This window comes from Peromyscus californicus, unplaced genomic scaffold (assembly GCF_007827085.1).
Source record: "Peromyscus californicus insignis strain IS unplaced genomic scaffold, ASM782708v3 Scaffold_17__1_contigs__length_78620276, whole genome shotgun sequence".
Classification (NCBI taxonomy): Eukaryota; Metazoa; Chordata; class Mammalia; order Rodentia; family Cricetidae; genus Peromyscus; species Peromyscus californicus.
Genome location: NW_026294469.1, coordinates 62,224,698 through 62,368,876, shown reverse-complemented (window position 1 = coordinate 62,368,876; position 144,179 = coordinate 62,224,698). Strand labels below are relative to the sequence as shown.

General features: G+C 41.8%; 1 protein-coding gene and 1 long non-coding RNA gene across 4 annotated transcripts in view; both read left to right on the top strand.

The window, feature by feature from the left end:
• Positions 1-30,212: 30,212 nt before the first annotated feature.
• On the top strand, positions 30,213-102,587 carry Smad4 (SMAD family member 4). Of its 3 annotated transcripts, XM_052742487.1 has the most exons (12): positions 30,213-30,307; positions 50,207-50,582; positions 52,319-52,493; positions 53,081-53,110; positions 68,747-68,959; positions 72,934-73,053; positions 73,146-73,262; positions 74,634-74,684; positions 82,538-82,721; positions 83,523-83,691; positions 99,359-99,497; positions 100,850-102,587. In XM_052742487.1, the coding sequence occupies exons 2-12, from the start codon at positions 50,334-50,336 to the stop codon at positions 101,059-101,061; spliced, it is 1,659 nt and encodes a 552-aa protein (XP_052598447.1). In that variant the 5' UTR covers positions 30,213-30,307; positions 50,207-50,333; the 3' UTR covers positions 101,062-102,587. The 3 variants fall into 3 exon arrangements, with proteins under 3 accessions (XP_052598447.1, XP_052598448.1, XP_052598449.1); XM_052742488.1 differs by lacking the exon at positions 73,146-73,262; XM_052742489.1 differs by lacking the exons at positions 72,934-73,053; positions 73,146-73,262.
• A 31,809-nt stretch (positions 102,588-134,396) lies between these two features.
• Positions 134,397-144,179, top strand: part of LOC128112958 (uncharacterized) — an 18,788-nt gene continuing 9,005 nt past the window's right edge. The window contains exons 1-2 of the long non-coding RNA XR_008219243.1: positions 134,397-134,663; positions 135,615-135,825. This is a non-coding gene — a long non-coding RNA (uncharacterized LOC128112958). The remainder of the gene's footprint in view (positions 134,664-135,614; positions 135,826-144,179) is intronic.

The window sequence follows — 144,179 nt, the reverse complement described above, 5'->3', positions numbered from 1 at the left end:
CCCCCTCCCCTTCCCTCCCAAACCGTTAGACAGAGGTGGTTGTTTGCCTGTAGTCCCAGCTACTTGGGGAAGGTCTGGAACCCCGGTGTTCGAGGCTAGCTATGACAACATAGTGAGATCCTGTCTCAAAAATTAAGAGAGAGCGAGGGAGAGAGCAACCCCAAACACAGTCTGCCAGAACTTACACATTACTTTAAAAAATAGTTGAAAATCCACAGTATGAACTTTTCAAAGAATTCTTAATATTATTTTTTAAAAGTCTAATTTATGCCTGAAAATCTTGTAATTTTTTTCTGGTCTCCATTAGTGAATTATTCTAAAGAAACACACTTTCCTTCCACAGAGACTTCTAGAAGGTAAAAAGGGGAACTTGTCTCAGCTCATTTTATGAGGCCAGTATAATCTAGATGATGTCAAAATGGAAAGGCATTAAAAGAAATGACAGTTACAGCTTAATCTTCCCCATAAAATCGTGAAGAAAACAATTCGCTAATTGAATCCAGTGACAGACACTTAAAAGGACATCTTTATAAGGGAAATTCATTCCAGGAATGCAACGTTTCTTAGCATTGGAAAATCATTGATGTTCACGTCCACAGAAAATGGGAGAAGAGTGCTAAGATGATCTCCCACATAGAGGAATTTTCGTATAAAACTTAACACTCATTTTTAACCATAGGAATCCTGATCATATTAAGCCTAGGGAATGCCTTTATTCTAGTATGGAATATATGAAAAATACAGTAAATATTATAACTAGGAATAAAAGTTTTGTCTCTAAGAAACATTTAAAGATGTCCATTTGGTACTATATCCAGAGTATAGTTCTTTTTTTTGGTCCCAGCTTTATTATGACAAAGATGGGACAATCCCCACCTCACCTCTGGGCAGCGAGCTCTCCTACCTTTCCATTTGGAGAGTCACACACGACCCCATTCCCCATGCCCAAGTCCTAGGAACCTCTCGAAAAAGAGGGACAGACAAGCAGGGCCTTCTGCTCACAGGCACCACCAGATAGTGCCTGAACTCCTGCTGGAAGGGATGTAGCGGGTGACAGCTTAGTCCAACCTGAGGGGTGAGATGCTCTCACAGATCTGTTTCGCAAGAGCAGGACCCCAGCTGCTCCTCCAAGGAGATCTGTTCACTCAGTGAGCCAGCGGCTGGAAGTTTGTTTTGGTCCACGCTTTTGTGGATGGTTTTGTATGGTGCGCGCCAGGGTCTTCTAGTCCAGGCTCTGTCGCCCGAGAGGCCAGGCTGTGCAGTGGGGCCAGGACCAACTGCAGTTTCTGCTCCTGCTCCTCCCAACACTGGCACCAGTAACTGCCCACAGTATTGACACAGCCCTGGGGACAACCGGCCTCTTCAGTACTGCATTCATCCACATCTATCTGGCAAGTATCTCCCTGCCATCACACGGGGCAGCAGCAGCAGCCCGGGAGGCTGGCATGTTGCTGCTCCACAAGAGGAACCCTGGGAGCCCACTGGTCCTCTTCCAACCAGAGGAGCAGGCACAGCAAGACCTGGTGGAAGCCGGCCCAGGGTTGTGGAGATAAGACAGTCTGGCAGATGGTTTGGTAAGTGATGCGGGTTCAGTGTCCATCGCAAGTGATGAGGAAAGGCTGGTATACATGCTGCACAAAGGACTCTGAGACATGGCCTCCAGAAAACCCCGGGGCACACACTTCTGCAGGTGGGCCTGTAGACATGCTCGATACCACCTGCCGCCAACACTGGAAACCATGCCACAAGCAGCTCCCGGGAGCCCCATGTGGTCCGAGTCTCTTCTTCTTTTGGTGGCTGTGTGGTCCCAGGCGCACACCATAGTATAGTTCCTTAAATGCCATAGCCAGTACAATAAAGCAAGACATAAATAAATAAATAAATAAATAAATAAATAAATAAATACGTGAGAACTAAAAAGAAAGGGATAAATGGTCGTTGTAAGCAGGTGATGTAATTACATGGGTAGAAAGTTCAAAAGAATTAAACAGATAACCTGTAAGGATTGGTAAGTGAATTTAGCCAGGTTGATGAACATAGTTAACATGTAGACAATAAAGTTTATTTATAACATTCAGGAAACAGCCACTCTGCAGCAGCTATGACTTAGAGTGAAAAGCGATGCCTACATTTTCAAAAGCTTTCAGAGGGCATATGAACAAAAAAGTTGAAGGGTCACTGGTGTAACAGATGAAATCATAGGCACTGACACAAGTCTGTGGTGTGGCTTTGGAGAAATTACTTCATCTCTCCTGTGGCTACGTTCCTTCATCTCTCAATGTGGGGTAGCAGCAGGATTCTAATGAGCATGTTGTCATGATGACCGAATGACAAGTGCTTAGGACAGAAAGTGCTGTGCACAGATCCAACACTGTCAACTTGGAGCCCGTGGTATTACCTGATCATTCTCGGGGAGTTCTGGAAGCTGCCTGGGGGAGTTCCACCAGCCTGGAGTATGGGGGAGACAGCGCCTACAGCCCCCCAGCTGGGGAAGGTAGGTGAAGGACATATTGCTTCCCACCTGTGTTAAAGTCCCCAGCCACACATGTTGGCTACTGAGTCCTTGAGCTATAGCTGGTCCATATCAAGATGTGCTGGAAGTAGAAGATAGTCACTGGATTTCAAAGACATTATGAAAGTAACATAATTTAATTTTTATATTGACTAGATGTTAAAATGGTATTTTAGCCATATTAGGCTTTGTTATAGTATTAATATTGACTTCGGCTTAGGAAGATGGTTCAGTGGATAAGGATGATTGCTGTTCTCCAGCACCCATGCAGAAGCCAGGCATGCCTGAAATGTTAGTGCTGGGGGACAGAGACAAGTAGATCCTGGAAGCTCTCTGACCAGTGAGAATGGTGAGCTTCTCGGATTCACTGAGACCCCGTCTCAAGGGAATAAGGTGTAAAGTGATAGAGGAAGGAAGGCACTTGATGTCCTCCTCTGGCTTCCTCATGAGTACACATGGGTGCATGCATTCATACACACACACACACACACACACACACACACACACACACACACACACACATGAGTTCACCTGTCTTTGTATAGTTTTCTTGTATTTGAGACAGGGTCTCACTATGGAAGTCAGGCTTGTCTCAAACTTGCAATTATCCTGCCTCAGCCTCCCAAGTGTTCTTTTTATTGGTTACTATGCCCAGCTCTTTTTAATGCTACTGCACCTACAAGAAAATTCACAATTACCATTTGAATTTCAAGAGGACAGTGTTACTTTATACAATATAAATGAGAATGGAATCCTTGAAAGATATGTTTCAGATCATGTTATTTCTCTGTTTAGAATCCTCCACTGACATACACTGCACTCACCAGAAAGAAAAACATCTTGACTAGATCTTACGTGATCTTACCACTACATCTTCCATGAGTGATCAATTCATGCCTTCCTCATCTACAATCAAAACAGAGTCCGATGAACTTGAGCACTAATGGAAGGAGAAAATAAGTCACAGTAATTTTCTGGACTCTTCAAAATTTAGGTTCTAGCCTTCTGATATGTCTTGAGGCAATCAATCAGACATACTGATGGAGAAACAAGCTCCCTAATCTCAGTAATGCTCTCATGAGCCTTGACCCAGGCTATGGTAGTGCCTGAAGCTTCCTTGGATTTGCCTGCTTGGACCTCACTGTCTATCACTACTTCTCCCCTTCTTTCCTACCCTGGGGTGCTAGAGAGTGAGTCTGGAACCTCCTGAATGTGTACTACCACTGAGCAACAACCTCCACCCGAGTCCTTTTCCCTTCCTTGCTCTTCTCAGCAGCAGTAGACAAGCACACACCTTCGAGTTTTCCATCAGCTTCTTCCTGGTCTTAAAACACGCAAGGGTTGGTGAGATGACTCAGCGGATAAAGAAGTGTGTCCAGCCTGATGATCTGAGTTTGATATCCGAGACCCACGTGGTACCAGGTAGAGAAAAGTCATCAACAATCTTACCTGTGAACTCTGAGAGCTACAGTAATGAGCTGCCAGTCAAGATGTACCCATTGGCATAATGGTGGCATAACGGTTGTGGGGCTAACCAACTACTTTATGTTTGAATTTGAGGCCTACTCCACAGGAAAGAACCCATGCCTGGCTTTGAAAACCTAGTCAAAAGACCATGGCTAGAGAAGTCATAGGCCCTGGTGGGGGAACAGGGGTATTCTATTGTTTTTATAAATGGACATGCTGTCAAACTACCTTCTAAATACTCATGTTTATACTCATAGATTAGTACTGCTCTTAACCGTTGGAAGAAAAGGTTCTTACTGCAATGGGCATAGCAGTTAATGCAGAAACACAGTTGGGCAAACTGAGAATAAGTGATAGTTGACTGTTTGGTCTTAAATGGAACATATCATCACCCCTGAGGCACTGGGAACATGAAAAGAAGAAGGAGAAAAGGAATGTAATAGCTAGGGGACAAAGGGGCACACCACAAAAAATATGTCTTCTGGATATGACATGTTCCGTATACTCATGAAGTCACCACAGCTGTTATTACTCATACAAGACCTGCATAAGATTGGGTCCCTAGGGGGCTATTGACAGTTAGTGGCTCCTGGGGGGAGGGGTCTCCCATTCTTCAGTGATCTGGCCACTAATAAGTTGCCCATGCTCCATCCAGTAAATAATTTCCCATTGATGCTCATGCAGATAGCCCTCATTAAACTTGGTTGCTCATGCACACACAAAAGACATGCAAGTGAGAGAACCTGTGGGGAAGAAGAGTTCTGGTAACAGAGAGGCAGGGGATGAGAGAGGATAATGGGGGCGGTGGTAGCTCACAACTGCCCGTAACTCCAGGTCAAGGGATCCAATGCCCTCTTCTGGCCTCCATAGGCGCTCCTGCACTCACATGTACACACATACACAGACACGCACATACACATAATTAAAAATGAAATGAATCTTTAAAAATCCACAACATATAGTAAATATGACTGTCAAAAGGTATCCTATACTTTCCTGTGTCTTCCTAGGAGAGTGGTTTAGCATCACATTTAGAAGCATGGACTTTGAAATCTCTACTCGGCTTCTTAACCATGTGCTCTTGGACCAAGTCACTGGACCTCTGTGAAAACTGGATAATTTCTATTTCACAGGGCCACTAAAGAGATCAAATGTGTTGATAAGACTAAAGCACTTCCAGTAGTGCCAGGCACACAGTAGCAAGTGTTACTGAATAGTGCCATATCTAAATTATATAAATGATGAATTCCTCAAAGGCAGGAACCCTTGCATGCATTGTTCACAGCTCTGCTAACATGTACAGACCACTTGAAGCTTTCTCCTCAATGGGTCCAGCAGGATTAATTTATTAGCAGATGCAGGCATTGTCTTATTTGCTGGTTTCTCCATTTGCTCTAAGTTTAGTACTAAGTAAAGACAGTTGTGGGGGTGGAGGAAGTTAGAGATCTCTGGTACAAATCCATTGGGCTTTTTGTCTTGTTCAAAAGCTGTAATTCAGGCAGAGTTTGGAAGCATCTGCTGAAGAGCATTTTAGGCATGCTTTGCAGAAATTTGTAGCATCTGTTTAGATTGTTATGTGCATTCATACGCTGAATCTTTAACCATTTGCATATAGTAGCATCCTTACTTATGTTCCAAATTTGATACTGCTCTGTATGTGGGCTTGTATGATTCTCAACTCATAACACATATTAAAGAAATTGGTTTATCCAGTACAATTCTCTTTCTCAATCATGGTAAGTAGAATAGCTGTGATCCCAGTCTCAGGTCTGAATAAAGACCTCCAGTCCTAACTTTTCCTGACACTCGGTCCTGTGCATGATAAAAGTTTGCATGTGTCCATTTTGCCTAATTCTTCCAAGTATTCAGCTAACAAGACAGGAAGGTGTGTACCATGGGTTTCATTGTAGAGAGGAAGACATTAGAATGAGGAGGTGTTAACTGAATTGCCTGAGGTTATTAAATGGTAATAAATGGTACAGCTAACACCACACTCAGTCTCCTGTTCGCCAACAGCCCTCTCCACTTTACTAATAGAGGTTAACGATAAGAACTCCCCCTTCCCTATCATTTTTTTGTGTTTTAATATGAATTAATTAATTTTAAATTATATTTTTAAGTGTGTGTGTGTGTGTGTGTGTGTGTGTGTGTGTGTGTGTGTGTGTGTACAGGTTCCTGTGTGGAACTCTGAAAACAACTTTTATGATGAGTCAGTTCTCACTTTCCATTAAGTGAGTCCTAGGGATTGAACTCAGGTCATCAGGTTGGGCACCTTTACCTACAGAGCCACCTTGACGGCCCTAATTTTTTAATTTGGGGAGAGGTGGAAATTGAACCCAAGGCCACATGTATGCCAGACAAGCTCCATACTGTTAAGCAATGCCCACAACCTTCTCACCATGTTTAACAGCTCCGTTCTAGGAAAGACTGGGGAAGTACTTGCCAATGGTGGTCTGTTGGCATCCTTTAGCAAAGTGTGTGATCGGTCTCACCTTGTAAATGTGATAGTCCCATCCCCACAGCAATGAGGATTTACAGTCTGTGCATGTTTTTTGTTTAACTGCATGTTCTAGAACTGAGAAACTTTAGAATTGAAAGGCAAACAAGAATCATGGCTGGGGGTGAGTGAGATGGCTCCTCTGGTAAACTACCTACTGCTAAGCCTAAGTTTAATTCCCAGATTCACATGGTTGGAAGGAGAGGATCAGTTCTCACAAACCATCCTTTGATCTCCACACACAAACTAACACACATACACACATGTGCCCCAAACAAAATAAATAAATGAAATGTAAAAAATAAAGATGGAGAATCATTGTTGAAGAAACCAGAATAGTGTTGGAGAACCTTCTCGTTAATACTCAGCCACTTTGTTCCATTCTTCAAGCTAAAGGTGACTATAAAACCAGACATGGTAGCGCACGCCTTTGATCCCGGCACTCTGATGGCAGAGGCAGGCAGATCTCTGTGATCTCCAGGCCAGCTGGAAATACATAGTGAGACCCTGTCTCAGGAAGAAAAAAAAACAAAACCACCCCACATGAGGTAGAGCAGAAGTAATTCTCTAGGTGGAACTTTAAAGAAAAGCAGCCCTGCAGGGTTTTCAGCATCGGATGCAATTCTCATCTGAATTCTTTGTCGTTAGGTAGAGGGGAGGGGCGGGCGTCAGAAAACGGAGAGTCTAATAGGTTCAGACTCACCCAAGAAGCACTGATTGGAGTCCGTGGGTTATTAAAAAACAAATGAACAGGCCACAAAAAGTGGCAGGGGAAGGGGGCATGTTTGAGGGAGCAGGGGAGTGGACAGGGGGGCAGAGGGTAGAGTCGTCTGTTTACAATGTATCCATGCATGAACTTGTCAAAGTAAGAATAAAAGTTTTGACATAGAGATAGATAGATAGATGATAGATAGATAGATAGATAGATAGATAGATAGATAGATAGGTAGGTTAGAGAGAAAGAGAGGGAGGGAGGGAGGGAGGAAGGAAGGAAGAGAGGGAGACAGACAGAGAGAGAGAGAGAGAGAGAGAGAGAGAGAGAGAGAGAGAGAGAGAGAGAGAGAGAGAGAGAGAGATTGATTTAGTAGCCAGTTATGGGAACTGACTCCATGTGTTTGAAATAGGAACTGATTATTTCATAAAGGAGTTTAGTATAAGGCGGAGACACAGAATGACTCAAATCCCTCTGTAATTTGTATATGGTATCATGTGACTTAGATAAACTCACATAGACAAGACAGAAACAGTCAAGAGTTGGTCATAGAAATGCAGAGAAAGACAAAGGGTGAACAAAGGGACCCATTCTCCAGCCATTGCAGGTGACAGCACAAAAAAATAAAAGTATTTGTATTTCAAGGAGCTGGGAGCCTGCTCAGTGAGTGTGAACAACAGCAAGATTGATTGATTTTTTTCCATAGGTGGAGAACAAGTATGCCACAGGCATCAGAAGCAACGCGATCCCAAAGCGCAAAGGAGCACGGTTCCCTGCTCCGGATGGCCAACTCTCCTTCCCTCTGCCCTATTTTCTTCTTCCTTCTCCATCCACTCAGAGATGTCAGCCTGCCATGCAGGCTGATGCTCCCTCCATCTTAGTTTTCAACTTGGAATCTTTAACCGAACCCCAGCACAAAGGATCGACGCTCTTCTGGCTTCCATGTATAAACTCCCAGAGGACGACTGTGATTGGCCAGCATGGGCCCAAGTCCGCCTACGCTCAAGCTCTAGGGCGATGCATTGCTAGGGTCGGTCAAGCCCCCTCCCCGCCATGAAGTCTCTACACTTGAAGCAGATGGGGGAAGAGCACATCTTACCAGAAAATTGGTGGCGAGGAATTTGGAGTTCACAAAAAAGGCTCCCAACTCGGGCCCGTGGAAGCAGTAACAGCCGTCCCTATATATCATTTTCCTATAGCCACGGCCACAAATGACCACAGATTCAAGGACTTAAGACAATAGGGATTGATTTAATTCATGATCTTATTGTTCTGGAGAGCAGGCCAAGGAAGGTGCACAGGGCTAACGTCAGGGCGTTGCTAAGGCTGACTTCCTCCCTAGGAGAACCCAGGGCTTTGCCAGGCTGCCTCTGTTCCTCGGCGGTGGCTCCTCCCTGGAGCCGGTGCTCGGCTCACTTCCTTCCTTAAATTCAGTGCCCGACCTTTATGTTCAGCCTGCCGTGATGCTGCCAGCGCTCAGAGTGGGTCTTTCCTCCTCAGTTAAACCTTCCTAACACTGGAGTCACACACAAGCCCAGAGGTGTCTCTCCTAAACGACGCCAAGTCCAGTCAAGTTGACAAGATGAACTGGGGGAGACGGCTCGGTGGGTCAAGTGCCTGCCGCACAAGGACCTAAGTTTGGTTCTGTATTACCCCAAAACTGTGTGCGTTAGCACAGGTCTGTAATCCCAGTACTGGGGAAGCAGAGACAAGTACATTCCTGGGGCTCACTGGCTAGCCAGCCTATCGAACTGATAGGCCTCAAGTTCAGCGAGAGACCCCGAAGACAAAGTGGAGAGCAACTGAAGAAGACATCCGGCCTCACATGCGGACTTACGCACATGTGGACACGCCTACACAAACACATCCATATATACCACGCGAGCACACATACACCGTGGCAAGAAACATTCAGTTCGTTGCAAGGAGCAAGACACTTGATCCCCACTGAGCTGTTGCTTCTCTGGAATTAAGTTTGGGGTGTGCACAACAGCAAAGCTCTCTGCTCACATGTCAATACTGCAGGATGGCACCCGGATGAACACCCGGGGCACTGATGATTTAGGGCAAGGGTTGTAGCCCCAGGTACTCCTAAGAGGCAGTCTGTCTTGGTATTTAAATTTACCGGTGTTTCTCTAGGGACTACAAGGTGGGTTGCCTCTTAAGGTGTGAGTCTGTTGCTTTAACGAATAATTGTTTCTCTCTCCCAACCCTGCTGTCTGAGGTTGTTCTGGCTGTGTGTTTGGTCTCAATGCTGGGCAGTATGTCCTGTGACATGGGTGCCCTGGTCACTGTTAATGACATGCAGGTACCCCTATTTCACACTTCTCAAAACTTCTGAGGCAGGCTCACTTTCTAGGAAAGACATTTAGAAGACCAGAGACAGGGGAAGAGAGGTCAGAACGTATGTGTGGGTTTTACTGCTTAGGAAAAGAGATAATGTAATCAATCTGCCAACGAGGGCAGAGCTGCTATTAGATTACAGCTGCCACCAAGTCACTATATTTTAAAGACCGTTTTACCCCCTTAGCGATGCTCTGTCCTTTAGAACTTTCACATAGACTTTTATTACACACCCACAGGGCCAGATGTGATGCCTGGGGCCAGGGACCACACTTCAGAATATCTGCTTCCCTCTTTCTAGGGGTGGAGTCAGTCTTTTAAATTTATTTCTGTGTATGTGTGTCTGTTTGAGTGTGTGCTGTGTGTGTGTGTGTGTGTGTGTGTGTGTGTGTGTGCTGCAATTCATTTGAGATGTCCTTGAGTATGTCTCAGGGATGTAGAATACAATTATTAATTTTAATTCTAGTTTTTCAGCGTTAGGGATCAAACACAGGCCTTTGTCTATGACTAATTTACACTCTATCACTCCACCCCTGGCACACACACACCATTCAGAGTTTTATTTAAATTCCTCTGGTATATTCCTTTCTGGGTCCAACAACTTGATACAGTTAGGTTACATTTGTTTTGTTCCGTTTTCCCTGTGGAGGGCTTGCTGTTTGGTTTAAGTGTAATGCTGATCTGTAATTATGTAACATATTTACATAGTTCTATAGTAAACTCAACAAGAGCACATTCCTTGTCCCTTCATCTTTACAGTAGTCTATTAAACATCTTAATGAGTCAGTCTCCTGCTGTTGTTATTACCTTTGGGGTTTTTTTTTTTTTTTTCCCCAAAACAGCATCTCACTTGGTACTTCTTGTAAGAGCATGTCCTGATGGGTTATTTAAGTGGACTTGGGGCATAAGTCATGGCTGTATGGTTTAGCCTGGCCTGAAACTCACTCTGTAGTCCATGCTGGCTTCAAACTTGCTGTCCTCCTGCCGTAGCCTTCAGAGTGAATGCTGACACTAGTGGTGTGCATCACTACACCTGGCTCTTTCCATTATTGTTTGTGGTGTGCCTATCTGTGCACATGCATGTGCATACATGTTCATGGGAATGCACTTGTGTGTGCGGATGGATGTGGGAGAGAGGGCAGAAGACACCGTGGGTGTTATTCCTCAGGTGCTACCCATCTTATTTTTTGAGACAGTATCTCCCTCTGGCCAGTAACTCACCAATTAGGCTAAGCTGGATGGTCAGAGAGATCCAGGGGTCTGCCTGTCTCTGCCTCCCTAGTGATGAGATTACAAGCACACCAGCTACCATAGCCAGCTTTCTTTTTTCCATTTGTGGGTTCTGGGGGACAGAACTCAGTAAAGCACACAGCAAGCACTTTCCTAACTGGACTCTAGCCTCTTCCTTTTATTTTTTAATATAAATAAATGTATATTTCGTATCTGATGAGGGATATTGCAAATTGTTTGATGATGATATGCGATTAAAATTTGTTTCTTTTTGTGTCATTTTTAATATTTATTTATTTCCCTGCTGAGCCATCTTGATGTCATAGTTAAAATTTTTCCAGCTGTGTATCTCTTTCATTTGTATTTTATTTAAATATTATTTTATGCCTGGATGTGTATTTTACCTGCATGTAGGTTTCGTGCCCACTGGGTGCCTGGTGTGGAGAGCAGAAGACGATTTTGAGTCCCCTGGAACTGGAGTTACAGACAGTTGTGAGCTACCGTGTGGGTGCTGGGAATTGAACCTGGGTTCTCTGGAAGAACAGCCAGTGCTCTCAACTACTAGGCCATCTCTCCAGCCTCTCTTTCATCTATATCTTCAAATAATAAGAATCCAGTTTTTAGTATATTAAAAATGGAAATTTTGTCTATAAATTTTTTCTTCCTTTTACTTCTGCTCTGTTTACTTGTATGGCTTCCTACCTTTATCTTCTAGACACTACAAATATTTTAGTACTGTGTTCATTCGATCTTTGATTTTGTTCTTATTTATTGGTTTTTCTCTAACCTCATCTTTATTATTTACTTTCTAATTTTTTCTTCCAGGTTTTTGTGCCTGGAATATCTTATCATTTGATTTTTAATATTTCTTGTTAAGTAAATGAAACTATAAAAGAAATATGAGATGATAAATCTTACAATACTACTTTAAACACACAGAGTTTTCATGGTAAGATTGCTTTCTTATGGTAATTCATTGATTACCATCACCACCACCATCACCACCCCATCTTGTTATGTAGTCGACTGACTTCAACCTTTGGATGCTCCAGCCTCAGCTCTCTGAGAGTTGAGATTACACCTGTGTACCACCATGGCCAACCACAATTTCTTCAATTCCTTCCTTCCTCTCTTTCTCTTTCCCCCAGTGCTGGGGATTGAACTTATGGTCTCACACACATGCTAAGCAAGTACTCTACCACTGAGCTATGTCCTCAGCTCACAACTTATTTCAAAACTAAGTAGTAGGACTATAAAGATGGCTCAGCACAGTTTTTTTTTTGTTGATAGAATTTACTGCTCCTGCAGGGAACTTGCTTCCCAGCCCCCAGTGGGGCTATTCACAACCACCTGTAACTCCAGCTCTAGAGGATCTGACAGTCTCTTCTGGCCTCCACAGGCAGCCAGATTCATATGTGCATGCACACACACACACACACATACACATACACACACACACACACACACACACACACATACACACACACACACACACACACACACACACACACACACACACACACGAATAAAAAGAAAACCTAAAAAACAATATTCCTTACATTCCTAAACTTCAAGGAAATTTAAGCTATCCTTTTTTATTGGTTTTTAAATTTTTTGCATTGTGGTCAGTGAATATAGACTATATGATATACATACTTTGAAATTTATTGAGATAAATGACTAAATGTGACTGGCTGAGCATTGTGGTTGGTCCATGTGTTCTTTGTTTGTTTGTTTGTTTATTTGTTGGTTTTGAGACAGGGTTTCTCTGTGTAGCCTTGGCTGTTCTGGAACTCTCTCTGTAGACCAGGCTGTAGTTCCCTGCAGGAGCAGTAAATTCTCTCAACAAAAAAAAAACTGTGCTGAGCCATCAAACTCGCAGAGATCTGCCTGCCTCTGCCTCCCGAGTGCTGGGATTAAAGGCGTGCGCCACCACTGCCTGGAGGTCCATGTGTTCTTTCTTGTGTGCTTGTTTGCTTGTTTTTGAGCCTCTTATGTTCCAGCTCACTATCAGACTGAAATTAGTTATTCTTATCTACATTTAAAAAGACTGTTGGGTGACACGTATCTGTAATCCTAGCTCTTGGGGGGACTGAGGCAGAATGGTTGAGTTTAAAGCCAGCCTCTGCTACATAACGAGGCTACATCTTGAAAAATGTCTACACAATCCGAAACCAAAGTGTTTGCCTATCAGATTCTGTGTAACTGCCACACTTGATTGTGCCAACAGAGCTACTAGTTTACGGGTTTTCCAAGAGATTTTATTAAACTAATGACAATCCACTCTTCCACCCACCGCTGGTGTCTATTTCAGAGCTATATTATTATTAAGCGATAGTTTGCATTCTCTAAACCTTTTGGACCAATGTTGTATAATCAGGTTTTCTCTATCAGGTGTTTTCTATGTCGAAGTCCATTCTAAATAATGCTGAAACGCATTCCCCGGGGTCCCTTAGGTCTGCATTTACCCCAAATATTCCTTTCTTTTCTCAGTGCTGTGGCAAATTATCTGAAGGAAGGGTTTATGTGGCTCAGGGTATAGTTCAGGACAGCCAGAGAGAAGGGGCCGTGTGAGCGGCTCACTGCACATGTGTGCCCGAGGGCCGCTGGCGGTGTGTCTGCAATCCGGAAGCACGGAGACAGGCACTGGTGCTCATCCCCTTTCTCCTTCCTTTTTATTCAGATTGGGGACTCCGGCCCATAGGATGGCACCACCCATACTCAGGGTGGGGTTCCCTCCGACTCAGTTAACCTCTCCAAAGACAGCCTCCCAGAGAAGCCCCGAGGTGTGTCTCTTAGCTGATTCCAGATCCAGTCAAGCTGACTCTGAAGATTCACCTTCACACCCTGTTTGTCAATCTTCCGTCTCCTAACGTCCAAGCAATGACTCATGGGGCACGTTTGGAAGTAGTGCTGTGCTATAGAACAGCAAGTGCCGGGGTGCCACAAGGTCCAGTTTTATAAAGTTGCAACAGGTGGCCTTAGCAGTCTCCAATCATGTGACCCCACCCTACCCAACTTCTTCTCTCACACCCAGGTTGTTGACAGCGACATATTTATCTTGTAGCATCAGGCCCAGCACCTGGTGGCACTCAGTACATATTTGTTCAATAAATGAATGTACTCAGAGAACACTCGGTCAGTCCCAGTGGCATGTGTGTGTAATCCCAGCTGCTTGGGAGGCTGTGGCAGGAGGATCATAAGAGTTCAAGGCCTATGTAGGCAACAAAGGAGACATCTTCTCAAAACAAACAAACAAACAAACAAACAAACAAACAAACAAACCAAGGGCATGAAGCTTCAGTAGGAAAACGGAAACCCTTTCAGAGTTGTCATTTCGGGTACACTTACTGCATTCCAAGCCTCTTCAAAGACCGTCTCTCCGGTTTCATTTGAAGATTCCCAGCTTTCTTGCTTTGCCCTGGGTTGACCTTATGACTGTTCTGTGAACACACTGAGCTTCCTTCTGCTTCAGGATCTTTATAGCTAGTCTTCTCATATTTGCACATCGCTCACTTCTCGTTTTAGTATTACTATTAGTTGCTGGGTTTTTGTTTCGTTTTGTTTTGAGACAAGGTCTCACTATATAGCCTTGCCTAGCCTGGAACTTGATGTAGCTGAAAGTTTTTCTGTATCCCGGCCTGCCAGCCATCGGGACAAATCTCTCCCACTCATGTCCCCCAAGTAAACACACAGAAGCTTCTATCAATTATAACTGCATGGCCATGGCTCACGCTCTTATGTCTTAAATTCAGCCCATTTCTGTTAATCTATATGTCACCACGTCTTCTGTGGCTTTACCTGTGTGCCATTACATGTTGCTCCTTGGGTGGCTGGCTGGCATCTCTCTTGCCTTCTTCCTGTCTCTCTCTTTGAATTTCCTGTCTGCCTCTAAGCTGCCTTGCCATAGGCCAAATGGCTTTATTAATCAACCAATCAGAGCAACACATATTCACAGCATACAGAAAGACATTCTCCCATCATACAGACCAAACTAGCCTTGAACTCCCATAGATCTGCCTCTCTCTGTCCACCAAGTGCTGGGAATAAAGGCGTGCACCACCATGCCCGATTCATAGCTAACTTATTAACATCACTCAGGTCCCTGCTCAAATGCCAGCTCCTCAGAGAACTTCCTGATGGTCTCATGTAAAACTGTACTTGACCTCTCCCAGTCTCATTATACACAGTGATCTTTTGAAGAAAAAAAAAATTAGCAGCTTAATTAAATGCCCTGTCAGCTTTGTGTTTATCATGTGTATCACCCACTAAAATGTAAGTTCTTTAAGGGCAAGGAATTTGCCTTGTATACCAGTATGTTCCCATCCAGGGCAGTGCCTGACAAATGGTGGACTCTGGGTAAATTGTGATTGGATTAAGCTTTCATTTAATTCTCGGGAGAAAAGATTAAACAGTGTTACAATATTACTTGTGTAGATGATTTATCTGAGGTTCTGGATATGTCTAGAAACTTGCCCAGGAGCAAAGAGCTATATAGAGCCAGGATTTTTAATGCCATGTCCATTTGAAAGATCATTTATAACCCAGAGATGTTGTGCTACTGTCTCCTAATTAAGTAGAATGTAAACACACAAGACAGTAAAAGTCATGGGCAGAGGAGTGGCTTGTGGCTGCTGGGATGAGGTCAGTGGAGATGGAGTCATTGGGAGGAGGCAGGTCGGGCCTTGTGGACAAATGATGTTTGGACAGATGGGGAAGGGAGGGAGGGAGGCACACTCTCTCATCCCAGACCCTCATAGGCTAGAGACTCCAATGGGTTCTTGGCCTTGGCTGGAGAATCCTGTTTGAATTTTCCCTTCCCAGGACAGCCGTGAGGAAAGAACGTTTTCCAAAGAGCTTTAGTGGACTGTGGTGTAGTCTTGACCACATTCTAACTAACTGGTAGAGCTTTGGACAAGTTCAAGCAAGTTCAAATGAACTTCACAATTCTCGGGCTATGCTACTTGGCTGACTGCTGAGCCAGGAGGGCCAGGCCTCAGAGAAGAATTTGCCTCGAGCATCTTTTTTCTAAAAAAAAGGGGGGGGTATGTGTGTTGTATGTACGTTTTCATGAGTCAGGGCACATGTGTCACAGTGATTGCAGAGACAGTACAATTGCAGGAGTCTCACCTTCTATCCTGTTTAAGACAGGGTCTCTTTATCACTTTATAGTTAGGTTAAATGGCCCATGAGCTTCCCTGGAGATTCTCCCATCCACCTCCCATCTCACTGTAGGAGTGCTGGGATTACAGAGGGGTATTACTGTGTCTGGCATTACGCGGTCCTTATGCTCAAGTGCTTTATCCACTAAGCCATCCCCACAGACCCCAAGGACATCTTTTTAAAAGAGGATCAATGATACTGTTGAACCGGATAGGAGTTGACCGGGCATCAGCTTTTAGGCTGCCGCAGGAGGGTGTCTGGAGGTGTCCTCTTACCAAAAGCTGCCTGGATGGTGAGAGCAGTAGCAACCAGAGGCAAGAAAGTGAAGGGGTCATTCCCAGGCAGCAGCTGGATGAAACTTGTTGGGGGTACAGGGAAACCAAAGTCAGTCATGGAAAAGACGGAGAAGAGATAAAGTCAGACAGGCAACGGCCAGCACTTGCAAAGATAAAGGGACCGGAAAATCTCAGAGTGGTGGTGGTTATGTCCAGGAGGCCTCAGGGAGGTGAGGGTTCTGCAGGTCACCCCTTTGAAGGAGGCTGAGTCCTAGACCCATTCATCTTCCCTCCAAATCTTTCATGAGGAGTTGAAGGCACCATCTGCTCAAATGCGCTTAACATCCTCCTCTCCAGCACCTGTCTGCTGAGCCGAATTCCCACCTCTGGGAGTGACATTACATTAACCCGGGACCTTTAACAACAGTAACTGATTTGGGTCCTATGTAAAACTGATGATTTTCCTCAAGTACATGTCCCAAGAATAATGTTTGGAAAATATGAAGAAAATAGGCTGGAAAGATGGTTCAGCAGATAAGGACGTGTACTGCTCTTGGAGAGGACCCAAGTTTGAATCCCAGCACCCATGTCAGGGTGCATAACCACCTGCAACTCTAGCTCCAGTGGTATTTAGTGCCTCCCACACATGTTCTCACATGCACACACACCCATACAGTTAATTAAAAATGAAAATGTTAACTACAAAAAGAATTTGGCATTGTTTAGGTAGTACAGTTACCCCCTCAAGATGGAAAGCTAAAAATATACAACACAAATATTAATTAGAAGAGACTTTGATCACAAAAATGATGCCACAGTATCACTGCCAACTCTTGTTTTATTTTTTCCCTGCTTTTGATAAACTTGTCATTTCTGGCACTCCTTTCCTGCAATATCCTCTCCTGTGCCTGTGACATTGAGACTTAGATGCCAAGTGTACCTGTTGGACTTAACACTGTTTAGATTTAAGGCTGATTTTGGCATCTCCTGGGGAAATGGACTTGATGGAGATTAACTGTTTCAGTGATTAATGGTCACCCCATCCAGCTCTGAATTCTAAAATGTCGCAGCCAGTAGGTACATTCTTCATGTTCTATGAATAAAAGCACAGTTGAAAAACAACCAGCTCGATTTACCAGACAGCTTTGGGAGTGGATAGATTGATGACTGTGGATGACTTCCTAGATCTTTTCATGTTTCTTTCCCTTCTGCTGTTCCCCTAATGAAGTTTGTGCTTGAATCCCTGAAGGATCTGGGCAACCCAGTATGGGACTTTTGCTTCTTGGCTACATGGTCCAGGGGCTAGCAGTACCAGCTTCAATAGAGTTTGCTAGGAAGGTCTTCATCCAGCTGGGCCTCGGTCACTGACTCACGCCCTTCCTAAGATTCTCAAACTGTGTGGGCTTAGGCTAAAAGTGCAGAAATGTTTCTTAAGACCCTTTCCAGTTCCTCAAAGGCTCTGGCTTCAGGCTACAGCTATTAGTAGTGAAGAGTAGCACCCCTCAACACACACACACACACACACACACACACACACACACACACACACACACACACTGTAGAAGGCTGAGTGTATAGAGGGTTCAGATCATAAGTCTGGGGTTGAGGGTGTATGTAGAACTGTGGTACTGCATGTGTTCAGTATATATTGAAGTCCTGAGTCCAATCCTGAGCAACACACACACACACACACACACACACACACGCACCACAAAATAAAATCTGTTCAATAGCATTATTTAATCTCTATTCCATAATATCCTCTGAGAAAAAAAAGGGGCATGTCTGTTATCCTCCTTGATCTGGAAGTACAGGAGCCTTTTCTTTGGTCTTTGTCTTTCACAATATTGGTATTTTTGAAAAAAGAATCAGTCAGAATGTACCTCAGTAAGGGGACAAGTTATTTTAACTTTTTTTTACAGTACTGAAGATTGAACTGAGGAGGCCTTTGTCCAGTTAGGTTTGTCTTTGAGGTGGGGCTATGTAGCCCTGGCTGGCCTAGAACTTGCTATATAGACCAAGCTGAGTTCAGACTCAATATGTAGACCAGGCTAGCCTCAAATTCACACTAATCCTCCTGTCTCTGTCTCCCAAGTGCTGCGATTACAAGTGAGTGCCGCTGGGCCAGGCCCTAGCCTTTATTTTTCATTGTGATATAATTAATGTCTTGATATGCTGCTCAATAAATCTATGATAGGCTTATATTAGCCTTATTCTGTAACCAAAGGCGGCCTCAAATCTGTGGTCTTCCTGCCTCAGCTTCCCAAGTAGCTGGGATTAGAAGCCTGTACCTCCAGGCCTGGCCTACCTCTTAACTCTTGTTCAGCCTCATCACTTGCTGATGGACTACAGTGCTCGCTTCATGTCCATCAAGTGACAGCATGGTATGGGGCAGGTGTGGGTAGTTGAACAAGGAGCCAACCCTGACTAGGCCCTTGTTAGTCAGTCCAGTCAAGTGCCTTACCTGAATTCCAGCTCTCGGGGTTTTTAGCACAGCTCTGTGAGATGGATTTCAGAAGGAATTGCGACAGACTCCTTTGTCTGAGTTCTTGAGGCTAGTCTGGAATAAAATTCCAGCTTGGATCCAGGCCAGCTGGCCTCCAAAGATGATTTGCTTAGTCAGTACTCTTGCAGTGCTTGCTTAAAATGTCATGTTCAGATAAGACTTATGTAACACAGAATTCACCACTTTAACCCGTTTAGAGTATTCAATTCAGTGTCTTAGTATATCTGCAATGTTGTACAATCATCAGCATTATCTAATTCTAGAACATTTCTATCATCTCCGCAAGAGACCCTATGCTTCTCAACTCCCTCTCTCCCATTACCTGATGACCACTAACCTATTAACCGACTTCAGTATACTGAACAGTGAAAAGGACCTGATTGTTCATTCACATACCTAGTAATACTTTGGCTCTCAAAACATGTTGAGTGAAAAAAATCCAGTTATAAAAGGCTGCATACATAAGATTCTACCTATATGAACTTCTAGAAAAACCCATAACTTATCAAAAGGGCCCGAGGGTAAGGATGGCATGAGGGACCTTTTGGAGGGATTTGGTGTTTTAAAACTTGATTGTGGTGGGGGCAGCTGTATGACACGTACATTTATAGAAATGCATTAAATTGTCTACTGAAAAAAAGATTTCAATATCTAAATTATATTTTAATAAAACTATAAAAAGTCAAACATATGTGGCCCCAGGAGTTTAGTTCACGAACACGCCTTTTTTCATGTTCTGCTCCAAATCTATTTTCCTAGGTGCATCTCCTATCTTTCCCCTCCCTTTGCTCAAACAAATACTGTGGGGCACTTCTGTATTCAGGCTGGTATCAGGACCTGAGAAAGTGGAGCCTCACGGGCTTTGCAGTTTGGTCTGTCTGCGGCAGGGGGAATATCAATGTGGTCCGAGAGACTCAGCAAAGGACAGGATTGAGATGAGTCCCAGAGAGTCTAGGTTCCAGTCATGTTGAATTTCAAGTTTGAATCAAGTTTAAATCTAAGTTTTCAACCATACTTACATAGTTTCAAAAGAAATTAAACAGTGAAAAATGTCCTCCCACCCATCAGCTTACATCGGCTCTGCTCTTACCCCGTGTGGTACCACCATAGTGTGGTAAACTTATCATTTCTCCTCCTTTAAAGCATAAATGCCAGCATAATATTCTCATTATCACCACCGCTTCGGTGAGTATCACACCTCTGGGACACAGAACCTGACATTTTCTGTTGTATGGATGTACCATAATTTATTCAAATCGTTTCTTTTTGATAAACATTAGTATCTATTTACCATAATAAATAATCCACTGTGTAATCTTTTATAAATAGTTTTCTGTCTGTTTTCACATGGGCAAGTATATCTGTCGCTACATATTGATCTTTAAAAACCATTCCACATAAACATGCCAACAAATTTCATGTTTCTAAGTCTGTTCCCTTTGCTTTGAAACCCCGCCCCCTTTCCTGCCAGCCAATGACTACTTCACAAAACTCAGCTGAAGAATGGATTTTTCTGAAGTCTTCTAGACTTCTCTCCTGTCCCTCCTCTCAGCATTTCACTCAGAATCACCCCAGCATTCCATGGTCACCCACAAGACGGAGCTGGCCGGGCGGTGGTGGTGCACACCTTTAATCCCAGCACTCGGGAGGCAGAGGCAGGTGGATCTCTGTGAGTTCGAGGCCAGCCTGGTCTACAAAGTGAGTTCCAGGAAAGGCGCAAAACTACACAGAGAAACTCTGTCTCGAAAAACAAAAACAAAAACAAAAACAAACAAAAAAAAGACTGGGAGCTGTTCCAGAAGGCTGGTTGGGAGATTCATCTCTGAATCTCTCAATATTTGGCAGTGGGCACCAAGTATGACATTCAATGCACTAGTGAAGGGACTGGGGCCCCCAACTCAATGCTGTGCTGACATCTCTGCCCGTCAGTGCCGACAGTGGCCTCCCGGGTATTTGGAGGGTTGCTGCCAGACAAAGATGGACTGTGGGTTTTTCCCATCCCCTCCTAATTCCTTCCTTCCTTCCTGCGCTACCTCTTTCCCCCCCGCTTGGGATTCCAAGCGCAGCTGCCTATGAAGTTCCTGCGGGATCCAGCTTGGGCAGCGGCTGTTACAGACTTTCATAAAGAAACAGTAAAGATGGAACCTTCACTCCACCCATTGCTCAGTTTCTTTTCTCCTCTCAAATTAAAAAAGAACAAACGGCTTGGTGTTCAAATGCGTATCCAAGTCACCCTCAGAAATCACTTCCTGGACATGAAGCCAAAGATTACTAAAACGCTTGCCATTTAGGCTAATTGCTGTTAAATCGTCAAAGGGTTCTGGGGGTTCTTTTTTTAAAAAGACATCGGGTTAAAGGGGTAGGCACGGTAGTTCAGGCTCACCCTCCCGGCACGTGTGAGGGTGAGACAGGACAATCTTAAGCTCAGTGCCAGCCTGGGCTACATGAATGACCCTGTCTCAAAAAAAAAAAAAAAAAAAATTGGGCTAACATTAAAACATGTCAGTGATGTGCTTGAAGCTGCCAGTTGTTTAGGCTGTTTCCAGGGCAGATTTGCCTTCGGTTCCCTCCCCTGCCGGGTGGCATTACTGCTCTGTCTCAGCCCTCACAGAGGGCCTGGAGGTCTGTAGTCCTCTCTCCTGGGAAAGCCGCTGCTCCTAGGAGGTGGAGGACCCCTTAAGTGACCGCAGAAATAGAACACTTTGGAGCTTCAGTCTGCACAGGTCAGAGGCCAGTGGGAATAGAGATGCCCCACTCAGGAGAGCCCTGCAAAGTGCCGGCTGGGCTCCCCGTGAGCGCTTTGGGACAGTGGTCTTCAAAATGACTTCCTTGCTTGACTCATAAAAGAAATTTGAGAAACTGTGTTTCTTGTACTTTTAAAGGTCATATCTAAAGTGTTTCATCATAACTTTAAATGATGGTAAGCTTTATTATTTCTGTCATATTATAAGTATTGGCATTTTAAAATAAGATTGTTACATCATTCCTTAAGTAGATCCAGGGGAAATCTACATATCATAACGCATCTCTCATCCATCAAAAAATACATGAACAAGCTTTTCTTTAAAAGAAATTGTATATCACTCTTTGGTCTCTGATCTTGAATTTCCATTACACTTTTTTTTTCTGAGCATTTTAATGTAATATTTTAGGCTGGAAAATCTTTCATTGATCCACCTATAATATTCCTCTATGATTTAAAAAAGAAAATCTTTATAAAATGGAGTCTCAGAGTCTCTTAAGGTTAAGAAACCCATCATTTTGTTGTTGTTTCTTTCTTGAGACAGGGTCTCTCTATGTAGGCCCCGGCTGGCCTGGAACTCGTGTAGATCAGGTTGGCCTGATCTACCACCTGCCTCTGCCTTCCAAGTGCTGGGATCAAAGGCGTGCACCTCCACGCCCAGCAAGAAACCTATCTTGATTGTATAATGAGTACAAGGTGTATTAAAGCAACTTATGGAAGGGAGTTTTGGGGGGTGGGTTACAGTTCCAGAGAGAGTGTTCCTAATGGTGGGGTAGGCATGGCAGCAAGTGCCAGAGCAGGAAGCTGACAGATCACATCTTTAACCACATAGGAAGCAGAGTGAACTGGAACTGGGATGAGGTCAAAAACTCTCAAAGCTTGCTCACTGTGATGTATTTCCTCCAGCAAGGCTGTACCAGCTAAAGCACTGTCACAAAACAGCACCACCAACCCCAGGCTGCTTCTTCAAATACATCAGTCTGGGGGGGGGGCATTCCTCATTCAAATCACCACTAGTATCTAGGTAAAATACTGCTTAAAAACAAAACAACAGGGTCTCTCTGTGTAATCTGGAACTAGCTTTGTAGCTCAAGATGGCCTTCAACGTACAGTACTCTCGAGTCAGCCTCCCCAAGTCTAGGATTACAGGCATTTGTTACCATGCACGGTGAACAAATTTTGGCATACTCTTAAAAGGAAAGTGTAGAGTTGCTGGAGAGATTGCTTAGTGAGTCAGGACACTTGTCACCAAGCCCCAGAGCCTGAGCTGTCTTTGACCTCTATACTCACGCAGTGGTAGGAGCATGCATGTCCCTGAAACAAGCATGACACTTGGAAACATTAGCAAGTACCACAGCTAAGTCTCTGCCGTGATGGAGGAGCTTCTCCTCTAGTGTGCAGGGATGACAGATAACATCCAACAAACAAGGTAAGTGCTACGAGGAGAGAGAGAGCCTGGGGACAGCAGGGCTGAGGTTAGGGATACAGGCCAGTGATAAGGTGATCACCTCGCATTTGCAAAGCCTTGGGTCCGACCCCCAGCTTGCCAGAAAAAAAAAAAAAAAAAAAGGAAAAGAATGGGCTGTGATTTTTAGAAAGGTCATGGTGGGCCCCACTGCAAAGGTGACTTTTGACCGAAGGAGGTAAGGAGTTAGAAACATAGGTCTCTGGGGGAAATGAGTACCAGGCAGAGGACACAGCCTGTTAGGAGGGAACAAGTGTGGCCTCTTCTACCAGGCGGGGCGGAGCGTACTGCTGGATGAATGAAAGGTGAGAGATGGAGACAATGATCGGGGGTGGCCATGCTAATCTCAGGGAACTCCGTTAGAAGGAAGTAGATTTTTACTTTGAACCAGCTGAGGCATATTAATGGAGAAATGAGTTGAGGTTTTGTTATTTATTTTGGTACTGAGCATCAAACTTACGGCCTTGTGTATGGTAGGCAAGCGCTTCGCCACAGAGCTGAGCTCACAGAAGCAGCTCCGACTCTCTTTGTGACTGTCTCACTATTTAGCTCCGGCTAGACTTACGCTCTTGAGCCTCCTGATGGGTGGGATTATGGGGGGCAGGGTGCCACTATGTGTGGCCAGCAGGGATGTGTTTCTAGCTAGTATGCCAAGAAGGGGAAAGAGCAGACCAGAGACTGCTTCAGGTATGAGGTCACGGTGTGAGGGAGAACCGTGTTCGGCCTGTGACGGGAAGTTTGAGATGTGGCAGATAACCGCAATTTGGAACTCAGATAAAAGGGTGAGCCGGTGACAGAAATTTGACACTTGGCATCATAGGATGACATCATACAGCTGCGATGGTATTGAAAGTCAAGAGACTGGATGAGATCACTGAGAAAATACGTAGAGATTAAAAAAAAAAAAAAAGATGAAATTTAAGGAGTGAGCCTGGGGCCACTCCGTGCAAGGCTGAATGGTTTGAGAGAAGAGGTAGAATAAGCAAAATGACAGGAAAAGAGGGACCAGGCAGACCAATAGGTTTGAAAAACAAAAACAAACAAACAACCCAAAACAGGTCTCCCAACACAGTGATTAGCTGCATCAGCTGTCCTAAGAAAGGAATGTCAAGATGGGACTTCACCATTGGATTTGGGCCAAATGAAGCTCATTATTAACCTTGCCAAAAAGTCGTTTTGGTAAGGAGTAAAGCATGATGGGATGAGCTGAAGGGAGGGTGGGAGACCTGCTACTTCAGCTGACAAACGAAAATAAGGCACATCTATGACTTACTTCATGGGTGCAGCTTTGTGTGTGTGTTTGTGTTTGCAGATGTATGTGGATATAGCTGAGCGTGCACATTTGCGAACATGTATTTGGAGGCCAGAGGTCCATCTTGGTAACTTTCCTCATTTTTGGAGAAAGGGTCTCTCATTGAGACTGGGGCTCAACAATTAGGCTGGTTTGACTGCTCGGTGAGCCCTAGGGATATTTTTGTCTGCCCCTTCCCAGTGACGGATTGCAAGAAGATACAACCATGGCTGGCTTTTTATGTGGGTGCTGGGTTCTCAGGCGTCTCCCCAGCCCATGTGTGTTAGTCTTAGCACATTATATTAGTTGTTTTTGGACTTTATAGGAACAGTATTATATTCTATGTATGTCACTGCGAATGGGAGAACCAGGAACACACTATCGTTATGTGGAATACCCTGGTAGGAGTTATGTTGCAAATGAGGTAGAGAAATGGTAGTTGATAGTACAAATGGGGTAAAGAGGAGGCTTTGTAGGAGTAGGAAAATAACGGCTGCCTGTAGGCACATGGAATGACCAGTAGAGAAGGAAACACTGATAATACAGGAGAGAGGAAATGGTCTGAGCGAAGGTGATGGAAGACCTGGATTAGGTAACAAGGGATTGGGATCCGCCATCTTCAGTGAAGAGCTAGCTTCAGCTAGTGTGTACGGCAGCTTCCTCTGAACTTACACACTTCCTCTAGGAGGGAGGAGGACACTCACGAGACTCGGATGGTAAAATAAAGGGCACATGTCTGGGAGAGTAGAAACTTGGAAATTTTTTTATTTGCTTTTTTAAAAAATTAAAATATAATTACATCATTTCCCCCTTCTCTTTTCTCCTTCCAACCGTTCCCACATGCTCTTTCTCGTTCCCTCTTGATTCATGGCGTCTTTTTCATTATTATATATATAAGCTCAAATAAAAACAACTTGGTCAGTCCATTTAGTGTTATTTGAATGTTGTGATTTCAGGGCTGACCACTTGGTACTGGATAACCAATTAAGAGACTCATCCCTGGGGAAGACTACTTCCTTACTTTCAACAGTCATTAGTTGCCTGTAGTTCTTTCTTCAGGGGTGGGGTCCAGTGAGATGTTCCCCTTCCATGTGATCTTGTCTATTGGTGGTGTGCTTGTCCAGGTCTTGTTTAGGCAGCCATATTGTTGAAGTATCATTGGTGAAGCTTCCCTGCCATTTCTAGGGTACATAATCTCACAGCAGACTTTCTGGTCCTCTGGCTTCTTGCAATCTTTCTGCCCCATCTTTCCCGATGTTCCCTGAGCCTTAGGTTCAGGAGTTGTGTTGTAGATATGTCAAATGGGGCTAGTATTCTATGATCACTTGTTTTCTGCATTTTGACTGGTTGTGGTTTTCTGTAATGGTCTTTGTCTGTTGCAAAGGAAAGGTTTTTGTTTGTTTGTTTTTGATGAGGGGTGGAAGCTACACTTACCTTTGGGTAGAAGAATAAATATTTAGAATGTGGGTAGGAATTATGCTGGTTTGGTAAAGTGTTGGTAAGAGGTTTTCCTCTAAGATCTATGATCTCACTGGCCCTGGGTAACTGGCTGGGTATCCAGTACCAGGAATGACTTCCCTCCTGTTGATCAGGCTTTAGGGACAATTAGACAGCTATTACTTACATTCAAGACATGAATACCACTATTCCACTCTTATGGTTATTGTGCCATGATGGTTGATGTTGTGGTTCATAGGAGTCACAGCTGGGTAGAACTATTGGTTGCTTCCTACACTTGGAAGCTCACACAGAATCTTCTGGTACTATGAAAGCTAGACCTCAGGGAAGATGCTTTCAGATCAGATCCAGTTCAGATCCTCTGGGTTTGTGCCTGAAGTGTGTGATGTCTTCTGTTTAGGAGACCAGTTCTGACCTGTTGAAGGGTTCTTGGGGGGCGGGGAGAGGAAGGAGGAAGTACTAGATAGAAATACAGATAGAGATAATAAGAAAGACAGAGACACAGGATAGCTTCGAGAGGGCCTTGGGTCAATACCCAGTCACCTTGAGCTTTATTCTAATGGGTTTTTTATACACTATCAAGGGGAGAGGCAAAAGACCTCCCCATTTTAAGATCAAAACATGACGTACAGCCAAGTATAGACCTTTCAAAATATCTGGTGGCCATATCCCTGGCTAAATCATCCTATTATGCAGCCCTGCTGGGTAAAGCAAGCTCAGATTCTCCGACTTTGAGTAAGGCCTTACTAGGGAGCCTCTGTGGGCCCCCACACTTCTGCAATAAGGACTTACCTTCAATCTCTGGGAGGTAACCAAGGGCAGCAGCAATAGCCTATATTGTTTTGGGAGTCTCTTGGATCAACAACTTGAAAGAAGGTTTCACATGCCTGGCATTAAGAGTTTTTGTTAGTTCAAGATTCTTGGTAGTGGGGGGGAGCACTGTCAACTCAAATGGGGGAACTTCACTAAATTATATATGTACACACATAAGCTTCCACGTATATTTATGTTTAGATAAAAATTAATGATTCCTTGTGGCTTTTTCAGACACCCTTAGCGCTATTTTACTCTCCTTCCTCCCTCTCTTTCTGTATTAACCGTCTTCCTTCCTCCTTAATTAATGCCCTGCCCCCCTTTCTCCAGAGTCCCTCTTCAAATCACATGCATCCTGCTATTCCCTTTCCTAGTGCTTCCCACAATCTCTTTTAACTTTCCTGATTGGAATATTCTAGAAGACCCTTTCCCAGCTCTATAGAAGGTGATTGAAAGTAGTGGAGGAGGAGACTTGGACCAGTTGAGCTGCAGAGAGGAAATTTTGGGGAGTTGTTGAGCTGCCTGCAAGCCATGCAGAGTTCAGGGGTTGTAGCTTTTGTGAGTCATCATGGGTGTTGGGGGTGGACTTTTCCAGAAGCAGTAGCTGTATGAGTCATCCCTGCTCCTGTAAGTAACCTCTCATTCATACTTTAGTTAGTAACCAATACAAATTCATCGGTTCACCATGTTGGATTGTGTGCAATAGTTACTTTGGCCATTCCTGGGTTCCCTTTTGGAGTGAGTAGATACGTATGTCATTTCTCCCCAGGAAAAGCTGGGCCCATGGAAATCTAATTGTGTAATGAGGAGCAAGGTAGAGACAGTGCTGGTATGGAGATAAGGGTAGATGTGATTTGTATCACACTGTTTCAATGTCCTCAATGAAATAGAAAGCAAGGTTATTCCTTGAAGAGGAAGATGTATAGGTTGGAAGACAGACAGAGTATGAAATCTAGAAAAATTGGAGGGGGGAGGTAGGAACCTGAGATTCACAGTGATAAGATGAAAATAAGTACAGTGTTTTTCTATAGCTGTATTCAGATGCTTGGGTCCTGATGTCCAGTATGGACAGCCAGCTTGAATCAGGATTGTGCTTTTGCTGTGCTCAACAAAAGAGGGAGAAAAACAAGGGGCTGAGGGTCTGTGCAAGAGTGATTATAATGGCGGCCAGAAGCTAGAGCTAGGTAAGTGTTTGAGAAGGCAGAGGCAAGAGCTGAAGAATCCTTAAGAGCTTGGAGTGGTCCACAGAGTGAGTGATTTGGAAACAGGAGGTAGTGATCTGAGTGTCCGCTGTTTGAAACTATGAAGGTGTAGCGTTTGATAAGATTCCCATAAGTAACACTACAGAATGCGTGGTTGAGTTAGGGCAAAGGTCAAGGAACCAAGAGGCTGGGGTGTAGGGAGCCTTGCTTTGTAGAGGACCTAGTGAGCTGAGCCTGGACTCAGGAGCAGAAGTAAGTGTGTACTGCTTCAGCCTTCTAAACATGTGGTAACATATTAGACAGCCATAGTTACCTGACACAAAAGTTTGATGGTAGCAATGATATTCCTTAACATACTTCTTTCAGAAGCATATTCCCAAGGATTCACGGATTGATCTACAACCAATCAGTTTTAATGATCTGCCAGCTGGCAGATCTTCCTTCCACCTTTCAATTGTATTCTTTGGGAGTTTCATACATGTATACACTGTATATAGATCATATCCACCCACAGCCTTCTTCCCTACAATAGCTCCTGAACTCCCCCAACCCTCATATCCCTCTCCCAACTTCATCTCTTCCTCTTCTTTTTATAACCTACAGAGTCCAATTTATGTCGCACCCTTCAATTTTGATGACAACAAAGTATTTGATTTGCAAGGAATTTAATATCCATTCATTTAAGTAATATATTTTCTCATCACAGACACCAATTTTTGAATCCCTTTGGATTCAAATCCCAAGTCACTTTGGCTTGCCCTGGGGGTTTTACATATCGGGTCACCTTCAGAGTGGGAGAAAAAATTTGACTTCTCTTTTGTAAGGTGTGAGGGCAGTTTTGAAAGGAAATACTGCCCTCAACTGCCTTGTCAAGATGAGGGACTTTAGAAAACAGTACACATGGCAAGGCAGGATCTGGAAATGAATTCTCTGAATAGTCCTGAAAAGCCTTCATACACCTCAGGTGTAAGAGAAGACCGGTTTCAGATGGCAGCCTCAGGGGCTTTCTTGTTGAAGAGGTTTAGACCAGGCTGGGACGGTACAGACCTTGGAAGGGAGGGGCGTACAGTGTGAACCGCAGGGTGTGTGTAGTTTCACCTACAGGACTTAAGAACTGACTTAGAAGTGTCTAGTAGCCTGTCTTGACAGAATCTTGATGGAAGCATTTCCAGGTTGGTGAAAAGTGAAACAAAAAAAAAGACACCATGCAATTTATATTTTCTGGGACGTCTAAATTAATTATTTTAGAGATAGGGTCTCACTCTTTAATTCCTGGCCTGAAATTCGCTAGGTAGACCTTCCAGGCTGGCGATCCGGATCCCCCTGCCTCTGCCTCCCAAGTGGTAGGATTACATGCATGTGTTATGAATCAAAGCCAGGGTGCATATGGTAGGCCTGTGTTCTAACCACTGAGTACAGAATTCATAAAATTAGAAAAGAAAATAATTACAAACTCAAAACCAAGAGACGGGCCTTTGGCCACCAAATGGCCACTCTTTTGAGTTTTGTGGTGTGATGCTAGGATGGAATTTACACAAAGACACCAAATTTCGAACTGTCCCTTTAGGCTGCCCTGAAGGTTTTAGATATCCGGCCACTTGGGTGATGGGAGAGAATTTTGACTTGTTTTGTAAGGTGTGAAGTTCTAAAACGGAGCTAGCTGTACGTCCCAGCTTGCACAACCTACTCATCAGCAGGTGGACAGTAGGTCTTGAAGGTCGCCTCCAACTCGAAATTCCGCCTCTTTTCCAACTGCTCACTTTGACAACATCGGCCCCGACCCCGGCCCCGGCCCCGGCCCCGGCCCCGGCCCCGTGTGATTCCTGGACTGTCCTGAGCGCCTCCAAGTTTAACCTTTTGTCGATTCCGGGCCGGTGGGATGAAAGGGACAGACGCGTCCCCCGATCCCCACCTCCAAAGTGAAGTGCTACAAACACCTGCAGCAGTTAGTGCGGCTGTGTCCACCAGGGTCTTCGAAAGCCCAACCCAACCCGGCGGCCCTGCCCCTCGCTCATCCCGAGCTGTCCCACGCTGCTCGGATACTCTTTAAAACAGTCCCCGCGCAACAGCAACTCCCCCACGGACGCCGCTGGGCGCACTCAGCCTGGGCCGGCCCTGCGGGGACTCTAGGGCAGCGGGCAGACCGCTGCTGCCCGCGGGCGCCTGCGCACTGGGACCCTCCCTGATCTGGGCGGGAGGCGGGGGCAGCCGGGAGAAAGGAGCGCTGCGGGGGGGAAAAAGGGCCAAACCCTGAAATTACCCGGATGTGGTCTCCGCGCGCGCATGCTCAGTGTCCTTCCGACAAGTTGGCAGCAACAACACGGCCCTGGTCGTCGTCGCCGCTGCGGTAACGGAGCGGCTCGGGTGGCGGAGCCCGTGTTTGCGCCCGCCCGCCGTCCTCGGGAGGCCCTTCCCGCGTCGCGCTCGGCTCCGCGGCCGTCCCCGGGGCGGGAGCGCGTGACGGGAGCCGGCGCCCGCGAGCGAAGGCCCCCCGTGGCGGGGCGGCTCCGGAGCTCCAGCGGCCCGGGCCGCGCGGTCCGCGGCGCGGCGCGGCGCGGCGGGGAGAGGGGCCGCCTGGGCCGGACGCCGCGGGCGGGACCCGGGAAGCGACGGCGCGGCGCGGAGCCCAGGTAACGCGCGGTCCTCCCCTGCCCGGGCCTCGGCGCCCGCGCTTCTTCCCCGCCCTGGGGCGGGCTCCCGCGGCGGCCGGCGCGAGCGCGGGCCCGGCGAGGCTCGGGTGGGTCGCCCCCGCGCGCCCCAGCTCCGCGTGCTCGCCCGTGGGTCCCGGGGCCCCAACTCCGCTCGCAGTTAGGCGCGCCGTTCCCGGGAACTCGAGCGCCGTTCGCGCCGCCGCTCTTTGTTGTTCGGGAGGAGTTTGGCCGCGGCCCGGGCCGTCGCGTCGGGCCGCCGGGAGTGCGTTGTGTCCCGGGTGCCCCGGGTCCGTCCGTCCTCGTGCCTCCCCCCCCCCCCCCCGCAAGTGTTTGTTTTCTCTTTGTCCCCACTTTCTCTTCCTGGTTGTGTCCTTTCAGTTTACGTTTGTAGCTTTGATTTGTTTACTTTTTGGGTATTGTGGGTGATGGCGGCATGCGGGAAACATTCTTAGCGCCTAACTGCACCAACTCCCTCCCCTAATAAAACGTGTCTCCTAATAAAAGGCGTAGTTTATTTTATTGTTAGGGCTACATGCACAGAGCGTGAAATTGGTGGAGGGTGGAGGGCGTTGGCTTCAGCACCCCAAACTGCTGTTATGATTTCTCAAGCCAGATTTTCAAAGACATGGGCGTGTTTAGTTAACTTGAAAGGTTCCTTTGCGAGTTGGGAGGCTTTAAAAAGCCCCGTTGATTGATAGCTCCGCCCCACTGCCCCCACGAAAGCCCGAGTAAACTTTAAATTTTTAAAAGGTGTTTTTTTTTTCAGGTAATTCATTTTAAAATTACCTTTTTAATGCCATCAGATTTTGATAATTTAAGGTGGAATTGTCACTTACTTAGAAATAAAGTAACAAGATAAAAGAACGAGTTATTTAAAGCATCCTGAATTCGTGTTCTGCAGGCTTGTAATCTCGGTTAATTTTTTAACAATCTTTGACTTTTGCCAGATTTAGCATCCTTTTCCTCGCAGTAGCAGCTTGATTATTTGAACGTCTTAAGAATTAGATTCAGGACTTTATGCTGAAAGGCGAAAACCGTGTAGAATCTTAATCGATAGTACAGAAATGTATAAATTCCACAAAGTAATTAGATTTTAAACACTGCATTGAATAATTTTTATTGTAGATTTCGTGAATTTGCCTTGTATTTAGGACCTTAAGTATGTGCAGTTGAAACGTAGCATAGGATGTTTAAAGCAACTTTTCCCTACTGTTGTAGACTCTTGTCTCTGTTGGTAAGATCTGATAGGCTTAGCACATGCTATTTCGAAGTGTAAATTGTTGGTATAATATTTTAAAAAATACAATTTCTCCCTGATGCTTCGTCCATAATGCTGTCGTGAGTCTCTATGGCTTCGCACTCCTCTCTTCTTGGACTCCTAACTTTACTTTCTCAGTCTCTTAAGTGCTGGATTACAAGATTGGGACAAGGTGCCCACATGCTCGTGAGTTTGATTCCTTCAGTAAACTGGTTGGTTACCAACATGCACAGAGGCAGACAATTAATACCCATGACTCGAAGTAGCTTCAGATCTTGATGAGATGAATTATATAGGCTTAAATTGCTGGAATTAAAACCTTTCTGAAGGGAATTGACATAACATTGTAGTAATACAAGTGACTTTTTTTCTTTGCTTTCTAGGCTTTTGAGTGAGTTTGCCTTAAAGAGGTATTACACACACACACACACACACACACACACACACACACATTTTTAAAAAGTAGTTCATACTTTGATTAACGGCTTCCGTTGTAAATCTTAAGTTGAGGGAAAGAATTAAAATTGTGTTTACAGAATTAATGAAAATTTATGCTAAGCAAGTCCATGAGAGGAATTTGGAATATGTTTTATATGGACCTGAACTTTCCTGATGGCTTTGCTCTTGAAATAGTTCTGCTTATACTGGTTACAGATCTCATTTTTCCTAAAACCACTGTTTCATTTAAGCTTTGTTAGTTGAAGTATTTCTGTTTGTGATTTTTTTGTCTCTGGATTCCCCTTCACTTACACACACACACACACACACACACACACACACACACACACACACACACACACACACAATTAAGAAGTATTAAACTAATGTATGCAGACCAATCACACCCCAGCGCAATTAGAACCCATTTTTTTTCGATTGAGCCAGAGTTAATAGTAGCACTGGTACACACTATTCTAATTGAGCTGTTCATGGATGGGGTCTCTACTAGGGCAATTAACTCTGTAGAGTCTTCAGAGTTGGTTAAATTTAAAATGCATATGTGGGCTTGTTAAAAATTTTACCTCTTTTGGTGAGAACATTCTTTTCTGGTGTTAAAAATCTTACCTATTTCAGTTCTGTTTTGTTCCCACCCAGCTGATGCCTAGGTTTTTGTTTTCCTTTCCTTTTTCATTCATCCAGAGTGAATGTCTCTTTAAACAGCCTTAATAGCCTTTTCAGTACTTCATTGTATAGTTGGACACCCCCCACCCTCCACTGTATTTCCTTAAAGCCATGAGGAAGAGTGACTCAGGTGAACCCTTAATCACGTATAAAACTAACCTGACTAAATGGTCTCATTGTTTTCTGGCTAAATGAAAGTTAAAGGAGTTAGACCCAAATGTCACATTCAGTATAGTTTTCTCAAATTATTTAGAGGTTTGTTTTGTTTTGTTTTTTCCCATCAGTTGATGATGATTCACTTGCTTAAGGTGAGACATTGAGATAACTGATAGATAAGTGTAGACAGCATGCATTTGAGCTACTTTTGTTATGATGCTGTGGGCATCTTAATATCCTCAGCTTATGCTAATGAGTCACATTTAGAATTGTTGGATTTTTTTCCCCTTGTATTTTAGAATGTGTAATTTTGGTAATGGAAGTTTTGGCTGAATACCAGTTTCTCAGAAACAAGATATTTCAGACTGTGTCACCTTGACACTGTTCCATGGTGTGATTGGCATCCAGGAAGATTTATTTGAATATGAAAGTGAATGAGGACTAGGATGGTTAAGGACTCGGTGGTGCTTATTTATGTAAAACTAAAATGGTAGTGATCAGATGCTTGATTATATTTGAACCTCATAATTGATAAAGTTTATAAGGTTAGACAGTTATTAGAGATGATTGTATTTACTTGTATTAATTAATTTGAAGTTGATTCTAAGTCTCTTTCAATACAAAGACTGCATTTTATTATTCATACCTTAAATAGGATTTTTTTTTCCCCAGTTTGGAAAACTTGTTGCCTTTTTTTTTTTTTTTAAATATTGCTCTAGGCCTCCACTGTTGCTAGGGATAGAGCTTAGGCCTCATGAATGTTGGGCAAGTGTCCTGCTACTGAGCTATGCCCTCCCAGCTCTCTTTACTGTTTTTTTTTTTAATTCCAAGGTTTAGTTAGGGGCAGTGATTTTTCAATCTTACTTGAACATTGAAATTTCTTGGAGAGCTTTACAAACAGTGATGCCCACAGAAATTTTGATTGGGTTGCACTGGGCTGTGTAGCCAGCTTAGAAAAACCACAGTAGTTGAGCCTGAGGGTCCTTTTAACCTGTTTGTTTCATTGTTGATTTTACAGTCCTTTCTCTCTCTTTTTTGTTTGTTTTGTGGACAGGATCTCACTATGTAGATGTGGCTGGTCTTGAACTTGGGGTGATCCTGCTGCCTCTGCCTACTGAGTAATGTGATTACAGGCCTGTGAGCCCATGCTCAGTTTGGCTTTACATTCTTTTTAATGGAATAATACATTCATGCAGAAGGTAACCATTGCAGATTTACTTTAGTGATCTTTTGAAGGTATTGCCATCTTTGTTTTGCTTTTAAATATCCGACTTCCTCCTCTTCCCAACCTCTTCTTGCTCCACCCCCCTTTTCCTTATTTTTCAACTTATTTGTATTGTTTAGTAACAAGTTTTAGGAAGCTGCATTTTTTATGATCATGAAATTGTTCTTTAAATTAGCAACTAAACACCAATGAAATTCGCTTTTTTAAAGATTTATTTTTATTAATTAGAAAATATTTTATGTCTGTGGGTGTTTTGCCTACTTGTCTGACAGCACCCCTTGCATACCTGGAGTCTGTGGAGGCAACCGTGTGGATGCTGGGAATTGAACCCAGGTCCTCTGGAAGAACAACCAGTGCTCTTAACCTCTGAGCCACACCTCTAGCCCCTCATTTTTAACTACACCTATGTGTGTGCCTCTTTATAGGTGACTAAGGAAGCCACATTCCCAAAGTGGGTGCTGAGAACCAAACTCCAGTATCTCTAGAAGAAACAGTATGTGCTCTTAAAATTGGTTAGCCATTTCTTCAGTCCTAGAATTCAGTCATTTTTAGGGGTTGGAAGTGTTTGGAAGTTGTATGGTTTTCAGTTCACTGGGCCTGTAGAGGAAAGTTGCATTGATTAAACCTGTACAGTTGAGGGTTTAATTTATGCACTGTGAGAAAGTTGCTCAACTAGCCCAACTAGTTGGCAGTTCTGTAGAGATCATTTGGGCACATGTTCTCTTCTTATGTTTTTTCCTTGCTGCTGGTGATTGAATTTAGGGCCTCACACTTGGGTAGACTAGTGCTGTGCCACCGAGCTGCTCCTCCAGCCCCTCTACTTAGTTACTCCACCTCAAGTTGCTCCAGAGTGCTGGTCTGTAAAGTTAGCTGCATCTCTTGTCTTTGGAAGAACTATTTATAAAAATATAACTGTTTTTTTTTTCCTCTCTAACTCCAACACGCACATGTACACCCATTCAATTCAGAGTGGGAATAGAATGGAGGAGGCATGGGAATAGCTATTAGGAAAAAAATCCCCCCTTGATTGTGAGGGTTTTGGTTATTCATACTGCTTATTCTTATTTCTGAATTGTTGATACTTTTTTGTTTTTGTTTTTGTTTTTGTTTTGTTTTGTTTTTTATTTTTCGAGACAGGGTTTCTCTGTGTAGCTTTGTGCCTTTCCTGGAACTCACTTTGTAGCCCAGGCTGGCCTTGAACTCACAAAGATCCGCCTGCCTCTGCCTCCCGAGTGCTTGTTTATACTTTTTGATCATCAATACTTTGGAGTGTTTTATTTAGAACCTATCATTCTAATTTACATGTTTTGAATGGAGCTTTTATGATTAAACAGGACTACTGATAAGTAATTGCTCTCCTAGTAAGGTATGATTTCTATACATATGGATGAAGGGCTTTCTCAGGTTAAATGTGTGTATATATGTGTGCTTGTGTGTTTGTGAGCATGTGTATGTTTTCAGACAAGGTCTTACCACTTAGCCTTGAATTTCAGGTCAGTTTCAGCCTCTTGAGTACTGGGATTACACACTTGTGCCTCACACCTGACTCCAAAATATATTCATAAATTTGGAACTGAATTAAGGCTATTCATTAGTGGTACCTGGCTGACTAGTTAATTCTAGAGAAGTTAACGTGGTGGACAGTAGCTGTTATCAGTTGAATCATTGGTGAAAGGCTGACAGAAGTAGTGTTAATGAGCTGACTGAAGCCAGGAATTGTTAGGACACTAAATGCATGTAATGTTACAGACCCTGTTAAGATCAGGTGAAGACTTGGCATGGTGGTATAGTCTTTAATCTCAGCATTTGAGAAGCAGAGGTGGGAGGATCTCTCTGAGTTTCATGCCAGCCAAGGCTGCATCGTGAAATCCTTTTTCAAAACAAAAAACCAAAAAAGATAAACAGTTGAAAGAATAATTGTATGTGTGTAGGTATTGAAAGGATGCTGATAATTATATAAAACAACCCCACTTTGTCATTGGACTTTTCAGGTAGGTGTATGTACGGTGTTGTAATTTGCTTGACTATAGTTTTGGTAATCTGTCAGTTAGACCAGTGCTTTGTAGAACTGGCAGCACCGACTTTGACCTTTAAAGGGAGGCCTTCACCTGCTGGAGCTCCCTTGAGCTCCTGTGGCATCCCCATGCAGTCCTCTTCCCAGTTGCCAGGTATTAAAATCCAGCTTCCTTTCCAATTTTTTGAAGCAGTGGTTCCCAAAATAATGCTCTGTGGACTTCTGGGAAGCCCCACGATCCTTTTATTAAAGAGGTCATGAGCTCAAAATAATTTTCATAATAGGGCGGAGGCATTATTTGGTCTTTCCCCGTGTCCAGCTGTACTATGGTACAGAAATGGTACTGGGTAGACTGGTGGCTCCTTGGCATGAATTAATTAAGACAATTCCTTTGTGTTTTTCACATCCAGATGTATGTTCAGCATTTGAAAGAAAATTGCAGTTTCACTTAGGAATGCCCTTGGTGAAGAAGTAAACAGTTTTAGCTTTTAAGTAGTCTTTATTTTGTGTGATTAAATAGGAAGTGTGTATGGAGCATTTTATTTTTACATGTTCAAGTACACTACTCATGTCTAGGAAAGCCACTTTTTTTGACTGAGCTGGATGCTGCCTTTGAAATGTATCATTTTTATTTTTATTTCACAGAGTGCCCGTAGCTACACTCTCGTCATTTAGCCCCAGGTATTTGGTGAAAGTGGATGAAAAGAGCCCACCACTTTAAGGAAAGTAACTTAGTTGTCAGCAATAAAGTGGACTCTTTCAAATGGAAATTCGAGTTTTAGAAAACCTGGGTCTGTCAGCATGAGTTGACCAGTTTCCTAATACTTTGTTCTAGTGAGATAGTTAGTGATTTTTGAGGAATGAATGTGTTTTTTTAAAAACACTTGTAGTCTTCTACCCTAATGTTGTTGTGCCTGTAATCCTAGCATGTTGGAGACCGAGGCAAGGAGATCATGGTGGGTTTGAGGCCACGCTGGTTACATAGGGAGTTCTATGACAGCCTGGATTATGGTTTGACCATGTGTCAAAACAACAAACAAACAAATAATTAAGTATTCTGTCAGGAAATGGTTCAGCATTTGGAAAATCTGAATAACTCATTGAACCACTGTTTTCCTAGATGACCAATTCTTAATGTTATAAGATCTTTCTAGAGTAAGATGTAGATAGATTGATGTGTGGGTGTGCAGGTACTCCTGTGTACTCTGTGTGTGTGTGTGTGTGTGTGTGTGTGTGTGTGTGTGTGTGTGTTCACCCGTGCGTGTGAGCAGGTACTTTTGTGCGTTGTATGGAGGCTCATGGGAAAGCAGATGATTGTCTTGACTGTTGCTTATTAGGAGTGATCCGCTTTGGTTTTTGTTTTCTTGAGTTTGTTTTCTTACTCGGCTCCAGAGATCTATTTTTATTTCCCAACATTGGTATCAGAAGCATGGCTACCATGCCCAGTTTTTTTTTGGTATGAGTTTGGGGTTCAAACTCAGGTCCTTATGCTTGTTCACTGGCTGAGCTACCTCCCCAGCTCCAACCCAGTGGGTTTTTATACAACAAACCTAGAATCTCAGAGTTCAGATTCCACATAATAACCTTAAGCAATCTCCATTTGTTGCATTTTGGCATTGAATAAAAGATGAGTATCCATTATTATACGAGAAGGCTTATTAAAGTATTTTTTTCCAATTATATATATTTGTGTCACATTTTCTTCCTGCACTTTAAAATCTACAGCAGATTGAGTACTAAGGAAGGCAGGAAAATCCAGCTGTCTTCTGTTAATCTAGACAGTAACGAAATTTGCATGGATGTAAAATAGTGTCACTCTTACTACCGACTTTGTGTTCTAGAAAAGATTATTTTTTATAAAAGTTATTTAGGTGAACATTAGTGGGCCTGTTGAAAACTAATTAAAATTTACTTAAAACTTTACTTGTTTTAATTTGTAATATGATAAATATTGATATGACCCATATTAAGAATTAATTAGTGTCAGAAAATAGTCAAATATATAAACAAAGGGAATCAGAAAACAGTTTGACAGGTGCAGTTTTAAAGTAACTAGTTCTGCATTTTTACCAGGTAACCAATGGGATATAGTATTCGTATGTTTTGGCTTATGTTGATATTTCTGAGATGGTTACTAATGTAAATTTTGTTCAGTTCTTGTATATTCAGGAACATGTAACAGTCAAATATAGATAAGAAGGGACTTCATTGGCTGGATTTAGGATCTCAATCAGTATTGTCAACATTGCTTTTTAGATTTGACTTTCTGTTCTTTTCTGTTAAATTCCCAGGTTAGCTATTCTTAGCATTAGGTCCAGCTTAACAGGGACTGTCCTCCCCCCTCCCGCTTTTTAGAGAGGGTCTCATGGATTTCAGGTTTGTAGCCTGTCTCCAGCTCTCCACTGTTAGGATTTTAGGCATATGCTACAATACCTGGCTTATGTGGTCCTGGGGATCAAGCCAGGGATCTGGCTAGGTAGACAGTCTAAGCAGACAGTCAGTTGACGAAGCTCATTCCTAGCCTTCAGAAGGGTTGTTTTCTAACATCCCTCACCATTTTCCTTCAGAAGTTAGGTCACTGGCTTGGACTCTTTCCATCCCTTGGGTGACAGTGTGGCCAGGATTTGGTTCTGTATACTCTGGCTGGGAATGGTCTCACCTGCCTAAATAAGATATTTTTCCTGGAAGATCAGGTTATCATTGCAAAAGAAGAATGTATGCTGGCACATGAAGTAGATGACACCTATAGTATTTATTGATGCTTTTTAAACAGGGTATTTAATCAGGTTCTCTCTGTGTAGCCCAGGTTAGTTGTGAACTTGCACTGCTTCTACCTTAAACTCCTGAGGCTTGGGATTACAGGTGTGTGCCCCATGTTTAACTACAGCTTTAACTTACTAAACAGAAGCTGTTGAATTTTTTTTTTCCCCGAGACAAGAGCTTATTTTGTAGCCCAGACTGGCTTTGAATTTATGGCAATCCTTCTGCCTCAGCTTCCCAAGTGCTGAGATTACATATATGCATGATCCATCATGCCTAGCTTCAGAACGTGTTAATTTTAAAATAAGATTATTTAATTTAAAGTTGGTGTCATGAAAAACATTTATATCTAAGACTTTGAGTAAGCAAAAGCACATGTTCCTATCTCTCACATATTTCACCCTAGAAGTTACTGTATAAATGCTTTTTGTTGTATTCTTAATACTTCATGCTTTTAGACTTTCTCTAGCTACCCTCAGAGGAATCTCAGCCATCAGTGTAACATCTAGGCTGTAACTTGTTACAGGGAGTTGAGTTAAGCCTGAACAATTGTTTCACTTGCTTGTGAAGCTTATGTTTAGAATTTCTTCCTAGTTACATTTCACTAAGCCAGCACCACCCCCTCTGCAAAAAAAGCAAACCTTGATCTTTTTAAAAAACACTTCCATACTTCCATAATCACTTACCAAACACACAGCTTCTAGAAAATTATATGCTTGATGTGTGTACTATAGTTCTCTTTGTCCCTTCTCACCTCTCCCCGAACCTGGTGCTGATGCTTCCATGGAATTACATACTCAGCTCGCGAAGTCCCTTTTCTACAATCTGCTGCTGTTATTCCTCCTCTTTCCTAATATAAGACTGCTGTAGACAAAATATTTGACTCTTATTTCTCTGCCTTTTTTTCCTGTTCCCCCCATTCCCGTTTAGTCTGGCAGTTCCATTTTGATGTGCTCAGACAGTGCTATTTTACCAAGTATTCTGATGTATCCTGGCATGTGATAGAATTAACTTCTTTTTCCCTTTTAGAACTCCCTGTCCTTGAAATTTATGATAGCCTAGCTTCCTTAGCCCAGAAACTTGTCATTTTGGACTGGGTGGTTTTGTTTTATTCTTTTGAAGGATGTTTAGCAATGGCCTACCCTTTACTATTAGACAATCACTGGTACTCTACATTTCACCTTCTTTCATCTGTGACCATCAAAAATTACTCCCAACTAATACTAACCAGGCCTGACCCTGCTTGTCTTCTGAGATCAGATATCAGGTGCGTTCGGGGTGCTATGACCAGAGACCAAACATTTCTCTAGACATTGCCAGACATCCCTTACGAGACTAATTTTCTGTTGAGAATCACTGGTATGGCCATGTGACTTTGGCCAATCAAAGGCAAGGATAAGTAATAACTTTTAAAAGATAACATATGAGTTGTACTTTCTCTTTTCCAGCTTCTTACATGGAAAGATAGTGCTGCTGTCAGTCTCTAAAATATTTGGTCAGTAGGTAGTACCACCACATAATCTGTGAGGAATGAAGAGCTTCAACAAAATAAATCTGTAAACTGTAGGTATTTGGGGAGTTGGTTATAAATGTAACACAGCCCGTTCTAACTTGACTTCTGCATTATATCAAGATAGGAACTTTCTTTGTTGCTCCATTCACTTTCATACCTCTTTTTAGTTCTTATTCATTTGGTACTATGCTTGGGTTTTCTAGATGTGTTGTGCACACACACATGCTCTAGGGGATGAACCCAGTACTTCATACAACATAGGTACATGTTCCACCACTACCTCAAACCCTAGATCCAACACCGAGGAGGCAGAGGCAGACAAGTCTCTGAGTTTGCGGCTAGCCTGGTCTACAGAGTGAGTTCCAGGACAGCTAAGAGAAATTTGTCTCAAAAAACAAAACCAAACCAAAACAAAACAAAACAAAAACCAAAAATAGCCTTTTAAAAAAAAATTTTTTCTGAGTTGAAATCTTGCTCTGTTGCCCAGGTCAAGCTTTTTAAACTTTTCATATTCATGACATTTTTATTTGACTTGGATATATAAGCACATAAAATAGGTATACAAGTCAAACATTTACTGATAAAGTATAATTTATTTAAAAAGTCTTTGCTATACATAAATTTTTATCATTCATTGAAGGTCAAAGTAAATGCATATTGATAGGATGAATGCGTTTGTTGATTTTTTTACATAAAGAATTAAATCTGTGCCCGGCGATGGTGGCACACGCCTTTAATCCCAGCACTTGGGAGGCAGAGCCAGGTGGATCTTTGTGAGTCCGAGGCCAGCCTGGTCTACAGAGCGAGATCCAGGAAAGGCGCAAAGCTACACAGAGAAACCCTGTCTCAAAAAACCAAAACAACCAAAAAAAAAAAAAAAAAAGAATTAAATCTTTGCTGAATTTTTGATGCTGCCAGACTTAGAACATCTTCGGTATTTTCCAGAATTGGTCAGTATTTTAATTTTATGAACATCAGTGCTGAGAATACTGCTTCACATGCATACACAGTACAAAGTGGAAGAAGTATGTTTAGGGCCATTTCAGAATTGTTGGAACTTTAGTCCTAATCCCAAACCCAAATTCATTAAGCAAGTAAGAGAAAATGAAACTCAGGTCAGCCACTCAAATGACAGTTTTTAAAATCTAACATTCTAATATAAATAACATAATCCAAAGTCACACTAACTTGATACATGCTGAAGAATGCTGGTAGGAAAATCTTAAGTTTTTGTCTTCTGTAATTCAACCATTTAGTAAGAGCTGGGGACTGCAGTAAGAATACCGCAGGCAGTTTGTAACCAAGTAGTCTGGACTCTGGCTGCAGTGAAGTCACACACTGAATGTGGGGAAGCACCACCAGAAACACCTTGGGGTTAGTACTTGTTTTTTGTGAGTTCAGAAACGTCCTGCTTGTGTGTGTGACCTCCACATTTAATTCCAGGCCCCCCAGATGGGATCATAACTTACAGTTTGAGAAACTGTGGTCCGGTGGTTTTCTGTCTTTGCTGGGGCCACTGGTGTGCACCGCTGCATCCAACCAGAGTCAGTAGCTCTTACCGAGTTAGCAGTGCTCTTTAAGGGTGTTGTAGAGGTTTTTGTAAGAGGTCCTTGGAGGTGGCCTCTAAGAGATAGCATTCTGAAAGAGGCAGTGAAGAGTTATCTTTGCATCTCACAAGAATTGAAAATGTCCTAAAAATTCACATAATTAGTGTATAGTCCAATTCTAGCAATTAAATGCCTTGTAATTGAAGCTTTTTCTTTGGAGCTTTATCTCTTCGTCGTTTGAGAAAAATCAGGGTTACCAGCATTGCCAGCATAATGTTTGTCTTAAAAAGTCTGGATATGTAACCGTCGTGTTTATGAGACCACATAAAGGACAAGCATCTTAACTCTTTAAAAAAAAAAGTGGGTTCCAGAGTTTAACCCATGCTAAAAGTATATTCTGCTGAGCTACATTCTGGGCCCTTAATGTCTTTATTTACACTTTCTGATGGCAATACATCGAAACACAGATTTTACTGTATGAGTCTTTTCCTCCTTTATCTAAAGTTAGGACATAGTTGAATTTCTTAAAATGTATTCATTGCCGGGCGGTGGTGGCGCACGCCTTTAATCCCAGCACTCGGGAGGCAGAACCAGGCGGATCTCTGTGAGTTCGAGGCCAGCCTGGTCTCCAAAGCGAGTTCCAGGAAAGGCGCAAAGCTACACAGAGAAACCCTGTCTCGAAGAACCAAAAAAAAAAAAAAAAATGTATACATTGCATTTTAAATTTCAAGATATCAATGAGGTGCTCTAGGTTGTTACAGAAATGGGATTTGGGTCTTAGAGAGTACTTTCTGATACATGCGTACTAGTTTGTATCTAGAGCTTTGTAAGTGTAGATATGCTGCTTTACTCAATTATGACTCCTACTTTGCTTTTATATACATTGTTGCCTTTTATTACTCAGGTTGTCTATAGGGTGGGCAGGACAGATACTGTGCCCATTTTATAGATGGGACTATTTAAAGAGACCATTTATGTTGCTGGAACTTTAATTGGAACATACAGCTTTATTTATGTCTGTATTTGCCCACCTCTATAACATTTCTATAATCCAAAGCCATATAATGTAGGAATACATTTATATATCCCTGCTGACTTTATTTTCTTGTAAGAAACTTCTAAGTTATATTTAAGATCTTTATGATCCAAGGAATACAACAAAATCCAAGATATGAGAAGGCTATTTTTAAGAAAACAAGTTATTTTTGTAATCAAAGAAACTTACAATTAAAACAGCCTTTGCAATATTGTCAGGTTCCAAACAGCCTAAGTTTAATAAAGAATGACCTTCAATATTGACACCATGGAGAAATAGATATAAATACTTAAATTATACATTGGTACAAATTTACACTAATTGTGGAATACAAATAAGCTTATTTGCAAGCGTAAATTTGTCCTAAGACAGTTGCACAGAATAAAAATTGTATAGTCAGTCTACAGATCCTGGGTAGATGTTGGTGTCTTAGTTATTTTTTTACTGCTGTGCCAAAGCACCATGACCAAGGCAGCTTAGAAAAGAAAGCATTTAATTGGGGACTTGCTTACAGTTCAGAGGGTGAGTCCAGAACCATCATGGTGAGGAGTATGCAGGCAGGCAGGCAGGCAAAGCACTCAAGCAATAGCTGAAAACTTACATGTTGAGACAACCACCACAAGGCAGGGGCAGGGAGGGGGGAGTTGTGGGGAAGCTAGCGAGCACTGAGTGGAAACCTGATGGCCCATCCCCAGTGACACACCTCCTCCAACAAGTTCATACCTCCTGGTCCTTACCAAACAGTTCTACCAGTTGGGGATCAAGTATTCAAACATAAGAGTCTATTGGGTCATTCTTATTCAAACCACCCTAGTCAGGAAGTGCATAATGTTGGGAATTTCTAAGGTGAGACACTGGCTTTTTTCTTGACCTTCTAAATTTGTGTTGTTATTGCTAATGAACTCTTAGAACTGAGAGACAAATACAGTGAAATTACGGTAATTTGATGTGTAAAGTATAATAAAGGTGTGCCTTAAATTTGAGGGAGGAGAGTCAAGTAACAGTAAAAACCACAAATGTTAGGGAAGTAATTCTCTGGAATTGAGAGGCAAGGTGACAACTTAGGGGAAGCTCTGGGGGGCAATTAAAATATTTAAGCTATAATTTGAAAGGAAGCCTAGGGCTTAATTATTGAGTGTTTAAAATGGTGGTGAATGTTTTAGGCCAAAGAAATACTATGAGTTAAGCATATGAAACACAGAATTGCACTTGTTGGGAAATATGTGGGACTTAACCTGTTTTAGGAATGGGTATATAATGGTGAGGATGACTAGTTCAGTCTCAGTCCACAGGTGTCTCATTCAGTTCTGTTGCTGTGAAGAGACACCATGACCTGGCAATTCTTTTTTTTTTTTAATTTAAAAACATTTTTTTTTATTCATTTTACATAGCAACCACAGATCCCCTTCTCATCCCCCCTCCCCCACCTTCTCCTCTCCTGGCACACCTCCTATCCCCTCCTCCAAAAGGGTAAAGTCCTCTCTCCCATGGGAGGACAGCAAAGCCTGGTACATTCAGTTGAGGCAGGACCAAGCCCCTCCCCCCCTGCATCAAGGGTGAGCAAGGTGTCCCACCATAGGTAATGGGATCCAGAAAGCCAGCTCATGTACCAGGGTTAGATCCTGATCCCACTGTCAGGGGCCCCTCAAACAGACCAAGCTACACAACTGTCTCCCGAATGCAGCAGAGGGCCTAGTCCAGTCCCATGCATGCTCCACAGCTGTTGGGCTAAAGTTCATCAGTTCCCACGAACTTCGTTCAGTTGTCTCTGTAGATTTCCCCATCATGATCTTGACCCTCCCTTGCTTATATAATCCCTCTTCCCTCTCTTCGACTCTTTTTTTGGTTTTTCGAGACAGGGTTTCTCTGTGTAGCTTTGCGCCTTTCCTGGAACTCGCTTTGGAGACCAGGCTGGCCTCGAACTCACAGAGATCCGCCTGGCTCTGCCTCCCGAGTGCTGGGATTAAAGGCGTGCGCCACCACTGCCCGGCTCCTCTCTTCGACTCTTATAAAGGAAAAGGTTTAATTGGGTTTGACTTACTGGGTCCCACCTGGCACGCAGCAGCTTGTAAAATAATCACTCAAAGGCTTAATAGTAATTACAAACTGGTCTATGGCTCAGGCTTCTTGCTAGCTAGCTCTTTCATCTTAAATTAACCCATTTCTATTAATCTATGTTTTGCCACGTGGCTTTGTGGCATTACCTGTGTTCCATTACATCTTGCTCCCCCAGCAGTGCTCAACATCTCCTCTGACTCTCTGCCTTCTCCTTGTCTCTCTGCCTGGAATCCCCACCTGGCTCTGTTCTGCCTTCCCATAGGCCATAGTGGCTTCTTTATTAACCAATGGTAGCAACACATATTCACAGTATACAGAAAGACCATTCTACAGCACTTCTCCCTTTCTGTCTTATCAAAAAGGAAGGTTTTCATTTTAACATAGTAAAATTATATAAAACAGTTATCAAGCAAGAATTACAGTTACAATATCTATTTGTATGTGGTACAGTTAAATACTCTATCTTATCTTTGTGAGTCTAAAGTTTCATATCTAATTTATCTTTTACACAGCTAAGGAAAACTATAACTATCTAGTCTCCAACTCCATCAAAGACCCCAGAAGGATATAATTTTACCCAAGTAAACAGGTAGTGCATTGTAAGCAACTTCTAAAATTCTAGAAATGACAGAGACATCTGACTGCCTGAACAGTCACCCAGAGTTCCTCTGTAACATTGGGGCATCCATCTTCAGCCGACAAGTCTAAAGTCTCTGGCATATTTTTCAGTGAAGCAGGAAATTTGGAGGACCATTTTTGCATATTTTGGCAAAGTTCATCAGTCACTTTTCTCTGTGTCCTGCAGAATGTCTGGCAGTTTCTTCTGTGAAGCAGGAACCTGAAGGACCATCTCACCTGTTTTGGCAAAGTTCAGTGGTCACTTTCCTATGGGTCGTGCATGTCCAGGTTACACAACATATTGTCAAGCAGTCCAGGCAAGATCAGCTTCTTGCCGGGCGGTGGTGGCGTACGCCTTTAATCCCAGCACTTGGGAGGCAGAGGCAGGCGGATCTCTGTGAGTTCGAGGCCAGCCTGGTCTCCAAAGCGAGTTCCAGGAAAGGCGCAAAGCTACACAGAGAAACCCTGTCTCGATAAAACCAAAAAAAAAAAAAAAAAAAGATCAGCTTCTTGCCCAGATCGCTAGCCCTTTTCACATTGTAAGCAAACTCCAAAACAAGTTTCTTTGATGCTTATCATGCTCTTTGAAGCAATTGGTACTGCCAGGAGCAGACATGTCTCATTGTCCAGAAAAGTCTTAAGTTCTTAAAACATTTTAAGTGCCATATTCTGTGGGTCTTTGAAGTTTTTGAAGATTACCTACTTAATTGAAATATATCTTTGTATATCTAGAAAACATAATGATACATTACAATTTTAAATGAGTTTCATAAATATAATTCCTTAGACAAGAGAACAAATATACGTACAGTATAAAAAAATTGACCTTAAATTTGTATCAATAAACCAAAATCCATACCAATGTAAACTATGTAAGACTAATAGTTGTGTTTTTAAAGTAGATTCAATCTACCCTTTTTTCCTATCATTTCTGTATTATACCCCCCTTTTTTCTCTTAGAAAGAGATTGACTAAGACCAATAACAGTTTGTAACCAAACCCCCCAAACAAAGACAAATATCCATAATCCATTTTTTGGGACTGTAGGTGTAGTTTTCTAGGCTACTTCCTGCTGATTGGGTGTACTGCCAATCCTATGGGGACCCTGAGAAAATCTAGGACCATGGTCAGGTCCTGACTGGAGTAGTCTGTGAGGCTGGATCATCTCAGCCAGCAGCCTTGAAGCCTTTCTGGATGCATAACTCAGAGGAAACTGCAACAGAGGTACTCTGGAATGTTGGATCATCTGGGCCATCTGTTCCCATTGGAGATTTTTCAGGGGGTCTTGCTTGATCAAACCATATTAGTCTGGAAGCAGTCCACAGGTTCTCATTTTCTGTGGAAACAATAACAGAACCTCTTTTCCAAAGCAACATAGCCTTAGACCCAAATTTTGAAGTCAAGATACCTTTAAAATACATATGTTGGTTTAACTTAGCCTTTACAATCAAATATCTCTCTGCAATTAAAAATCCTAAAGACAACACAATAGTATTCAGTATCCAGACTCTTTGTGTATTTTCCATCTTTACATGGCTTATTTTTAAGACTTCATTTTTATTTTTTATGACTTATCTATATCCTTTCTCTTCTCTCTCAAGCCTCTGTATCTTTTTTTAAAACAGATTGTGCCTGTTTAGAGGTTTTTTCTGTATCTGAATCTGTATTTATTTTGTATCTTTAATCCTTTTCTGACCAGGAAAGTTTTAAATTGTTAAGCTTTGCAGCTTCGGCGCCTGGCTCTGCCCCGTTTGGCTTTTCAACATGGCAGAGGTACATTCACAGCCAACTCTGGGAGCCATGCTCACTGCCCCAACTCTGGGAATCAGCAGCTTCATGCTGCCACCAAGCAGCTTGCAGCACATTGCCCACAAACCCCATTTCAATGCTCTGTAGCAGGACCTCTTGAAAGAGCCATCAGTGCTGCCAGCATGAACCAGGAAGCCCGTCTCTTAAAGGAGCAGCACATCTCTTAGCTGCCAGCAACAGAGCCTATCTGAAAAAATGTGGTTACCAAGAAGCTGCGGCTGACTCACATTTTTGTGGGTCTAGAATCCCCCCCTTTTTTATTAAGCTTTTTTAGACTTTATGTGGGTGTATGTACAACCACATGGGTGCTAAATGTAGACAGGTTTTTCTCTGTCCCATAGCCACTTGGTCTTAAGTAAACACACAGAGACTTATATTAATTACAAACTGTTTGGTCTATGGCTCAGGCTTCTTGCTAGCTATCTCTTTTGTCTTAAATTAACTCATTTCTATTAATCTGTGTTTTGTCACATGGCTTCATGGCATACCTGTGTTCCATTACATCTTGCTCCTCGGTAGTCCTCAGCATCTCCTCTGACTGCCTTCTTCTCCCTGTCTCCTTGGATTCTCTACCTGGCTCTATTCTGCCTTCCCATAGGCTATAGCAGCTTCTTTATTAACCAATGGTAGCAACACATATTCATAGCATACAGAAAGACCATCTCACAGTAATCATCGTGATGGACGCATGGTGCGGTACTACTCATAGAGCTGGAGCAGTAGCTGAGATCTCCGTCCTGTTCTGCAGGCAGACAGAGACTCTGCATATGGTGTGGGCTTTTGAAACCTCAAAGCCCACCCCCAGTGACATACTTCCTCCATTGAGGTTACAACTCCTAATCCACTCAGCTGGTAATGAAGCATTCAAATATTTGAGCCTATGGGGGCATATTTATCAAATCACCACAACAGGTGCATGTAATACAGGAATTACACTTGTGGCAGTGAGAGATAGCAGACAGTTGGAAGGTTTCCCTTCCTCCATTCTGAAGATTGACTCTTGGTCTTCAGCATGCTAAGCAGGCACTTTATTACTCAGCCATATCCTAGCCTTAAGAAAGAGGAGTGTGTGTGCGTGTGCTTGGGTAGATAATCTCTCACTGAATTGTCCAGTCTGGCATTGAATTTATGGTCTTCCTGTCTCAGTCTCCCAAGTAGCTGGGATTGCAGGTATTCACTACTATGCTTAGCCAAGATACATGTTTACCGTTTTGTTTTCCTTTTCTTTTTTCACCATACAGTGATTTTTTTTTATTTCTCCCTTCTTCCTTTTCTCCATGAATAAATCACCATTACTTAAAAGTAAGACTTTGCACACTGAGTACATGACCATTTTTCATTTTTAAGTTCACAATATAATAGCAAGTGCCATTTCTGGAAGCTCCTGATAGTTTTCCAAATTCAAATGGGTGTGAGCTGTCCTTTTGCCGAACCTTCTGTATGCCTTTGAAGTGTGAGTGGCATACCTCTGTCGTTGCCTTCTTATATTTCTATGGCATGTTTTTTTAAAAGTAATTTATGTATTTTCATTTTATGTACATTGGTGCTTTGCCTGTATGTATGTTTGTGTGAGGGTGTCAGATCTTGGAGTTACAGACAGGTGTGAGCTGCCATGTGGGTGCTGGGAATTGAACCCGGGTCTTCTGGAAGAGCAGTCAGTGCTCTTAACCACTGAGCCATCTCTCCAGCCTCTCTATGGTACGTTTTATTAGGAGAAAATGTAAACAAATGTATAATGTGTTTTGGAATAATATCCTTTAAAAACAAATGTTTTAGGATTCAGACAGTAAGTACTTCATACCAAGTACTATGTACAGCATACTTCATACTGATTTTTCTCCTTTGAATTCTCCTTTTGTTTCCAGATTCAGAGTTTAACTCTTTGCCCAACTTCTTAGTGTAACTGGAATCCTAGTCCGATCTTTGATTCCATCCACCCATGTGCAAATACTCTTTATCTGGAAAGTGTCTCTTCAGTGACTGTTTATTAGCTGGGCATAATCTCAGCACTTGGGAGGCTGATGTAGGGGTATTGCTGTGGGTTCCAGGCCAGCCTGGGTTACAGAGTGAAACCTTGTTTCAAAAACAAACCTTTCCCCAACTTTTTATTTGTATTTATATATATGAATAAGTGATGCCTGTTGACAGACATGAAAATTGGCTTCTTTATGTGGGGATATAATAAGTTGAAAGAGACAATAACTCCTGAGAGTGGTTCTCAACTTGTGGGTCACGACCCCCATGGAGGTTGAATGACCCTTTCATGGGGGTCACATATCAGATATCCTGCGTATCAGATATTTATGTTACAATTCATAACAGTAGCACAGTTACAATTATGAAGTAGCAATGAGAATAGTATTATTGGGGTCACCCCAACATGAGAAACTTATTAAAGGTCTCAGCACTAACTTAGAGGAAGTGAATGTTAACTACCAATGATTAGTACGAATTCCAAGAAGACTCAGAATTGCAACCGTGGCATAGAAAATAGAAATAACTAAGTAAAGGTTCAGGATAATGGTATGTTTGCTAAGACTTGATTTAGTGTGCCTCGTCATTAATGAGAAGGCCTGTTTTTTTTCTTTTAAAATGATTTTGGAATATCAAAACTAGCTATATTTTATAGTTGCGCTGTTTCAGACTTAAACATTTTAAAACTATGAGCATCGAGTCCTTTGACTTAAGTGGAACAGTTTTTCTTTGCCCAAATAATTGCATCTACCTTGTGCAATGCATTCTCGTCTCTCTTTCTTTCTTAGATTACCCTGCTCACCAGATGTCTGACAGCTCTTCTTGCAACCTTGGCCATTGGTTTTCACTGCCTTCACAAGATCAGAGTTACTCCAGAACTTGGAGAGCTTGATTTAAAAGAAAAAACTTGAACAAATGGACAATATGTCTATAACAAATACACCAACAAGTAATGACGCCTGTCTGAGCATTGTGCATAGTTTGATGTGTCATAGACAAGGTGGAGAAAGTGAAACGTTTGCAAAAAGAGCAATTGAAAGTTTGGTAAAGAAGCTGAAAGAGAAAAAAGATGAATTGGATTCTTTAATAACAGCTATAACTACAAATGGAGCTCACCCTAGCAAATGTGTCACCATACAGAGAACACTGGATGGACGGCTTCAGGTCAGTCTTCGAGTTTTGTATGTCTTCTGTGATGGTAGAGTGATAGATATTTCTAAATTTTCTCTCCATAGTTACTACCAATTTAATGTGAGCTCCATCTCTTTATATATTTATTTCATATATTTAAAGATTTCTTTTTATTATTTATGTGTGTATATGCGCATGTGTATATACAGATACTAGAAGAGGCCAGAAGAGAACATTCCCAGATGCTGAGATCCAACTCTACTCCTCATAATAGAGCACAAGGTATTCTTAATGCTGGGCTGTCTCTTGAGCTCCATCGCTCTCTCTCTTGACATACTGTGCATCTGTTGCCAGTGTGTGTGATGAGAGTATGTGGAAGAATACACAAAAGATGAATCTTAAGTTTTTCTTATATTCTTATTCAAAGATAGTTCATTGAAGAAAATTTGAAAAATAAATGAGAAGCCCTATATCTTGAGAACTACCTTTAGCACTTTGGTATTCATCATTATAGTTTACATTCCCCCTATCTGCCAACCTTTTTTAGTATTGTAAATGCCCAAACTGATAGGCTGGACTCCTATAATTTTGGTGTGTTATGTTTTCCATTGGTATTGAAACATTCACTGGTCACTTTTTTTTTTCATGTTAAGCAATATCATTTTTTGAAGAAGTGTAGAAATGTGATATTGTTAGACATTTAAAATTTTATTTCTAAATTTTCTGCATAGTTTATGACAAATTCATACTTTTTGCATTTTAAAAACCTAGTGCAAACCTTGAAATTGAACTCTGGTTCAAATTCTCGCTCTGCTATGTGATCCTGGCTAGGTTATTTATTGTCTGGAACTTGAGATTATTTTTTCCCACTTCAGCTTCCTGAGTACTGAGGTTACAGGTGTGTACTCCTCTGCTGTAGATATTCTGAGCTCTGGATTCTCAGGAAAGGATGGTTGTAATCTGACTTTGGCAGTGGAGGTGTGGTAGAGTGGACTCTCAAACCAGTTTTTCTTACTATATGCTCAAGACATATCTCTTGTGATTTTAAAAGGTGTGAAGGTTTCTTTTATCTTGGTAAATAAGCAGGTCTGCAGGTAATGCACCTGAGCATCCTCTAATTCAATTCAGTTCTGACCGGGTCTACTTGGAGATGCCAATCATAATCGTCTGGTTGTTTTACCTGTGCTTCTCTCTGTCGTCTATAAAGGGTTCCCACAGTCCCACCCACGGTTCAGTTAATTTACTCAAGCATCTCCCATAATTGAGGAAACCTTGTTTACCATTATGAAGGGTATTGCAAAGGCCACAGATTGACAGCTGCGTAGGCAAGGTAAACCTCCATGCCCTCTCCAGATATACCAACCTCCAGGGACCTCCACATGCTCAGCCATTGCAAAGTTTCTAAACCCTGTTCTTTGTTTCTTTCCTTTTTCCTCTCCAGGTTTCATTACCTAGATACAATTTTAAGTCATTGTTATCAACTCTACATAGTAGCCCCTTTCCCTTCCACAGATGTTGGGGCTAAAGTTCCTGTTCTGCTCCAGTCTTTCCTGTGATTGGCCCCCATACCTCAGAAGAAAGATGCCGTTTTTAGAAGTCTAAGATTTTAGTTGTATGAAAGGAAATATGAGCAAAACTATGTGTATGTTTTGCAGTATCACAGATGCTGACTTTGTAGAATTTGATGATTAAATGAGAACACATATTAAGTCCATTGTATAATGTATAATACAAAACTGATACTGAATAAATAATTGTTTCTTTCCCAGGTGGCTGGTCGGAAAGGATTTCCTCATGTGATCTATGCCCGTCTGTGGAGGTGGCCTGATCTACACAAGAACGAACTAAAACATGTTAAATATTGTCAGTATGCATTTGACTTAAAATGTGATAGTGTCTGTGTGAATCCATATCACTATGAACGAGTTGTTTCACCTGGAATTGGTAAGTTCCTGACTGTCTGTCATTGCAGAACCTTCATAGATGTATAAAGGGAAAAGACCCTAATAATATTTTAATTTTCCTAATTTGAAGCTTGTATTTGGAGACTAGTTAAGACTTCAAATAAAGTTAAAGAATCAGAAGTAAAATTTTATTTTAGACAAGGTCTCATATCCTAGGCTAGCCAAGAGCTGGCTATGTAGCCAAAGATGACTCTTGATCTTCCCCCTTCAACCTCTTGAGTAGTGGAGTTAGAGGTATGCACCACCATGCTTGGTTCAAGATTCAGATAATATCAATGAAATGTAAATACTTAACTCTGAACAAATTTGGGGACAGATTTGTTGATTTCTAGAACTTATATAAAATGGATACTTTTAAAAGTGTACTCTGTACATTGTTGTTGAAAATAAGATGGGAAGCATTATAAATTTAAACAATATATATAGCTAGGATTTTTATGCTACTTTTAAATGGAAATGACTCATAAAGTTTTATAATCTCTGGCTTAAATTGATGTTGTTTATGTAATGAAAGATATGTTTATAGTAATGATTTATATTTCTTTTTCTTTCCCTTAAAAAAAAAAGATCTCTCAGGATTAACACTGCAGAGTAATGGTAAGTAACCGATTTCCTGTAACTTTTTCTGTTTTTTGTATCATGTCTTGTTTATATTTTGTTCACAAACAAGTGATTTGTGTAGGAGCTAGTAACATTAACAAGGAAAAATTGCTTCTCTGAACATGTAGATTTTGTAGGGAGGTATACATTAACATTTAAAATTGGGCTTATTAAACTTATTTATTTTGTGCAGTGTTTTGTCTGCATGTATTTCTGTCTACTATGTCTGTGTCTTGTGCCTGTGGAGGCCAGAAGGGACAGCAAATCCCCTGAAATTAGAGTTACAGATAGTTGTGAGCTACTCCTGTGGGTGCTGGGAATTGAACCTGGGTTATCTAAAAGAGCAGCAAGTGCTCTTAACTGCTGAACCATCTCTGGAGCCCCCAAATACTAGATTTAGATTGGTTTTGGTTCTCTGAGTTTGAACTGCCACTCATGAGCTAAAATTCTCGAAGTGTGTGATAGATGAATGCACCAGGACACAAGTCTAGTTAATGTTCAGTTTTAACAGGTTTTTAATTGACAAACAGCTGTTTGTAAGAAAATTAAACAACCAGTGTAAATGGTATCAGTAACTATAGTGTGTGATAATTTGGAATTGTGTGTACCATATCTTACAAAAATATCTATTCCAGTTTTTCTTCATTTCACCCTAATTTACATTCATGAATGAATAGTGATGCTATTTTAAAATTATACATATTAATATTTTGAAAACGTATTTCCGTGAAACTAAAGATTAAAATGTTTTGAGGTGTGAAAATCCACTTGGTTTTAATTTAGGGTTTTGGTATATGTGAAAATGGAATTCTTTAAATCTTTAGCTCTAATAACTTAGAACCTATTAACAAACTAAAATCTCTGAAAAAAAAACCCTTATTTTTGGAGATTCTCTGATACAGAGCCATCGTCATCTTAAAAGAGTGAGCTCTTGTTCTGCAGGCGGGTAGAGTTTGGCATTTCATTCTTTGGAATCCTAGAGATGGGTCAGAAATACCACATGACTTTAGAGTTTTGGAAAAGGCTGTTTGGCTTTAGTTTGCGTTTTTCTCCATGTGCCTGGTAGTAGAGGCATGCTGATATTCTGGCTTACAGTTTTCTGCGGACTGTGGGTGGTGGTAGTGGGAGCTATGGTGGTCTGGGAATGGTCGCTTAGGGTTGCTGCATGCTCTGCCTCTGCCAACACAGGATATCTTGTAAACAAACATACTTCAGGTTGTCACCGTTCTCCATCCATAGTTTTTGGGTTTACTCAGTGGAAATTAGGGTTTAGGAAATTGTAGTGATAATTTCAGAATCTCAATATGGGGTGGTTATGAGGTTCCACATAGGGATTGTGTGGGTTGGTATTCTTTCCTCAGGGACACTAAGGCCATAGTCAGCCTTGTGGATCCCTCTAGTGGTAGTTTTGTAGACAGTCTTGCTTGACTTACTTGCTTGGAAAACATTTTTCATATTTCATTTTTGAACTGGACAAAAAAATAATAATGGTCCAGGTAATGAAAAGTTGAGAAAAATGAAATACTTCCTTTACTTGTCACTTGGGATCTTGTGGTTGTTATTTCTAGCATAGCTCATCTCTTCCATGAAACTCTGTGACCACATTGTCCCATGTATTCATATTACAAATAGTTAGTGAGTTTGTTATTGCCTGGCACTGTGCTAAGGTTTAGGGATTTTAAGAAAAATGTGGCATATTTCTTCCATTCCAAGTTCAGAGTCTTTTGGAGGGAAGAAAAAGCAGGAGAGTGGCATGCTATCGGGTGAGTGGCTTACCTGTGGCAGTACAGAATGCCCAGTGACTTAAGCTTATTCTTTGTCACCTCTGGAGAATTCATTCTTTACCTCTCATACAAAACTTTGTAATCTTATGACTACTCTAAAAATATGCTTTAGAATAGCTAACAGTTATTGAATGCTCATTTTGTGTAAGGTGCTGAGCTAAGTGATTTATGAGTGTCTTAGTCAGTGTTCTATTGCTGTGAGGAGAAACCATGACCAAGGCAACTCTTATGAAAGAAAGCATTTAATTGGGGCTTGCTTGTAGTTTCAGAGGTTTAGTCCATTATCCTCATGGTGAGGAACATAGCACCATGCAGGCATTCATGGTAGCTTAGATTCCTACATCCAGATCCAAAAGCAGCAGGAAGAGAGAAGGACACTAGGCCTATCTTGAGCTTTTGAAACCCCAAAGCCCACTCCCAGTGACACACTTCATCTACTCCTGACAAGGCCATACTTCCTAATCCCTCTAAAGTAGTGCCACTCCCTAATGACCAAGTATTCAAATGTATGAGCCTATGGGGGCCATTCCTATTTCAACTACCACAAAGAGTATTGTGCCGTTGTTCACCTAACGCTTTTCTGTGGTAGGTGTATTGTCTTCACTTCTCCAGATTAGGAGACATGTACCTAGAGATCCAGGAATTTGCTCAGCTGGGAGTTAGAGTAATGTTGATTTGCTATGATATATTAAACAACAGAAAAGAGTTATAAAAAAAACTGAGGCTCCATGAAGTTAGTCGTATTTGTTTTTATTGATACATCTCATTTGTTAAAACAATATGTAGAACATGGATACTCAATACATATTTTTTTCAGTAAGTAAATTTGTTGAATATGAACTCAGAAAGAGAAATATTTTACAATTTGGTACTTGTGATGGCTATTTTTAGTTGTCAGCTTTTCTACATTTATAATTAACTAAAAACCCAAGCAGCCAGGCACACCTGTTTGACTTTTAGTTAACTGACTCCTTTGAGGTGGGAAGATCCACCTTAAATCCAGATCACTTGAGGTTGGAAGACTCAGCTTAAATCTGGGCCACAGATTTATAAAAAACGTGGAAGAAGGAAGCTTTTGCTCTGCTTGCCCTCACTCTCGCTGGCAAGTTCATTCCTTCACTGGTATTAGAGCCGACTTCTTCAGGATTCCAGTCATGTATATTGAAGACCAGCTAAATCATTGAGCCTCATGGACTGAGCACCTACAGTGCGTCATGGAAGACGGCCATTGTTGGACTAGCTTGACCATAGCCTGTCAGCTACTCTCATAAAGTCATATATATATGTGTATGTGTGTGTGTGTGTGTGTGTGTGTGTGTGTATATATATATATATATATATATATATATGTGTGTGTGTGTGTGTGTGTGTGTATAAATATATAATAAATATATATATATATATTTCCCCTTTTTTCCAGTCATTCTGTTAGTTCTGTTCTTCTAGAGAACTCTCACTCATAACAGTTTGTGGGTCTAGGGAAACTAAATTGTAAGGATGAGTTAAGTATCTGGAACAAGCTTGGCAATTTGCCAACACTTACAATTACTGAAGTTGCCCCTGGTAGTATTGAGAACTCTCAAAACCCATAGTTAGAAATATTTAAAAGGTTTGCTACATGGAATAGGGAATTTAGTGATTCTATATATAAAACTTTTAACAATTTGTGGAAAAATAAGAAAAATAATGACGCTAGCTGGTTGCTTCTAGCATTTCTGCATAAATTGACAATGACAAAAAAATGAGCTTATGGATAAAATTAACCAACTTCTATCTCAAGATACAGTGACAAAAGAAAAGAATGAAGTTAATGGAACCAGCTCTAGATGTGCATAGTCTAAAGATTTCTAAGTGTGACCTTACTTGCAATCTTTTGGAGAGCCTGCTCCAAGACCACCTCTAGGGTATGCAAAACAATCCATGAATACAGCAAGAGCTAGACTTTTTCTATTTGAGGGCTAATAAGGAAATAACACGCTTTCTGATAGTAACTTTCTCTTTTATTTCATCTTGAAAAATCCTCCCTGAAAAATTTACATATTTCCATACATTCTCCACACAGCCACATACCCCTTTTACACAGTTCCATCTCTTTTTTACATAGCTCCATATCTTTCTGTGCACACATCCCTCTTGTGTATACATTTCCCCTCTCTACTCTGCTGCATTCCTTCACACACTACTACATCATTCACTCACTCTTTACTCATTCACTTTTTCACTCTCCTCGTATTTCTACCCTTCATACACATCTCTGTCTCCACAGCAAAAACTCTGGACAAATAGGAATTAGATTTTCAGGTCACAAAGCACTTCTTGATTAAACAATAAAAAACAGAACCATTCTGATCACACAGTTTCTCTTAGGTTAGGGAGGTTGTGCTGACTGGGTATGGTGAGTAAAGTAAACATAGCTGTGAGTGGTTAGCGTTTCCAGACAGAGAGTGACATTGAAATTCAAGACTTAAACAATAAACAATTAGTTGGCTGGACCTTGAGGCTAAGAGTATGTGCAGAAACTCAATTGCTGAGAAAATTATGTCTACTAAAGTTGCTCTGTGCCTGACCTTGGTTCAACAGACATTTGGGAACTTACCCTTGTGTATTCTCTGCAGGGGCAACTAGTCTGTAGCTGGAGTTTTCCTGCCTGGCCCACGGTCAGGGCAAATCTCTCTCACCTGCCAGTCCCACAGCCGCTCAGACCCAGCCAAGTAAACACAGAGACTTATATTGGTTACAGACTGTATGGCCGTGGCAGGCTTCTTGCTAGCTAACTGTTCTTACAGCTTAAATTAATCCATTTCTATAAATCTATACCTTGCCACATGGCTTGTGGCTTACCGGCATCTTCACATGCTGTTTGTCATTGTGGCAGCTGGCAGTGTCTCTCTGACTCAGCCTTCCACTTCCCAGCTTTATTCTCCTCCTTGTCCCGCCTATACTTCCTGCCTAGCCAATGGCCAATCAGTGTTTTATTTATTGACCAATCAGCAACACACTTGACATACAGACCATCCCACAGCAAGTCCGTTTTGGATTTGTTCTGAGGTCTCAGCTAAATGTGAAAAGCTGTCTTTGTGGTTGAGAATACAGTTATTTTTCTATGTCAGTCTGAGTATGAAAAATATTCTAGTTTTATTTCTATTTATCAGAAGTATACAACTTAAGCAGAAATCATCTTCCTGACCATCCACAGCTATATTTGTGCCCAATAGATGGTGGAATATATACATGAGATAAACACACAAGTGAGAAAACACCCATAGCTATTTTTAGGGAAGAAAAAAGTGGCACATGAGAGAAATTACAGACAGCAACCGGTTTTCAGAGTCTGTGGTCCCATAAGCCTTGCTGATTCCATCAGAGGATTACTCCTCTGATGGGTCAACACCTGAACTATTAATTGCCATCTGTTGTATACTCCCATGACCTCCAGCATGCCCTGGAAGGAGATTTCCTCTCCAGCAGCCATAGAGCTCATGTTGCAGAAAAATCAAACCAAACTTCCTAAGATTGGATTTGAAAGATGCAAGGGTGTTAGTTCACACTACATTTCCCTTTAACTCTCCAATTTGGTCTGTGCAGAAGACAGATGGATTGTAGAGAATGAGAGTTGATTATTGAAAACTTAACCAAGTAGTGACTCTGATTGCAGCTGCTGTACCAGATGTGGTGTTCTTACTTGAACACATTAACACATCTCCTGGTATATGGTATACCCTTATTGAATCTAGCAAATGGCTTTTTCACGGTACCTGTTTCACGGTACCTGTCCATAAGGACCACTAGAAGCAATTTGCTTTTACTTGTTAAGCTAACAGTATACCTTGACAGTTTTACCTCAAGGATATATTAGCCCTCCAGCCCTGTGTCATAACTTTGAAGGGATCTTGATCATCTGTGTCTTCTACAAAATATCACACTAGTCTGTTACATTGATGACATTATGATGATTGGACCAAGTGAGCAGGAGGTAACTTTGGACTCATTGGTAACATATATGCACATCAGAGGATGGGAAATAAATACAGTCATAATTTAAGGACCTTCTACCTCAGTGAAATTTCTAGGAGTTCAGTGGTGTGGGGCATGTAGAGATACTCCTTTTAAGATAAAGCGTAAGTTATTGTACCTGACCCCTTCTACCACCAAGAGAGAAGAAAAATGTTTGGTAGACCCATTTGGATTCTGGAGACAGCGCATTCCTCCCTTGAGTGTGTTACTTCTGCCAATATACCAAAAGACTTGGAAAGCTGCTAGCTTTGAGTAGGGCTTAAAATAGAAGGCTCTTCAACAGGCCGAGGCTGCTCTACAGGCTGCTCTACCACTTGGATCACATGATCCAGCAGACCTTATGGTACTTGAGGTGTCAATGGCAGATGGGGATGCTGTTTGGAGGCTTTGGCAGGCCCATCTAGGTGAATCACAGAGAAGACCCTTAGGATTTTAGAGCAAGTTTTTTACCATTATGTTCAGACAACTATTCTCTTTGAGAGAGAGCTCTTTGCCTTAGTAGAAACTAAATATTTGACAATGGGCCATAGTATTACCATGTGACCAGAGCTGCCCATCATGAACTGGGTGTTACCTGATCCACCAAGTCCTAAAATAGGATGTGCACAGTAGCAATCTATTATCAAATTGAAGTGAGAAGGTCCTGAGGGTACAAAGAAGTTAAACAAGGAAGTTGCCCAAATGCGTATGGTTTCTACTCCTGTTAAAATGTTTTCAGTTCTCAAGCATCTCCCTGTAGGCCATGGGGTGTGCCTAATGAATGGTTAACTGAGAAAGAGAAGACTAGGGTATGGTTTCCTGATAGTTTGGTATGTTATGCAGGCACCAACTCAGGACAACCCCAAAAGATGCCAGTGAAAGAAAATCCTCACAGTGGGCAGAACCTGAGACAGTACACATGGTTATAGTTTTGCTTTAAAGGAGAAATGGTCGGATATGCAGTTGTTTACTGATTCATTGGTTGTAGCCAATGGTTTGATGGATGGCATAGTTAGGGAGTTAGAAACAGCATGGTTAGAAAATGGGTGAGAAAGACATTTGGGGAAGATATGAACCAATCTCTTGGAATGGGCAGTGGATTTGAAGATACTTGGATACTTGTGTCCCATGTAACTGCTCATCAAAAGGTGACTTCAGCAGAAGAGTTCAGTAATCTGAACTCCTGTTTTGTGGATAGCCAGCCTCTTTCCTCAGCCCTTCCTGTCATTGCCCATTGGTCCAAAGTGGCACAGATGGAGGTTATGTGTGGTTGAGACAACGTGGACTTTCATTCACCAAGGATGTCCTGGCTATAGCTGCTGCAGAATCTCAGATATGGCACCATTCCCTGGGGTGACCAGCCAATAGCATGGTGGCAGGTTGACTACGTTTGGACCATTTGCTTCATGGAAAGGGCAATACTTTTTCTTTACTTGTAGGAGTCCAGCTCCTACCTTTTGAAGGGTTCTTAGGAGAAGGAGAGAGGGATAAGAAAATACTAGGTGTAGACCTAGATAACGAGAAGAAAGAAAGAAACACAGGATAGCTTCAGGAGGGCCTGGATCAGTACCCAACAGCCCAGAAATTTATTCAGAAGGGCTTTTTATAATATTCCAAGGAGAGAGACAAAAGACCTCCCCATTGCAAAATCAAAGTACCCCGTACAGCTAAGTGTAGACCCTTCCAAACACCTGGTAAACATGCCCATGACCAAATTATCCCATTATGCAGCCCTGCTGGGTAAAGCAAGCTCAGATTCTCTGACCCTGAGTAAGTTCTCAGTAGGAAACCTCTGTGGCTCCCACATTTACTGGAATGGATACTTATTCTCGTTATTCATTTATGTTTCCAGCATGTAATGCTTCTGCCAACACTACCATTCATGGATTTACAGAATGCCTTATCTACCATCCTGTTATTCCACACAGTATTGCTTCTGACCAAGGAACTCATTTCACAGCCAGAGAAGTGTGACAGTGGGCCCATGGTCATGGAATCCACTTGTCTTACCTTGTTCTCCAACATACTGAAGCAGCTAGCCTGATAGAAAGCATGGATCAGCCTTCTGAAGACACAGTTACAGTGCCAGTTAGGTAGCAGTAGCCTGGATAGCTGGGATAGGGTTCTCCAAGAAGTTAGCAATATGCTTTGAATTGGCGTCAAATATATGGTATAGTTTTTCCCACAGCCAGGATTCATGGGTCCAGGACTTAAGGGGTAGGAAAGGGAATAGTTACATTATCACCCCTAGTGATCCACTAGGAAAAGTTTTGCTTCCTGTCCTGGGACCTTAATCTGGCTTAGAAGTTTTGGTTTAGAGTGGACAGTGCTCCACTGAACTGTAAGCTCAGACTGTCCCCTGGCCACTTTGGGCTTCTGTTCCCTTAAGCCAACAGTCTAAGAAAGGAATAACAGTGTTAGGAGGGGTGATTGATCCAGATTACCAAAGAGGAATTGGATTGCTTCTTCACAATGGAGGTAAGCAAGATTATGTCTGGAGTGCAGGAGATCCTTTAGGGCATCTCTTGGTGCTACCATGTCCTGTGATTAAAGTCAATGGGAAACCACAACAACCCAATCCAGGCAGGCTGACAAAGGGCACAGACCCCTTCAGGAATGAAGGTGTGTGTCACTTCTCCAGGAAAAGAGCCAAGACTTGCTGAGGTGCATGCTGAGGGTGGAGGAAATACAGAATGGGTAGTAGAGGAAGGTAGTTATACATACCAGCTAAGGCCACATGACCAGTTGCAGAAATAAGGTTTATAATTGAGTGTTTCTGTCATATTTTGTTAAGAATGTGTTTATTTAGTTATGTTTTCTTTCCTCTTATTTCTTTTTCCTATAGTATATTCTGTAGTAGAGGATAATTATAGTCTCCTCAATTGAGATATTAGCAGTGCTTAATCATATTTGACATACTACAAGAATATCCTTCAAAAAAACATTGTCACCTTTTCTAAAATATATATTTGATTGTAAGTGGGATAGTATATCATGTAATTATTACCTGGTTATTGTTTTTATTTGGAACTCAAGCATACATAATAAGGAGATGTGACTGTGTATCAGGTTGACAAGGGGTAGGCTTGTGTTAGTTCTTGATTTTCAACTTGATTATATTTGGAATTAACCAAAAACCCAAGCAGCTAGGCACACCTGTGAGGGCTCTTTTAGTTAATTTGATCATTTGAGATAGGAAGACCCATTTTAAATCTAGATCACTTGAATTTGGAAGACCCACCTTAAATCTTGGCTGCACCTTGTGACAGCCTATACAAAAGACATGAAAAAGGCTTTGTTTTTTGCCTTCTTGTCCTCATTCTCACTGGCAAGTTCATGTCTTGCTGCTGAGGCATTCCTTCACTGGCATTAGAGTCTCCTTCAGGATTCTGATGCATACTGAGGACCGCATGAGACATTGAGCGTCATGGACTGAACAACTACTGGACAGACAGCCACTGTTGGGCTAGCTTGGCCACAACCTGTAAGCTACTGTAGTAAATCCCCTTTATCAATTCTGTTCCTCTAGAGAACCATGACTAATAACAGTATCTTTTTTCATGGACTTTAAAAAGTGTGCATCAAATTTTTTACTTTAAGTTTTTGAATAAACAATATATATAGTCCATAAATCAAAACAACATAAAAAGGTGTCCAGTATAAAGCATTAAGTGTTCCCATTGCCTCTATCCCCCTGCCTTTGTAATCACTTGTATTAGTTCCTGGTCTTTAATTCCAGAGCTTCTTTATTCTTTATGTAAAAAGTACATGCATGATTCCCTTCTTAAATATACTTTTATGTAGAGCTCTCAAGCTGTGGACACTCTTCTGGGCCTTGGTGGGTTGTGTTGGTTTTTTTTTTTTTTTTTTTAAGTGTGTGTGTGTGTGTGTGTGTGTGGTAACTTGGAGACAGTTCTCTTCCTCCTCCACTATGTGAACTTTTGAGACCAAGCTCAGGTTTCTAGCCTTGGTGGCAAGCCGTTTGTTTTATCAGCTCCCAAATCATGCTTGTCACCATAGTATACAATAATGTTTTGTGACTTGATTTTTTTTATCTTGTCAAAAACTGTTCTAGATTTCTATCCTTATGAAGTCTTCAGTTTTACCTAAGAAATAAACATTTAAAGTTAAATTGAAAAAATCCATAAGCTGTTAGCAGTTCCATACTCCTTCCTTCCTCCCTCCCTCCCTCCCTTCTGTTTTGAAATTGATGACAATTTTATTTCTTATGCATAAAAGTTGATGGAAAGCAGCCGGGCGGTGGTGGCGCACACCTTTAATCCCAGCACTCGGGAGGCAGAGCCAGGCGGATCTCTGTGAGTTCGAGGCCAGCCTGGTCTCCAAAGCGAGTTCCAGGAAAGGCGCAAAGCTACACAGAGAAACCCTGTCTCGAAAAAACCAAAAAAAAAAAAAAAAAGTTGATGGAAAGCCATTACTAGCTCTGTTAAAGAAAACTGAGCACTTTAATTGAAAAGCATAGTAACTATACTTAATATACCATATTCTAAAATACAGCTTGAATACATCTAGCATGCTGTTTAATTTCAGTACAGTGGATTGAGGACCAAGTATATATATATATGTTTCATGTATCATGGCTGGATTATAATTTGTCACAGTCATCATTTCTTTGTTGTGCAAAACCTAATCTTGCACAGGAAGAGAAGTGAAAAGATTGGTCAGCATGACACTGTATTGCCAGTTCACATCTGCATCAATAGTATCTTTCTTCATGGATTGAATACATTTTAGCGTCATCTAGAACTGTGGTCACATATCGGAACAAACTTCAGCATCTGATTTATAGCTCCTGGCTCATATTCTGTAATCACCATTTCCTCCAGGAGTTGTGCATCATCTGCATCTTTCGGCATGCTCTTGAGAAGCCATCTTGTCAGACTCTGTGATAGAAAGTGATCAGGCTTTTCGAACTAAATCATCCTCAATAATTTACTTAGTTCTGTTCTTTGTTTGTTTGTGGTTTTTTTTTTGTTTTGTTTTTTTTTTTTTTTTTTTTTGGTTTTTCGAGACGGTTTCTCTGTGTAGCTTTGCGCCTTTCCTGGAACTCACTCTGTAGACCAGGCTGGCCTTGAACTCATAGAGATCTGCCTGCCTCTGCCTCCCAAGTGCTGGGATTAAAGGTGTGCACCACCACCGCCCGGCATTAGTTCTGTTCTTGATGCAAGTTCTTTCCATAGTGTGGGTTTTCCAACCCATCATGTACCATTGAGCAGTCTTCTCTCACATGGCTAAAGTATGTTTGTTTTCTTTGTCATATTAGTTAAAGGATAAAATGACTATTTAATATTGTGGGGTGACAACCCAACACAGCTGATGAAAAGATCCAAAGCATAACCGGCTTTCTCTTAGATTTCTAACCCTATCATACCCTTTGGGGTTCCATAGATAAGACCTGCCCTTTCCCTCATGTGGTGTCACCTTTGGGCACAGTCCTCAGATTTGCATGACAGGCTTGGGGTATTTCTCCCTTGAACTGAGTGTCCTTGACTGGAGCAGGACTGTTTCAGAAACAATCAATTCTTCTGGTTATGAACAGCATGGCAGCCTCTGCTGAGGACCCTTTGCCAGCCTTTGATTGGGTTCATCCAGTGTCTCTTGAAGACTGCTGGAGCTCCTGTTCACCTCTGGAATGGCACCCACCAACTCATGGAAAGCCCTGTGGTTCCTACTCAAGTGGCTTAGAAGAAGCCGCTGAAAAAGCCCTGGATTAGTATCGTTTTGGGGAAAATGGTCTCCTGTTACCCAATGAGGACATGGAATTTCCTATTCAGCCTCTGTAGCCTCTGCATAGCTGGGAATAGAAAAAACAGGACTATTGTAGTGCATAACCTCATGCTGTTCTAATGTACTCAAAATAGGTCTTGGATGTGGATCTTTATGCTTTTGGAAATGAGTCTCTGCAGCATCTAGTGTTGATGTTGCAGGTCCTGTGATGACCCTTATATGCTCATATTTGACAGGCAACATCTGAGACAGGTTGATTAATCCTCCTGTCAATAGTTCTGATATTTTTAATGAGGAGCCCCTTGGGAAGTTGGCTCTTAAGTTCAGCTAACCCAGTGGTTAACATATGAAGACAGTGGCTCTACTTGCTTATATCTTACCACAAGGATTGCACCGTTGCTTTAAGTGAGTCAAGCCTGTGGGCAGTTGAGGAGAGTCGTTGGTTGACCACATCAGCCTGGGTGACTTGAGTTTGTGCGCATAGACTGACTTGGTATCTTTAGCATGGTGATCACGGGAGACTCCTGAGGTGTGTGATTTGAAGTGCATTGTCTCCTGTTAGTCTGACTGCAGTATTGTCTCCAAGAGTGTTGAGCATGAAGTTGAACATGAGAACTCAAAGTTTGCCTCTGAAGAGGTCCTCAGTGATGTGCGCCCACCCAGTGAAGGGGATAGAGCTGGACTAAGCACTGGGAACTCCTTACTTATATCCTCTTCCTGGAGAGTTGTTGTCCTCAGAAGGAATCCCAAGACGAGATCCCCAAAGGACAGTCTGGGTGTCTTGATGAGGTCTTTTTTCTCTGCCAGTTAAAGAATTAGGGCAGGACATACCAAGTGCAGCAGATGGCAGGGGAAGTCTCTCGACACTGCAGACAGCAGCAGACGGACTCGGCAGGAGTGGAACGGTGTTTGCTGGGGTGAGGAGCTCACATGCAGCAGACAAACAGAAAAAGCCTATTGCAAAGAGGTGGGGCCTTGGGAAGCTGAAAAATGCAAATTCCAAACTTCTATTGAGCAAAGGTAAATCGACATGAAGGGAAGAAACTTTAGGAGGCTAACTATTTAAAGCAGACAGCAGTTGATTCTTCTGGATGTCACAGTCGCCCATGCAGCTGTCAATTTCACAGCTGTTTCCTTTGTATTAGTAATGCCAGCAGGTAAAAAGATCTCAGTCCCTTCAACAACAGAACCCTAAATGTCCATTAAATTCCGTAGAGATACCATTAGTTAAAAGGTCTATTAAATTCAATAAGGAAGGAATTAAATAGATATACCAAGATCTTTATGAAGAAAAATCTAGAATTTTGTTAAGTATAATTATAAAAAAAAGAACTAAAAAAGCTTAGCTATCCATACCCAGCTTATGCTATGAAGAGGTTTTTATTTTATTATTATAATTTGTCCAACATTAGTATTTAGGATCAACTTTTTTATTTAAAATTCTTTTTTACATACAGTATATTTTGTTCATATTCCTTCTGTAACTCCTCCTCCATCCTACCCACCTACTACCTCATATTTGTGCATGTTCTGTCGTCCCCTTCCATAAAACAAAAAAAGGTCTAAATAAACAACCATTAAGGCAAAGGATAACAAAACGAAAAACACACACAAAAATATGGAATCAGTTTTGTGTTGGCCAGATGCTCGTGGGCATGGGGCCTGCCCTGGAGTGTGGTTGATAAACTCAGGATACTCCATTGGAGAATTTTGTGTCTGCTCCCCCTCTGTGCTGGGGTTTTTGTGTGGTTTGAACTCGTGCAGATCTTGTGCGTGTTGCCAGTCTCTGAGTTATTATGTATGTTGTCCTGTTGTGTCTGCAAGACACTTTCCTTAGAGTTATCTACCACCTCTCGCTGTTAAAATCTTTCAGCTTCCACTTCAGTTCCTCAAGCATTGAGGGGAAGGGTTTGATGACGACAGCTCATTTGGGTGCTCCAGGGTCTCTCACCCTCTGCACATTGTCCAGTTGTGAGTCTCTGTTAAGTCCCACCTACTGCAAGGGAAGCTTCTCTGATAAGGGCTGAGTGATGCACTGATCTATGAGTATGCCATTAGTATGCCATTAGGAGTATTTCGTTCCTTTGTTCTTTCAGCAGAATAATGGTACTAAGTTTTCCTCTAGAACTTATGAGCTATAGTCTCAGGTTTTTGGCCACCTTAACAATGTCCGATATGGGTTCCATTTCATGGAGTGGACCTTAAATCCAATTAAAAAATGGTTAGTTACTCTCAAAACATTTGTGCCACTATTACACTAGTTATATCTTGCAAGCATGATAATGTGTTAAGCATCTTTTTATTATTGTATTGATTCCCATAGAAGTTACTTTATTTATTTATTTTTATTGTGTATATATTTTTGTCTCTGTGTGGGTTTGTGCACCTGTGTGCTGGTACTCTTGAGGCCAAAAGTGTATTGGGTCCCCTGGAGATGGAGTAATAGAAGGTTGTGAGCCTTTTGACATGGGGTACTGGACCCAAACTAGGTAAAGCAAGCTGCTCTCTTAACTACTGAGCCATCTCTCCACTCCCTACTGGAACATACGAGTTTTACAAATACCGACATTTTCATGTTTCAAAAGTCAAAAAAAGAGGCTGTATACAGAAGCTTGAACAAATATGGAATAATATTTCTTGTGCAATATTATTTTAAAGTGTTGCATTTTCCTTACTGATTTTGTTAACAGTTCAAAGATGTGTTTGATTAAATAAAATTAACCTGTGGGCAGGAGGCTGCGTCAGCAAGTAGCTGACAGGAAGTGGTAGGGAGGAACCAGGTGTAGCAAGGGTTTTTTAAGTGGGGACTGAGAGAAGGACGCTGGGTTATTTGGAAGACACCAACAAAGAGAGAAGGTTAGTTACTTGCTATTCAGCCTCTCTGAGAGAGCAGAATTCCTCTTCAACCTTTGAATTGTGAGTTCTTTAGAGGGATAGAGATCTAGATAAAGTTTCCCTTAGTAGCTTTGAAAGAGACAGTGCCTGCGGGAACAGAATCCTCTGTGCCCTTGCAGCCGAACTGCTGCTGGTAGCAGGATAGTTGCAGTCTCTGATTAGAACAGTTGTTGCTTAAGGGGCAGCCACTGTAAATAGTAAAATCAGTTAAGTATCAGTTAACAACAATTTCTACTGTTAGAAGTCACAGTTTAGTAAAAAACTGGATAAGGAAAGTGGCACACTAATTTTTCAATTGAAGAAAATGTCTTTGTGGCCTTTACTTGTTAGCTCTAAGAAGATGCATAATACTAGATTCAGGTGATTGTAAAACTTTAGAGTAGTTACCTAAAAGTATTAATTCATAAAAGTAAAGGGTGATTTTATTAAAAATAGACAGCAGAACCCAAAACAGTGGGTCAAGACTACATGAGAAGGTTCTAAACAGAGAACTGGCAGGAATACAGTTCAGTTTCATTTAAAAAAATAGAGCAGAGCAAATCGACCTTAAGTTTATTAAAGATACTACTTTACATGACCTAGACTCTAGATTTGCTCCTTATACTGTGAAAGATTTCAATTATTGAGTGTTCTCATCAAATATTTTTATGTAGATTGGGATTCCAAAAAGAAAATTTCAGTTTGATGACTTGTGATCTTCCTGGCCTACCTCCTGAATGCTGAATTACAGGCAAACACCCTACATTTGGGTTCAATTTGACTTTTTAAAGGGACATTTCAGGACAGCAATTTCAAATAATAAGTTAAATAATTCCAGGTCTTGGCACTGAGTACCTTTCAGATCCCACTTCTATCTCTACATTGTGAAGTTCAGAAAGGCAGAGCTAAGTATCCATTCTCAGTTTGCCTTGAGGAGTAAGGGGTCTTCACAACTGAGTGAACATTTTGCTAGGCATTTGGTTTTTAACTGTGTAGATGATTATGTACTTCTGGGTTTGTCAGAAACTGAAGAATATCTCTTCAAATTTCGGTGAGTCAAATTGATTAATAAAACTCTCAAGTAGCTATAGCTAATAAAATGTATGCTTTTCTATATGATAAATTTCTGAATTTAAATTATTTGTTGATTTTAGATGCTGTCATATTGTTTGTATATAGTTATTGTGGAAATGGAAGAGTATAAAAATATGAATTTTTTTTCTCTTTAAATGCATAGCTCCACCAAGTATGTTAGTGAAGGATGAATATGTTCATGACTTTGAGGGGCAGCCATCCTTACCCACTGAAGGACATTCAATTCAAACCATCCAACATCCACCAAGTAATCGTGCATCAACGGAGACATACAGCGCCCCAGCTCTGTTAGCCCCATCTGAGTCTAATGCTACCAGTACCACCAACTTCCCCAACATTCCTGTGGCTTCCACAAGTGAGTTATGCAGTCCAATGTAGTCGTAAGTTTTCCAAACTATTGAATATTTATGTGTAGTCACTTGGAGAAACCTCAAATAAGTAAAAATTTAGGCTGCTGTGATCTTTCTGGTGCTGGGTATGCTATCAGGGCCAGGTGCATACTAGGTGAACTCTCACTTCTGAGCCATACCACTCAGCCCGTAGGAAAAAAGATGTTAAAGTGGTGTTTGAGTTCATTCTGGAGAAAATGGTGTTTGTGATTTCTTTAAAGTTTCTAATGTTGATAGGCAGTCAAATGTTATGACTCTGATTATAATCTTAAATTGAAGTATGTTATTTACTATTACATGCATAAGTAAGAAGATTCCTGTATTTTTCAGATAGATTTTAAAGAAATATTTAAGTAGTTAACAAGTAATTTTTTTAATTATCATATGTGTGAGTGTGTAATTGTATGTGTGCGTATATGTGTATGTGCACATGTGGGCATGGTATGTTTGTTGAGGTCAGAGGACAGCTTTGTGGAGTCTTTTCTCTCCTTCCATCTTTACATGGGTTCTAGGTATCAATCTCAGGTCACTTTCCCTATTGAGTAAGCCATCTCACTGGCCCAGCACACAGCCTTGAACTAAGATGTTTTTAAAAGTTTGTGCAATCGAAACCTTCCTTTTTTTTATTTTTGGTTTTTCAAGACAGGGTTTCTCCATGTAGTTTTGGTGCCTGTCCTCGATCTCACTCTGTAGACCAGGCTGGCCTTGAACTCACAGAGATCTGCCTGACTCTGCCTCCCGAGTGCTGGGATTAAAGGTGTGTGCCACCTGCACCCTGTGAAACCTTTCTTTTAGTCCCATTATTTTGTCTGAGAGGGTAACTTTATAGTAGTCTTCTCAATCTCCTGTTGTGACTACTAGGAAAAAGGGCTTTTAAACAGACTTTTAATATTTATTTTAAATAAATATTAATATTTATTTAAAATATTAATAACTTTAAATATTCTTGCCCCAGGTAGGCATCAAGTATTTTAACCAGTTTCAATATAAAGCTAACACATCTTTGAAAAGGATTCTTGTGGTAAAGACTTTTCTACCATGTCATAGGAGGTTCTCAGTCTGTGTTCTGTTCTGTTTTCTTCCTTCTTTTCCTGTCTCTGTCTCTTGATCATATCAGTGGAAACTAGGATCTCTCCTGTGTCAGGTGAACCCTGGACCACTGAGCTACATCCCCAGCCCAGGCTCAGCTTTTCTGGGAGCCTAATAAAGACAGTGTGATCGGGTTTTGTTTGTATTGTATTGTTCAAAAATTGAACAGCTTCCTGCTTTGCAAAGTAATTTCTTTGTTTAATTTAAAAAAACAACAACAAAAAACAAAAGGAGTGTGTGTGTGTGTGTGTGTGTGCGTGCGCGTGCGTGTGCGTGTGCATGTGCGTGCGCGTGCGCTGTGGTGTAATGCAGAAGTCAGGACAGCCGGTGGTGTTGGTCCCTTCTGTCCAGCTCGTTGGTCAGCCGGATTGCTTGCAGCTGTGTCTGCCGTATGCCGGGCTAGCTGGCTGGTGGCTGGGGCTCCATCTCATAGGAGGAGTTACAGGGTCACACTGTGTGTCTGTCCAGCTCTATGTGGGTTCAGGGGATAGAATTGAGCTCTGCATGTTTGCAGGGCAAGTGCTTTACCCACTGAGACATCTTCCTAGTCCCTAATTATTATTCTTATTTTTAAATTTAAATGTTACAGAGCATGTGAATATTGTTAATTCATTTGATTACTTAAGGAGCATTGTTTTTAAACCTATATTGTCAAGAGATTGTTGACTGATATAGATTGATATTGTTACTACCTAATAATGTAGTATCTGTTAGTATCAGTTTAAACTCAGCATTGAAATTTGGGGTAAAGAGGAGATTTATGTCTGAAATTTTTTTTGCTTCCACCCCTGAACCTTCCTCTAGTGCTGGGTATCCAAGCCAGTGTGTCACCCATGATAGGCAAGCACTTTACCACTGAACTGAGTGCCTGGCCCCTGTAATTGTATTCAGAATTTCTCAGTCCGTTTTACCACTTGAAAGCAGTCTTTTTCAGTGGTCATAATCTTAGCACAGATAAATTGTGCACATTTGACAGAGATGTGTATGTATATAGCTTTTGGGGGTGGGGTTGAGACAAGATTTCACTCCATAAGCCAGGCTGGCTTTCGCCCTGATTTCCTTGTTTGAGCCTCTGAAATGCTGGGATTATATGTGTGCAGCATGACACCCAGCTTCCATCTCTGGCTTCCCGTCTTTTTATTTGCTCCTTTGGAGTACAGTTGACAGAAATGATGGAAATGGAAAATGAAACAGATACTCCACTTAGATGTAGATTACTGCTGGGCCCAGGCACGCATTTCGGTTTTACATTCTCTGGAGAGTGAGCTTTGTTCAGTGATTTCCAAAGTGACTTCATTTTGACTTTTTCCTTCCCTCCCTGCAGGAAGAGTGTGCTTGAAGGCCAGAAAAAGATGTGAATGAAATATATCCAATTCTGTCTTAATACTTTTTAAAGTAGATTTTTATAATTGAAATATAAATACTGTAAATTTTAGAACTTGTGGTGAAATTTTTCTTTATTTCTAAAAAGATATATTGATAGAGTTAAAGGAAAGAAAACAAATTAGATTAAAATAGAGGAATGGGAAGGCTCTTTTACATGAACTGGTTTTACATTGTTAACAGCTCAGACACTTGCGTCTGGTGGTAGTTCTCAGTGTGATGGGTGCAGTGGTTTTGCAGGTCCTCGTTTTAAGGAATTGTGCTATGTAGGGAGGAGAAATGTTGTCTGCGTTTGTTTTTGTTGAGACAAGAGTCTTGTAGCCCAGCTGGCCTTGAGTTCCTCTTGCTTAGGCTTCTTCCCGCTTGCATGGTAGCCATGCCACTGTGCCTGGCAACTCCTTCTCTTGTTACTGAGATGGTGGTGACTTTTAGTTTCTTCATCTGATTGCACTCCATTTATAAGAGAAGAAAAACAGTGTCATTGACAGATAGCAGCAAATGGGATAAACATGACCTAATGCTTGCTTTAAGACATAGCCTTTTTCCACTTACAAAATAAAACCTATAAATGGCAAATAATAAAACATAATGGAATATATATTGAGCAGGATAGGAGCCAAATGAAACCATTTTCTTGGCATATTACAGAGGGAACAACTGAACTGATTTAATGCAAATCTGGGCATACAGTGACATTCTTGACATGATTTTGATTTTTTAAAAAGGACATGAAAAGTTTCAAAATTGATAAACAGTTTCTTGTTTTACCAAATGCTGGTTTGGTTGGCAGCGAAGGTTGTTTTGTTTTACATGAACTTTCTCACCCTCGCCATCCTCTTCCATTGACAACCCGTGCCTCCTGTGTTTGTTGTTGTTAACCGCCATTGTCCTGAGTCACCAGCACCAGTGCCCTGGTAATTAACATTCTGTTGGTCCAGAGTGGTCTGGGTGAAGTGCCTGGGGGGTCGAACTGGTGCTTCTAAAGCTGTTGTGAAGCCTAGACCTGTAGAGTGTTTCTTAGCATTTGAAGAGGTCTGGGAAGAAATAGGCCACTAATGTTAGGAAACATTTTTTTTATTTTATTTCATTTCATGTGCATTGGTGTTTTACCTGTATGTATGTATGCCTGTGTGAGGGCATCGTATTCCCTGAAACTGGAGTATAGATGGTTGTGAGCTGCCATGTGGGTGATGGGAATCAAACCCGGGTCCTCTGGAAGAGCAGCCAGTGCTCTTAACCACTGAGCTACTCTTCAGCTCCTGGAAAACATTTCTTAAGAAAGGACATTTTGGATAATTTCCTTTATAAATGCTTTTAGCTTTTTTATTTGATAGGCAATGGGTGAGTTCCACTTTTGGCCCACCTTTATAATTGTGGATGACCAGACATAATTAGACCATCATTTTTGTATAAAAGCATAAAATTGCATCTATACGTGTGCCATGTTAATGTCTTCTTGTTTCTCTAGGTCAGCCGGCCAGTATTCTGGCGGGCAGCCATAGTGAAGGACTGTTGCAGATAGCTTCAGGGCCTCAGCCAGGACAGCAGCAGAATGGATTTACTGGTCAGCCAGCTACTTACCATCATAGTATGTACACGCTTTTTAAAATCTTACGTAGTTGAGAAAAACCAGGCAGCCTTTATAAAAGCAAATTAATGTATATGGGCCTTAATTTTTAGACAGCACTACCACCTGGACTGGAAGTAGGACTGCACCATACACACCTAATTTGCCTCACCACCAAAACGGCCATCTTCAGCACCACCCGCCTATGCCGCCCCATCCTGGACATTACTGTAAGCTCTCGTTTTCATTGTAAGCAGGGCCTTTTTCTTTTCTAGCCAGGACTTTGATTTCTGTTTTCATAATAAATGGTTTTGCATCTTTTATTCATCTTACAATTTAATTTCAGTAAATAATTAGTGCTTTTTACTTTACTTTTTCAGTATTTTTTTTTTGTAAACAGTTCCTTTCAATAGTTATCATACCTTTGTTCTGCACTGATGTTCACTAAGTACATTCATTTCTCTGTTGCTGATGGTTCATCAACACCACATTGATTTCCATTCCTTTGTTTGCTTTATATGTGTTTTTAGGTTTTGTGTGTTATCCACCCACAGTCGACTGAAGCCCTTGAGTACTATGATCTCAAGGTTTCCCTCATCATAGAATCAATGCAATAGATACTATAAATACTTAGGTGTTGAATCTATTAATACTCCATATAGGTGTGATTGGGAAGGGTACCCTACAGACAGTCCAGTTTCAGATAGAATAGGAACATTGTTCATTTGATTTTAAAATCATGAGTATAGGGATGAAGAAAAAAAAATCAGAAATACATATTTTCCATAAATACAAAATCCCTTTTCCTTTCATTTTAAGATTAATAGTACCAAAGACACTGGAAAAATACAAAAGACATAAATAATAAAACTACTTAAAATCTTGAGTAACCCAGACATACTCACTCCTAGCAGTATTTCCTTCCAGTCATTTAATGGGTGTGTGTGTGTGTTTGTGTGTGTGATAGGTATATATGGGGGAGGGCCTTGCTATATGCATATTGTTATGCATCAGTTACCTTACTATCTTTCCAGGTGTTCAGAGAATGTGATTTCTAATGGCTACCTGGACCAGTGTGTAGGGTATTGGGTTTCCTCTATGATCACTGGTCACTTATTTAAACTTACTAAATCTGCCTGTAACAACATTGTAAGAAGTGAATGTGGTAATTCTGTGAGGGTTTTTGCACAATGTGTTAACAAATAAGCTTTCATTTATGAGTAATTGGTCCATTATATAAATGTCCCTAATTTAATAAATATAAGCACTTATTTTTAGAAAAGATTGGCAATTTAAGTCATTATACGTTGCATTATAAATTATACTAATATGTTACATGAATAATTAATTTATAATTTGCATTAAGTATTGTATGTATAACTTTGTAAACTGATAAATAGCATTTGTCAGATAACACTTGAAAGTTAGCTATTAGTATCACAAAAAATTCAGGAAATAAGCTTTTAAATTCTTGGACATGGCATAAACTTGATCTAAACAAGTCTTAAGGCTTATGATATTTATATTTGAAGTTTATTAAAAGTTTTGGTGCTGGAAAACTTTTAATAAGTAAAATGGGATTTTTATTATATTTTCTTTAGGGCCAGTTCACAATGAGCTTGCATTCCAGCCTCCTATTTCCAATCATCCTGGTAAGTATATTCCAATATTGATTCCCTGTATATAGATTTTTATTAAGATAAATGGTACATGTATGCCCGTGGATTATATTACAGGCTAACTAACGTAGACAATGCAGTATTCATTATGACTTAATCAGTAGTTTCAGAGTAGCTGATAGTCACACATAGACTATATATATTTAATTCATTTTTAACTGAAAGAAAAGTAAAAACTGTTTTAAAATCAGCAACTAAGTACAGAATTGCCAGCTTTTAGCATTGAACACATAAATATGCAGCAGAATGAAACTAAGCTTAGGTAGGACAGCTTCAAACCTGTCGCTAAAAAAGCCAAGGAAGAGGTGAGTGAGGTGACTTAGTGGGGGAAAGTGCTTTCTGCCAAGTCTGAGGAGCCTGAGTTTGCTCCCCGGGACTCACATGCCAGGAGAGACTGACCTCCACAAGTTGTTCTCTGACCTCCACAGATACGCTGTGTGTGTGTGTGTGTGTGTGTGTGTGTGTGTGTGTGTGTGTGTGTGTGTGTGTGTGTGTGTCTGGAGAGAGAGAGAGAGAGCGCTAAATTTAATTAAAAGGTTAGAGAAGAATCTTAAATAGATGCTAAAAACAAAAATAATTGTAAATAACTTTCATAAGAAAGGTGCAGATCTGCCTAACTGAAATTTAGAAAATACTGGGTTAAATTATAGAAGCAGGAAAATAGAAAACCCTGGAAACTTGAGATGTCAGAGGACCCCTGTAACGTAAACAATAGGAATGTGAGATTTTCTAATTCTGACTTTTTAACTGATTTTCTTCACTTCAGGTACACTTACAGCCAGATCTAGAGATAGTCAAGTCCTTTATGTAAGACCTTGTAGTATTTATTCTCATATGATTTACACATGCCTTTTTGTATATTATTTGCAAATATGGCATCATTTTCCATAAGAGACTTTGAGCATCTACAGATTTTGGTGTCTGATGGCTCTTCTGGAACCACCGTTTGTGGACATAGGACAACTCTGTTTGTTTTTCAATAAAGAGTTAAAAAATATAGCTATAGTCACCCTTAACTATAAGTGGAAGGATAACTTAGAGTTCTAGAGAGTTGTGTAAGTGGGGTTTTGTTATGTACGCTGATTTCAAGTTTTTTTCTACCTGCTTAAAAGTAATTGAATAGATGATCTTTGTGCTTACAGCTCTTTTCATATTTTAGTTTAGAGAGTAACATAATTCCTAGATCAAGAGACAAAAAGACTTTATTGACACCAGAGTGCAGCACCAGTCTTAAGATGCTCATTAGTGTAGATGTAATTCTTAATGAACTTTTTGCTGCAATACATTTCATATTTGGAAACATTGTACCAAGATCTTAATTTATGTTTGGATAAATATATTGTAAGGGGAAAATGCGGAGTTGCAAGAATAAGAACTTTTGCTGACTGAGTCAGCATTCTTGAGAGTCAGTGTTGATTTAAGTTCCTTTAGTGTTTTGTATAGCTTAGTAGAGATGGTCTGCAGGAATAAGGATGGCCTTGTTCTGAAGAAAGGCTTAGCTGGGTGGTAGTGGCGTACACCTTTAATCCCAGCACTTAGAAGGCAGAGGCAGGCAGAGTTCGAGGCCAGCTTGGTCTACTGAGTGAGCTCCAGGACTACATAGAGAAATCCTGTCTTGAGGAAAAGAAAGAAGGAAGGAAGGATGGATGTAATACTGAACGGAATGTACAGTGGGAATAGATATGGTGGTTAACTATTATCTGGACTTGATTTAGATTCAGCGATTGCCTTTCGCCTCTTGATAAATTTGCTTCATACTTCTCACAATAGAATTGATGATGAGGCTGAGTTGCCCCTGCTGTTTAGAGAATAGTATTGATTACAGGAGCATGTATCTGTAGTAGCCTGTATTGATATTGATACCTGTCTTTCAATAGAATACAGAAGTGGCTTAATGATCAATGCATCCTAAAAGAGTTTTTTGTCCAGCTGGTTGCAGGAAAGGATTAGTTCTGCAATTTTACTACTATTGACATCAGTAGGTTAGAACTCAGGTCTTGTTTGATGATTGATAAGGGAGGGCCCAGCTCACTGTGGACAGTGCCACCCTTGGTTTGGTGGTCCTGGGTGCTATAAGAGGAGCAAGCCAGTTAGCAGTGTTCTTCTATGGGCTCTGTTTCAGTTCCTGACTTAAGTTTCGCCCTGACTTCCCTCAGTGATGGATTGTGACTTGACACTTGTAGCATGAAATAAACCCTTTTCTCCCCAGGTTGTTTCTAGTTGTGTGTAGCACAATAGAAACCCCGAGACAAAGAGATAAACAATCAATAGAAACCCCAAGACAAAGAGATAAACAATCAATAGAAACCCCAAAACAAAAAGATAAAGGTGTTAGTTATCAGGAGACAAGAAACATTTGAATTCTAGAATCATACACCTTACTCTCCCCTCCTAAATGCTGTTTAAGCATACCAATGGCTGTGCCTTTGATACCTAATGCTAGCCATACTCAAATCCAGTAACCAGCTTACACATCTGCTTTCCTTATTGAACAAATAGAAAAGACATCAGTTAAGTATTATTCTCCCCTCTAGCTCTGGCTGTCCAGGAACTTACTGTTTAGATCAGGCTGGCCTCAAATTCACAGAGATCCACCTGCCTCTGACTGTGGAGTGCTAGGATCAAAGGTATGTGCCATCACTGCCTGACCTAAATATTAAAAAGGTCAGTTGCTCTATTTCTTCTTCACAGAGTTACACCTTTTTTTTTTTTTCTTCTTGAAGCCGATATTCTTCTGTCATACTATTGTTTTCTTCAATGTCTTTAGGTTGTGTTCAAACACAAATGGATTTGAACTTCACCAACTTCAGGTGTTTTTCAGGAGTACTTTCATATGCTCATAACAGACTATAGGACATTACATTCAGATCTGAGTAAGAAAGGAATAATTCAGTGGATACGGTATCCATCCAGATTTGTATTACTTTATTTTTATTTCAGAAATTAAAGACAGTACTTTAGAGAGACACATTTTCCATTACAACTGAACAATATTTCTAAAACCTGTGCTTTACAATCCATTCCCCCTTTGCAAGCTAAGCTCTTACATTGTAAAATAAAATCAAACATCCAAATCAGGTAATTAATATATTGTTTTTTGTTTTTGGCTAATGTGATAAGTAGCCCCTGGACTTCATGGGGTTGGCTTCACTAACTTAGGAGCAGAAACCCTTTAGATACCAGGTCTGTGCCTAGCCTTAGTGCCTTTCAACTAGGCTGGCATTCCAGAAGTGCTCTCCCAGCTTTTTGTTTGTGCTGGCCCCAAGAAGCTGCAGAGTTGTCGTTTATGTGTTACTTGGTCCTTGAGGTAAAATAGCAAAGACATGCAGAAAGGCTTAAGGGATATTTTCTATTAGCTTTCTATATTTTTTAAAATAAAGCCTTTCCTCTGACTATTGAGAATGAAAAAGCTTTTGTGCAGTAGATTGTAGCCCAACACTGTCAGATTCTCTCTCACGTCAATTACCTTTTGGCCTGTGTCTTCACAAATAAAGACTCCCTTCTTGCACCTTCTTAGGTTTTGATTTTCTATCGCTGGTCTATGATGTAGCCCAGTACAACTTCCTCTTCATTCTTAGCCATTTAGAACTCTTGCGACTATCAGCAGGCCAGTGAGTATCACCTGCATAAGAGCTGCAGCTTCCACAGGCATCGCTGCCCTGTGGAGTCTAGATTATTAGGCAAACGGGGACTTGTGGCGGGGAAGTAATGAAAGGTTTAGTGCATTGGCATCTGGTCAAGGTCGGCACACATTTCATTTGATAATGATAAAAGTATATTTTTCTTAAACATGAAGGCTACAAAACTGTTTTTCTTCTTTGAGTTGACTTGCTTATAATGAAGATTTAGCCTTCGGTAGAAACTGGGAAATACGTTGTACTTGGAAACACCACCCCCAGCATTATATTCACTTTGTAACCCAGTTTTCATGTTTATACTTTCTACTCAAAGATCTTGTCAGTGGTACTAGTTTTGATTACTGTCAGAAAATTAGATAAGTTTTAAATTGTTTCAATTTTAGTTTTAGTCGCTATACCTACTGCTTATTTGCTGGTTATTATTGTTCATAACATGATGTGATATCTTCATTAAAGATTTTTATTTATGGCGGCTGGAGAGATGGTCCAGTACTTGAGAGCAGCGGCTGCTCTTCCAGTCTGGTTTGACTCCCAGGACCCATGTAGCAATAACTGCAATGCCAGGGAGTCTGGCGCTCTGTTTTGGCCTCTTTGGGCTCTGCACACGTGATAAACACACGAACGTGCAGACAGACAGACAGACATGCAGACATACTCATGAAATGCAAATAAATCTAGAAAAAAAAGATTTTTACTATAGAAAATAACTTCACAGCTGGATGGTGGTGGCACATGCCCTTAATTCCAGCATAAAGAGGCAGAGGCAGCAGATCTCTGAGAAACTGTCTCGAAAAACCAAAAGAAAATTCACAAATATTTCAAAGCTGGCGTTTAAGCAATCACTTAGGTATATTTTTTTGTTGCAGTAGCGCCCGCGCTACCACCACCTGTTCACCATGTCCGAGTGAGGGGCTGTGGATTGAAAAATAGAGACAAGAGACAACGGGTCATTGCCCCAGCAGAATGCCGAGTGCAGTTTATGGAAAGAGGGAGGAAACCTTAAATACAGGCTTACAGCACAATGGGAGAACCCTGGAGGGCAGAAGTTCGCTACCAATGTTTTACAATCTTGCATCCAAGCTGTTAACGCCCAATATGCAGGATACACAGACAAGGAACCTGTGGGGGGGGGGGGGGAGCCTTCAGGAAGGAGGAAACCAGCAGGGAATCAGCATAGGGAGGACATCTGGTCAAGGTCAGCAAGCAAGGCAACGGCTACCCAAAATGGGGGGCCAGGGCCCTACAATTTTTATGTTCTAAACAAATATTTTTAAAGAATTAAATTTGCAGTGAATTTATTGGATTGATGTTACAAAGTATTCTACCTTTTTCTTTTTTTAAGAGACAATCTCCCTGTATACCCTAGACTGGCCTGAAACTCACTGTGTAGTCCAGGCTGGTCTTATTTACATTAGCGTCTCAAATGCGTCATGGGCATGCTTTTATGTGCCTTATTAACTCCTCATTGGCAAGTGCTCTGTTGCTTGACGATTTTTGCCAAGCAGTTTTAGGTTCCTTTATATATTAGCTGCATCTCTCACTGTCCTGACAAAATACCTGAGAGAAGCACCTTGGGGAAGAAAGGGTTCCTTTTGGCTCCCAGGTGAGAATCTAGCTCAGCAGTGTAGAGAAGTGGGTGGCTCTTCTCTCCTAACTCCTGCTGCCACTGTCTGTGAACCGAAGGTCACGTGGTTGTTGCCCAGCTGCCTGTTTTCACATTTCCTGCTCCACTCTGTTCTTTCTGTAGACCTGGGTAAGAGCTATGAGCAGTAACTATGACACAGACTGAGTCTTCTCTTGTGAGACTCCATCCACCTAGTACAGTAACCCATTACTAAAGTTTACAGACCACAGGCAGAATCCAGCCAGAGTCCAGACAGGCTATAATAGGAAAGGCCTCAACCCAGTTTCAGACAGAGGCCCTGGCCTCCACAGTCTGCTTTTCTCTTGGCGTTCTGCTTTTCCAAACTCATACCAGAATGACCCTGTAAGCTCTACTTACAGCAGTCTAGGGCTTTTCTGGATCAAAGTTCCAAACTTGGACATTCCTCTTAGTTGCAGAGCTTAAGAACCACACAGTACAGAGTATCACAGCAATGGCCCCATTTCTTGGTACTGTGTTTCTGTTTTACTTGTTGCTGTGAGAAAATGTGATAGAAGAAAGGAAGATTTGCTTTCAGCTCGGGGATACCTGTCATCACAGTTGGGCTGTCACTGTGGCCGGAGGCTTAGCAGTGGCTCACATTGCATCTGCAGCCAGGAAGCAGTATCTGTGCTCCACCCTTCCCTTTGTTCAGCCCAGAGTGGCCGCCTGTGTGGATGAACGGCAGCTGTTCACATTGAGGGTGGGTCTGCCTATCTTTGTTAGCCCAGTGTAGAGACATTCTCAGAGCTTTATCTCTTGGGTGATTGTAGATCCTGTTGACAGTATTAACCATCCCAGTCTTGTAAAGTGTTTTGTTTTCCTTTTTCAGTTTGTTTGCTTTTAATTAAATTTTTCTTTTTTCTTTTGGGTTTTTTTTTTTTTGAGACAGTTTCTCTACATAGCCCCAGCTGTCCTAGAACTCACTATGTAGACCAGGCTGGCCTTGAACTCATAGAGATTCACCTGCCTTTGATCCTGTGTGTTGGGATTAAAGGTGTGCGTCCACCACTCTTGGCTTAGTTAAAGAGTACTCTATTTACATCATTTCGTTTTTAAGTTTTAAGTGCCACTACTTCATTTTTCCTGGGGGAACTTGAAATGTGGGCTGGTTTTTATCATTCTAAGTCTCATTTCAGATTGTTGTAAGTTTTGATTCAGATTATACAGAATTTGTAACACAGTATGATGGAGATAAATCTGCAGACAAAACTCTTATCCCCTTCCTGATCTCTCAGAAGTTCTTCCTCAGGGGCCAGTAGAGGGCTTTCATTCAGGTCTTGAGTTTTCAGACAGAATGTCCCTCAGCTTTCTGGGCTGAAGCGGTCTTCCAGTCGCCTTCTGTTCCATAATGTTCTCCTCCACCCCACCCCCCACTCCCTGTCCTCCTCCTCCTCCTCCTCCTCCTCCTCCTCCTCCTCCTCGAAGTGTCTTGGCAGTGTTGCTCATGACCTGGTGTTCCATGGTCGTTCGTTTGCTCATTTGCCCGCCCTGTACCTGCCCGAGGTTACCTCTGCAAGGGACTGTCAGTGGTTTTGTTTGCTGCATGTTCTGTATATATCTGTTCAATGAGTTACGAAGGGAAAAGCAAGCAAATTACATATATGCGAACTTTAATAATGCAAACAAAATCAAATAATTTACTGTCTTTGCAATCCACACCAAGTATTCTCTCCTCCCCACCCCACCCCCTGCTAGTCATTTCAAATAATTGTTATTCAAATGAATACGTTGTACTAGTTCTCTAAAATGACTTCTAAAAATACGCCTTGCTGTATATGGGATGTATGTACATTGGGCAAATGACCTTTGATTTTTGAGAGACAATTAAACAACTGCATAAACAACTGAGTAAAACAACTGCATAATTAATTGTTAAGTATAAGCAGGAATATGTTGGCTGACTTAGGTACTTTTTCCTAATTAGGGGTCTGTAAAAACATATCATAGACTATGTCTTAGTGTAAGTGTACTTTTAAAAATGAAAATTCAGAAAACAGAACAGATGTTCAATCAAATGAACTATTATGATAGAACAGTTTAGAGTGATTTCTCTCTCTCTCTCTCTCTCTCTCTCTCCCTCTCCCTCTCCCTCTCCCTCTCCCTCTCCCTCTCCCTCTCCCTCCCCCCCCCCCCCCCCCCCCCCCCCGAGACAGGGTTTCACTGTATAGTCCTGGCTGTCCTGAGACTCACTCAGTAGACCAGGCTGTCCTCTGACTTACAGTGAGATCCACCTGCCTCTGCCTCCCTAGTGCTGGGATTAAAGGCCCTGCATCACCTCTGCCTGGCTAGAGTCTGATTTCTTGTGTTCTTTAATTTCTCAGTTGCTCTGGTCCTTGGAGTGTCAAGGTGGAAGTACTGCAAATAGATACGAAATCACTGTTTTTGAGTGTATTACATTATTTTAATGCAGTTCTTTTAATGTGTTTCACTAACTCATCATCCCTTCATCTTTGTCTAGGTTTGTTTCATGGGTGAAATTACCTCCCTCCCTCCCTAATATCTTTGCTACATGGATAAGTGTTCTTTTCATTTATTTTCTGTAGCTCCTGAGTATTGGTGTTCCATTGCTTACTTTGAAATGGATGTTCAGGTAGGAGAGACATTTAAGGTTCCTTCAAGCTGCCCTATTGTAACTGTGGATGGATACGTGGATCCTTCTGGAGGGGATCGCTTTTGCTTGGGTCAACTCTCCAATGTCCACAGGACAGAAGCTATTGAGAGAGCAAGGTATGTTTGAATAGTCCATTATCTTTTCTTCAAGGTTATTATTTTTCTATGTTATGAGTCTTAAATATAAAGCAGCAAAGGTCATCTTAAATATTCCGAACCTTTAAGCATCCGATTTTAATTGTAGGTATTTACTAAATATAAAATTGTAAAAAAAAAAACAAGTTTGCTGTATTTTTATGATTTCTGTTTGTGCTAGCCCATTCAGTAACTATTAGCCACATGTGGCTTTTGGACATTTAAAATATTGTTCATGTGATTGAATAGCTGAATTTTAAGTGCAATTTAAATAGCTGTGTGTTGTTAGTGGCTCTTGATTTGGGCAGTGTAGCTTATAAGCCTTGGTTTCCTTATAAAAAAGAGAAATTATATGAGGCTGGAGAGATGGCTCAGTTAAAAGCATTTATTATTCTTCCAGAGGACTGGAGTTCAGTTCCCAGCACCCACAACTGCTTGTAACTAGCTCAAAGGGATCTTACGCTGACTTCTCAGCTTCATGGATACCTCTCCTTAACACACACAAAGATAAAATCTTTTTAAATGAAATTTATGTTAAGTGCTTCTGATATAGTGTCTGTGTGTGTGTGTGTGTGTGTGTGTGTGTGTGTGTATATATATATATATATATATATATATATATATATATATAGAGAGAGAGAGAGAGAGAGAGAGAGAGAGAGAGAGAACGCCAACAATGGCTATCTTGCAGATACTGTATTAGATTTTTTTATTCTTGCTATGTACCTGAACTAAAACTTATTATAACTGAGATGAAATGTAATTCTGTCTTTTCTTCCTAAGGTTGCACATAGGCAAAGGTGTGCAGTTGGAATGTAAAGGTGAAGGTGATGTTTGGGTCAGGTGCCTTAGTGACCATGCAGTCTTTGTGCAGAGTTACTACCTGGACCGAGAAGCTGGACGAGCACCTGGCGACGCTGTTCATAAGATCTACCCAAGTGCATATATAAAGGTCAGTTGTACATATAGTTGAGTATTTTAGACTTAAAACCCTCTTTGTTGCTTGAAGCCTGGAAATGGAGGTGAGAGGAGTGGAAACCTGTCTTATGTTGGTATGTTTGGTCAGAGGTGGTGAGACAGTCTTGCAATGGGAGCATTCAGTAGCAGGAGGCAGGAGGATTGTGAGTTCAAAGCCATTCTGGGCTGTATACATGGTGAGTTTTAGATCAGCCTTGGCTGCATAATGATACCCTGTCTCAACAAACAAAAGCACCACTACAGCAAAATATACATATGTTTGAGTATAAAACACATTCTAGAGAGTTGTTTATTATTGTAAGCAGCTGTCTAGTTTTGTGGTTGCTTTTATGTCCTAATGTTTTCAGATCTGTGACGCTGATTAGAATGATACATAGATTCCTGAAAACATTGAATGAAACCTCCAAACTTGGATTCTTCAACACGAAATTGATAAAAATCAAGCTCTAGAACCTTATTTTAGCAGATGTTTAGGGGTTTATGGAAGACGGTTCTAAAGTTAATAGTTTTTCAAGGGATGGAATCTTTTCTCTCAGTGCCTAGCACTAAGCTGTGTCCTCAACCTTTCATAAAATTGCAAATTAAGATGTCAAGAAGCCAGAGATAACTTTTACTGATTACATATTCAACACATTTCAATTTTATTTTTATATATACTCTTTTGGGAAGACAAAAATAGGAGCAATGAGCTTAAGTATATTTTCAATTTTAGATTTTTCAGTCCCCTCAGCACCTTGCTTATCAGCTGTCATACACGGTAGAACTGAGTGTGAATCTCACCGCTTCCTTCTGAAGTGCTTCGTAGTGGCAAACCCACGATATCATTTCACTTATAGATCAAAGAATGCCTAGTGTGGGGGTGGTTTGGAGACAGTGTTTCACTGTGTAGCCCTGCCTGGCCTTGACACGTGGGAACCACCACCTGGCTCTCTTTGTGAAGCTTAGAAACATACCAAGTCCAGAGAAAATGATGATTCCTGTGTACTTACGGACCTTGACAGCTGTGATGTTTTACCAGTCTTTGGCATGGGATAATTTTGCAACCATTGCATCATTGTGTAGTTTGCTCATAGACTACTCCGTTAGAAATTTATTTGTATTTTGTAACTTTTCTACAAGGAATTTTCATATTTTGTCATTTGTATTACTCTTTGTTTTGAGGCAGGGTCTCATGTAGCCCAGGCTGGCTTTATACTTGTTAAGTAGTCAAGGTTTGTTTTGAACTGTTGATTTTCTCCCCTCTGCTCTGCCCTGGCCTCAGTCCTGGGATTACAAGCATAAGTCACTACATCTAGTTTAATGGGATGCTCAAATCACACCAGGGTTTTGTCTGATCTGTTAGTGGCATTGGATTTATATGATTTTGTGCTTCATTGTTTGGTTGGCAAATTTGTTTTGAAAGAATCACTGTTGCTTTTAGTTTTTTGGGTTTTTTTTTTTTTTTTTTTTTTGGGTCTTGGTTTGGGTTTCTATTGCTGTGACAATGACCATGGCAACACTTACAAAGGAAAACATTTAATTGGGCTGGCTTACGGTTCAGAGGTTCAGTCCAATGTCATCATGGTAGGGGGCATGCAGGCAGACATGATGCTGGAGAAGGAGCTGAGAGTTCTGTATCTTGATCCTCAGGCAGCAGGAAAGAGTCTCTGTTGATATGAAGTATCCTTGATCATAGGAGACCTTAAAGCCCATCCCCACAGTGACACACTTCCTCTAACAAAGCCACACCTCCTAATAGTGCCACTCCCTATGAGCTTATAGGGGCCAGTTACATTCAGACCACTATGTTTCCTGTCATTACTTTTCCCTATAGGGCAATTTTGCCTGCTACTGGAATCCACATTTTAGAACCAAATTTTATAATTAGGAGGTAGGAAGACTTTGTCTTTTGGGATAATTGGGTTCCTGTCTCCAGGTATGCATAGGATTAAGTTCCTTTGACTTCATTTCTTTGATACTTCTGCTGTGGGCAATATTTGCCTCCTGGGGGCACATCTGAACTGACTTTTGTTAGTACTTGATTCGTTGGCAGATGCCTGGTTATAGCCCCGAGAGTTTGACTCTGGTCTGTAGCTAGAGTTTTCCTGCCTGGCCCAAAGTCAGGACAAATCTCTCTTACCCACCAATCCCACAGCTGCTCAGACCCACCCAAGTAAACACACAGAGACTTATATTGCTTACAAATTGTATGGCCGTGGCAGGCTTCTTGCTAACTGTTCTTATATCTTAAATTAACCCATTTCTACTAATCTATAAGTTGCCATGTGGCTTGTGGCTTACCGGTATCTTTACATGTTGCTTGTCATGGCGGTGGCTGGCAGTGTCTCTCTGCCTCAGTCTCCCACTTCCCAGAATTCTCTTCTCTCCTTGTCCGCCTATACTTCCTGCCTGGCTATTGGCCAATCAGTGTTTTATTTATTAACCAATCAGAGCAACACATTTAACCTACAGACCATCCCACAGCACTTGTCCTTTTCAGATGCAGACAGCTGGATCCTATCTCTTACCCTCTTTCCGTTTTGGCAGTCTCAGCTGTCTGCTGTGAGGGTCTGTCTGTCTGCCTACCTGCCTGCCTGCCTGCCTGCCTGCCTTACTGTATTATTGGTTGATAGTTTCGTTCTTTTGGCTAGTCTGAATCATTCATTGAACAGTTGTGTTTACATTTTGGTAAGTCATTTTAATATTTCACTGTAGTGAAGAGATTTTTATGGCATATTTTTGCAATGAACTATAGATAATACTTGTGGGATAGAATATTTGACATTACAACAACGTCCTACTTTTTCCTATTTTGAGACATTGTTTCACTATGTAGCTGTGCCTGTCCTGGAACTCTCTCAGTCTGGCCTCAAACTAGAGAGATCCTCCTGCCTCTGCCTCCTGAGTGCTGGGATTAAAGGTGTGTGCTACCATGCCTGGCAAGAATTCTTTCTTTTTAACAACTTTTATGCTCTTCAGAATAATCTTATTAGACAGGTAGAAGTAAATCTTAAATTGACTTTGCTGATTTGTTTGGCAGCAGTGAAAAAAGGATATATTCAAGTTCCTGTTGCCCAGGTAGATCCTCACCAGGGGTGAGTGAATTTCTAGAGTGAATTGTATACACATAATGTGAGCCCTGGAAGAAGTGCCTACACACGGGAAAATATACACAGAGACACTTCCCTGTGAATTGAAACAAGGTAAACAAATGTATTAGTGTTTTTTGTTTTTTGAGATAGGGTTTCATGTGTCCCATGTTGGCCTTGAATTTGATGGCCTTAAACTCCTCACCTTCCTGCTTCTACATTGTGGTCACTGGGATGCAGGTATGCTCTACTACACCTGGCTTTTAAAATTTAAATGAAGCAAGTGATTTTTTTTCCTTTTTTTTTTCTTTATGTGGCCTTGTTCTTTTACTTTAGAAAAGGGAGGTGCTTTTTATTTTTATTTCATTTTATATGTGTGTATGAGTGCCTGCGTGTGTGTGTGTGTGTGTGTGTGTGTGTGTGTGTGTGTGTGTGTGTGTATGTGTGTGTGTGTGTATGTGTATGCATGAACTGCATGTGTGCCTGGTGTCTGCAAAGGTCAGAAGAGGGCATAAGATAACCTGGAACTGGAGTCACAGGTGATTGTGATGTGCCATGGTGGGTGTTCTGCGACAGCAGTTTGTACTCTTAGCCATGGAGCCATCTGTCCAGTCACCTCACCTTTACCTCCAGAAGTAAGGTCTATTTTATTTTGTGTTTTAGTCCTGGGAATTCTGGTTTTCAACAGCTTTATTGAGATAAATGTAATTCATATGTCATACAAATCATCCATTTTAAGTATTCAGTTCAGTAATTTTTAGTATATTTACAGAATTACACAATTATCATCAAACCATTTAAAAATATTCTAGAAAGAAGAGCCATGTCTTTTAGGGTATGTTAATTATACATAATAATGTATTTAACTGTGACATTTTCATACGTATAGGTGATCTATTTTCATCTTTTTATATGTGACTTACTGTTTCATTAAGATTGATTTACAGAAGCATACGTTCCTTAACAGTGGCTACACCATTGAAGAAAATATCTCAACAAGCATTACCAGAGTAAAACTGAGGCCCCATGAGTCCCCCTTCACCCTCCTCAATGACAGGATATTGATGGGCCCAATCATGTGTAGATCTTGTGCAGGTGATCATAGCTCCTGAGTTTAAGAGTGTATCAGCCAAGTCAGTGCTCAAAAGTTAGCATTCCACATCACTTTTCCCTCTTTTCCTAGCTCTTACATTCCGACTCCTTCTGCATTGTTCCCTGAACACTGGAGAAGGTAGTACAGATTTCCTACTTATGAGTAGCGTCCAGTAGTCACTTAGTTCTCAGCACTTTGGTCAGTTTTGTGTCTCTGTGGTTACCACTGATTACTGCAAAAAGTTTTTCTGAATGAAGTTGATGGCAACACTAATGGGTGGGCACAATTGTAGGTATTTAGAAGTTAATTTGATGAGCATGTTATGTCCACTTAGCAAAACAGCAGTAGTTTCCGTACTAGGGCCTCTGACCAAGCTTCTGGGTTTGGTCAGGTTTATAGTATGCAACATGAGTTTCCCCTGTGGAGCTTGTCTCAAACATAGTGAGAAAGTGGTTGGTTACTTCCAAACAGACTTGCTACTGTTGCTCCAGTAGGCACATCTTGCCTGTGTGGTCAGTCGGTTGTACTGTGCTCAGAGTAACAGTGTTGAGGACAGTTCTGGAGTTGCCTGCCAGGCATCTCTAACACTGTGAGAGCTTCTAGCCCAGTTTCCTCTTGGTTTATCTGTTCTTTGACCAAGGCATGTGTTGTCTCTAGGATAGGTCTTACTATCTAAAGACTGCCAAAATTTAAAGTAACTTTTACTTTTGGAAGATTTGTGTGCTGGCTAGTTTTATGTCAACATGATACAAGCTAAAGTCAGATTTTCAATTGAGGGAGCCTCCGTTGAGAAAATGTCTCCATAACATCTGGTTTCAGGCAAGCCTATAGGGCATTTTCTTAATTAGTGATTGATGAGGGGTGGGGGGCATTATGTGTGGTACCATTCCCTGGGCTGGTAGTCCTGGGTTCTCTAGGAAAGCAGGCTAAGCAAGCCATGAGGAGCAAGCTGGTAAGCTGCATTTCTCCATGGCCTCTGCATCAGCTCCTGTCTCCAGGTTCCTGCCCTGCTTGAGTTCCTGCTCCCATTGTTTTTGACAATGAACTGTTATATGGAACTGTGAGTGAAATAAACCCTTGCCTCCCAAGTTGCTTTGGTCATGGTCTTTGATCACAGTAACAGTAACCCTAACTAGGACAGTCTGCTGGACCATTCCACAAAAAGCCATTTTACAAAAATAGATTCCCACTAGCATGTGTGAAGGCTCCATTTTACCTGTTTTTCATCAGCACTAGTGGGTGTGAAGTGGAATCCCCTTGACAGTTACAGTAGCATTTCTGATATGGAATCAGGTTTGTTTTTGAACATATACATATTGGGGCAAAGAAGCAGGAGATGCTTTTAAAACTAAAAGCTGTTTATGCGGAACTAGGTTGAAAAGTGTTATGAACCCATTAAGTTTAATTTACTCCCAACATCTGCATATTGTTTTTTATTATATTTCTTTATTTTTATATGTATCAGTGTTTTGCCAGCATATGTATGTGTGTGATGCATGTATGCCTAGTACTTGCAGAGGTCAGAAGAGAGTGTCGAGTCTCCTGGAAATGGGATTACAGATGGTTGTAAGCTACCATGTGGGTACTGGGAGTCACACCTTGGTCCTCTGCAAGAATAACAAGTGTTCTTAAGCACTGCATCACTTTCCAGCTCCATGTTATGACCTCTGTCTTTAGGTTAGGTAACTTAGTAAATCCTTTTTGCAGTCTTAATACTCGGGTGTCGTACATACTGCACCACTGTGTGTTTCTCCTTTCAGGCTGATGTTAACTCAAGCTGATGCAGAATTATAATTGAGCCTTAGGAAAAAATTCAAATTTTGGCTTTTGTTTGAAAGATAATATACTGAAGATGTTGTACTCACATGTATTATGTAATGAGTTTGTAATAAACTCGCATGAGAGTAACTACAGAAAACATGATCATAAATAAATGAAAGCATAATTAAGTTGTTCATTAGTGTAGGGGTGATTGGTCCGAAATATATTTTTGAATCTATGCTAAAAAGAGTATTTACAACCTTTGGTTCCTTTGAATTGCTTCTATCAACAACTTAGATGATTCGGAATGGAAGTTGGTACCATTTCAGTGGTTGCACTTATTTTACCATTCACTAAGAAAGATCTGTGTGCATAGACAACCACTTCCTATGATAAGCCAGTAAGCAACACAGGTCTTAATGTTCTATAGCTTGACTGAAGATTTTGCTTTCCAGTTTTAGTATTGTATGATCTATAGGAAAAGGTTTGCTGAGGTATCTGGTGCATCGTACTTATTTATCTTCAGATTCAAGTCATCAGTTTTCATTTTGTGGTTTCTCGACATATGCATTCAGTTGTGTACGTGATATTTTACAACATAATTCTACTGTCCCCATATGTGAAGATTATTTGGTTGATTTTAATGATTCATGGTGGGCAGGGAGGAGTGTTAAGCATTTTTAAAATCCTATGTTTAGATAATAAGATTACATATGGGCTAGGCATGGTGGTATCCATGCACCTTTAGTCCAGCACTTGCGAGGCGGAGGCTGGAAGATCTCTGAATTCCTGGCCAGACTGATCTACATAGTGAGTTCCAGGCTAGCCAGGACTACATAGTGAGACCTCCCCTCAAGCACCCTCCCCCCAAAAGAATTGTGTATTTTATACTTGATTCGTGATGGGTTTTTAAAAAGTAATTGTATATAGGTAATGTAAAACACACAAAACTATGAAATTCATATAAGGTATAAGGATTAAACCTAGATAACTTTAGATAAACGTCAAAGGCTTGATTTAAAACCAGTTGGTAGTATGGATTTCATTAAAACTAGTTTATAGGGTGAGGGTTAGAGAAGTGGCTCAGTTGGCAGAGCACTTTGTCCACAGGCCTTCGGATCCCAGTTCAGACCCCAGCACCCAAACAAAAGCCAGTGGCACTGTTGGGGCCACAGAGATAGGTGGTTCTCTAGAATCCAGTCAGTCTGGCTGGGTTAGTGAACTCCAGGCTCACTGAGAGACGCTGTTCCAAAGTATAAGGTAGAGAGCTTGGTGTGGTGGTGCATGCCTTTAATCCCAGCATTCAGGAGGCGGGGGCAGGCAGATCTCCATGAGTTCGAGGCCAGGCTGCCCGGTCTACAAATTGAGTTCCAGGACAGCCAAGGCTGTTACACCAGAGAAACCCTGTCTCAAAAAACAAACAAACAACAAAAAAACAAAAAAGAGAACACTTGAGGAAGACATCCAATGTTGAGCTTTCCACATGTTACACACTCACCTACTACACACATACGTGCATACACACAAACATAATAAAGAACATGTACACATGCAACACACACAAACATAAACTAGCCTCTGTTCTGTGAAAAGCAGTGTGAAGGGAGTAGGAAGGCAAACCACAGATGGGGAAAGAGACTTCAGTGATATCATTGATAGGACTTTTAACAAAATAGAGACTTGAGTCCAACAGCTAGAGAACAAATGATGCTGCAGGGAAGGTGTTTCCATGGCAACCTGAGTGCAGTTCCCAGACCTTTACACTCACACACTACACACATACACAAATAATAATTCTTTAAAAGATGCACATTGTAATTGGGCATCACAAACATGTCATTGCTGCCACAAAATTGTTAGTATAGTCTAATGTGATACATCCATGGGGAGTCTGCTAAGGAGTACTAGGGAAATTTGTTAGGGTAAATTGAGGAAATACACTCACAAATACAGAGTGGAGTAGACAGTTGAAGTCGTCCTCTGATCTGATGGGGAGCGAATCCACCTGGCAGTTTGATTGCACCAGGAAGCAGGCAGCAGGGAAAAGGGGCTCATGACCCTTCTCCCTCTCCTTTTAGAGGTCACATACAACAACGAATGGCAAGAAGCACCATAGCTCAAGGTCATGGGTGGAGCAAATACTAGTACATTTCCCCTTTTTGTCTAAATAAGAAGGTTCTAAACTTATGCAAACTATATACAATAAGAATGATTATCAAGTATTGTCCAGGAAAAACAAAGGGTAATAACATAAATAAAAATGGGACTACAACAAGAACAACACCAAACAAGAAGGACATGCTAAATGTCCAGATCATAGGTAAATGGCAAATTACTGAGATTACTCCAATAGCTGTCCTATCTTGAAGATTCTAACTCCAGTACTTAATATGTTCTAGCTAAGATACGAGAAGATTGCAACTGTAACTATCTAGTCTTCAACTCCATCAAAGACCTGAGAAGGAACACAATAATACCTGAGAAAAAGGAAAATGCAAAAGCAATATCTGAAATTCTTGCAAGATTAGACAGAGACAGCTGGCAGCCTGGACAGTCACCTAAAGCTCCTCAGCACCATTGAGGCATCCAATTTGGCTACAGGCCTAGAATATCTGACATATCATTTTCAGAAGGAATTTTAAAAGACCATCTTACCCTGTCTTGGCAAGGTTCAGTAGTCGCTTTTCCTTGTGTCCTGCTTATCTGGAAAGGACGGCATTCATGCTGTCAGCAATCAAGGCAAGGGCAGTTCTTTGCCCAGCAGGCTATTTTGTGCCAAGAAGACAAACTTCCAAACAGAAACATCTTAGAAGCCTTATATTCTCTCAGGATCAGATAGGTGCTGCCAGGAGCAATCTTGTCTCATGTCAACAGAATTCTAAGTTATCAAAACATTTAAATGCCATATTCTCTAGGTCTATGAAGTGTTTGAAGATTACCTATCCATCTGCCATATGTTTCTGTAAATCTGGAGAACCTAACTAACCTAACTATAGAAATGACAAGCATGGGTGACTATTAATCTGTAAGTCTTATCAACCTAAATAACCTAAGGACTAAGGCTACAGATTAACAAGGTAAACTGTCTATAAGCAGAGGTATCATATAAGGACAATGATCTCAAAATTGTGACATATACAAAATATCTTAAACAGAGGTAGAAACATGTAGTGCAGTATGATAACAATATCCTTAATATGTATCAGTATACAAAATAACCTAAACAGAGGTAGAACATATATATAGTATGACAAATATAATTTTACATTTGTATCAATATACAAAATATTTCAAATAGGAGTAGAAATATATGTACAATACAACAAATATAGTTTTGTATTTGTATCAATATACAAATTATCTTAAATAGGAATATATAAATAGTTTACATTTGTATCAAATATGTAAGAATCCATATCAGTGCAGTTATCCAAGGCTGATAGTTTGCTAAATTAGTTTACTGGTAGATACAGTAATCTACCTTAATATACTATACATACCCATTCCCCTTTTCCTTTTCTAAATTTTATTGTGCCACCCCGACCCTATAACCATCCATCCATAACTCTGAGAAAAATGAAACCTGTGGGAGAGGAGTGTTGTTTTCTTAGAATTGCTAACTGCTGTTTAGAGGGCGACGGTATCTCTGTGGGGTCCTGTAAGAAAGCTGAGAGCCTGCAGACAGTCTCAGAGTAATGGATAAGGTTGTCTGAGACTCTGGCTAGAAGTGTAGCATGATGAACCATCTCATCTTGCAACTGTCCTGGAGAGTTTTCAGTCCATTGAGTAATGTTCTTAGGTACCATGGCATCTTTCTGGACTAAGTAGCGTCATTGTTCTGGGGCCCATCTTCCTTCTGGAGACTTCAGAGATTGCTATTGGGAAGACTTACTTTCACTGTGGAAAACTTGAACATTATTAATATCAAAACAAAGTTTGAATCTTAAGATGATATGACATGTGAGGAAGGATTCTGAGAAATCAATAAGCATGGAGAGAAATAGAATCTTGACAACAATGGTCCCTAGATTATTAGTTTTCTTCTGTCCCACACCAGTTGGCTCTTCCATTATGAGACATAATCTCCTAGTTTTTCTTTTTGCAACATGCTTGGGTTTAGAGAAGGAGAGAGCCACATTCCAGCTCCAAAGCCAGCTTGATTTATAAATGAATCGGGACCACAACTATTCTAAAGTTAAAGAGATGTTGATGTTAGGCAGTGAGATACTACCCTGTAGAGTATATTGGTACCAGTAGGTCCTTCCTTTATGCTGTAGATGTCTAGGTGTCCAAGGCCTTGTGATTTCTTTAAGATGGGTATTCTATTATACTGTAAAAACAAAAAGCAGAACCCTGCCCTGACCCTTGTTTCTTGAGTTTTTCTTAGAACTTGTGAAGTTGTGACATCAGTGGATGAGCTATTATTTCTCCTCATCAAGGGGTTTCTCCTGTGATAAATTAGTGATGCTCTTTCCTCCTTAGAAATTATCTGAATGGTATTAAGATTGCTCTGAAGAGTTATTGTTTTACCCATTAAGTATTCATATTTATTATCAACAGAATTAAATTTGCTTGTCCAGTTATTATTATTAATGGACTGAAGTTCTTGTGGCAAATTAGCAGATTCCAAAGAAAGAACCTGTCTTTTTTAAATTCTCATTACCACTCTGCAAAGCCTAAATTAGCAGATTTCATACAAAGAATCCTTCTATTTAAGTCCTCATTACCTACTCTGCAAAGCCTGTATCAGCCCCATTAATGTCTTTTTTTTCTGTTATTATTAAGCCAGTTTTTCAGTGATATGAGATGAATCACTATGCTAATTGATATTATGATGAACATTGTATCTCTCCCAGGAAGGTCATATATGTCCTGTAAAATTTCATTCATAGTACAAACAAAAAAGTTTTTTAATTCCTGAATGGTGATACTGTCATTTTTTGAGAAATAATCAAAACTTGTAAAGAAAAAATTTATTAATTTGTTTTTATTAATCAGTTTAAGGTGTAAAATTATTGAGTAATTTTACCTCAGATGAAATCCTTGAGAGCTGGTCTTAACAGTCCTGGGTGTTCCAGATGTTCCAGTTCTCGGGATGGTTTTTGGGTGTAGTAGCGATGTTTGGCCAGCAAGTGTCTCAGGTGTAGCGTACAAGGCAGGTCTGGTGTGACTCAAACACCAACCCAGGCAACCCCTACCCGTGACTACTGGGCAGAGCTGCAGGGATCACACAACAAATGAAGCGATCCACTGAACAATGGCGGCGGTGGTGGCGGCAGGGGAGAAGGGCTGCTGAGCGGGGGCGCTCTTGAGGGCGACAGTCCAGGATGTCCCAGAACTGGCAGCCGCCGCACTGAACCGTTTTAAAAGAGAAGGGACAGTCTGCGGTTGTCTCTCACTAGGTGAGGGGCTGTGACCCGATCAGGTTGCTACAAGCACAGAACTGGAAAGGCGCCTAGCATAGGCACCTTCCTCTAACGCGGTGCTCTGTCTACTGCAGAACGCAGCAGTGGTTGCAGGAACCGCTGTTGCGTGAGCTGCCAGGCCTACAGGCTCCTTGCACAGCGGCTGTATGCAAGCGGTCACCTGAGCAGTTCCTGAGGGGTTTGGGCTATGCGTGGGCTCTGCAGGATGAAGAAACTCACCAGCAGCCTCCCGAGGGCATTAGGATTTGGTCATGAGAGTAGCCCCTGTACTGGCTACGAGTGGGGCTCAGATTCACACGGTTGGGTGCCAGAAAACGCGATCTATCCATGGGAGTCTGCTGAAGGAGTATTAGGGAAATTTATTAGGGTAAGTTGAGGAAATACACTCATGAATACAGAACGAAATAGACAGCTGAAGTCGTCTTCTGATCTGCCTGGGAGGGAATCTGCCTGGCAGTTGATCACACCAGGAAGCAGGGAAAAGGAGCTCCTGGTCCTTCTCCCATTCCTTTTAAGAGATCACTTACAAGGGCAGGAAGCACTGCGTCCTTTGGGCCCTATAGCCCAAGGTCATGGGCGGAGCAAACACCACTATAGTAGTCAGAATTCTCAATATTGATAGTATCAAATCTGGGGAGATAAGAAACTCATTCATTGCTGGTGAGAATAGGAAATGGAATAGCTTGTTTTAATAGAGTTTATAAGTTCCTTATAAAACAAAACATTCTTCCCATTCAATCATATTCAGCAATCATGCTTAGACATTTACCGAAGTGAAAATGTAAGTCTACACATACACACATAGAAAAACCTTTCACACAAATGTTCATATTAATTTTATACATAGTTGTCAAAACTTGAAACCAGCCAGCATGTCCTTCAGCATGTGAATGCCTAAACACTGGTATATTAGAAAGTGGAGTACTCAGTGTTAAATAATAAGTGGACTTCTTGCCTCAACTTGATATGCCAGACTTTGTTGACTCCCCATGGGAGGCCTTACCCTCTCTGAGGAGTGGATGAGGGTAGGGTTGTGGTGGGGGGGAGATGGGAGGGGAGTGGGAAGAGGGGAGGGAGGGGAACTGTGGTTGGTATGTAAAATGAAAAAAAAAATTTAAAGAACTACACCCCACAGAAACCAGGAAAATACATCAATAAGTAAATGACCTGTCAAGCCATGAAAAGACACAGAAAAATTAACCATTATTATGAGTTAATGCTGTTCAACTATGTAATCTAAAAAAAAAAAAAAACCAGGACTAGTGTAGCTAAAGTTTTCCTGCCTGGCCCATAGTCAGGACAAATCTCTCTCACCTGCCAGTCCCACAGCCGCTCAGACCCGACCAAGTAAACACAGAGACTTATATTGGTTACAAACTGTATGGCCGTGGCAGGCTTCTTGCTAACTGTTCTTACAGCTTAAATTAATCCATTTCCATTAATCTATACCTTGCCACGTGGCTCGTGGCTTACTGGCATCTTCACATGCTGTTTCTCATCATGGCGGTGGCTGGCAGTGTCTCTGTGACTCAGCCTTCCACCTCCCAGCTTTATTCTCCTCCTTGTCCCGCCTACACTTCCTGCCTAGCCAATGGCCAATCAGTGTTTTATTTATTGACTAATCAGCAACACATTTGCCATATAGACCATCCCACAGCAGACTAGTTAGATGACGTGTGGTGATTTGAGGTTGATGGGAGGAATGAGTAAAGCAGGACACAGGGTTGGTGACGTTTGGAGTGTTCTGTATGATGTGTTACTGTGGTAGACTCGTGACGTCATAAGTGTGTACACACCTATAGGATGCACATCATCAGGAGCCCTAAACTTTAGTCAGGTATTGACTTGTTGATAATGGTAAGTTAGGGTAGAATTGATGGATTATAACAAATGAGGCTCATGTGGGGGAAGACAGGAATTCTGAACTTCTTGTTCAGTTTTGCTGTGAACACAAAACTGCTCTAAAAAGTGAAATATATCAGTTCCTTTCTTCAAAATACAAGTTGTGCGGCACGGTGGTGGCGCACACCTTTAATCCCAGCACTCAGGAGGCAGAGGCAGGAGGATCTCTGTGAGTTCAAGGCCAGTCTGGTCTACAGAGTGAGTTCCAGGACAGGCTCCAAAGCTACACAGAAAAACCCTGTCTCGAAAAGCCAAAAATAAATAAAATAAATAAATAAAAATTGTGTAGAACTATTCAGATGTAAAAGGGTTTGAACACGCTTTGTGCTGGGCTAGATAATGCCTTCTAAAGGTAAAACCCAGTGGAAAAGTTGAGAGTCCCAGAAACTGTTGGGAACTGCAGAAAGTAGCATTTCTGTCTTAGGCGTCGAGGAATTTCTGATCCCCAGTACTTGGCTTTGTCAAGTTCATCTTTGAAAGTCTTTGGGGACTTTATAGTTGGCTAGTCATCCTATTTATCACTTCTAAGAGAAGGGTGCTCTTGGGTTTGTTTTCAAATGTGCCAGTTAAGAAAGGTTTTGTTTCTTGATTTTTAGAAAATGGACACTGAGTTAAGGAATAAGTAAATAAGATTATGTTTTGTTATTTGGAGAGATTGTGTTATTGTTGTATGAATTTATAATTCATGTTTAAATACTGTGGTTAAGACAGTTTAAGCATCGGAACATTTATGGATTTGGTTCCAAACCTATTATTACTAAGTAGAAAGTTATGTACACTCTGATTTTCCTCATTTTCAGTGATAGGGTAGCGTGTCCTTGGGTTTTCTGCATTCCAAACTTCAAGAATGAGTTATGTTTTAAATAGGAGTCAAGTTCCACAGTTCAGAAGCTAAAGTGACCCAGTGCACAGCCTTGCTTCTGCCTCTCCTGGCCTCTCTCACAGCCTAGTACTCTTTCTGTGGACTCTTCCACATCTTATTAAAATGGTAAGAGTATTATTTTAGGAAGTAAAATTTAAAATGCAAATGTTTTTCTCAGGTAAGGAGGTGATTTGTTACTCATAAGTTGTTGATTATTGAAATAACATTCCAGTACTTGTAAAGTGCCATTAGCTCTTCTTTATTATGTCAGTCTTTGTCTTCTTGATGAGAAATGACTTATTGAGTCTTCCTTAATTCATCTTGAAAGAAAAATGACCACTAGGAAGGCCTAAAGCAAAACAATAACATCTATTAACAGCAAGCTGTATAGTTACCCTATGGAAGTATGTGTATTTAATATTCCTACTTTATGGATAAACTCTGAGGAGGTTAAAAAACTTAGCACATGTAACTTGTTGGTGATCAAAACTGGCCCTTTTAAAAATTACAAACGTTTTCAAACTTGAAAATAGAAACCATTTTCATGAAATTCCATTTAACCATCACTTAAATAAAATAGTTATGTTCTTATAATTGTTTGGTTTACTCTTTAAAAAACGTCCTTCTCTGGAATATTTGAAAGGAGGCCTTTGTTTTGTTACTGTATTCTAGGTACTAATGTATGATTCTTACAGAGATGTGGGTGTGGGGCCTGGAGTGATGGCTCCGTGGTTAAGAGTACTTGTTGATCTTCCAGAGGACCAAGTTGGCTTTTGAGCACACCCACATGAGGTGTCTCCAGCTACATGTAACTCTAGGCCCAGGGGATCAGACACCCTCTCCTCGTTGTCTTGGGCATCTGCATACACATTGCATACACTCAGACACACACAGAAACACATGTACACGCACAAACAAAAGTCCGTCTTTTAAATGTAGTAACTAAAATACAGATGTTTCTTAGACAGTGACAGTGCAGTCTGCTGTACTTTTTTACATTGCAGGCCTTGTCAGAGATGTTAGCCAGCTATATAAAGCTAGCCCTCGATAAACTAAAGAACGCTCTGAAAGGATGGGTAGTTTCTTACTTGTTTGTGTGACACAGATAGGTGGCTCTTCACACAGCTAGGGACAGCTGGCTCACACAGGTCCTTCTAGACAGTGAAATTTACCTCTTGCTGATCTCTGAACTATACAGTATGCATAAACATTTAAAAAACTTCTTTTGAAAAATTATTTTATGTGTCGGGTACTTTGCCTTCATGTATGTCTATGTGCCACATGAGTATTTTGAACCCTTGGAGGCTGGAAGAGGGTATCAGATCCCCTGGGACTGGAGCTGTCGTGTGGGTGCTGAGGATCAAACCTGAGTACTTTGAGAAAGGCCTGAAATTTAAAAGCTTCGTGATTCGCTCACTTCTTGTGAGAGGCCAAAGGCAGGGAGTTGTTGGTGTGTTGCGTGTTAGCTCTTGAGGAGTGCCGTCTCTGGTGGTGGACTCCCTGTTAAACTCACACTCTGCTTTCCGAAGGTCTTTGATCTGCGCCAGTGTCACCGGCAGATGCAGCAGCAGGCGGCCACTGCACAAGCTGCAGCTGCTGCCCAGGCCGCAGCCGTGGCGGGAAACATCCCTGGTCCTGGCTCCGTAGGTGGGATAGCTCCAGCAATCAGTAAGTGTCGTTCTGACCTGTCTGCTCACGTGTGACAGTGGCTTTGAATCGGGACTCGCTCGGTTGATCGATCAGCTGTTTTAAGTAATAATAGAAATTAATTTTTTTACTGGGTTATAACATTTGCATTTGTGCAAACCTTTCTTCTGTGGTAGTTTCACTGTGCCTGGGATACGATCCTGTTTGCATTAGGTGATAAAGAGGGTTGTCATACTTCGGTCTACCCTCTTGGCCGATGCTTATTATAGTTACTGCCTCACCAGCCAAGGGGTTAAATCATTGAGTGTGTGGCTTTGTGCTGATGGGAACAGCTCCTGCAGGTTCAGAACTGGACACCTCCATTTAGAAACGGTATGCTGAACCCAGAGAACTAAGTGAGGGTGGCATTTGATAACTTGTAGAGTCTTTAATTTAGGGTAAGTTGAATTGTGCCAGGTTTCACACTGATGGGGAATTTTTTACTGCAGAGTTAAACTCCTGACTATAGACTTTTATGATGGAAACACGTGGCACCCATCTTCCACGTCTGAAGGCATAACTAGTGATTCATTCAACCCCTGTTCTTAACTTCTTCAGTGTGGTAAGCACGTCACACTGGCTAAGAAAGCTGCAATGGTCCTGCAGGTTTCGCCACAGCACATTGCAGATCCCTCCCGTTAGTTTCATGGTAATACTGGTAAATGTGGACTGACTATATGACTGTATGTTCTGACTGGAAAATTAGATCAGAGTCTGCTGTGACTTAGGTTCAGGAGTTCACAGTTCAGAATTACATAAGACGTAATCACTAATTCAATTAAAAAAGACTGGGGATGTAAATATTTGCTAGTTTTAATGTTACAGACAGACATGGCTCTGTTAAGAATTCAGACTAGTATTGAATTTCTTATTTTTATCTATTTCCCCCCTTGTGTGTTATCTCAAAACTGAGGGACAGACACAAGTCAACTGAGAGGTCACAGTGGGGCCCGGTCCATGACTGTCTGATTATCAGTCATGTCTTACTCTGGTGTGGCAGTTAGACACTGAGGTTCTTAGAACCATGACGTGCCCTGACTTTGACAAAAGAAGTCAATTCTTCCTCCTCTATCCCTACTTCTAAAGAGGAAAATGGGTGAAATATTGGTGGATTGTGGGAATTTACTTGGTCTCTGGTAGTTAAAATAAATATGTGGAACGTAAATTGTCTTAACCAAGTTTTCAGTCTCCGTTGTTAAGGTTTAGACCTGCAGTGACTTTTGACACTGACAGAGAAATTGTATGCTGAGAAAAACATGTAAAGAAGGCAGAGTGTGGGGAGGATGGGAAGAGGTGCCCCTGCTTCCTGACACCCTCCACACTTCTTCCGCTAGGTCTGTCTGCTGCTGCCGGCATCGGTGTGGATGACCTCCGTCGCTTGTGCATACTCAGGATGAGCTTTGTAAAAGGCTGGGGCCCGGATTACCCAAGACAGAGCATCAAGGAAACACCATGCTGGATCGAGATTCACCTCCACCGAGCTCTCCAGCTCCTTGACGAAGTGCTTCACACCATGCCCATTGCAGACCCACAACCTTTAGACTGAGAGCTCTCACCATGGACGCCCTAACCATTTTCAGGATGGTGGACTATGAAATATAATCCTGTTTATAATCTGAAGACCTATTGCATTTTTGTTCTGCTCTGTCTTTTCATAAAGGGTTGAAAGATGTGTTTGCTGCCTTGCTCTTAGCAGACAGAAACTGAATTAAAACTTTTTTTCTATTTTAGAACTTTTCAGGCATGGCTCAGAGCTTGAAGATCAGGAAGAACCAATTCTTACTAAATCTTCACTGGTTGTTATGTATGAAGGAGTCATTCCAGTGCTGGGAACTCAGCCCTTTAAGTGTGCGAGCTGCTTACACGCAGGACACTGGTGTGCTCTTCTGCAGAGTACATTCAGTGTTGCTGATTTTAAGGCTGAGAAATTTTCAAAGGTAGCTCACCTGTTACTTAGTGAGCATGTTATTGTTGAACACACTGTGTTCAAGTGCTGTGTGGGTGAGTCAGTTTTACCGAAAGCAACTTCACTCTGTTTTGAAAACCTTTTATCCAGAATGTTTTTTGCAAGTTAAGCAGTGAAGGTGAATTAAATTCATACTGTCTTACAGACTTCAGGGTTTTTTCCCCAAGACAAAACACTAATCTGTGTGCATAGTGACAATTCCTTACAATTACCAGTCAAAGAAATGCCATTTAAAATTACCATTTTTTTTAGCCCTAATAGATGACCATTATCAAGATGTGTACTTTTGCCCTGTTAAACAGTAGATGAATTCTTCTATATTTCTAGGCATACGGTTGGTTATAAAAGAGCCTAGGGGGATTTCTTGCCCTTCCTTCACAGGGAGAAGGTTTTGTATTTCTAAGACACTAAAAGCAGTGCTGCTCTGCCGATGCCTCACAGTTCTGCAAGGCGGCAGTGCTTCACGAAAATAATGATGACTATTTTGGAAACTGCTAAATTCTATGTTAAATACTGTGCAGAATAATGGAAACATTGCAGTTCATAATAGGTAGTTTGAATATTTTTGTACTTGATTTGATGTGTGACTTTTTTTCATATACTGTTTAAATCATGTATGTTTTGACATTGTTTAAAATTCAGTTTTTGTATCTTGGGGCAAGACTGCAAACTTTTTTATACCTTTTGGTTATTCGAAGCCCTTTGTTTGACATCATCGATCAGTCAGCGGTGACTTTGTAGAGAGACTGAAAGAGAAGAGTTGCAGATGCGTTGACTGTACCACAGACACAACATGTATACTTTTTACCTAGTTAGTAGCGTAAATAAAACTGAGTCTCAATATCCAAGGTTGAATTCTAGGTTTTGTTTTTAAAATGCTTTCCTTTTGCACTTTTGAGTCCAATCTCAGTGGCAAGACACCTTCTACTAAATGACAGGCAACAGCCAGTTGGATTGTACAGCTCTGGTTCCCCTCACACTCTACCAGGACTTTCCCATGTACATTATGTATCATGTGTAGAGTTGGTTATTTTTTGAACTTTTATTTTACTGTAGCAAGAAATAGACGGGATGAATAGTGTGAATAAAATCAAGATCATCGTCGAGATGCTTTTATTCTTTGAGAGTCTTCTGTGAATTTTACAGTGCATAGGCATTTGAGCTCTGGAAACATGTGCATAGCTGTGTGTGTGTGTGTGTGTGTGTGTGTGTGTGTGTGTGTATGCACATGCATACTGACAGTAGTCAGCAAGTCCTGGAGCCTGCTTCCAAAGGCTCCAGAAACCACTGAAGGCTGCTGTGACCGAAGTGGAAAGCTCAGTCCAACTTACACACCTTGTTTTTTTAAAAAGCTTCTTGACCAGTTCATTTCTACTCTTAAGTACTTATAAATACTTTTGTTACCTAATTATTATCTGTAGAAGTTTAAGGTAATTTTTTAAAAAAATGTTGTGTTGGCAGAATTATAAAAAGATACCTTCTCTAGAAATGTTTGTCTTTAGATCCATTTTACTTTGAATGGGGAATAGGAGTGAGAGGGAAGAGTTTTAGTATAACAGACTTTTAAAACTCCAGGTTATCTGACTAGAACATTGTCCATGCGGTGGTACAACTTGATTTTCTACTTTATGGAAAGTTTTCCATGTTTAAGCATCTTCATAAAGTATGTGGGAAATATTTGCTAAGAAGTATCTCTTCAGAGCCAAGCCACCTGTCTTGGTTTTCTTACTAAGAGCCATAGAATTTACTTCTAGTTATTGAGGATCCTTGTAATTTGACTGTCCTATCTTTTTATAAAGTCTGTTTTTTTTTTTTTTTTTTTTTTGTTCCCTAGAAATTGCCATCTTTGATGAATAAGACTTTAAAAAACTTCCTTAAGCTTAAAAATTTTGTGTCCATTTTAGGATAAGATAGTTTGTGTAGTTCTTAGAGTCTGATTACAGTGTGGGTATGGTTCTGGGTGATGATCTCTGATTCATAGCTCGAGTCTCCTAAGATTAGATTTCACTGGAAGCCGAGTGAGAGAGGAAGTAGGCCCACCCAGTTTGGAGCCCATTCTGCTTTTGTCTTGTGCCTTTCTGTGCATGATTAAAGGGAGTCAATCCTTAGTGGTATTGCCTTCATTTGCCTGGGAGTAGATTCTTTTGTGGGATAGAGTTTACCTTAATTGTTCTGCTGTATGAAGATGAGGATAAGCCACTGCCGTGCACTTGCTTTTCCACAAACACCATCTTCTTGTGTTGTCCTAACCCACTGTTCCTGTAAACAGTGCAGGGTCACAGATCGGATGAGCTGCCTTCGGGGACATACCTGCAAAGTCCAGCAACACGTGATTAGCTATGCTGTATTTCAAAGTGAAAAATCCAGTTTTGTGGGGAATGGTGTGGTTTGTATTAGCAACTTTGAAGGCAAAGTCAGCTTAGAGGTTTTACGGACTGGAGAAGGGAATCTTCCTGAAATGCTTGTGAGGTATCTGTGGAGGTGGAAAGTGTTTGTTACTGGTCTGCTAGTAACTGGCTAATTGTCACTCTTCAGTTTGTTCTTGTTGTTATTTGTTTGTTTTTTATTTTAATTTGTTGTCCCGTTAGTTGAGACCCCTTGGAAGGAACAGTTTTACTTGGAGTTGGCCAGAGTTCTTTTTGGTAGTTACTATAGTCTTCATCGCTGTCATTTTATTTAATGATAGGGTGGTAAAGAGGTGAGTGAGTTAGATTATTGCAGTGAATTCGAACATGAACCTTGTCAAGGACCAACTCTCATAGGTGGGGCCTGGTGGAGACTAGCAGACTGCACCTAGTGTGAAAAAAATGCCCCCCCCCCACAACTCCTCTTGCTACACATAGTGATCTGTAAATAGCCCCTGACGTCTTCCTTTGCATGATCATAAAGAAAAGGCTGTGAGATGCCTGCTCAAGCCTTTCCAGTTTTCCCTTCTAATAACCAAGCAGTTTCTTCTCTTGGGATACATTAGAAGTGTGTAAAAAGCCAGTGGCCTTACCCATAGCAGCATCCTTGGCAGAGCCTCCGACCTGGCACTTTGGGTGCAGTGAGGTGGTTTATCTGGTGTTATTGAAGAATGAAATTTTTCATCATCTTGCCTTATTAAGCAGTAAAACTTTTGAAAAATTAGCCATTTATTGGTGGGAGCTATTTAACAAATCAGAATATACTGGGTATACCATTTCTTCTTCTTCTTCTTTTTTTCCCTGTGCTGTCTCTGTGGACTCTGGGCCTCTGAGATAGACAGCACTATGTCGCCTTTCCTAAATGCCCAGGACTGCTGTAGTTCTGACGTTTTTGTTTTGAATGCTTCTGATCTTCCTTTTTGACAGCTACCACTTCTTGAGTGGTTTGTTAGTGTGCCTCTCCTTAATGTGCTCATTTTTTTTCTAATTGGTCTTTCCTAACTGCTTAGCTGAGGGAACCAGATGAGGGAAATTATTAGCGTTCACCCAGGACACTTTCCTGTTGGGGTTGAAAAAGACTTTGATGCGTTGCTCTTGTGCATTGATTTGATTGCTTCCAGTGGTCTCTGGTTCTTGATGAGTTTTATATGGTTGATGTGGAGAGACTTAAGTTGTAGTCATAGCCTTTCTCTCCCTAGTGCTTTTTCAGATGTAGTGTCCACTTAATTCACTCCTAAAAGCTGTACTGTTTGCTAGAGGCCCCAGCAAACCACACACACCCTCTTTAGAAAACATCCTTGCTTGTTTTGTCTCCTGGTAACCCTGCTCTCTGGCCGCCTTCCTCTCTAGATACTTCTAACCTATAGGTGCCTTTATGAGAATTGAGGGTCTGATATCATGCCCCAAGGAGTAGCTAATGTAATGACTAATGTTTTCAGGGATTTTAGCATCAAACTTAAAATGAATGAATGAAGCTTTTTATTCCTTTTTTAATGTGGGAAGGACTGAGGAGAATTTTGGTGAAGACAATCATTTCTCTGTGTTCACACAGTTTGTTTAAGATGTTTTTTCAGTAGGTCCAGAGTTCATGTTCCTGTTCAACCAAAAACGTGTGGCTCTGGATTCAGACAGTAGCACTTTGAGTTCATGATTCGTGTGTCCTTGGCAAGTCGTTTCCCTCCCTGGGCCTCAGCTGCCTCACCTGTGAAATGAGGGGTTGGACTGTTGTGCCAGCTCTGGCTTCTAAGTGCCCTTGCCCACCTTGCAGCAGTGTGGCATTTCCTCTTTCCCCTGGGTCTGCTGTCTGAAGGGGGTTCTTGCTTATTTCTGTGTTACTCAGTGAGACTAGGCTTGATCTTTGAGTATTTGTTCTTCCGTGGACTAGTAGTTACATACGTCCTCACGACTTACTTTTAACCAAAGGCCTAGCACCACCTTGGGGGCTGCAGCAAGTACAATGGGAAACACACACACACCTGGGGTGGGAGGGGCCTTTATTTCATTTGCCATCATCTATGTTCAGAGCCTGTCGAAAGGCTCTTCTGAGTCATGCATTCTGACTTTCAAGTTGGTATGTGTGTGACACTGTCTTCCTAAGTGCTGGCAATTCTTCACCTAAACTGGATTCAAATCCTGTTGTTAATGCCTAGTAATATTAGAGGTCCTTTGTTAGGGTCTTTAGTTGCTTAACTCTTCTACGCTCCAAACAGGAAGTTCTTCAGAATTATATCAATATTTTAATTGATGCTATGAAAAACAGTATCAGTGAATGATTATTCACTTTATTTTTGCCTCTTTTATATCCATTTTGATTAAACAACTTTTGGCTGGATCATTCCTTTCAGAGAGTTCTCTTCCAGCCTGCTTGGATGAGTATAATAACTGAGTTTGTTATTTTTAAGGACCTGGGAACCTTTCTAGGGGGTGGGTTAGGGGTGGGTTAGGGGTTGGGGAGTCCTGGTAGAGGCCAGCTCTATGGGAGCTGGTGGGGAAGGGATGGAACCAGTTGCTCCTGCCAAGGTTGCTTGTCATTGGTGGAAGGACTCATGGGCTTGGATTGGTTAAAAGGCTAATGTGGAGTTGGCAAACCTCCTCCAGATGGAGGGTTTTTTGTTCAATGCATCAGACATGTGACTTAACAGAAAAGCATGATTGCCTATAGTGATGAAAACTGGTGTGCTGCAGAGTCCAGTGTGGAAGAAGTGACGGGGGTGTTGGGGACAGATTGGTGGTGGTACTCCCAACTCTGTCTCCTCATCTGGGGTCACTCATAGCTTGTGCTTTTAGGAAAACCTGGTCAGCTGAAGCACCAGTCACTTCCTTTCTATATACTTTTGCCTGGTTGAAGTCTGTGGCTTAAAAAAAAAAAAAAATAGTTGAAACTTTCTTGAGAACTCTGTAACAAAGTATGTTTTTGATTAAAAGAGAAAGCCAACTAAATCATTATGTGCTCATTCTTTTCCTTAAGTTCATGGACGTCTTGGATCTCGAAAGAGTTCCTGATTGCTTTAAGAATTTTCACACTTGAGATGGACGTTTTCTTTCCTTGTGTCTTTGAGATGGGAAATGACGACATTCCAGAAATAACCCTGGAATAGCGGTCTCAGTCTTGTCTCTCTCTAGAGGGGTGGGGTGATAGTGACCAGAGAATAGTGGGTGCTGAGGCAGGGGAGCCATGGAGTGGAGACAGAGGGCTGGGGAAGCTGCTGGCCTCTCAGTTTCCAGCTCGAGGAGAGGAGAAGGCTGGATAGCAGGTAAGTTTCTACAGTAATGCCTGGTATGACCACATCAGCTCTCTCATCTTGATGATAGAGTTTTAGAGATGCTCATCAGGCCAAGAGACTTGTTCTTTCTTGTTTGCTAACCTGAAGTTTACGGTAGTTTAGGCAAGAACTTCAGGGGAGTAGATTGGCAGTCAGTTTTACCGAGAAAAAACAAAACAAACAAACCTTGTGGAACACATTTCAGGAGAAAGGGAAGTTGTATATTTCTATCTTTCTGCCCTTTGCTCTTTTTTCTTTCTTTTGAGACGAGATCTCACTGCATAATTTTGGCTGACTTTTGAACTCGCCATTTCCTCTGTCAGCCTCTTGAGTACCAGAATTAGAGGTACACGTGGTATCTCACATGGGGGTTGGAGGCAATCCATTAAGGAGACAGGAATCCTAGACAGAGGGTACCAAACAGTGGACCTGCAAAAGGTGCTGAGAGACGTCAGCAACCCTGTAATTCAAGACCCCAGAGAACAGCACCACCTGCAGCTGGCAGGGTCTGATTGACGCTTGTCGGGTAAGTCACACTTAGCTTTCTGCTGCTGTGAAAAAGACTGACCAAAAGCAACTTGAAGAGGAAAGGGTTTATTCCACCTTACAGCTCCCAGTCCTTTATGAAGGGAAGTCAGGGCAGGAACAGAAGTGGAGGCCTTGACACTTGACACTCTTAGTGGCTTGCTTCCCATGGCTTTGACTTGTTTTCTTAACACAACTCAGGACTATCTGCCCTGACACCACCCTCAGCGAGCTGGACCCTCCCACATCAATCAATAAGCAAGAAAGTGCACTATATATTTGCCTACAGGCCAGTCTGATGGGGTCGTTTTCCCAACTATGGTTCCCTCTTCACTGATGACTCTAACTTTGTGTCACATCGACAGAAAACTAGCCATCATAACATGCAATAGCAATATATATGCTTTCCTGAGAATGGAGAAAATTGAAGTCATTGGTGTAGTTGGGTAAAAGGGCTAACCTCTAGTGATATAGTAGAACTACGTAGAAAAAAATTGACTGTAAAAGTAACAGTTAGGATTTTGAATATTCATAGAAGAAACAAAAGTAAAGTCTAGTGTCATAGTGTTGCCAATGACCCTGTTTGATCACAGAAGTTTCTACGATTGTGCCCCCCCAAAACCCCCCCTCCCCCCCAGTTAGGACGAATCTCTCCTACCTGCGGTCCTGCAGCCGCTTATACATTAATCACTCAGAGGCTTAATGTTAATTCCCAACTGTATGGCCTATGGCTATGACAGACTTCTTGCTAGCTCTTTCATCTTAAATTAACCCATTTCTGTTAATCTATGTCCTGCCATGGCATTACCTGCTCTCACCTCTCACATCTTGCTTCTCTCCTGGTGGCGGCTCGCAGCGTCTCTCCTGGCCCTGCCTTTCTCTGTCCCTCTTGGATTTCCTGCCTGGCTCCATTCTGCCCTGCCATAGGCAAATGCAACTTTCTTTATTAACCAATTGGAGCAACACATATCCACAGCCTACAGAAAGACATCCCCCAGCAGACAAGTCAACTCTACCCCCTTTCTGTGTACAATTACTGTGCCAAGTTTGGGGGATATTTTTTTTTTTTTGTTTCGAGAGGAGGTTTCACTATGTGACCCAAACTGTCCTGTGTCCCACTATATTGACCAGGCTAACCTTGAACTTGGAGCAGTCCTCTTGTATCTGCCTCAAGTGCCAGGATTACAGGCATGTGCCACCATGCTCAGGTTAAGAAAAATACATTTTAAAGTTCTTCAAGGCTAGCATCAACTTGATACCAGAACCAGATAAGGATAACAAAATTAAGATGATAGGTTGATTTCTTTTTATGATGAACATTTATGCAAAAGTTCTCAATAACATTTTTATAGTTTGAATTCAAGAGCATGGTAAGGGCTAGGGGGATAGCTCAGTCAGTACAATGCTTGCTTTGCAAGCCTGAAGACTGACCTTGGTTTCCAGAACCAACATGAAAAACGGTGGTACATACATGTTTATATTCGAGGGTTTGGAGTTAGACACAGGTAGGTTCCTGGCCAGCCAGCCTACCTACTTGGCAGACTCCAGGCCAGTAAGAGACCCTGTCTCAAACAAGGTGTATTACACCAAAGGAACACCTTAGGTTGACCTTTGTCCTTACCCCACACGTGCATACAGACACACACACACACCCTAAAAGGATGCATCGTTGGCTCAAAACTAACTTAAGGGCAGAAATCACAAGGCCATCTCAGTCTATAAAGAAAAGTTCATTGGCTTTTTTCAATATTCCTTTATGACAAAATTAGGGTTGGGGATGGAGAAATGGCTGAGCATTTAAGAGCACTTGTTGACTCTGTAGGGGACATAGGTTCAGTTCCTAGCACCCACGTGATGGTTCACAATCCTCTCTGACTCCAGTTCTAGAGGATTTGATGTCCTCTTCCGAACTTCACGGGGACCAGGCATGCGCACTGTACACATCTACGCAGGCAAACCACTCATACACACAAAATTTTAAAAGTCCTGAAGAAACTCGGATTTACTCCAAGAAGAAACAGCTCAGCCTAACAAATGCTGCATATTGGATAGTTTTGTAGCCAGCCTTAGGCCAAGTAAGAAGCAACAGCGTTTCCCTAGAATCCAGAACACCACACTCTGTTGTTTCTTTGATTGACTGATTTGACACAGGGCTCTCCACATAACTGTGGCTGTCCTGGAACTGAACATGTAGCCCAGGCTGGCCTGGAACTCACAGATATCCGCCTGCCTCTGCCTTCTGACTGCATGGATTAAAGGCATGTGCTGCTACACCCAGTAAGATACTCTTATACAATACAGAACTTGAAGTTTTAGAGCATTAAAATATGAAAGAGGATAAATAAGGAAGGAAGAAATCAAATTACACTTATTTGCAGATGACATGATCCTGTTTTGTAAAAGAGCTAGACCTTATAAACACCTGCATAGTAGTAGGATCCAAAATCAAGAGAAAAAACATAGTAGCTTTTCTACATAGTGGTAGTGAATTCACTGAAAGAATCTTGGGGTAGGAGGTTGGTAATACTCACAATAGCTTCAAAAATCCCAAATAAAGTGAGGAATAAACCTAACCAGCAAGGTGAAAGACCTCTATAACAAAAACTAAATGACACTGAAGGAAAAAATTGAAGATACTAAAAAATGGAAGGTTTCTTATGCGTATGGATAAGAAGAGTAAGTCTGAAAATGGCAGGTACCGCCTCAGGTGTGAGAGTGGCACTCCATCTCGACAGTCACCAAACAGCTGTCTAATTGAACTTAAGACCTCAAGAAGAGAGACGTCATGCCTGGTACTGTGAACCTAGCCAACCTCCTGCAGCTCCTGAGGTCATGAATGCTGCTGTCACTTTCCTAAAGCAGTATAGTCCCAACTGTGTTCGGAATAGTTACACCTACAGATGAATGTAGCTCTCAATTGTGTGAAAGAAGCCTCTTTTGCAGGAGACCATTACAGAAAGCCTCAACTGGTCAAAATTCAGAGAACAACCGACAGGTATGCAACCTCAATTAATACATCTACAACACAATCCCTACACCCAAGACGTAGCAAACATGGAGGAAGGGAGCAGAAAGATTTTAAGAGCCAGAGAGGAAGGCTGCTGCAGCAATTGTTTTCTAGATATGACAGGAAAATTTCAAGATAGGACAGGAAGTCCCCACCCATGGAATCTCAACACTATGGTTGCCAAAACAAGACGTGAACAATGTCGACACCAGCTGATATGCCAGTGTGATTGGGGCCAATCTCATGGGGCGCCAACCCTAGATGAAGAGCTATAGGCAATGAACAACTGCTGAGGAAGAGAGAATTAAGTCTTTCCCAGGATGAGCACCCTAATTGGTTATCTAGTACCAAGTAATATTAAACAGGCTCAGCAGAGTGTATGTATATATGTATTACATATGTATGTATACATGAATATGAACGTTACATATACACATATGTTACAATTATTAAAGACTAGGAGACTGAATTTAAGGGAGCAGGGGGCCATGGGAGAGGTCAAAGGGAAGAGAGGTGAAGAGAGAACTATATTTCAATTAAAAGTGAAAGAAAGTGAATATGTTACCCAAAGCAATTTACAGGTTTATTTCAGTCCTCTTCAAAATTACATTCTTCACAGAGCTGCAAGAAACCATCCTAAAATTCATATAGAAGCACAAAATGGTCCAAATTGTGAAAGCAGTCCTTAGCAGAAAAGACAATGCTAGAGCTATCATAATAGCTGATCTCAAATTATATTACTGAGCCATAGTGACAACACATACCAGTGTGAAACAGACATGTATATCAGTAGAGTAGGATCGAAGACCCAGAGATACATAGTTTGGGGCAAAACTGTCAAAAATATACATTGTTGAAAAGATAACCTAATCAAATTGTGCTAGGAAAATTGCATTTTCATATTTAGGAGAATGGAACTAAAGCCACACCTCTCACCTTGAAAATGAATTCAAAATGGATCATAGACCTTAATACAAGATTGAAAACTTTGAAACGGCTAGAGGAAATCTTATAAAATGCTTCAAGAGGCAGTCATAGCAAGGATTTTCTGAGCAGGACTTCGCTAGCACAGAGAACAGTACTAAGAGTTGACAAATGGGATTATATGAAATGAAGTTTTTGTCTGACAAAACAATCAGAATGAAGAGATAGCCTACAGAATGAGAAAAATAAAATATTTTCTAACATCAGACAGGGAATTGATAATCAAGATATAAATTAAACACCAACCTGTAGATGTATCCAACCTTCCCATCAAACAATAAACACAGAACCAATGCAAAGAAGAAAGCCAAGAGGTCAGAGCCAAGAGCCAAAACCTTACCCTTCCTCCTGCAGTGGTCCTACCTCTCCGAACCAGAGCTACCCCTGTGTTAAAGTCTTTATATAGAGTTCCTGTCCTGCCTTCTCATTGGTTGTAAACCCAACCACATGACCGCCTCCTCACAGCCTGTCTGTATAGGCCTCCAGGTTTTCCATGATTGGTATTAAGATTAAAGGCATGTGTATCCAATAATGGCTGTATCCCTGAACACACAGAGACTTACCCAGCTCTGCCTACCAAGTGCTGGAATTACAAGCGTATGCTACCACTGCCCTGCTTTCCTATGGCTTGCTAATAGCTCTGACCCCCGGGCAACTTTATTTATTAACATACAAATAACATTTTAATACAAATAAAATATCACCATATTTCCCCTTTTCTATTTTAATAAAAAGGAAAAAAAGAAAAAGCTTATAACTAATATAAGAAAAACTATATACAAAAGGACAATAACTATATACAATATATACAAGTAATAAATACCTAAACAATGTCTAGTCCATTTGTATTTGACAAATTCAGAGAAAATAATTTCATTATCTATCCTATTTTGGTAAGTCCAAAATGTATCCTAATTAATCTTCAACTATAACTAACTAACCTTCAACTATAACTAACTAATCTTCAACTCCCTCAGAGACCCAAGAAGGAAATAATATTAGCTAACAAAAATAAAAACAGGAAGTGCACATAAGCAACCTCCAAAAAATTTGTGAGTTGACAGAAACAGACAGCTGTCTGGACAGTCACCTGGGGTTTCTCCGAAGTGCTGGGGCATCATCTTCAGCCTATAGGCCCAGCATATCCGACAGACTCATTTGTGAAGCAGGATGTACACAAGGTCAACAGTTCAACCTCACATTGAGTGAGAGTAGTCCATGTACCAGAAACACCTGAATTCCACCAGTGTCATGTCATGATTCAGGATTTCAAATTCTGGAAATTGCTGATGGTTTTCCAACTCAGCTGTCCATTCTTCCTGGCTGTGTATATATGGCTTCATCTCAGCATCCCATTCTTCTCCATATCCCTCCATCAAATGCCAGTCTACTATTGAGAGGCGTGAGCTTAGTTACTCTTCAAGAATAACTGTTTCAGCTGCTGTTCCATTGCACATCAGAGGCCATCGGCCCACTGCCTGTTCAGCTGCCTTCGAAGAAAAGGGCACTGTACCTTTTTCGAATTGCGAAGGCCACTTCAGGGATGGTGCCATATTGTCCTGGCCTCTGAAGATGCCTTTTGATAAAGCCATAACCACACTTGTTTTGGCAAGAATCAGTAATCCTTTGTTTTATGTCCTGTTTGTCCATTTTGTCCTGTTGATTCGAGGATACTTTGTTGTCCAGTAGCTAACTTTTGCCACAATGAAAGTTAACTCCATATGCAGTTTCTTCAATGCCCATATTTTCTCTGAAGTAGATTGGTACTGCCAGGAGCCGACATGTCTCATAGTCATAACAAAAAAGAAAAATTTTCTAAGTTATTAAAATATTTTAAATGCCATATTCTGTAGATCTCTGAAGGGTTTGAAGATAACCTGTCTATCTAAAATATATCTACTCAATCTTGAAAACATACCTAATATAACTACAAGTTCTATTATAATATCTAACTACTAACTTTCATTTCTTTATATCCTAATAGTTGGTAATAACATTCAAGGATCAGAAAATTGCATTACATTGTTAGATGAACGGTACAATTAGAAAAATATATATAACATTTTCTAACAATATCAATTTCAATATATATAATTTGTATACAATATAAAACAATCCAATCCAATGTAAAGTATTTACATTTTTCTTTTCTTTCTTTCTTTTTTTTTTTTTAATAAGAACCTTAAATCTAATCTCCTTTCTTAGCCTTTTTCCTAACCCTTGACAACAACTTGTAACCAACCCCCCTAATCAATGAAAATTATCCCAGACCCAAAACCCATTAAAAGACCAAAAAAACCAACCGCCCCACACCACCTCTTTGGGAATGTGGGCGTCGTATTCTTGAAATTGCTTCCTGCTGGGTATGGGCGAAGGTATCTTTATCCTGAAAGAAAAATTTTAGGTTAATTGTCAAATTCTAGGAAAGGTAAATATATCCTTCGTTATCCAGTCTGTGTATAATGCCAAAATTCAGGGTTTATCTCAAATCCTTATTCAAGTAGTCTTTGAGACTGGATCATCTCAGCTAGCTCTTCTCAAAATTGCTCTGAGCACTTTGTAGTTCAAAGCTGATCTGTAGATGATGTTTGTCAGCTTAGTGATGTTATTATTGTCCACGTGGAATTGTTGTTGTTGTGGGGCCCCATCTTCTTCCTGGAGACTTCAGTTGATGTTAGGCCTAACCGTGATTTCCTGCAAAAAACTGATAAGAGACTCGAACACAAAGACTATATATGCGACTTTTTAGAATTAGTTAGTACTCTATATGACCATTTATATCTTAACAAAGTTTAAAATGTATATATATCTATATATATTGATCTTGTAAATTTTGATATAAAATTCATACTTTAAGAAAAGTTTAAAGAATCAGAATAGAATCAAAGAGTTGAGATTCGTAATAGAATAGTCCCTTAATTAATTTGGCTTTTCTCCTGTCCCATAGCAGAAGATGGCTCTTTTCCTCTGGCATGATACAGGGAGTTTGCATTTTCCTTTTAACAACATGCTTGAGTTTAAAGAAGGAGAGAGCCATTCTCCAACTCCAAAGTCAGCTTTAAATTTTAATTGAACTGGGACTATTAGAAGTTAAATAGTGTTAAATCTTTAAAGAAAAGCAGAAACAAACATTTAGGAAGACATAAAATTTTTTTAGATAACATACCCATACGCCATTTCACTCTGTTTCTTAGGATAGATGATTTGTTCCTTTTCTTCAGTTGTCTCATTTGTCCAGTGTTCTTCAAATTCCTTAACCTTCATTCTCCTAAAAGACAAAAACAAAAACCTTTCCCCAAGGTTTTTTGGGGATGTTCCTTTTTGACAAGTTATCTGATTAAATGAAAAGGCATGTGTTACTGGTGTAAGTTAGTTTAAATTGGATGTTTACGATAGTTGATGAACTATCACCTCCTCTAATTAAGAGGTCTCTCTTGTTCAAATCGAACCTTTATCAATTTTGATGGTACCCACAGCTTATCTTCTCCTGTAGAAATAAAAGCAAAACCTCGTCCCCAACGTAACACATACCCTGGTTTCCATTCTGAGGTCAGCACATCCTTAAAGTATATAGGTTGATTTAATTCTGTAGTTTTTTCTATTATCCAATGTCTCTCTGCAGCTGTTGTTCCTTTCTCATTGGCATTGAGAAAATTCAAAGTTAATAGAGCATTATGTAGTCTATTTCTGGGGGTTTTTGTTACTCCTTTTTGTTTATTTAGCATATCCTTTAGAGTTCTGTTTGATCTTTCTATAACTGCTTGACCTGTAGGATTATGTGGTATACCTGTAACATGGTTTATATTATAATAAGCAAAAAACTGTTTCATTTTAACAGAGACATATGATGGAGCATTATCAGTTTTGATTTGTGCAGGTATACCCATAATGGCCATAACTTCTAGCAAATGAGTGATTACAGAATCAGCTTTTTCAGAACTCAAAGCAGTTGCCCATTGAAATCCTGAATAAGTATCGATAGTGTGGTGTACATATTTCAGTTTTCCAAATTCTGCAAAGTGAAACACGTCCATCTGCCAGATTTCATTCCTCTGAGTACCCTTTGGGTTACATCCTGCTGGTAATGGTGTTTGATTGTAGAAGGAACAAGTAGGACATTTCTTTACTATTTCTTTGGCTTGTTGCCAGGTTATGGAAAAATCCTTTTTTAAACCTTTACTATTTACATGATGTTTTTTATGAAATTCTGAGGCCTCCAGCACATTTCCTATCAATAATTTATCAATCTCATCATTGCCTTGTGCTAGAGGGCCTGGCAGACCAGTATGGGATCGGATGTGAGTTATATATAAAGGATGACTCCGTTTTCTGATTGTATCTTGTAATTGAATAAATAATGAAGTTAATTCTGAAGCATCGTGGATAAATTCTGCAGTCTCAATATGTAATACTACTCTTTCAGCATACTGAGAGTCAGTTACTATATTGAGAGGTTCTGAAAAATCCATTAATACCAACAGAATAGCATACAATTCTGATTTTTGAACTGAATTATAAGGACTTTGAACCACTTTACTTAAATTTTCTGATTTGTAACCTGCCTTTCCTTGTTTGTTGGCATCTGTATAAAATGTACGAACTCCAGATATGGGTTTTTTCCTCACAATTTGAGGCAAGATCCAATCAGCTCTCTTTATAAGATCAATTCTATTGCTTTTGGGATATTTGCTGTTAATTTCTCCCAAAAAATTACTACAAGCTTTTTGCCAAGCTTCATTTTCTATCCATAATTTTTCAATGTCCTCCTTAGTTAAAGGTACGACAATTTCTGCTGGGTCTATTCCTGCTAATTGACGAAGTCTCAATTTTCCTTTCCAAATCAAGTCAGAGATTTTTTCCACATAAGTTTTTAATTTTTTATTTGGTTTATTTGGTAAAAATATCCATTCCAATATAATATCTTCCCTTTGCATTAATATTCCTGTTGGGGAATGCCTAGAAGGTAAAATAACCAAAATGCAATCCAGCTTTGGATCAATACGATCTACGTGCCCTTCATGTACTTTCTTTTCTACCAAGGCCAATTCTTTCTCAGCTTCAGGTGATAATTCTCTTGGACTATTTAAGTCCTTATCACCTTCTAAGGTTTTAAACAAATTATTCAGTTCATCATTTTTTACCCCAACAATAGTTCTTAGATGAGAAATGTCTCCAAATAATCTTTGAAAGTCATTAAGAGTCTGTAGTCGATCTCTCCTAATTTGCACTTTTTGAGGTCTAATTTTTTGAAGTTCTATTTTATATCCTAAATAATTAATAGAATCTCCTCTTTGTACCTTTTCTAAAGCAATTTGTAATCCCCAGCAAGGCAAAATTTTCTTTACTTTTTCAAACATTCTTTCTAAAGTATCTGCATTTGAATCAGCTAATAAAATGTCATCCATATAATGATAAATTATAGATTTAGGAAATTTTTTACGTACCACTTCTAATGGCTGTTTTACAAAATATTGGCACAAAGTTGGGCTATTCAACATTCCCTGTGGGAGAACCCTCCATTGAAATCTTTTAACCGGTTGAGAATTATTATAAGTAGGCACTGTGAAAGCAAATCTTTCTCTGTCTTTTTCTTGTAAGGGTATTGAAAAGAAACAGTCTTTTAAATCAATAACTATGAGAGGCCAGCCTTTTGGTAACAGAGTAGGTAAAGGAATTCCAGATTGTAAAGAGCCCATTGGCTGAATTACTTTGTTAATTGCTCTAAGGTCTGTTACCATTCTCCATTTACCAGATTTTTTTTTTTTATAACAAATACAGGAGAATTCCAAGGGCTGGTTGATTCTTCAATATGATGAGCATTTAACTGTTCTTCCACCAGCTCTTGTAAAGCCTGGAGTTTCTCTGTTGTTAAAGGCCATTGCTGAACCCATACAGGCTTGTCTGTTGACCATTTTAAAGGTAGAGCTGTTAATGTTTTTGGAAGATTATCAGTTGTTGTGCCCTGTTCTTGTATGACATGGATGGCTGGTGAGCACTCATTAGAATAATATCTTTTAATATTTGTCTCAGAAACATGTACTAATTTATGATTTGTTTCTGAGATTGGAGGGATATTAATCTGAGTATTCCACTGTTGTAACAAGTCTCGACCCCACAGGTTCATAGCTATGTTAGCCATATATGGTTTTAATTTTCCTTTCTGTCCTTCTGGACCTATACATTCAAGCCATCTTACACTTTGTTTCACTCTAGATAATGTCCCAATTCCTAAGAGTTGAATGTTTACCTCCTGAAGAGGCCAAGTTGGATGCCAAAATTCTGGTGCAATTATGGTAATGTCAGCACCTGTGTCTACCAGACCAGACAACAAAACACCATTTATTTTTATTGTTAGTTTTGGTCTTTGTTCATTAATAGAAGTTTGCCAAAAAATTTTCTTTATGTTTTTTCCTGTATTTCCTATTTTCTCTGTTTCATCATCTCGACTAACATGATTTATTCCAATAGACATTTGGTTATTTAGTTGCTTTGAGTAGGGGTTTCCTCTACAACTGCAGGAAAGGTTTGAACTGGATTTACTGTGGGGGCCTGCCTGAGGCCCCTCTGGGAGTTTCCCGAAGCTCGAGGCAGAGGGTTACCCTGTCTGTCCCTTGTTGATCTACATTCGTTGGTCCAGTGTTTTCCCTTACCACACCTTCTGCATACTCCAGAAGGAAGGGGCATTCTGTTGCCAGTGTTCCTTGAATAAACATTATTTCTAGGAATGACCTGTTTACAATCCCTTTTCAAATGTCCTTGCTTTCCACATCCAAAACATCTAACATTGCTCAAACCTTTTGAAATTGCTTTTCCTACCCACATATCATCATGGTCATAAGCCTCTACATTAACTGTATCTCTAATCCAATCTTCCAAAGGTGCAGATCTTGCCTTTAACGGCCTAATTATTCTTTTGCATGCTGCATTTGCATTCTCAAAGGCTAAAGATTCAATTATTATCTGACTAGCCTCTGAATTCGGGACCATTTTTTGTACTGCTGAAGTCAATCTTTGTAAGAAGTCTGTGAAAGATTCTTTGGGGCCCTGTATAACCTTTGTAAATGACTCAGTTTTTTTTCCTGGTTCTTCAACTCTGTCCCATGCATTCAAAGCTGCCGTTTTACATAGAAGTAGGGTTTGGACATCATATGAACATTGTGTTTGTACTGAAGCATATTGGCCTTCGCCAATAAGCTGATCCTGGCAGACTTGTATTCCGCTATCCCTCCATTGTCTTTCTATATTTTTAGCCTCATTACTGAACCACATTTTCCACTGGAGATTTTGTCCAGGTTCAAGAACAGCCTGTGCCAATTCCCGCCAGTCCTTTGGTATAATCCTATTACAAGTTGACCAGGTGTTTAACATTTGCTTTACATATGGGGAGTGCATGCCATAAGATGCTATTGCCTCCTTAAATCTTCGTAAGTCTAACATTTCAACTGGAACCCAAGTATTTTGTTCATTCTCTTCATCAGGTAGCTGCTGTACGGCTACTGGATAAATTAAGGGTGATTGTGTGAAAACTGGCTTTCTTTCTGTAACCTTACGATCCAATTTTGAAACAACTTCACTATTTATTTCTTCTGTCTGAATTTGAATTTCTCTATAATTCATTTTTACCGGTTTAACAAGTTTTTCTAAGACTGTTATCCTGGCACTTAAGTTGACGATCTTTTTAAATAGTAAAATGAGGATAAGAAAAGTAATAAACTGAATAATTCGATCAATATTAATCTTTTCATATAGTTGTTCCATTGTCAGAGTGCCTAAAATTTCAAACAAAGCCCAATTTTCTTCCAATGTACACATAAAGCCCATTTTTTTTTTTAATGTAGAAAAAAATTCTCTTTTAAATAGATATGTTAATTGACTTACCAAGTCTGGGTAGAACAGTAGAATCCCAGGGAATTTCACAGCCACCTGGTGTTCGAGGTGTGAATCCAGCGAGAGAGAGAGAGAGAGAGAGAGAGAGAGAGAGAGAGAGAGAGAGAGAGAGAGAGAGAGAGAAAGTGTAGCCGCTTGAGCCGAGTCAAGCCTTGGCTTTACAGGCAGGGGCCCTGTTCAGCGGGGCAGGTCTGAGTTGTTTGTAGCAGTTCCAGCTGCGGGTCAGTTAGGCCTGGGCCCAAGCTAGGCAGCCAGGACGCCCAGGCTGGAAACCGGACCTGCCGCCAAGCCAAGCCAATCGGTTTTTAATGAATTCTTGTCACGTTGGGCGCCAAATGTAGATGTATCCAACCTTCCCATCAAACAATAAACACAGAACCAATGCAAAGAAGAAAGCCAAGAGGTCAGAGCCAAGAGCCAAAACCTTACCCTTCCTCCTGCAGTGGTCCTACCTCTCCGAACCAGAGCTACCCCTGTGTTAAAGTCTTTATATAGAGTTCCTGTCCTGCCTTCTCATTGGTTGTAAACCCAACCACATGACCGCCTCCTCACAGCCTGTCTGTATAGGCCTCCAGGTTTTCCATGATTGGTATTAAGATTAAAGGCATGTGTATCCAATAATGGCTGTATCCCTGAACACACAGAGACTTACCCAGCTCTGCCTACCAAGTGCTGGAATTACAAGCGTACGCTACCACTGCCCTGCTTTCCTATGGCTTGCTAATAGCTCTGACCCCCGGGCAACTTTATTTATTAACATACAAATAACATTTTAATACAAATAAAATATCACCATACCAACCCCCTCCAAATTACTAGTTAATAGACAGTTTCAAAAGAAGAAATACAAATGACTAACAATTACTCAGGTAGGTGTTTAATATCCTTAGCCATCAGGGAAAAGTAAAAATTGTCTTCTGTTTCCAGAGTGGATACTATCAAAACCAGCCAGTGGTAACAAATGCTGGCAGAGTTGTGGGGAATTAGAGGAACCCTAATTCACTGCTGGTGGGAGTGCAAACTTGTGCAGCCTCTACAGAAATCAGTTCTCCCAACCTAAAGCTAGAACAACTGTATGACTCAGTCGCAGTACTGGGAATGTACCTGCAGGAGTATAGTTCAGCATTCCAGATATACGGGCACATCAAGTGGAACCACTGCTAATGGCCATCAGCAGATGAATGAATAAAGAAAATGGGCCACACATACACAGTGGAATTGTGTGCAGCCAAAAAGAAAAACTGTATCACGAGGTTCACAAGGAAATGCAGAGGCCATGGAGGTTGAGTAGCTTAGACAAAAACACTATGTTTTCTTTTATGCAGGAACTATACTTAAAATTATATAAATGTGCTTTTATATGTGTACATTTGTAAGTCATGAAACTAGAAAGGGAGGGGGAAGGAAAGATCTTAAGGGAGTGAGAAATAGGGTCATGGGGTACATGTAGTAGGAGAGCAGGAGAAGAGATTAGCTGGGAGAAGAGAGGGAGCTGGAAGGCCAGAGGGGATTGAGTGAGAACAAAGACAATGATATATGCATGAAGGTGCCATGTTGGAATCATTACTTTGTATGCTGTGCTGGTTTGAAAGAAAATGGCCCCCAAAGGGAGTGACACTATTAGGCGATGTGGCCTTTGGAGTAGGTGTGGTCTTGTTGGAGGAAGTGTGCCACTGTGGAGGTTGTTTTGAGGTCTCATATATGCTCAAGCCACGCCCAGAGAGACAGACCACTTCCTGTTGCCTGCAAATCAAAATGTAGGACCCTTGACTACTTTTCCAGCACCATGTCTGCCTACATGTCACCATGTCGCACCATGACGATAATGGACAACCTATCAACTGTAAGTGAGCCACCACAATTAAATGTTTTTCTTTACAAGAGTTGCCATGGTCATGGTGTTCCCTAACTAAGACATAAGTTAACCTAAAAATGTCACCAACAATAAAAAGTAGCAGGATCTAAGCTGGGCACAGTGATGTACACTTGCAGTCCCAGCATTTAGGTGACTGAGGCAGAAGGATCATGAATTGAAGCTAGGCTGTGCTACATAGCTTGATCCCATTTCACAATTTAAAAATGAATTTTCTTATAGAACAAATTTATCAGTATTCAAAGCTGCACACACACACATATTTGATTACTTCTGCCTTTTAAATCTATACACAATTCAAAAGACTATTCAAATATTCTCAAAATGCTAAAAAAAAATATTTAAGATGCACATGCTTTTCCAGTGGTAACACAGTATGTACCGTGATAGACGATGTGGGTTATAAAATGGACACATTTTGAAGAATTGAGACCATATAAGGTGTTCTGTGAACACGCTGTAACCGAAGCAGCAGGGACAGACACAGGAGGATGTCCACACACCGAGAGCAACTTAAGATAGGGAACAAAACCTGAGCTAAATCTCTGGCTAAACTGGTTACGGTTTCCATTGCTGTGATGAAACACCATGACCAAAAAGCAAGTTGGAGAGAACAGGGTTTTCCTGGCTTATACTTTCACATCACTGTTCATCATCAAAGGAAGTCAGGGCAGGAACCTGGAGGCAGGAGCTGATGCAGAGGCCATGGAGGGGAGCTGCTTACTGGCTTGCTCCCCATGGCTTGCTCAGCCTGCTTTCTTATAGAACCCAGGACCACCAGCCCGGGGATGGCACCACCCACCATGGGCTGAGCCCTCTCCCATCAGTTATAATTAAGAAAATGCTCTCCGAGCTGGCCCACGGCCTGATCTTATGGAGGCATTTACTCAATCAAGGTCCCTTCCTCTCAGGTAACTATGGCTTGTGTCAAGTTGACATACATCTAGCCAGCACAGCAGGACTGCATTAGCTTTCTCTCCAGATGACAAAACCCCTGACAACTTGAAGGAGACGACCTCTGGTTCATGGTTTCGGAGTTGTGAGGGAGAGCAGCCCCCTCTTTTTCCCCCAGGGTACTCTTGAGGAGGGAGAAGCGAGAAATGTGTAGATAGAAGTATATATAGTATATATATATAGACAGTTAGAAAACACAGGATAGCTCAGGAGGGCCTGGATCCTAATCCTCCAGCCCCTTCTGTCTCTACTAAAGAGCTTTTTAAAGGAATGCCAACGGGTGGAGCAAAAGACCTCCCCCAGCACAGTGTAGACCATCCCAAACACCTGCGTGACCATGCACGTGGTCCAGCCATCCCCTAGTGCAGCCCTGCTGTGTAAAGCAAGCTCGGCTCTCACTAGGAAACCTCTGTGGGCTCCCACAGAGTTTATTCAGGGTCAGCCGTCTCCACCTTTCTAAGGCTGTTCTGAGTTAGACAACCACAGCAGTGAATGTACAACAGGGCAGCTGTTTAGCTCATGATGGACAGAGTATGACGGGAAGGTGTCAGGGGACCTATACTTTTTTTTTTTTAAGATTTATTTATTTATTTATTATGTATACAGCATGTATGACTGCAGGCTCTGAAGAGGGCACCAAGATCTCATTACAGATGGTTGTGAGCCACCATGTGGTTGCTGGGAATTGAACTCAGGACCTCTGGAAGAGCAATCAGTGCTCTTATCCTCTGAGCCATCTCTCCAGCCCCCAGGGACCTATACTTATAGGACCTGTCTGCCTTCAGTGACCTGTTGCCACTAGCTAGGTCCCACCTCCCTAAGTTCCCACAATTTCCCAAGCAGGCAGCACGGGCTGGAGACCAGGCATTCAATATGAGCTCCTGGGCTCCTTTCATATTCATATTCATATTCATAGTCATACTCATATTCATTCTAACCATACGGGTGCAGGAAGGGAAATCCATAGTACAAAGTTAAAAACTAGAAGTTTCAAGCCAACCCTCTGTGCTCCCACTTCCAGCACTTGGAATAGCAAAATAAACCAAAAGCCACCAGAAAGAAGTAAATAAAGTAAATAAGGCGTTAGTAAAGTTGACATGGAAGAAAACAGTGCCACAGTGACATGGTTCTTAGCGAACCACAATCCACTGTCTGACTAGATGAATAATGAGGAAGATTTATAAATTACTAATTAGGGAATGAAATGAAATGTCCTTGCAGACTCACACGACAAAGATGATGATGGTACACCACAAACACCCATGTGAATTTGAGAATCAAAAGGAAACAGGATGATTTCTTGGGGTGAGGGGATGCACTGCAATTCATCCAGTATGAAAGAAATTGAAACAGGTTGATAGCTATTAAGAAAATCAGGCTGGCATGGAGGTGCCTGCCTTTAATCCCTGAGACTCATGAGGCTGAGTTGGGCAGATCTCTCTGAGTTCGAGGCCAGCCTGGTCTACAGAGAGAGTTCCAGGATAGCCAGGGCTACACAGAGAAACCCTGTCTCAAAAAACAAAAACAAAAACAAAAACAAAAACAAAAACAAAAAACAGAAAGAGAGAGAGAGAGAGAGAGAGAGAGAGAGAGAGAGAGAGAGAGAGAGAGAGAAAGGAAGAAAGAAAGGAAGGAAGAAAGTCAGGTTTGCAGTTCTTAAATCTCCCTCAATCCACATACTGGGTGGTTTCGCTGAAGAATTCTTTTAGGTATTTAAAGATTGTTTTAATTGTGTGTGTGTGTGCATGCAAAGTTTCCTCAGTATGTATGTGGATTAGGACAACTTTCAAGCATCCTTTCTCTCCTTCTTCAATGCGTTCTCAGGATCAAACTGAGGTCATAGACTTGTCAGCAAAGGCCCTTACTGACTGAGCCATCTGGCCGGCCCAAGGGATGTGTTTTCTCAAACTCCTAGGGTGAAGGCGTGCAGCGAAAGTCACTGCATGCAAACTCTCTGTCTACTAAAATTGTTTTGGTATTGGCAATGAACATACGGACATGAACTAAAAATACATTATCACTTATAATCACTTCAGGTGCATGGGTAGCAAAGCCACAAGACTTTCATGTTGAGAAATGTGAAAGCTACACAGTGCTGGGAAATCAAAGATCTCATAAAAGGACAGGCACCCATGGTCAGCGTCAGAGCACTAATAGTAAAGATGTCAGTCACCTCTCTGTACGATTTATTAAAGTTTACCAACTTAATACAATTTCTAGCAAAATCTCAACAATTTTGAATATGTAGATAAGATCATACTAAAATGTTTTTATAAAGACAAACTAGAACAGCTAATACAATTTGGAAAAGTGAAGGAAATGACAGACAGTCTCTATGATTTCAAGATTCTAGAGAGCTACAGTGACCAACACATAGCATTGGTGGAGGGCAGACCCACAGATCAATGGCCTCCCTCTGGGATATTGGTGAGACTAACTTAATGTCAAAATAAGTCATGCTAGCTGGTGGTGGTGGTGGTGGTGGCGGCGGCGGCTGGCGGCGGCGGCGGCGGGGCGGCGGGCGGCGGCGTGGCGGCGGCGCACGCCTTTAATCCCAGCACTCGGGAGGCAGAGGCAGGTGGATCTCTGTGAGTTCGAGGCCAGCCTGGTCTACAGAGCGAGTTCCAGGAAAGGCGCAAAGCTACACAGAGAAACCCTGTCTCGAAAAAAAAAAAAAAAAAAAAAAAGTCATGCTGACCTTGCCCCAGGTCCCCTGACATGCTTATACTAGGTCCACAGCTAGGAATGCCCTACACCTCTGATGGTCTCTGGACAATCTGCATCTCTCAAGCATCTGCTGAGAGACAACTAAGAGGAGCGTTTTCTGACACCTCAGACACAGACCCACTCGGATACGCACAACTCTGACGAAGGTGCAGAAGTAATTCAGCCGGGGTGGGGGGGGGGGACGGGGGGGGGGGGAAGCTAACCCTTCGTCAAAGGATGAGGGAACTGGAGACAGAGAAAGAAAAGGAAGGGTCATCCAAATAAAATAAAATTAGCATAGGTATGTGCGAGTGTGACGCAGCTCCTGTGTGGAGGTCAGAGAACCTGTGTCAGGAGTCAGTCCTTCACCATTTGGGGCCTGGGGACTGAACTCCGGCTGCCAGTCTTGACAGCAAGCGCCTCTACCTCAGTGTCCCTTAATCCTCATCTCATACAAAGATTAATGATCCAACCCCCGGGGGCCTTGCCATTCCTTGACCCCTTCCGATCAATTTCCACCCCAGTACCACGTAACAACAACCCATTCCTACTAGTTAGTATATCTTGATCCTGTCACGGTACCCAAAGTTCTGTGTGTGGCTTCAACTTTACTGTCCGTTTTTCTCTCATTCCCGGGCCAGACGTGTTTTGATTTCGTGAAGTACTCCATACATCTCCTGCTCGTTATTCACCATCCCTTTCATTTTTCCTCATTTAACTGATACTGCACTCTATATATTTAATAACATTTAACTCTTTTTTCTTCTACCGAACTCCCCACTCCCACACAAAACCGATTGTCTAACTCTAAGCAAGTGTCTCCTCTCCCACGCAGGCAGCTGAACAAACCTCGAGGAAAAAGAGGATTTTCTGACTGATCCCAGGTCCCACTTAGGACCACAATGCTGTGTGTTCAAGTTTGCGTTCTCTGTACAAAACGTTCACTTCCTACTTCCCCACCTGAGACCAGGCCACAGTGTTCATAAACCTTAACACTGCCAACCTCCAAGGTTCACGTCGCTCGCTGTGGCCTCAACCCTCTTTCCGTCATGAGAAATGACTCGCCCAGTGTCTATCAAAGCCGCCACGTGGGTGCACACTCTGGAAGCGATGCCCCTCTTGAGGACAACCCCCTGGGAGATTGCTCCTGTGCCTCGGGGCTTCCCCTCTCCCTGGCAGCATTCCTGCTGTTGTGAGCACATCCTTTGAACCCCGCCCCCCTGCCCCATTCCATCCCTTTTGCTCAGCTTCCTTTGGGAGAGGACTTTTTAAAACTCTCACTATGTTGCTTTACCCCCTCCATTTCTGTCTTCCCCCCACACCACTCCATTCGCTTTTTCCGTCTACCCTTCTGCAACTGTGCACTGTCCGTCAGCGAGATAACCCATTTCCCGTCAGATTTAGTGGTCGAGATGATTACCCATTTCCCATCAGATTTAGTGGTCGCAATGATAACCCATTTCCCGTCAGATTTAGGGGTCGCTTTGCTGTCCTTGTCAAATTTCCCATAGGCGGATGACATGGTTAATTACTCCCTTTTGTACAAACACTTCGTACTAGTGTACTAGTGATTTTTCTCCTTCTTCGCTGGTCACTCTCCTTTCCTGGCTCAGTCTCCTCCGCTCAGTCTCCAGCTGACCCTGGAAGCCATGCTTGTCTGATGCCCGGCTGGGAATGCCCTGTCCTTTCATTTTGCTGCACAAGCTCCGGCGTCTTCCAAGACTAAACTGAAATACCCCCTAAGATGCATTTCCTGATACCCCGGGCTCCCAGAAACACTTCGAGATCACCTTATTTTATCGTCACTATAGTTTCCAATGTCTTCATATTGGTTTAGAATATAAATATGACAAAAGGAAAGTTATTTCTTCTAGGTTGTAGGCAATTTCAAATTCTCTCCCTTTTTTTCCAGTTTTTATACATATAATGTATGTGCTTTGATTACTTTCACCCCTCCGTTATCCTTTCTTATTCTGTAATTTCAGATATTTCTGTGAATGAGAAGATGAAAGTTTCCACAGCAACGAGCATCATTTACTAACAACTGTGTCTTCGTTGTATTTTCTATCAAAAGACTGGATGACATGGATAAGATTTCTCCACGCATTCACAAAGTAAGATTAGTTTTTCTTTTCAATTTTAACAAGGAGTATCTGGAATTTAATACAGCTTTAGAAACCACTAAACGAAAACAAAAGACATGGGCTTCAAGCTTGATGAGCAGTTCAGGGATTCCTGGGGCACCAGGAGTTTGAGAATGAAGGAGCAGCCAGAAGCAGGAGCTGGGGCCTGGCTCTGATGAGCCTTGAAGAGCAGGCAGAGGAGGATGAGCTCCCGCAGCAAGGCAAGGTCGGCTTGACTTATTCTGACATTAATGGCCTCACCGCTGCCCGAGAGGGAGAGGTCATATTCCAAGTTAATATTCCATTTTACACCTAATATGAGAGCGAGAAACACAGGCACTTAAGCCTGGAGTAAACACAGTCATTACTGTGACCACAAAGCATCACCGATGGACCAATAAAAAGCAGGAATCATGGGAGAAGAAAGCCCATCTCTGCAGTGACTGAAGTGTCCGCACTCGTAAACCTGCTGCCCTTTCCCGTGACCATCTGAGCCCCGCTCACTAACCCTTTGCCCTTTGTTATTGTTCTGAGTTCAGCTCTGTCTCCACAAGGAACATGTCAGTGTCGTGTCCCCTGGCACCTGTGAACGTGACTCTGTTCATGAAGAGAGACTTTGCAGATGAAATTGTGGGAAGATGAGGTCAGTACGATGAGTGTCCTTACAGGAAAAGAGAAAGACAGACGGACACTCAAGAAGACTGTGTTAAAGATGGAGGCAGAGATTGGAGGCAATTACAAGACCGCAACACCAGAGGCAAGGAAGGCACCCCCCTCCCCGGTGTCCACACCTTGATTTGGGGGACTGCTAGCCTCTACAGAGTGAGAGCATAAATTCCGTTATTTAGGCTATCTAGGTTGGAATGCTTCGTTATGGCCCCACAGATAATTAGTTCAATCCATGTCCCTTTGTTCATTCATTCCTCACACCACTCTGTGGCCAGTCTGAACCAGGCCCTGTGCTGGGGACTTTGGGTGACTTTGCTGAGGGAGTCACTGGCTGAACAAGAGGACTGGAAGATGGCCAGACTGAGGACCACTACTGGTGGGATGCAGGGGCCTCAGGCTGAGAAGGTCAAGGCTGGAGAACTTGTGACATGGGTTCAGGGCATGTTTTTTATATTTTTGGTTGTCAGCCTAGCCTTTCAGGGCTGAGCCCTCTCTCCAGGCTCAGGGCATGTTTTTTTAAACACCCAGGGCAAAGTTCGGGCAGGACTGTGCTTGTACATCTCAGGACCAATCCAGGACTGCTCAGAACAGGGAGTAGAGAGACAAAGGATCAGGGGACACGGTGATGGGATGGGATGGGGTGGGGGTGACAGGCTAGAGTGGTGGGGCACACCAACAATGACACCACCACTGCTATAGTGTGTAATTTCCCCGAGATCAGTAACTGGCAGACACCCGAAGAGGTGCTTGACCTGGTTAGAGGGTCTTGTCATCTGCCAGACACTGGTCAGTTCACCTGGTTAGAGGGTCTTGTCATCTGCCAGACACTGGTCGGTTCACCTGGTTAGAGGGTCTTTTCATCTGTCAGACACTGGTCGGTTCACCTGGTTAGAGGGTCTTTTCATCCTCCAGACACTGGTCAGTTCACCTGGTTAGAGGGTCTTTTCATCCTCCAGACACTGGTCAGTTCACCTGGTTAGAGGGTCTTTTCATCCTCCAGACTGGTCGGTTCACCTGGTTAGAGGGTCTTGTCATCTGCCAGACACTGGTCGGTTCACCTGGTTAGAGGGTCTTGTCATCTGCCAGACACTGGTCGGTTCACCTGGTTAGAGGGTTTTGTCATCTGTCAGACACTGGTCAGTTCATGGCTGTGTTGGATCTTAGGCAATGAACTTCTTATAGAAGAGTGTATGTAAACTTCTCAACAATGAGCTTAGTGTCTAGAAAGGTACACTAAACCCCAGCTAACACCTTCATTAGGTGACCTTAATGCAAAGCCAGAACGTGTTTGGAATGTCGCCCGGTGTTTTAAAGAGGTAAGCCTAATCATGCACTTAAGGAGGGATGTGGTCTGGACTCTGGGGCTCCAGCTTTGGAACAGGCAGGCAGATTGTAAGTATGAGGCAAACTTGTGCTGAGAGACCAGGAAGAGGTTGCCATGATTGTGTGGAAGATGCTTCTGCACGCACAGCTGCCCAGGGACTGCCAGGAAAAAGGGCCGCAGGAGTGATGCTCATGCAGAGAACCAGGTTATCAAGGGACAGGTATCCCAGGGCCTCGAAGGTGTACGACACTGGGTATCACACTCCGGGATCCTTGAAATCAGTGCATGGCTGCTTATCAATTCCTCCAGGTCTTGGTATTCTGGGCCACCTAAGAACCCCTGGACAGTGGGACCCCAGGAAGGAACTGCATGCAGCCTTTCCCTGGAAGGGTTTGCTCAGAAGGAGGGCGAGGCTGAGAGCTCACTCGGAGCTCAGCGCGTTCCTGCGGCCACCACTGGATGTCGCCATTGTCCCGCGAAGGGCGCAGGAGCGCCAGTTGATGGCGTCTCCTTCACCCTTTGCTACCCAGACAGGGTCCTGGCCCAGGGCTCTTGAGGAAGCACGGCGGGTCCGCCACTCATCGCCCATGCTCACTGCAGCCCACGTCCAGGGGCGGAGGCCGAGGTCTGCCGGAGCGCGTCTGTCCGATTCTGCAGAAAACAAGGCTGCTGCGGGACCTCTGGGGAGATCGCTCTCAGAAATGTCGTTTTTAGGTCTACAAGAACCCCATTCTTGCAGAGCTAGCAAGCCAGGCCCTCGTGCTCCCAGAATCTGGTCAAGCTGTCAGACTCTCTGGGGGCATCAGGCCCATCGCACTCTGAGGTCTCAGGTCCCTGGGTGCCCAGTGTCAGCACACCTTTACACCTCACAACGGGTGGCTAATGGAAAGTCCTGGCCAGGCCAGGACTGCCGTGTTCACTTGGGGAGGCCCTTCAGTGGGCGAGCCCAGGGACCTCAGTTTTGCAGAGACCCCATAGACAGGCATCCTGTGGACGCACTTAGCTGTGGCAGGATTTACACAACCCGGGAGAGAGGAGCCTGGGGGTGACAGCAGAAATGGTCAGAAGTTTGGGCTGTTTCCTGTTCTTTGTTTAACTCAAACTGTGTCCTTTGGGGGTGACTAGCTGTGCTGGCTTTGTCTCTGAGGGGTGTGTTAATTGTCCTTGATGCAGAAGCACCCAGAGCCCTGGCTAGACAAAACCTGAAGACCCGGCCCTGGCATGTGAGAAAGCCCAAAGAATGTCCATGGCTCAGGAGCCTTGGGGTATCATGCTCCAAGAAGCTCCTTGTAATCAGTGCGTGTGGCTGCTTATCACTGCCTCAGTTTCCTCGCGGGAAATTAGAACATCTTCTTTTGGGTAATGGGACGCAGCGGAAAGCATTTAGATCAGGAGCTTTCAGCAAGCCAACAGTGGAACAGGAGGGCTAAAAAAACAGCCCCTTTCTTTCTTTACTCCTGGAAAGTGAGGCTTTGGGGTGTGTGTGTGTGTGTGTGTGTGCGTGTGCGTGTGTGAGTGTGTGAGTGAATGAGTGTGAGTGAATGCGTGTGAGTGTGTGAATATGTGTGTGTGGAAGAGAATGTGTGTGTGTATGTGTATGTGTCTGTGTGAATGTGTTTATGTGTGTGTGTCTGTGTGAATGTGTGTGAATAAGAATGTGTGTATGTGTGTGTGAGAATGTGTGTGTGAGTGTGTGAGAGAGAGAGAGAGGGAGAGGGAGAGAGAGAGAGGGAGGGAGGGAGGGAGGGAGAGAGAGAGAGAGAGAGAGAGATCAGATGGCAGCCTCCACTGTCACTGCTTTCAAATACCATCCATCCGCCTTTTTTTTTTTTTTTTTGGAAACAAGGTCCCTTACTTTCCTGGAACTTACCAAATAGGCTAGAGTAGATGGCCAATGAGCCCTAGGGATCTGCCTGTGTCCACCTCCCTAGCACTAGAATTACAAGCGTGTGCCACTTCCTTCCTTCCTTCCTTCCCTCCTTCCTTCCTTCCTTCCTTCCTTCCTTCCTTCCTTCCTTCCTTCCTCCCTCCCTCCCTTCCTTCCTTCCCTCCCTCCTTCCCTCCCTCCCTCCCTCCCTTCCCCCTCTTTCCCTTCCCTTCCCTTCCCTTGCCTTGCCTTCCCTTCCCTCCCCCTCCTCCCCTCCCCTCCCCTTCCCTTCCCTTCCTTCCTCCCCCCCCCCCCCCCCCCTTGGCTGTTGAGGTTTGAACACATGTCCTCTGGCTTGAGAGGCAAGCAGTTTAAGGACTGCGCACTCTCCAGGGGCATCTGAGCCTTTTCTTTTGAGACAGTCTCTTGTATGTATCAGGCCGGCCTCCCACTTGGTATATAGCTGGGGATGACATTGAACTTTAGCTCCTCCTGCCTGCGTGTCCTGCGTGCTGGGTTATAGATGTACGGCACCACATGTATCCAGTGTGTGCAGTGCTGGGGACCCCGGGTTCAGGGCTGCTTGCTAAGCCACCACTCCACTACCTGAGCTATACCCCTAGACCATGAAAATTCTTTTGACTCAGTCTTGTAGCTTTTTGGTACAGACTGGCAGATATTAAAAGTAGATTTCTTTCCAACAGTGTTGTAAGAGAGCTGGTTAGTTACAGTTGTCCGCTGCTCCAGGGGGTCCTGTGAGGAGCGGACCAGCAGATGGCCTGTGGGGGAGAGAGAGGATGCCTCAGCCAGAAGACGGCAGACCGAGCTGATGGCAGCCAAGGAGTCCGGCAGGCCACTGCCAGGAGGGAAAACAAATCTCGTGCCACTAGATCTACGATTTCAAGGCAAACCGGAAATCTGTATTTTTATTGCTGTTTCCCAATGTTTAAATGTTGGCAAATGATTCAAATGATTTGTCCAACACTGAAAGCCAATCCAAACAGGTCTAAGGGCCAGATTACGGGCTCAGGCTGCCAGTTAGTTGACCTGAGATCCAGACCTCTACAGGACCTTGAACTGCCTGCTGCCTCACGATCAGCCATCTCTTCAGGCAGTGGGAAAATACCCCAAGACTTGCCCTCGGCCTTCCCAGCTCTTATGCAGCTCTTTAGGCATGGATATATGAAGGATTTTTCTGGAGATTTGGAATCTATCTTTTCTGTGTCCCCTAGAAACAGTTTGATATGATTAAGTGTGCCGTAACAACACAGGTGACTGTAACCTCTTGTTTCTGGGTCTCAGTCTTATCGTGTGTAATATGAAAATGTCTAACTAGACATTCATCACCCAAGCCTTCCTTCGCTCTGGAGTCAGTTTTTTCGTTTTGTTTTGTTTTTAGTGATAGTGGTAATTTTATAACATGCTACTAAAATGTAACGCTTTGATTGGTGGCTTTAGTTGAGCGAGGCTCACACTATCCAACAGGAACATGATGCAAACCTCAGGTGTCATTTCAAATTTTCTAGTAGTCACATTAAAATTAAAAAGAAGAGGGTGGGAAGATGGTTCAGGGGGTCAACACAAGTATAATTACCTGATTACCTGAGTCTGATCCTTAGCACCCACCCATGTTAAAAAAAAAAAACAAAAACCTGTTAATGGAAATAGCTACGTGAGCTTACAATCCCAGTGCTTGGGAGAGGCCGATAGTAGGATCCTGGGCCTTGCTGCTCAGCCAGTCCAGCCAAATTGTCAAGCTTCAGGTCCAGTGAAAAGCCCTGTGTCCAAAAAAAAAAAAAAAGTGAACATTTGGGAAGACACACTTGATGTTTGATGTTGATCTCTGGCTTCCACACACACATGGATGCACACCACAAACGTGTGAATGTATGTTTGTACATATGCACACACATTAAAGATAGGAAAGATCCATTTTAGTAATCCATTTGTCTGCTGCAATGTATGTGCAGCAGACAGTGTATCACTAGTCATGTGCAATCAGTATGAAAAATCCTAGGAAGATACAGTAGGTTTCAGACCGATTTTTGGTTATCATTTTGGACAGCATAGCTCTAGGGTAAGAAGTGCCAGTAACTCTCAAATTCCCAAGAGAGACCTAAGCAGGAAAAAGAAGTCTGCATTTCCCCAGTATGTGGAAGGTCTGTACACTCTTCCCACTCCCCCCTCTTTCCCAGCTCTAATTTGCAAGGAAAATGTTCTCATAAGGAAAGAAGGTCATACCATGTTTGGTATGCAGTGCACCTGTGCCTCACCAGACACCATCTCTCTCTGTCTCTGTCTCTCTTTCTCTTTCAGAGATTTATTTTATGTCTAGGGGGTTTTCCCTGCATAAATATCTCTGCACCACATGTGTGCAGTGGCCACAGAGGTCAGAAAAGGACAGTCATCAGATCCCTTGGAACTGGAGTTACAGATGGTTGTTAGCCATCATGTAAGTGCTGGGTATCAGACCTGGGTCATCTGGAAGGGCAACCAGTGCTCTTGACTGCTGAGCCATTTCTGCAGGCTCCAAGACAGTACCTCCCCCCCCCCCCCCCCGCCATCTTTTCGTCAGCCTTAGGGGCAGCTTAGCTAGGCAAGACCTGTAGAGAGGAAATGAGAATCTGCACAGGGGCTTCTGGGAAAGTGCTACCTGCAGCCTATGCCTCCCAGTCTCCTATCCCATCACATAAGCCCCAAAGAAGCAGAGAGCAGGGACAGAAAAGTCAGCCTCTCTGGCCCCCTGTGGGGTCTGGCCCTGGTTGTGAGGGTCTGATGGAATTTGAAACGAAGTTTGGGAGTTGTAGATTATGCTGCTTGGATTTACTATAAAATCAAGGACATTTTTGTTTATGAAATTGTGAGAGGATTTGCTTTCAATATTCCAGCAAAAACAAGTGTATCTGTTTGGTGGAGTATTCTTTCTTTCTGGTCATATGTGAACATTTCCTGAGTAAAAATGTATAAACATTGCCAGACGTGGCGGCCTAGACCTGCTGTATCCCAGTACTCAGGAGGCCGAGGCAGGAGGATGTTGAATTCAAAGCCAATATTGGCTACAAAGTGAGATATTGTCTTAAAGGGTTAATAAATGAAGATAATGAGCTTTTAGAATTGGTATTGAGCAGGGAAGGTATGGAACCTCCTTGAGATATACTCATAGGTGGGACAGAGGTGTTCCTGCAGAGCGAGGCTTAATGGGCACATTGTAGAGGAAACTCTAGAAGAATCCTGTTGTTTCCCAAGCACTTCCCATGAGAGCCGCTGGTCCAACTTGCTCATTATTTCTGTGGGTGACTGAATTTATGTGTTCCCATTCCAGGGTCATGCCTTCTGGCTGAGATATTCACTCCAGAGGGTCTGGGCAGATCAATTAATTGCTCCTCAACTCTTTTGGATGATTTGATGACAGAAAGAATCCTTGCCACACACACCATTATAGATGTTCCTGGAGTGGAGAGTCCTCAAGGCTTGGAAGGACAACCTTTATGAAGACACTGAGGACAGCAGGGGGCCATTAGTTGCTGGGGATCGTTGGGCATTTTGAAATGACTGGACTCTTGTAACTCTGCTGGAATACTGAATTATGTTGAAGGTGAATGGTTACAGCTGGAGCTTGGGGGTCCCACACATCATAAAATGCTAGGGGATGCTTAGACTAACTTCTCAGCACATGGATAATGAGCAGCTGACCTGTGAACGGTAGTCCCCTGGACAACCTGCAGCCCTGTGTTGTAGCCACAGGTCCCCATAGCCAGGGCTCTGTGAGAGGTTTCAATCATTAGGGACTTTTGGGACAAGCCTTGCTGGGACTTCTGTATGAACTTAGTACTGTGCATGAACCAAAGTCTGTGTTCTCTTGACCCCCCTGAAGAATGGGCACCTTAGATAGCTTCTTTGTTAAGAGAGGCCTTCATTCATTCATTTTTAGTTCATTTGAGCAAATTTCACGAGGAGGCCTCCATGGGCTGCCTTTCTGTGGAAACTTGTCCCTTCTTTTGTTATTGTTTCCGAGTGTAATAGCTAACACTTTGTGAAGACCTCTTCAGTGCTAGGCAATGTGAGAGTCTATCCACCCAGTCCTCTTATGAGATGATTTACATGTTCCTGTCATTCAGATGGGAAAGGAGAGACCTGTTAAAAAAACAGTGGCAAGGTGACATGCCCGAGGACACAGAGCAAGTTGTGACCCAGATCCAACCCAGCCACCAAGGCCTGGCTTTCACCCACTGTTTAATTTCTGCCTTCCAGGCAGCTTTAAGAAAAGAAGTTCTGTGACAGACCCCCAGTCGGGGTGAACGTGTGTGGCCAGCTCTAGGCTGGACTTTCTACCTTAGCCCTGAAAAGCTCATAGCATCTTATTTTAGAGCCCTAACTCTGTGTGACATTCTAATCCACGTAAGGTGAAAGGTGGTCTTGGCCTAGCAAGGGTCTTTGGGGTGAGGATGCCTGGTGCTGTGGGATTTACAGAGTGCTTCTAGTACCCACCTTGGCTTAGATCTCTGCCTGACTTAAAGGCTTCAATTCTCATCCCAACTCCTCCTAGGGGCTATAAAGCAGAAGCTCAAGGGGGCCAGTGCTTTTGCATGGCCGCTCAGATGAGACTCACGCCTCATGTTCTAAGCTGGATTTTTCCATTAAGAACAACAACAAAAAAAATGGAATGGAAGAAGACAGCAAGCCTGTGTCCTGAGGATGTCAGGGGCTACTCCCAAGAAACCCGTTTGATGCCTGGGACCTTACCGCTGTCTGATCCTGTAAGTGACCTCATCATTCTGTCCTCCCAGGCATAATCACACACTGTGGACATAGGATGTCATCACAGCTGGGCGAGTGAGGTCTAGGTGAATGGCTGCTGGCCTCATTTCAATAGTGAAGACTCTGCCAGGCTGTTGAGGATCGGGCTTAATCAAGCCTGACTTTTCCGTGCAGTGCGAAATCCTTCACGGAGACAGAACCCATGTTATTTTACTCTCTTAAAGGCATGGTGAGCATCTTGCAGCCCTTGGCAGAACTGGGCTGGGGGTAGCTGGCAGCCCCTTCTAACAGGCAGGTAAAGCTTCTGGCTTGCTTGATTTGTTGTTGTTGTTGTTGTTGTTGTTTTTCTCCATCACACTCTTTATCACCTCAAAGGGGGAGGGCAGGTGTTGACTGGGCTGTCCTACCTCATGGTGTCTGTAGGACCTGAGAGGTGACAAAGCTTTGTCCCAAGCTTTGGAGGTAAGAGGGCTTCTTTATCCACAAAATGACAGGGACAGGGGAAGTTGAAACTGACATCTCCAAGGTCACACAGAGCCAGAGTTGAGCCTGGCTATTCGGCCATGCACCCAGACTTGTTCAACTGCAGGGAAGACTAAAGGCCCCCTCCTTCATGCCTATGACTTGTGATGTCTTTCATAGTCTCTAGCTGTCTTAGTTAGGGTTTCTATTGCTGTGAAGAGACACCATGACTATGGCAACTCTTATTAAGGAAGACATTTAAATGGGTGGTTTACAGTGCCGAGGTTCAGTCCATTTTCATCATCCTGGCACATGGCGGCATGCAGGCAGAGATGGTGCTGGAGAAGGAGCTCAGGATTCTACCTCTTAATCCAAAGGAAACAGGAAGTGAACTGAGACACAGAGAGCCTTGAGCATATATGAGACCTCAAAGCCCACCCCCACAGTGACACACTTCCTCTAAGAAGGCCACACCTACTCCAACAAAGACACGCCTCCTAATAGCACCACTCCCTGTGAGCTTATGGAGGCCAATTACATTTAAACCACCACACTAGCCACTGGGTATAGCTATTTCCTAGGAATTCTTAGGTTTCTGCTTATAAATGTGCATCTTGAAGAGCTTTAAACCAACATATTCTATTTTGAAACAACAGGAATAGTATAATCAGGCAAAAAGAAAAGGAAGTACATCTTGGGTGGACTTTCTCCTTAACTCTCCTGCCTTCGAATCCTGTACCACTCCCACACAGCCAGCCTTAGGAGGAGTTTCTGTTGCCAAATACTTTTCACAGGTGTGTACTGTGGATTTGCTTAGCACTACCACCTAAACCTGGGGAGGCCTCATTTTCCTTACTTGTAGGGGAAAAAAATATATATTTTACTTTTTAAAATTTCAGTTATTAGGCTAAATGTGTGCTGTGGGTTTTTTTGTTGTTGTTTTTTGTTTGTTTGTTTGTTTTTCAAGACAGGGTTTCTCTGTGTAGCTTTGCGCCTTTTCTGGAACTCACTTGGTAGTCCAGGCTGGCCTCGAACTCACAGAGATGCACCTGCCTCTGCCTCCCGAGTGCTGGGATTAAAGGCGTGCGCCACCACCGCCCGGCTCTAAATGTGTTTTTTAATTTAAAATTTTACTCTGTGTGTGTGTGTGTGTGTGTGTGTGTGTGTGTGTGTGTGTGTGTATGGGGCAGTACATGTGTGCCATGGTGGTGTGCCTTCACGTGAAGGTCAGAGAATAACTGTTGGGAATTCATTCTCTCTTCTCAACATGTGGGTCCTGGGAATTGAACTCTGGTCATCAGACTTAAGAATAGATACCCTTCCTTACCCACTTTATATACGCTGGTAGGTTTTTAAAAAAATGAGATGAAAAGAAAATATTGACTATGAGTAAAAGAGTGTAAGTATAAGCAAGGTAAATATAAGTAAGCTATGAAAGTTACAAGGATCCTGTATGTATCCTTCCTCTTCCATAGAAAACGAACAAGGTGAGTAGACTGGCTGGTTTTGTGTCATCTTGACACAAGCTAGAGTCATCAGAGAGGAAGGAGCCTCAGTTGAGGAAATGCCTCCATGAGGTCCAGCTGTAAGGCATTTTCTCAATTAGTGATCAATGGGGGAGGGCCCAGTCCATGGTGGGTAGTGCTGTCCCTGGGCTGGTGATCCTGGGTTCTGTAAGAAAGCAGGCTGAGCAAGCCAGGGAGAACAAGCCAGGAAGCAGCACCCTTCCATGGCCTCTGCATCAGCTCCTGCCCCCAGGTTCCTGCCCTGTTTGAGTTCCTGTCCTGACTTCTTTTGGTGATGAACAGCAATGTGGAAGTGGAAGCCGAATAAACCCTTTCCTCCCCAAATTTCTTTTTGGTCATGGTGTTTTGTTGAAGCAATGGAAACCCTACAAAGACAGTCAGTTTGCTTTGACTATCCTTGTGGCCACTCCCTGTACCACCCAGTCTCTCATCTCGTTCAGTGACACTTTTCTGAATTCTGTGTTTATCATTTTCCTACATGTCCTTCCGTGTTACCATACTTGTTTGGAGTTTGAGTGTTTCACTTCACATTTTGCGCTTTAAATCAAGTGGCTTTTGAAGATTAATTCACACTGTTGCATATAGCTCATTCACTTTCAATCAGTAAAGTTCATACATTTTCTTTTGTTGTAAGATTTATTTTTATTTGTGCTGTGGTGTGCGTGCACACGCACATGTGTTATGTGTGTGCAAGTGCTTGTGGAGGCCAGGAGAGGGTCTTGACATCCTAGAGTTGGAGTGGTTGTGAGCTGTCCGACACAGATGGTGGGAACCAAACTCTGATCCTTGGGAAAAGCAACAAGAGCTCTTAACTGCTGAGTCATTTCTCCAGCCCCAAGTTCACGTATATTTCAAGGCTACACGTGATTTCATGTATGAACACAAGGTCATCAACAAATATCTTATTGTTATTGGGTGACTGAATTGTGTACACACAGGCAAGTCCAACCTACAGCCCGTGGGTTGAATGTGGCCAAGGATAGCTATGAATGTGATCCAATGCAAAACTGTAAACTTACTTAAAATATTATGAGTTGTTTTTTCATGATTTATTTTACTTTTGAAATGTATTTGGGAGATAGTGGCTAGAGAGCTGTTCTTGCAAAGGACCTGGGTTTAATTCCCAGCATTTACATGATGGTTCATAGCCACATGTAATTCCAGTTTTGGGAGACTCCAGTGTCTTCTTCTGACCTCCATGGGCACTAGACACATACACAGTGGCAGTGCACATACATACATGCAGGTAAAACACTAATACACATCAGGTAAAATCAATCTCAAAACATTTTCAGAAGTTATTTTTAAAATTACAGTTTTGTTGTATTTGTTCTTTGGTAATTTCATACATATGTATAATGCATTCTGGTTACTCCAACTCCTTCTCTTTCCTATCTCCTCTCACTCCCATCAGGCTCCTACCCCCAGCTTACATATAAGTCTCTTTCTCATATCCATGTCTTTTTGTTTTTCGACCCGCTGAGTTTAACTAGAGCTGTCTGTGTGGCCATGGTTTGGAACCATCCACTGGAGCTTGGTGGGCTCCCTCATGGGCACACAACCCAAAACAATGACTAGCAGCCCTCTGCTAGACCTATCAGTAGACACTGGTTCAGCAGGCAGGGTTAGGGCCTGTGAGACCCCCTCCCACCCATGACTGACTAACACTAGGCTCATTTTGTGCAGGCTCAGTGGAGGCAACCTGAGTCGTGCCCAGAAGATAGCATGTCACAGTCCCCTGTCCCCCCACCCCACCCCATCCTCCCTGTCTTCAGTTCTCCCTCCCTCACTCCCTCCTTCCCTCCCTCCCTCTCTCTCACCTTCCTTTCCTCCTTTCCCTTTAGAATTTCTTTTATTCAAGTTTTGACACTTTCATGCATATATACCTGTATCCTTTCACGTTTTATCTCCTCCCTTTTCAAAACTTTGAGTTTAATTAATGCTTCATGCTGGAATGTTCCCTTGATCTTGGGCAGATCATCACAGCTGTAGCCTGTTCACAAGTACAATATTTATGTCATATCCAGAAGACCGTAGTCCAAGTACCCCTCACCATCCTCTGGCTCTTACATTTTTCTGTCTTCTTTTATTTAAGAAGTATTGGTAATAGTTCTTTGAACGTGAAGAAATGTGAAGAAACACATTTACAAGTGTTTCTATCTGGGCCTGGACTTCTTTTAGTTGTAAGATATTAAATTACTGTTTTAAACTCACTGTTTGCTATAGATTTATGTACATTATTGGTCTCGTCTTGGCTTAATTTTAGTAGGTCATATACTGTTAATTCCACCAGTCAAGAATAAAGCCACTACTACAATTTTTAATCAAATTTGAGACAAGCTTTAATTAAATACTGTCCAGGAAGGATGGACTCTCTGGCTAGGTCCATCTCTGGGTTCCCAGAAAAATGGTCCTGAATCACGTTTTTAAGAGGCTTAAAAAGGCAAAATCCATGATTCACTGCATTTCCCATCAGATCCAATCAGGGGTCATCATACATCCTGACATACTTCCTGCCCATATACCTCCTCTCCACATGTGATCAAGCACATCTGGTGCAGTTAGGTCAAACAAACACAGGACAAACAGGAAATTATTTTTAACTGTCTTAACTGCAAGCAGAACCCTTCACCTGCAAGGTACGTTTTCCTGTCTTGGTCTCGCACTAACTTATAAGGTGTATTGTTCTTGTTCCTGTGCTGTGGGATGGTCTGTATGTCAAATGTGTTGCTGATTGGTCAATGAATAAATCACTGATTGGTCAGTGGCCAGGCAGGAAGTATAGGCGGGACTAACAGAGAGGAGAATTGAGAGAACAGGAAAGCTGGGTGAGGGAGACACTGCCAGCCGCCACCATGACAAGCCGCATGTGAAGATCCCGGTAAGCCACGAGCCATGTGGAAAGGTATAGATTTATGGAAATGGATTAATTTAAGCTATAAGAACAGTTAGCAAAAAGCCTGCCACGGCCATACAGTTTGTAACCAATATAAGTCTCTGTGCTTACTTGGTTGGGTCTGAGCAGCTGTGGGACTGGCGGGTGACAAAGATTTGTCCTGACTATGGGCAAGGCAGGAAAACTCTAGCTACATTCCTGTTTTGGTCTCACGATACATCTAGAAAAAGAATTTATCTATTTTTTTTCCAGTTCAGTAGAACATAGGTCTTTAAGGTATGACCTAATAATTTTTCTAAATTTTATTGGTATCTGTTGTGATTGCTCCCCTTTCATCTCCAAATTTTATTGATTTGAATCTTCTCTCTCTTTTGGTTAGTTTAGCTAGGAATTTGTCAATCTTGTTTATCTTTGCAAAGAACCAACTCTTTGTTTCATTGAGTCTTTGTATTTTTTTGTTTCCATTTTATTAATTTCTGCTTTGATCTTAATGATTTCTTTCCAGCTACTTATTTGGGTTTAGCCTGCTCTTTTTTCCCTGCTTAACCCATTTAGCTAGCCTATGTCCTCTTGTTGAAGAGTGGAGGTCACTAATCTTTTTTTTTATTTAATTTACTTTAATTAACTTTTTTCATTTTTTATTTTATTTATTACTGTCCAAAATTTTCCCTCCCTCTCCTCCCAGTTTTCCTTTCTTTCTTTTTTTAAAAAATATGTATTTATTATGTATACATTGTTCTGCCTGTATATATGCCTGCACACCAGAAGAGGGCACCAGATCTCATCATAGATGGCTGTGAGCCACGGTGTGGTTTCTGGGAATTGAACTCAGGACCTTTGGAAGAGCAGCCAGTGCGCTTCACCTGTGAGCCATCTCTCCAGCCCGAGGTTGTGAATCGTTCGGGTTATTGTTAAGGGGTGTGTGTCGATTACTGTCATTTTGCTGCTTTTGTGATGTGAGTGTTGTTGTCTTAAAAAAGGAACTTAGGGGAGAAGAGGGTTTACTTGGCTTATAGTTCCAGGTCACAGTTCATCACTGAGGGAAGTCAAGGCAGGAACTCAAGCTGAAACCATGGAGGAGCACTGATTGATGGCCCACTCACTGGCTGGTGGATAGGCCTCTTACACAGTCAAGGGCCACCTGTGTAGAGAATGGGGCAACCCACAATAGGCTGGGCCCTTCTACATCAATTAAGACAAGACAACCCCTTACAGACTATGGGTAAATCTGATAAGGACAATTACTCAATTGAGACAGTTGCCCTTTGCTAGATGACTCGAGGCTGTATCAAGCTGACACTTGATGCTAACTAGGATGATGTTATTTTCATAGGGTTAATTTGTCCTCATCCTGTAGCCTCTTGGTTATGCTTATTATTCTCTTCATTTCTAGGTATTTCTTCTAATATTTTCTGCAGGCCTGGATTGGTGGACATAAACATGAATTCCCTTAGCTTGTTTATATCATGGAAAGGTTTTCTTTCTCATTCAATGATGGCAGATAGTTTTGCTGGGTAGATTAGTCTGGGTTGGCATCTCTGGTCTTTTAGGGCTTGATGTATCTTACTCTTAAGCTCTTCTAGATTTTAAAGTTTCCATTATGAAGTCAGCTGTTATTCAGATGGGCTTGCCTTCATGTGTGACTGACAGCTTCTCGGTGCCATTTCTTTCTTCTGTGTATTTAGTGTTTTCACTATAATATGTGATAATAATTTCTTTTCAGATCCTATTTGGTATCTGTGTGCCTCTTGTGTTTGAATAAGCTCCTCATTCTTTAGTTTGGGAAAGTTTTCTTCTCTGATTCTATTGAAGATCTAGTCTGTGCCTTTGACCTGGAATCCTTTGTCTTCTATGCCCATAATTCATAGATTTGGTCTTTTCATAATGTTTCAAAATTTCTGCATATTCTACTTATGAGTTAAAAAGAAACAACAACATCATTTTCTTTGATTAAGTGATCCAAGTCTTTTGCCATGTCTTAAAATCCTGACATCCTGTCTTCTTTAGGATCCACTCTGTGTGGCTTTCCATTGAGTTTTTTTAGACTTGGGTTGATGAAATTTTCATTTCCATATACATTTCAGCTTAGATTTTCTTCAGTAGTTCAATCTCTTGGTCAAAGTCTCATTTTATGCCCTGAATTGTTTTTGTTATTTTACTTAGTTATTTCTGTTTTCTTGGACTTCAACTGGGAGTTTATTCCTGTCCTTTTTAAGTTCATTTAAGTATTTATTAGTCTCTGTATCTTGAAAGTTGTTTACATTGTTCTCATTACTATAGGATTGATGGTCTTTGTGGGGAACATAGTCTTTTTTTCCATATTGCTTATGTTTTTACAATGGGATCTGGGCCCCTGGAGATAGGGTTTTGGTTTGTATGTTTGATATGGGTTTTAAGCCTCCTGTGTTATATGGGGGTTTGTTTGATCCTGTTTTTTTTTTTTTTAATTGTTGTTTGCTTTTTTTTTTTTTTTTCCTGTTCTATCTTAAGTGACTTTAGATAAGGTAGTGTGTGTGTAGTTAGTCATTCAGACTCTCAGGATGAGTGGGGAGATTCCAACTCTGTGGCTACCAGGGGTAGCTGGGGTCAAGGTGGCTGTGTGAGTCCTTGGGTGAGGTCTCTGGGTAGGCATCAGGGTGGGGCCGAGGTGTCTAACTCTGATGACTGTATGAGTAATTATTTAGGGAAGATATGGGGCAGGTGGCATGGGAGGCAGGGCTGAGGGGACATACCACCAGCACCTGTGGGTGTGGCTGGCTGCTGGGGTTGTGCCCAGGGAAAGCAGCTCTCAGAAGGAGGCAGGACTGGGGCTATGGGGGCGGACCAACAGAGTCCTTGAATGCTTAGGTAAATTGTTTTCTAGTAAAGTGCTATTAACCCCTTTCAGACTTCCTATTTTACCAAGAATTGGAGGAGACACACATTGTTGTTTCCTCACTGTAACTACGGGTTTGTCTAGGTTTTCGCTTAGTTTCATCAGTTTTTGAGGCTATGTTTGCTAAGTCTTTCAGATGAATAGACCTTTCATTATTTTACAGTACTTCTTGACCTGTAGTGATGTTTCTTGACCTTAAGGTATTTTTTCCTGATAATACTAGAATCCTTTCAAATTCCTTTAGGCATTCCATTGCTAAATCTTTTTTTTTTTCTTTGTAATTTGAGTTTTGCTGGTCTGCATGTTTCATTAGTTAAGTCTGTTCTTTGAAAATGTCATATGTATATAATGTATTCTGATTATCTCCTCCCGCCCACTGCCACTCTTGTCTTCCTCTCATACCTACCAATCCCTTTCCCGGTTTCATGACTTTTGGTTTTGTCTTATGACCTGTCTAGTTTAACCAGGGCCGTATGCCTATTGGATTAGAACTATCCACTGGAGGCCAGTGGGGTTGCCGTTGGGTACATCACTGCAGGCAATGACTATCCTTATCCGCGAATCTATCAGTAGTCAATAGCCCAGCAGTGAAGA

Bases quoted from the DNA above. Each gene is read 5' to 3' on its own strand.
- Smad4 (XM_052742487.1), top strand. From the start codon at position 50,334: ATGGACAATATGTCTATAACAAATACACCAACAAGTAATGACGCCTGT. The intron at 73,263-74,633 runs GTAAGCTCTCGT...TATTTTCTTTAG, and splicing joins GCCCCATCCTGGACATTACT to GGCCAGTTCACAATGAGCTT. The intron at 82,722-83,522 runs GTATGTTTGAAT...TTTCTTCCTAAG, and splicing joins GAAGCTATTGAGAGAGCAAG to GTTGCACATAGGCAAAGGTG.